Here is a 121,183-nt window from a genome sequence, read left to right on the forward strand (position 1 = left end):
GACATGGACAGTGGGATTGAGCGCACCCTCAGCAAGTCTGCCAACGACACCAAGTTGTGTGGTGCGGTCGACACACTAGAGGGAAGGGATGCCATCCAGAGGGACTTTGACAGGCTTGAGAGATGGGCCCATGCAAACCTCATGAAATTCAACAAGGCCAAGTGCAAGGTCCTGCACATGGGTTGGGGCAATCCCAAGCACTAATACAGGCCGGGCGATGAGTGGATTGAGAGCAGCCCTGTGGGGAAGGACTTGGGCGTGTTGGTGGATGAAAAACTGAATATGAGCCAGCAATGTGTGCTCACAGCCCAGAAAGCCAACCGTATCCTGGGCTGTATCACAAGAAGAGTGGCCAGCAGGCCGAGGGAGGTGATTCTTCCCCTCTACTCTGCTCTTGTGAGACCCCACCTGGAGTACTGCGTTCAGCTCTGGGGCCCCCAGCATAAGAAGGACATGGACCTGTTGGATGCTGTGAGGGACAGTATCAAAAACCTTATTAAAATCCAGAAAAACTACATCCACCACCTTCCCTTGATCCACTAGGTGGGTGACCTTATCACAGAAGGTTACCAACTTAGTTAAACAGGACTTTCCCTTTGTGAACCCACATTGACTATGCCTAGTGATTGCATTGTTCTTTAAATGTCTTTCAATAGTACCCACTATGATCTTCTCCATAATTTTTCCAGGAACTGAGGTTAGACTAACAGGTCTGTAGTTTCCTGGGTCTTCCCTCACACCCTTTTTGTAAACTGGAATAATACTGGCTAGCTTCCAGTCAGGGGGCACCTCCCCAGATCCCCAAGACCTTTGGTACATGATCGAGAGGGGTCCTGCCATAACATCCGCTAGCTCCTTCAGTACTCTGGGGTGAATCCCATCAGGCCCCATGGGCTTGTGAACATTCAGCTGATATAGCTGGTCCCTTACAATTTCAGTGTCCATAAATGGAAAATCACTGCTCCTGTACTCGTGGTCCTCTGACTCAGGGAACTGGGCAGCCCAATGTCTATCAATATAATTGACTGAGGCAAAAAAGCATTGAGTGCCTCTGCTTTTTCTTCATCCCTATTAGTCACGTGACCATCTTCAACAAGGATCACTCCAATGCTTTCTTTAGACCATCTCTTGCTATTAACGTACTTTAAAAAGCCTTTCTTGTTGTCTGACACAACACTAACCAGTTTCAACTCTGAGATGGTGTTTCACATCTTCTCCCTGCATATGCGAACCACGTCTCTACTATTTCTGCAAAGCCTGTCCTCACTTCCAGAGATTGTACAATTCCTTTTTCCTCTGGAGCTCCACGAGGAGTTCTGTGTTCAGCTAAGCTGGTCTTCTGCCCTGCTTGCTTGACTTTTGACACAGTGGAATTGCCTGCTCCTGTGCTTCTAAAAAGTGCTTAAAAACTGACCAGCACTTGCTGACTCCTAAGCCCTCAAAAGCAGATTCCCTGGGGACACTGCTAAGTAGTTCCCTGAATAGCTTAAAGTTTGCTCTCTTGAAATCCAGGCTAGCAACTCTGCAGACCTCTTTTCTCATTACCTCAAAAATTTTAAACTCAGCCATTTCATGATCACTGCGGGCAAGACGGACACTTACCATCACATCTTCCGTGAGCCCTTCTCTATTGACAAACAAGTCTAGGAGGGCATCTTTCCTAGCTGGCTCACTGAGTACTTGTGACAAGAAGTTATCTTCCACAAACTTCAGGAATTTCCCAGACTTGCTCATCACGGCAATGTAGACTTCCCAGCTGATGTCTGGGAAGTTGAAATCTCCCATAAGGACAAGGGCTACTGATTCAGAGATTTCTCCTAATTGCCTAGAGAATTAGTGCTATCAGTGCTATCCTGGCTGGGCAATAGATAGTAGACACCCAGTATGACATCTGCTTTGTTTTCTATCCTCCTAATCCTCACCCAGAGGCTCTCAACCACGTCATCCCTAACTGTAAGGGCTGTACAGTCAAACCTCTCCCTTACATATAGTGTGACTCCAACACGCCTGCCCTGCCTAGCCCTCCTGAACAGCCTGTAGCCCTCCATCCCAGCACTCCAGTTGTGGAACTCATTCCACCAAGTCTCACTAATACCAATGATAACATAGCTCTGGGAACTGACCAAGGCTTCCAGTTCATCCTGCTTGTTTCTCATACTGCATGCATTGGTGTACAAGTATTTCAGATGTGCTCCTAAGCCCTCAGTGCTCCCTGCAGCAGTGTAGATGCTCCCATAGCATTGCCACCTTCAGGTGATGCCATGCTAACCCTTGGCTTACCTTCAGCTCTCCTGTTGGTATCCCCTTCCCCTCTCTGATTCTAGTTTAAAGCCCTCTCAATGAGTCCCAGCAGTTTACAAGCAAAGATGTGTTTCCCTGCATCAGGACAGGTGGATCCCATCAGGCCCCAGCATACCTTGTGTTTTAAAGACTCTCCCATGGTTATAAAAAATGAAGTTCTGGTGGAGGCATCAGTCCTGGAGCCAAGTATTGATGTCTTGGGCACACCTGTTTCTTCCAATATCTCTCTCCATTGCTGGGAGGATTAAGGAAAACACAACCAACTAATAATGTTCTTGTTACAACATTATTAGTACCCACATGAAAGAGCCGGTGTGGGTAATGGTCTGAAGGCTGTACTAAGCTTGTCAGTCATCTGGTGACATCCCTGATTTGGGCTGTAGGGAGGCAGCAAACTTCCCTGAAAAGAGGGTGTGGTCTGTGAATGGGTGCCTCAGGCGGAGTCAGCTGTGACAGTAATTCACTGTCGTTTCTTCTCAGCACTGATCTTAATGCAGCTCTTGTTGCAAGGGGTCAGTTGATCTGACTTTGGTGAGAGTACTTGCATAGGTTCCTCCTCTTCTATCTCATCACGCGCTTTGTCTACCATACCCAGAGCCTCATACCTATTCTGTAAAGGTAGCTGAGAAGGTAAGGAGGGGTTCCTCTTACAGTTCCATGCAGTAACCTGCTTCCACTCCTCCCTTATCCCTTGTAACGCTGCCTTCCTCCTGACACAGAAATAGATCCTGGACCTGCCTTGGTAGTGGCCATGCTGAATTGGCTTGTGTGTACCAGAGATGGCAGAGTACAGCTCCATTGGTCAATCTCCTTCTCAGACTCTATTGCAGATAGATCAAAAAACTAGGCAAGACACGTACATCAGAGAAGAAACAAAAAGGCGACATGTTTGAAACAGGAAACATCAGCTAAAATGTCACATCTTTCATTAGGTCAAGCCACAAAGCTGTTAGGTCAGACTATGATTATCAGATCAGGAGTTCCTTCTGAGGTTTTATTTTATTTATTTATATATTTAATCTAAGCTGTAATTGTTCCATCTGAAAGTATGAAATATTTACATGTATCTGAACCAGCAGAAGCTTGTCTTATTTCAGCTCAAGAAAACCTGCATCATGGACTTTAAGGAAACATACGTTGTTCATAATTCTTGCTCCCATGAAATACAGTGGAAACATTATCTTCAGTCTTACAATACCCCATTACTAGCTTTTGTTCTAATGGTGGTGGTGGATTGTAGTAGTGAATATGAACAAAGGTACCCATCTTTGGCTACAGAAAGTTGGAAGAGGACAGTATGTTTTAACTAGTCCCATCTAAGTAGCGTGCTTCCAGCTTGCTGTTGCTAACTCCTTTGTCTTTCCTGGGGTTGCACAACACTTAACAGCATGCAGTGTTCAGTCAAATGTGCCTAAATGCGAAGAAAAGTAAACCCAAGTAGATCTAGTTTTATTGGAATTGATTTCACTATTAAAATGCTATTTCCTTCTTATGTCATTGCAGCAAAACCTGGAAAAGGCCGAGAGGCGAGATAGTGGAAAAAGGTCATCTCCATAGGCATTCAAAAAATATGAAGGAACAGCTTCTGCAATCAACATACAAGGACGCGTACACAAAAGTGACCTACAGTCCCATGGTGGTCCTGTAAAAGGTATGATTCAGCAGTACTATGCCCTCAAGAGACCTCTGACATTTACATGACAACATTACACAAATTCCATCTGAAAAATAATCTTTATTATATATACAGAAGCACATGCCCCAGGAAGCTATAGGCAAAGTATTTGGTCACTGAATTTTATATAGTTGAGCAAGTCCACACAGGTAATCAAGGGTACCACACAAATGAATATATAGTGCCAATGTTCTGGACCTGCCAGAGATCCAGTTATTTTAGCTACCATGATGAAATCAATCCATCCTCAAACAGGCTTTGTTCACTGGCTAGAGAATCTTAGTTTACCAGCAATATCAAAAGAACTACTACCTCTTTCCCATGGGAAAAATGTGACTGTTAATACTCTAGCAGAAGGCAGATACAATCCTGGCAAGTACTCTGAACAGAACGACCACTTGGTCTCTGACAGGGAGCTTGACTGGAACTATCTTCTTTGCATTCAGCATTCTCCCTTTGCAAAAGGGCAGTCTCAATTCCAGGACATATTCAGGAGTTCTTTAGAAAATACAGCTTTCCATATATCCTATAAGATCAAGTCCATTTGCATCAGTTTGTTTTAGATTCAAAAAGTCCAATGACCAGCACTAGCTTTCTACAACAGGCTTTTCCTAAAGCAGAGATGCCAGAATGTTTCAGAACTCTAGTCCCTTTCTCAGCATAGGGGGAACAGTTTATTTCTGGAGCTTCTGCCTTTGATTTGGGCCCACATACCATATATGGAACCCTTCAACACAGTCTGCACAGGTTTAATCTTGTGACAAGGGTTCAGTGGACAAGAATGCAGGAGCATGGCTGCTCTCATTTCAAGAGATATGCAAGCACCTTCCATTGTGAGAGGTGCACAAATGCTGTAAACAGCAAGGTTATTATCTTAGAGCTAAGAAGTTTCTTGTTTCCAATTCCTTTCAAATAACTAAATTACTGACATTATTTTACAGGTTTGTCAGGGCAGACATGACTGTTTTTACATGGAGGGCTCAGCAGGTCCAGATATACTAATTTTGGCCTTTCTTCAACAGGAGATACAACTGAGCAGGAAACACGATTTTGAAATTCAATTCATGCTCTTTGAAGTGTCCACAACTTCCTTAGGATATGCATTTCAAACAGCACTGAGCCATGGAGCAAGTCTAAGGAATGGAAGAAAGGGAAGAAGCTTCTCTTTCTTATATCTAGCTACAGGGTTTCCCCAGCCCAATTCACTGATTCAGTCTAAGAGGGGGAAGATCCTGCAGTTCCTAGAAGTGTTGAAGTACTGCAGTAACTCAAAAATATTTTTCTTATTCCTACTAGCACAATACTATATAAAATGAGTGGTGCTACCTCCAGGTACAGGAACAGATGCTGTCATTGAATCTTGTAGCGTGAGGACCCTGGCTCAGAAAATGTACCACTCATTTAAAAACACCAAAGTAATGGCAGATGTCCTGGAAACAGATCCCAAGCATCAGCACTGGCTGCTGCATACTTAGACAGCAAGCAACCTAGGTGCAAGTTGCCGAGTGCTCTTTAAGGGCTGATTAGGAAAAAGGCGGCAGCTGGGTGAAGTGCTACCCTGTCTATAGGGAATGCAGGCCCTCATTACACAGAGGGCTGTGGCTCAAAAAACGGCTGTTATTCCTGTTCATAGGTGGCCCGTAAAGCACAGGAAGAGCAGGACATGGAGAGCAAGCAAATACATGGCCACTAGCAGAGGCAAGTGAGTCCGGGAACGGAAGACAGAGCGTAACAGGCGTCGTAGTCCAAGGATATTCCGAGTCTGGAAGAGTAAAAGAGAGACCAGTCAGTACCAGGACTGGGTATGTCCCCAGCTGCCTTCACCCAGAGCTCTTCAGACTGTGAAGGTAAGTTTGTTTAAACTAATCAGCATGAACCTTCCCAAACCCATTCCACTGTCAGATTTGACCTCTAGAGCCAATCCTCAGTGAAACATTCCCCTTCCCCCACTCTCTGCAGGTTTCTTGTGAACCAATTCTGCTTGAGAAAGGGCAACAGAATGCAGAACATCTCTCCCTAACATTTGGTCCCTACGGAGGTTTCTAGCCTCCCCGAGTGAAATATAAACAAATGGATCAATGGTACTTTTCTGCTAGAGCCTCAAGCTACTAGGAATCCTGATTCACTCTCTGGCCTAGAAGAAGAAAATTCTTACTTATTTGTTGCATTCTTTCACCCTTGCAGGTGAACAATATGTGGCTTTTGGAATAGAAAACAGAGCAAGACAAAGCAGAAACCTACACAAACCCGAACAGATTTAAATGTGCCTACAGGAGTATTTAGCTGCTATAGGTTCACAGTTTTCAGTTCACATTTTCTTGCATCAGCCAGGGCTCACATCATTGACAGCCACGAATGTGAATTCTTACTTTGATGAAATTATTATCCATGGAGTCAATCAGCAAGGAATGCTCATGACCTGGAGTCATATCAATGCTAGCACTTAAGGAAGACGTCCACTCACTTGACTGCAACCTGCCACAAAAAAACATGAAGTTAAATTCAGTTTCTTATGATGCCCCAAACCAACACTGTAGACAAGCTTAGGAAAGGAGATATTTCTTCAAAAAGTAATCAACCATTGCAAGCAAGCCATGCCCTCACTTGACAAGAACTGGTTTCATTTGTACAACTGTAGTGCTTCCTGAGCTCAAGCTGAGCAGAAGGACTGGGTGATCCAACTAGCAGTAGTCCTCCTTCCTCCACCAGGAGACTGGTGAAACTGTAACAGAGTAGGCATATTGTGCTCTCTACACAAGTTATACTTGCTCTGTGCCAGCCACTTCCTGTGCCCATAGCCACAGAGAGAAAAGTAAAACTTCCATACTGCATGATGTGCAGATTACCATTCCTCTCCAGTAGAGAGGACAATTCAGCTGCTGGCAGTGGAGTCCTTTCTTACCTAATTTATATCCCGCCACTTCAAAACTCATGATTTTTTTGGTGCTGTTTTTTCCTTTTGTCTTTCAAGAATTTCAAACTCTTTACCTTAACTGAGGTCTCTGTGTTCTACGTGGGGTCTTTCGAGTGAAATTTCATAGTGTGTGACTTGAAAGAAGCCAGGGCAAATGATTTAACTGTATATTTTAAATTCTCTGAAATTATTTTGGAAGCCAACTCTGGTCCCAATAGTGCTGCTTCTTGCTAACTGTTTTCTGGTGACAGATATTCAAGATTGGTATTGGTAAGATGCCTTTAAAGGATGAAATGCAGAAGCAGCACTGTCAAATCTTTAGGCTAGCATTAGTTAGTGAAGTGAAATCAGTTGTAGGAGGCTTTCATAGACTTTAATGCTAGAAGGTGATACAGTTGTCTTAGTTGTGTAGCAATTACCAGGGAACTTCATCCAGAATTCTTCCATACAAACCATTATTTTTTTGGTTGAATCAGCAAATGTGTCAGAAGAAAGCCGTTGTTTTCACGTAAAAGACTCTAATAGTGAGGTTTATTTTAACTGCCAGGAAATGCACAGCACAAGTGCCTACAATCAAGTAGTGACAAAACCCACTTCTGTAGTCAATGAGGAGAAACAGGCATTTCTAACATGCATCCTAATCCTAACATCTAGTCTAGGTCAGCCTCCTTTTCTCTGCTGACTATAAGGACATCTGTCAAGTAACCCGAGATACACAGTGTATTGGGTATAAACGGCAAGGTTTTGGTAACGGAGTTGCAAGGGAGAGCTGTGTGGCAGGAGGCCATGAAGTGCCCTGTACCAGTCACAGCTGGTTCCAGCTGGCTTGGCAATGGATGATGCCTCACTGTGTCCCAAAACTACAACTCGAGGAGCATATGGTGCCTCTGCTCAAACATTAACAAAGGGTGGTAGCTGGTAGGGGAAGGAAGAAATGAGTAAGAAACAAGAAACAGCAGAGAGAAATCACTACATACTAACCCCAGCCTCCTATGCTGCCCTTCGCCTCACCAAAGGGACTGAGTGTAATGTACAATGGGACTGGATAGTAGGAAGCAGGGAGGAGAGGTGTCCAGACTGAAGTTGAGCCTGGGAAAGGCAGGGGCAAGTGTTTTCTCTAAGTGTTTAATTGTCTCTCAATATCCAAAGTAATTAAAAGTTTATGTTAATTGGCAATACATTAAACTTGAGTGACATTCTTCAAGTCAAGACTGTTTTGGCCATGACAGATAGGTGCTTACTGAGGAGACAAATCCCCTGGAAGTATGAAAACTCCTCTTCTGCCTTCACCCAATTCTCAGTCTCCAAATTATATTTTCCGGTAGTTAATTTAACTCATTGAGAAAGCTGGCATCTCATTTCTAGTCAGAATTTGTCTTAATGTCTACTAAGTTGTCTCATTCTATCTTTGTCTACAATTGAAGGATAGCCTGAATGTCAGGAAACACTTTTTTACTGTAACGGTGACTGAGTGCTGGCACAGGTTGCCCAGGGAGGTTGTGAAGAAGTCTACATCCTTGGAGATACTCAAAAGCCAGCTGGACATGGTCCTGGGCAAGTGGCTCTAGGTAGCCCTGCTTGAGCAGGGGCGTCAGACCAGATGACCTCCAGAGGCCCTTTCTAACCTCAACCATTCTGTGACAGACATGGTATAGGCGTTTCTATGCCCCCAGTGACATTCTACAGAAGAATGTAGTGAAGTGCAGATGAACACAGATCTAGGATCACCATACTTTTATGGTGATACTGCCTGTTTGCTCAAGCTCACTCACCTCCTGATCTGATCCTGTGCTGCAGAAAGTGTCTCCTCTACAGCAAGACGACGGTCCCGTTCTTCCTCCAGCTGCTCCTCTAAGTATCTCAGATCCTGCTTTGTGCTGCTATGTAAATGTTCTGTTTCGGACAACCTGTCAGAAAATAACCAAGCATATGCCAAGAAAAGGGCTAATTCATGGACTATTCTATTTCTATTGTATTCACTGATGCAGTATGTGAACAGACTCCAGTATCCTTCCACTTCACAGAGAAGACTTAGTTATCTTTTATTATTGGATTTAAATTATTTGGAAAGCAAGAGAGAAGATAAATCTCTTGAAGCTTCTGTATCACATCAGGAAGTTGTTCCTTGGCTCTGTCTCCCGTGGCCCCACCTTCTGAAAATGATTTTGAAAGGGTATGAGGAATCACGTGCTAGATCTTAGTTCCAGAAGGTTACAAGGAATCATGTGCTAGGTCTCAATTCCAGACACTCTCAGGCTAACAGCCTGGAGACCCAGACTATTGATATACTTAAGCAGTTACTGAGGACCCAGCCCATCAAATGAAAGATGCTAGTTTGACTGGTGATGGTCAACTGGAATTGCTGCTGCATGTTGCCTCTTCGTTTTTTAAAGTTCTATCCAAAGAGATAACTAACAACAGCTGTCAAGTGCATATAACAGTTCCTCCACTTCCACAAGGTCCTAGTGTGGAACTGAGTTTTTCCAACACTCTGACAGAGAGTAACAGAAATAGGCTTATCACCAGCCCAAAGACCTCCATCACAACTAACAGCCCCACCCCTATTTTCTCTGGCTTTCTTTACCTCAGCTGCAACTCCTGCAGTTCTGGTGTGTAACTGCCTCTCTGAGGCTCATTCTTTTCTTGGGGTGCTCCTGGAGCAGCATCTGTTGCAAACAACTCCTGAAAGAAAGCATGAATGTATAACAGATAGCACTGAATGAAGAGGACAGAAAGTAGCTACAATGCTGCACAGTTAAGTGGAGCCACCTGCAATAAGCTTTCCCCTCCATTGCACCAAGACAACCACCCTTACCATGCCCTTGTCTGCAGACTGCAGCTCCTGGAGCTGCCTCTCAAGCACCAAGCAGCGGTTCAGAACCTCATTGTAGTGCTGATGGCTCTCACAGATATTCCGACTGTTACCACGCAGCTGGAGGGAGAGGGCATTTTTCTCTTCAAAGACCTGAGATAGCTGAGAAGAGAACACAACTGCTAAGTAAAGAACTCATATTTTTGTGAAAGCAAAATTGTTCTCTGTGTAATTGAGGGTAAGAATTCTATTGAGAACATGGGAACTGCCGCACTGCACATTACTAAGGTCCAAACATCACTGATAATCTCCAACAGCAGCTTGTTGCTAAGGTTTCCAGAACAGAGTCCCAAAATATCCACACAACGTACAGAATAACACCCTTCCAAAACAAGATTTCTGTAAGTGCTGAGATTGACTTAAACCTTTCAGAAACATCATCAATAAATTATGATTTTATATTCTTGCTTTCTCCTTGAATTCAGCTCTCTTTCTGAAGTTTGCTAAATTCTGAGTCTTCCATTTCAACGTGGGAATCAGACTGCTTGTGATTCTGTACTGAAATGCAGAAACTTTTTCAAGATCGCAGGCAGCACTGAAGATTACAAGTATGCCTTCTGAAGGACGGACTTCCTTCAGGAGCCTAGAAAGCAGGAGGCTAGAAAGAACTCCCGACAGTAGAAATGGAACCTGGAAACAACTTTCTTCACATAATCTCGCTCTCTGGTCCCTTTGTCTGGTCTCCCTCTCTCTCCTTCATCCTTCCCCCATTGTTGTTGTCTCCCCCCGCCCCAAGTCTGTCCTCTCTCTTCCCTCTCCCCCTTTCTCCTCTCTTTCTTCCCTCCTCTCTTCTGTCCTCTTCCCTCCTCCCTCCTCCTTTCTCCCTCTGGTCACTTTAGAGAAAGGGCACTAAAATTCAGTGGCAGAAGAGTTGCTGATTTAGACACTACTGTCACTGATTCTCCTGAATGTGATCTATATACGGCCTGGAATATCCCCCTGGTCCATTCAGATCAGCTGTCCCAGTTGTGACTTTTTGCAAGATCTTGCCCACTCCCAGCCTACTCACTGCAGGGAGAGCAGAGTGAGAAATGGAGAAGGCCTTAACACTGTGCAAGCACTGTTCAGCAATAGCTAATACATTGGTGTGTTATCAACACTGCTTTAGTCACAAATCTATAACACAGCACCTTAGGGCCTGCTATGAAGAAAATTAACTCCGTCCCAGCCAGCTTCAGTACACAAAGTTTTAACATCATCACTCACAGTATTTGCATTTGGAAAAGAAGGAGCTATGAATCATAGAATCATTTAGGTGGGAAAAGACCTTCAAGATCATCGAGTCCAACCATAATCCATGCCCGCTAAACCATGTTCTGGAGTACCCCGTCTACTCGCTTTTTGAATACCTCCAGGGATGGTGACTCAACCACTTCCCTGGGCAGCCTATTCCAATGTCTGAAACTAGACAAATGAACTGCTACATAGTCAAAAATTGGCTGGACCACTGGACTCAAAGGCAATGATCAATAGCTTGACAGCCAGCAATGAGCAGAATACTCCTGGAGCCTACCTGGTGCACACATTGCTCAACATTGACAGCAATATAAGTTATGACATCGAGTATAGCATCAGCAAATTTGCAGCCAATGTTGAATTTTGGGGAGTGGCTGACATGACAAAGACAAAACTTCAATCTGGAGGGACTCTGAGAAACTTGAGGACCAGGCCAACAGAAATCACAAGTTCAATAAGGAGAAGTGTAAACTTCTGCACCTGAGTCAAAACCCACGCATCAATACAGGATGGGAAGAGACTGCCGAGGCAACAGCTCTGCTGTAAAGAACTGGCGAGTTACAGCAGCTGCCAGGCTGAATAAAAGCCCAAAGTACATCCTCATTGTGAGCAAGACAAACTGTCTACTGGGCTACATTAGGAGAAGCAAGGCCAGCAGATTGAGGGAAGTCATAACCTGTTCTGCATGGTACCAATAAGACTGTACCTGGAATACTGGGACTGGTTTTAGGTCACTCATTTACAGCCGGGGAGATCCCAGTTGACTGGAGGTTAGCAAAATGTGACGCCCATCTACAAGAAGGGCCAGAAGGAGAATCTGGGGAACTACGGGCCTGTCAGCCTGACCTCAGTGCTGGGGAAGGTTACGGAGCAGATCATCTTGAGTGCCATCATGCGGCGCACACACAGGACAACCAAGTGATCAGACCCAGTCAGCATGGGTTTATGAAAGGCAGGTCCTGCTTGACTAACCTGATCTCCTTCTATGACAAGGTGACCCGCTTAGTGGATGAGGGAAAGACTGTGGATGTTGTCTGCCTAGACTTTAGTTAAGCCTTTGACACCGTCTCCCACAGCATTCTCCTGGAGAAACTGGCTGCTCACGGCTTGGACAGGTGTACTCTTCACTGGGTAAAAAACTGGGTGGCTGGCTGGGCCCAAAGAGTTGTGGTGAATGGGGTTAAATCCAATTGGTGGCCGGTCACAAGTGGTGTTCCCCAGGGCTCAGTATTGGGGCCAGTTGTCTTTAATATCTTTATCAGTGATCTGGACAAGGGGATCAAGTGCACCTTCAGTAACTCTGCAGACAACACCAAGTTCAGCAGGACTGTTGATCTGCTTGAGGGTAGGAAGGCTCTCCAGAGGGATCTGGACAGGCTGGATTGATGGGCTGAGGCCAGTTGTATGAGATTCAACAAGGCTGAGTGCTGGGTCTTGCGTTTGGGTCAGAACAACCCCATGCAATGCTACAGGCTTGGGGAAGAGTGGCTGGAAAGCTGCCCGGTGGAAAAGGACCCAGGGGCGCTGGTCGACAGCCGGCTGAGTATGAGCAGGCAGTGTGCCCAGGTGGCCAAGAAGGCCAACGGCATCCTGGCTTGTGTCAGAATTAGTGTGGCCAGCAGGGCAGGGAAGTCATCGTCCCCCTGTACTCGGCGCTGGTGAGGCCGCACCTCGAATACTGTCCTCAGTTTTGGGCCCCTCACTACAAGAGAGACATTGAGGTGCTGGAGCTTGTCCAGAGAAGGGCAGCGAAGCTGGTGAAGGGTCTAGAGCACAAGTCTTACAAGAAGCAGCTGAAGGAACTGGGATTGTTTAGCCTGGAGAAAAGGCGGCTGAGGGGAGACCTTATCGCTCTCTACAACTACCTGAAAGGAGGTTGTAGCGAGGTGGGGATCAGTCTCTTCTCCCAAGTAACAAGCGATAGGATGAGAGGAAACGGCCTCAAGTTGTGCCAGGAGACATTTAGATTGAATATTAGGAACAATTTCTTTACCAAAAGGGTTGCCAAGCACTGGCACAGGCTGCCCAGGGAAGTGGTTGAGTCACCATGCCTGGAGGCATTTAAAAGACATGTAGGTAGATGTGGCACTTGGGGCCATGGCTTAGTGGTGGACTTGGCAGTGTTAGGTTAATGGTTGGACTTGGTAGTCTTAAGGGTCTTTTCCAACCTAAGTGATTCTAAAATGGATAGAGAAATGGGAAGGAGTTCAGGACAAGGCTGCTGAGATTGTCAAGGGATTGGAGCAGATGATGCCAATAAGAGTTGGGCTGCTTTAGCCTGTGAAAGAGGAGGCTAAATGGTCATTTTACAATAGCTTACAATTAAATTAAAAGTACTAATAAAGTAGACAGAGCCAAACTCTTTTTTATAGGGGTAGAAAATGTAATAAGGTGCCATAGCCACACAGACTGTGGCTTGGAAGAGCAAGACTAGACATTAAGAAAAAAAATTGCATGAAAAGTGTAGAGCAGCATTGGACAAAGGCCCAGATAGGTTCTGGAATCTCTATTCTTTCACCACTTAGCTAGGTAAAGTCATGGCTGACCTGATCAAATGTTGGAAATAGCACTGCTTTGAGCAGCAGAAGGATGTACTAGATCATTTCCAGAAGTCTCTTCTAACTAATATTTCTGAATTTGTGTTACTTCACTAAATGTCCACAAGAACAGAAAGATTCATTCCTGCTCCCTGAGCCCTATTCAAGCCTACCCTCTTCCCCACATTCCTCATCCCAGACTCTGCATGCAAGTATAAGATACAATCAGTACCTTGCTGTTTAACTGCTGAATTCTGAGCTCTTTTTGGTGAAGTTCTTTCAGGCTGTCACTTAGCTGGTCCTGGAGATGTTTTGTCTCTGTTTCTAGGCTTGAAAAGTCCCCTCTCAGAACTTCTGAAGAAATCTGCGAGGGGAACAACAATGAAAAATATACTGCACATGTGACAACCCACTCTCATATTAGTCCTCTCTGTTTACTATTCCAAGGTCAAACACAACATTATTCCTAGGCCTGGAACTTGATCTGCTCAAGCAAAACAGCAAATAGGGAGTGAACAAGAATATCCTAAAAGCCATCTGAAAATCCAAACAATTATGAAAGATCACTGAACTTGCACATACGATGAGGGCTTCTCAAAAGTTGTCTTAAAGCTGTCTACAATACAGGAAAGAAAAAAAAGTGTATGAATAAGAACAAGAAAAACAAACAAAAAAACAAAGCAATGTCCACACTGCTCTTATTCAACACAGACTGAAAAGGTAGCACTGAAGCATTCTCCTGGAAAGCATCACATGCACATTGTTCTAGCTTTTTCTTTGCATATATATGTGTGTGTACGTCAAAGGGATAATGGGAGATTTCTTCCCTCCTCCACTATCATAAAAGCTTCTCACTGGAACATTACAGATGCGGGCAGAAGAGTTCTTTCCTTGCTCATAATGTAATGGTATTGTACATGCAGCAGGCAAGCATCCTTCCCTAGACCAAGCAAAATACTCAATGTATTTCACTCCACATTTAGGACTGTGATACAGGGTAAAGAATGCAGAAAGTGCCACGTTCAATCCTCAGCCTCGTGGGGCCTGAGTCAGGATTGTAGATCCCTGTCATGGTAAAAACAGCAATAAAAATTCAACAGGAAACTTAAAAAAATTAGAACGTGACATTAAAAGGACAACTAAATCAGAAGATCTTAGATTCAAACACAGTGCAAGAAGCAATTCTAAAATAGCCAGAAAAACCTGAGAAGTTCCATACTGCTTAGAAGGACCTAAGGTGCCTAGGAAGCTCCGTCTCTTACTCTTTCTTGAAACATTAGGAACTGTGAACTAAGGGAAGAGCACATAAGGGTATGCCAGAGTTTTCTAAAGGTTTTCAATGATCCAAGTTGCAATGTTGGTATAGTCCTTGGAGGCCATGCAACAAAATCTGATACTGCAGTCTGTACAAGCTGAATACAAGCAACACAGGCTACTTTGGCTGAATTTCAAACCTCACATTTCCATGCAACAAAAAATCTGTGTATTTCTACCCACCTTCATTTGGTACTGCTCGTCTACAATTTGAGACTTGCTGAGGGGCAGTCTTGTTTCTTGCATGATCCTTTGTAAATGGCTCAGTTGCTTGTCTTTTTCTGCTATGACCATCAGGTACTGCTCCTTTATGCTGCTGTTTTGCTTTTCCCAGGTAGTTTTCTCTTGTCTGCCCAGTATGACACAAAGGAAATTACCAGGAAGTAATCACTTATGATATCCAGGTATCTATCTCAGAATGAACTGAGGATGAGTCTATTTCCTATCATTACTCCACGCCAGAAAAGTTTTATAATTAAACCAAACCAAAACAACCCGCTTAAATACAGGAACCTTAAAAGCAGGTTTAAGGAAGTATTCAGTATTAGGCTCAACACTGCAGATTATTCAATGCTCACACTTTTGGTATTCCTGGACATTGTTTTGATCTTGCTGTACAGAGAGTTTTATCAAGTAAGTAATTGACAATGCCACTTGTCATCATAACATTATGACTGCCTCAGTCAAATATGCACCAGAACCATAGCATTGATCCCAACACAGAAACTTGAGGCCTTAACTTATTTACATTGTAGAAGCTAGACAGGAAATAAATCTCCTTTTCTTTTATCAGGAGATAAACAGAATTTGTAAGCTGCTTCAAACTGTACAAGATCTTAAGTTAGTTTGAGGGTCAGACTGGAGGCAGGGCAAGCGGGAAGGAGACTACAAGTTTTTATATCACTTTGGACAAAGATAAGTCATATATCTTTCCACAAAAAAATCCCACCCCTTTCACTCCAGGTTCAGCCATTCTTAGATGGATCTCTGAAGTACCCGAAAGGGTTTTCCCCCCATTTTTGGAACAGAGCATATTTGGCTGACTAGTTTTAGTCCAGTTGGAGATGACAATTTACTAGACTTGAATTAGAGACTTTTTTAAAAATAGAAGACATAGAGCAAATGAAACAAAGAATTAGACAGTCATACAAAATGAGTATTTACTAAACAACGAAATCAGTGTGATAATAAAGGGTGTTCATCATCAGCTTGGAATGGAGAATTCTGTAATTATATACATAAGCTCCAATACAAGAAACAGCCTAAGTTTCCTCTCAAACAGATGATACTGGCCACCACTGGATGAAGGAAATAAAAATTAAAAGCTCATTGATCTATTTCACGCAGTCATTTCCTTCCAATATGCTGGGCTGTAATCCTTTACCCTAAGTCCAAGGCAAAAGCCGAACAAGGGAAACGTGTGGCCGCTCCTGAACAGGGCAAAGTGATTTAGTGACAGCTGACACAGCTAAGGCTGAGGTTCTCAATGCCTTCTTTGCCTTCTGCCCACAACTGCTCTTTGAAGGAAAGAAACAGCACATTTGCATCTCTGAGGCAGTGAGAAGACAGACAATTCTCACCTAAGCTGCTGGAGCTCCTCCTGGTAGAAAATACTTTCTTGCTTCAGCTGTTCTTGGAGACGGTGCTGTTTATCTGCATCTTGCCGATATTCCTGCAGTTGTTCCTTTAAGCGAGAATTTTCAGCTGATTCTACCCCGACTAGTATGTATTGCTGCTGCAGATTCTTCAGCTCTCTTACCTTTAATTAAAGGGAAATATGAGAGTGTGTGACAACTGAGCAAGCAGCTAGGTTTATTACTTTAAAGTGTTTAAGAGCATTTCTCACTGTGGCCATCTGGAGAAAAAGAAACATTCAGATGACAGAGAAACTAGAAATTGAATCAGTGATTACAACAGTCTACTAAAAACTGCTCAGACAAAAAACCTCAGAGAATTCTATTGTTAATGAGAGTAGTGAGTTTTGAGACCTTCCATGAAGATTTGACATACAGTAGCAAAAAGATGCCAGACTACAGTATTAATTCCCTTATTCAGGGGAAGACAAAGTGAGACAGAAGGAGCTGGGTAAGAATAACTCCTGAAGTTGATACTTGCTGTAAACCAGGGAACTAAGGAACTAAAATCCTTTTGACAGTCTACTCAGACTGGAATTAGAAATAAGTTGTCATTACACATCCATCACTGCAATCAGTTTTTGAAGACAAGATGACATGATTGACTCTGGAGACAGTCAGTAGACCCCTCTACTGAGGATCTATCTTAGTATTAGCACCACTACACAGATATGCAAGTTCAAAAAAACAGCAGTAGAGGAGACATAAATCTACAAATAAATGAGATAAAAAATGGACAAGAAGGAAGATGTGTTTAAGACAGTATCACAAAGTCTGTTGTGAATTCACAGGAGGGAAAACTAAGACAAAGTGACAGTGGAAAGCAATTGTAAAAGTCTGACCAGAAACTAGAACTCTGAAACTTGCTGAGCTGCATTGTGCCAGAGACTACAAAGAAACACATTACGTATACAAGCAAGGATGTCAAAATGAAGCTGCAATGCCTTGTACCTGTCTTGACAATCAGCTGCCAAGAGGAGAAACAGACCCAAGTCTGCTCTAGTCTTTTCTAGAAATCTAAGACAAATCAAATGCACAAGCTTCCACAGTTGTGGACTAAGCAGGTTAACAGGGAACCCATATCTTATTTCTATGATTCCATATTTTAAAGCAAGCTAACAAGAGAAACCACACTGCAAAATTAACAATGAAATCACAGCTTCCATATGTCAGAGAAGATAACGTAGATGGCACATACTAAATCCATGGGATCTGATGGAGAGCATCCACAAGTGCTAAGGTCATTGGGAGGCAACTCAATTACCTTTGAAAGGTCATGGCGACTGGGAGAGGTTCCTGAAGACTGGAAGAAAGCAAATGTCATCCCTACCTACAAGAAGGGCAAGGAGGAGGAACTGGGGAACTGCAGGCTGGTCAGCCTCATCTCCATCCCTGGGAAGGTGATGGAGCAACTAATTACGGAAACCATTTCCAGATACATGAAAAAACAGGGTGCTCAGAGAAGTGGAATATCCACCAATAGAGATGTTAAAAATCCAACTGGACACTGCCTTGGGCAACCTATTCCAGCTGACCTGGTTTGAGCAGGGGGGTTGGACTAGACCTCCAGAAGTCCCTTCCAACCTCAACTACTCTGTGATTCTGTGAAGACAATTATCTTTGTTTCATATTGCAAATACCAGATCTAAGTTGCTGAATTTTAAGATCTGAAGATCCAAATCTCCTGTGGGGCTTTAAGTAAGAGCAGGAAGAGAGAACAAGGACTTACTACTCTGTCTCTGTCATTCTGCAAGGAGGACAGTGCCTTCTTAAGACTCTGCACTTCTGAAGGAATTGTGGAAGTGCTCCTTTCCGCTTGTTGCTTCACTTCTTCAACCTTACGTGTTTTGCCCAATTCATTCAGCAGATGGTCTCGCTCATTCTGCAGGCTTGCCATAGCTTTGGAGAAAGATTTGACTTGGTTGGAAGAGCCTTCCAGTTCTGAAGACAAATGGAGAAGCTCATCATCTTTGGCTCTGAGCTTCTGATTAAGTTTCTCAACCTGGGCCAAGAGACCTCTTTCACCAGTGGCTTTCCGCAGTTCCGTCAGCTCAGACCGCAGTGTATCTCGGTCCCTGGCAGTGGAATGTTGCTCGTCTTGTAGCTGAATCATCTGTTTCTGAAGATTCTGCACTAGACTCTTTTGTTCCTCTAAGTCTGCAGAGTATTTCTGTTTCAAAACATGAAGTTCTTCATTGGCCTGGTCTCGGCTATCCTGAAGAGAGCTCATGGACTTCCCAAAAGACTGAATTTGAGCTCTAAGATCTTTGTTTTCATCTGTGACTGCAAGAAACTTCTGTTCCATTTCCATCAAGTCCCGCGCCAGTTCTGCTACTCTCTCTTCTGCTGTTTCTGTTTCATTCCTCATTATCCCTGCATCATGATGTAGGTGCTTCAGTTCCTTTCGAAGCCTGTCCTCAGCCTCTCCCACTCTCTTGGCTGCATCCCTTTGAACACATACTAGCTCGCCCTCAAGTTCTGTTATCCTTTCCTGTGAGAGGGAAAGCTTATGACTCAGTTCTTGTGCCTCTTCCTCTCGGGCCCTTAGTTGTGCTTGACACTCCATGATAGGACCCCCGTCACGTAATGCTGTCATCTCACTCTGCACACGAGACAGAGAGGACATAAGGGTTTCAATCTCTTGAGACATACTGACTTTATCCTCTCTCAAGGCTTCCATGCACTTCCTGAGATCATCCTGAGTATGCTTGGACTCCTTCAGCTGTGTTTCTATGATTGCCTTCTCCTTTTCCAGAATTTGGATCCGCTGAAGCTGTGTTTTGAGAAGTTGTTTCTGTTGGGAGTCCTTTATTGAAATCACTTGGTTCAGGTCTTCTCTGTACCGCACCAACTCTGCATTCAGCTTGGCATTCTCAGAGTTGAGGTCATCCATCTGGCTATGAAAACTCCTGATTTCTTCCTTGAGCTTATTGTTTTCAGCAGCAGCCTCTTGAATTAACTGGTCTTTTTCCAAGATTATAACAAGATGACGTTCCTCAAGTTGCTTGTAGTCTCTCAGTATGCGGTCTCTGTCATCTTGCAAAGATGACATGGACTTGGTGAAGGAGTCCAGCTGTGCCTTCTGCTGCTTACTTTCTTCTCTGCTTATCTTCATCTTTTCAGTAAGACGATCAAGTTTGTCAAGAAATTTGTTCTTCTCATTTTCCAAGGCTTTTTTATCTTCTTCCTCCTTACTTAGCCTATACTCCAACTCTTTCATCTCTTCAGAATGTTGCTGCTGTAGTTCAGATAGAGCAGCCATAACTGCTTCTTCCTTGGCAGACAACAAACTAATGATCTTTTGATCCTTGGCACTAGTTTCTTCATGCAGCTTATTTGTTAGGTCCTTGGAAGCTTGCAGATCAGCCTCAAGCTGTTCATAGCTGAATTTAAAATTCTGGATAGTGGTCTCTTGTTGTTTGACCACACTCCCCAGCTTTTCTCTGACCATTTCACATTTGGTGAAGGAATTCTGTAAGTCAGCAAGCTGGTCTCTCAGGCTGCTGATTTCTGACTCCAGTTTCTGCTGTTCATTCTGAGACTTGCTGTACAGTTTCTGAGACCCTTCAAGCTGCGTCAGAAGCTCCTTTTTTTCCTCTTGCAACATTTCACATGTCTTTTGATGATGCTGAATCTCCTTCCTGGATTCGGACTCCCAGTCTTTCTTGTTGTGTTCCAGCCTGAAAACAGAGAAGAGAAAGTCAGTCACAAATCAATGAAGTATCACAGTATCCAAAACCACAGTAATAGTTTTTATTGATTATACTAATTTAGAAAAGCCACAAAATTAGTTTTACTTTAAGAAAGCAAGCTAGAAATATCCAGATGATTAGTTTTCCCTCAATTTAAAATTCAAGGCATCTTTTAAAGTTCTGACTGCACTATTGTCTGAAGGGGGTGGTGCTGGGGGAATATTTTTTAAAAGCTGTCCAATGAGATAAATCTTTATGTCAATATTGAAAAAATGGAGGAGGTTAAGCACTGAATGTTATCACCTCCTTTTCATTAAAATAATTCCTTCTCTCACCCTTTGTAGCTAACAAAACAAACAAACAAAAAAAATCAGTGAAATCACTGTTCTCATATGCTTGATATTCATTTCATGTTCCAGCATGCAAAGATATAGCATTTTGATCACAAACATTATTTTTTACTCATGTAAGAACAGTTTGATTTTGGAAATTGCCAGATCTACTTTTTGGTATGTTTCCATAGCTTCATCTTTCCATCAAAATCTATTTTGGGATTAAATTGGAATTATGTATCCCACTGTTCTCTTGACGTGCCAAGTTTAATCTCTGAATGCAACAACTCTATGCAAAGAAATCTATTTCAAATTTCAGATTAATAAAGACTGTAGATAGTACTCAGATGGCTACTGCTTGTCACAGAGAACAGATTTAACATGAGTACTCTAATGATGAGAAGGAATATTTTACAGTGTTAATCTCCTGGTGCAGACAACAAGTACATAGTAACTCCCAGCAACATAACTCCAAACATCTTTTCTATCCAAACATAAGCAAACCAGGAGATGAGCCTTATGTTTATGGCTTTATTAGGAAGACTAATTCTGCTCTCCATCTTAGGCATTCATTAGTTTTTCCAATCACATGTCACATTTAGCATATTTACATACTCACAGTTCGTTCTTTCTGGTATACTGCAAAAAGAAAGGGGAATCCTACCTCACCTCTGGCTGCTGCCTTGTCAAAAGGAAATACAAGAATACCAGCTGAGTCATTATCACCTTCTTTACCTGGATATCTGAGTCTGAAGTTCTTCCACACGTATGGTCATGTGCTTCATCTGGTCCTTTAGCACAACACAAGTTTCCTCTTTTGAACGTATTTCTTCTTCCTTCTTTTGAATAGTTTCAGTGAATTTCTTCTCCCATGTTTTTGATTCACCTATCACTCTATCCCTGTCATCCTGAAGGGAAGACATGCTCCTGGTGAAGGCTGCAAGCTGGGCTAGTGTTTTGTTTAGGCTGCCTTCCAATTGCTCAGCTTCTTGATCCTTTGTCTTCAAGGAGTCTTGAAGATTGCCAACAGCTGTTTCCATACGGTCTTTCTCCCTCTGCAAAGTTGCCAGCTTTTCTTCCAGGTTTTTAATTTCCTTTGAGTGCTTATCTTTTTCCTGTTCCAGTCTTCTCTCAAAGTCCTCATCTTTTTTCTTCATTTGAATTTTAATATTCTCTTTGTTTGCCTGCAACTCTTCTTTCACTTTGACACTCTCTGCTAGAACCCTTGCTGCCTCACTCTGGGTGTCATCCAATACTACTCTGCAGAGAGCAAGCTCTGCTTGGGCTTTCTTGGTGTCTTCAACTGCTTTAGCTAAAGTCTCTTTGGCTGCATCTACCTCTTTCTGAGACTCACTCTGCAGAAATTCCAGAGCTTTAACAGTTCTTTCTAAACTACTGTTCTTTTCCTGGCTTTTAATGCAGTCCTTCTGCAGCTGCTTAATCTCCTGCTGTTTCTGTTTCAGCAGTTCCTGAAGCTCCTTTACATGTGTGCTGTTGTCTGCCCTCCAACTACATTTTAGCTTTTCTACAAACTCCTTTTGCTTTTCTGAACTTTCTTTATTTTTCACCTTTGCCATCTGACATTTCTCCTCCTCAAGTTCATGCATCATTCTCTGCAAACTCTGAAGCTCATGTTTTAGTTGCTCATTTTTGATCTGGAAGTCTGTTGCATCTTGCTGATAGTTTCCAATACTCCCATTAAGTTCTGCCAGCTGATTCATGAGCCTTTCTTCCAAATCATCCTTCTCAGCCTCTAGTGTGTCCTTCAGTTCTGTCATCCTGACAAGGTCATCTTTGGTTTTTTGGACTGTTTGTTCCATCTTTGCTACTGTGTCCTGAAGAGCATTCAATTCATGGACTTTCTCTTCCAGTTGGGTCTCTAAAGCCCTTTTCTCACCTGCTAAAGTCTCAACACACATGCGGATGTCACCCAGCTGTTGCTCTGAAGCCCTCCTATTACTTTCTAGTTCTGTGATTCGCTTTGTGAGCTCAGCTATCTGCTCTATGTAGGTACCAAGATCTTCACAAGGGCTACTACCTTTAAATGCTTTTTGTTCCAGCTCTGCAGTAGGAGACTCTGGTCTAAAACTTATGTCCACTTGGTTTTCAGTCCTCTCCATTGGTGGTGGTGTGGCAACTGCCTGATTTGCTTCTTCCCCTGTTGTCTTCTGAGCAACATACTTGTCTACCAGTTCTCTGCTTTCCTTAAGCTTAGATTCTGTTAACTGCAAATGACACTTTAAGTCTGTGATCTCTTGATTAAGAGACTCCTTTTCAGCCATTACTGTCTCAAGCTGAGTAGAAAGAGACTGGTAATCCCTTCTAGAGCTCTCCAGACCTTCTTTCAGGCTAGTATTTGTAAAGACATCTTCAGTCCTGTGCAGCTCTCCATCTGTAAAACGCATCTCTGCTCTAAGCTTCTCATTCTCCTCCTCTAGTTCCAGGATCTTTTGTTGCTTTGATTTTGCAAATTTCCTCATTTTCTCCTTCATTCCATCAATTTCCTGTCCAGCTTCCTGTAGCTGCTTATCTATTTCCTCTTTTTTTGCTTCAACACTTTTCAGCTTAATGAAAATTTCCTGCTTTTCCTGCCTAACAGTTTCCAAAACACGCTGAATCCGCTCAGCCTCATTACTCACATTCTCGTATGACTGCAGGAGAGTTTCATATTCTTTATGAAGCTCCCTGTATTTCTCATGCCACTCAGAACTCTCAGCAGCTTGAAAGCATTTCAAGGATTCGATCTCCTTCTCCAGCTTCTCCTTTTCCAGAACAACCCTATCTAGAGTAAGTGTCAGGTTTTTACAGCATCCATCAAGATTCTGATTTTCTGTAAGTACTTTATCGACTTCTGCAATAAGTTTTTCTCGCTCTTCAGTGAGGCCTGCTAATTTTTCTGTTAAAGTATCTATTTCTTTAACATGGCCACATATTTGGCTTTCCATATTTGTCAACTTGACACAAAGGTCTTCAATAGTAGTTTTAGCATTAGCCAGCTCCTCTTTTAGAGATTTGCTCTCCTTTAGCGCCTCTTTTCTAGAGATAAGTGCAGCTTGCAACTTTCTCTGCATTTGATTCTTCTGTTTAGCTGCTTCTGCACCATCATCTTGCTTCTCCTGAATTTCAAGCAACTCCGTTTGCAGTCGCTTGCTTTGTTCCTCATGTACCTGAGCTTGAGTTTCCAACTGACTACATAGTCTCTTGACTGAATTCTCTTTTTCCAGCAACTGTGCCTGCACATTATTGAGAGCTTCACTTTTCTCCCTTAACTGCAAGTTAAGAAACTCCATTTCTTTATCCTTTTGGTGCATAAGTGTTTTCAGGTCTTCCAGACTGCCCTCTCTAGAAATTTTTGCTCGACTCTCCTCCAATTCTGTCTGAAGACTTGCTGCCTTAGCTTCAGCTTGGTCAGAGGTTCTCTTCAGCCCTTCTATCTCCAGAAACAGCTGTGCTATGTGTTCTTGCAAATGAAAGACTAATTCTGATTTGCAAGCAAGTTCACTTTGCATATGGCTAACATTATATTCCAATTCCTCTTTCTCCATCTGCAATTTTTCAAGTTTTTTCTCAAACTCTTCCCCAGAAACATCTGCAACTTGTACAAACTTGTTATTTGTTGTATTTTCTGCTTCCATGCATGAAGAATCCAACCCACCTTGATTCCCAAGAACACTCTCTGTTGATCCTTTCTGTTCTTGGAGCTGCCTGAGCTGAGCTTGGATGCTCTCCTTCTCTTTGCTTTGCTTATCAAATTGTTCTTGTAGGATGTTGTAATCATCTTTCTGCTGTTTCAGCTGTTCTCTGTGATGCCTGTCTTTTTCTTGAGCCTTTTTTATAGTGTCTTTGCGAGATAACAGGGCTTCCTGAAGTTTTTTTTGAAGTTGTTCTTTTTCTTGTTCAAGAGTTGAAATCCTCTCTTTCAGAGCAGACTTTTGGTTTTCTTCGAGATCTGTAGCTGCTGAACTATTTTTTTCCTTTTCTTCATAATCTTTTGGGCTTTTATTGGTTTCAGTTACTTTGTCAGCAGTTGGCTGACTCTCCATGATTTCATCTCTAATTGAAACAATGTTTGTCTTACCTTGCAAACTTCGCCTCATTTCCTCAATCACTGCCTGCAATTGTGCTTCAGTAGTTTCTTTATCCAGCAGGTCCTTCCGGATGCTCTGCAACTCAGATTCCTTTTCAGAAAGCAGTTGTATTAGATACTCCTCACTGGGCTGGCTTTCAAGTTTCACTTGTCTGCTTATCATGCTTGTCATATTTTCTTCCCCTTCAGCTTCTTGAGCCACTGAGGTTTCTGATTCATGTTCTCTTCTCAATTGTACCAATTCATTCTCCAATTTGCTAACCTTCTTCAGAAGCTCCTTCCTGTTAACAAGTGCTGCTTGCAGCTTCCGCTTTACTTGCTCGTTTTCTTTTTTCAGAAGTTCAAGTTTATTTACTAATACCTCACTTTCTTTATGTGCTGCGTCTGTCTCATACTGCTGCTCAGATGCCTCACATTTCAGGTATATATGTTTTGCTTCAATGTTTTGGTCTTTTTCTTCCTGGGCTTTTAATAATAGACTTGTTTGCTCTTTAAGACTCTTCAGCTCATTTCCTAGAGAAAATTTCTCTTCATTCAGCAGGACCATTTTCTCAGACATGCTGATACTGATTTCTGTCATCTGTTGGTCTTTCTCCAGTAAGGTTTGTTGCAGGCTCTCTATAGACCTGGTGTGTTCAGCAACAAGCTGTTCTAGGCTTGCTGCTTCGTGTCCCTTTGAGGCTAAGTTTTGGGAAAGCTCTTCTATCTCAGCTGTATTCTTCCTCAAGAGTTGTTCCAGATCAAGTACTTCACATTCCTTCTTCTTGATTTGGCTTCTCAGATCTTTTAGTTGCATGTCCTGGTCAGAAAGCTGAAACTGTGCTTCATCCAAGTCTTTTTGCAAAGCTTCAATTTTTATCTCCTTGGATTTAAATTCATTTTTAAGGCTCTGGATTTGTTCTCTCAGAAGACTGCTTTCACTGTCTGACAGTCTCTGCTTTTCTGAAAGAGCTAAATTTTCCTCAAGTTGCTTCACTTGCTCTTTCAGTTCTGTTATGGTAGAAAGTTCCTTCATCTGACACAGGAGCTGATCGCGTTCTTCAGTCAAAACACAAAATGCACTGTCAGAATCCTCTATTTTTTTTCTGTATTCCTCAGCCAACTGGTTTAGCCTATTTATTTCTGCACCTTTTTCTCCTAGATCTTTCTTATAGGATTCTTCTGATTTCTGCAGAATTATTTGCAGTTCTATAATTTGGTTTTGTAACTTTATCAGTTCTTGAGATTCAGAGGTGCCAGGCTCTGGATCTGCTATAGAGACTTCCCGCATTGCCTCCATCTCCCGTCTGCAGGGGACAGTGGTCCCCTGGGGCACTTCCCGAAGACTGATTCTGTTTTCCTGAAGCACACCAATTTGCTGCATTTCTATTTCTCTCAGTAATGAGCTACTGCCCAATTCATTTTGTGTATCCGAAGCCTTTTGCTCTTCCCTCTCAAGAAACCAAATCTGGGAATTATCTTCCAGCTGGTTAGCTGATTCTCCTGTTTGGTTACCTGTAGAAGTTTGGCCATTTGGGCCCTTTAGCTGCCTTTTCAGAAAAGTTATTTCTTCTTGGGCTTCTTTTAGTTCCAGCAGCAAAACTGACAGCTCCTTCTGTTTCTCTGCAGCAAGATATTCTAGAATTCCAGGTGGACAACTTTCCTCAGTAAACTGCTCACTTCCATTGGGAAAGCCATCTGTTCTTGCCTAAAAGAAAATAATAGGTTTCAATTTTCCTTTGAATCCTGGGAAAGGGTCACTTTTGGAAGCATCTGCTTTCCACATTTTGTACTGTAAGGATACCCTCTCTTGAGCTGGCTATTGCAATAAACAGTAGCCTCATTAATAACAGGAGGACTCCTCAGGTCATTTCTGTTCATTTCAGTTTCTGAAGTTGCAGCATGAATGATTCTGGCTTTAGGATTAGACCATACATGTAACTTCCTATTCCCTTATTTCCCATTCTCTCTTGATTACAAGATAGTATGATTCTGAAGTGTTTCAGTTCTCCTGCGATTCTCACAAGCCCTCCAGTGTACTTATCCAGCCACATTTTCCTAGGATCCTATCCATAGTCTCTGAATGAGGAGGTTTTCTCCCCTGTTCTATCTGTCCATTTAACATGGCAAAGAAACAGTGTAGAAGCCCATATTCCAGTCTGTGTCCATCTTCAAAGTGACAGCACTAGACAAAGCATCTGGACCAAAGTGCTTGCCTTTTTCCACATAATGGTCTTAAGGTTTCCTCCCACCCCCAAAAACAGATTACAAAAGAAAAGCAGTCACAAATCCTTCCCAGAAAGCATGGATCAGCAGCCCACAAATAAGTCAACATCTTATGTCTTAAAGGCTGTCTGTTCATCAGTTTGGAGGGCAGAAACAATTTATGGGGAACCATTAAAAGACCACTATCTCTTAAAGCCTGTTGCAGAGTTGCAACAACCACTTTAAGTTACAGGATGTTAAAAAACCAACTTTGGGGCTTTTAAACTAAATTAAAAGTTTTCACGTCCACAGATGCATACAATACTGAGAGAAAGAAAAGTTCCAGACTAAATTTGTACCTCAGGGAGCACCAAAGTGTCATCAAAAGGCTTTTGCACTTCAGAATTCACCAGCTTTCCTGACACACCTAGTGATAAAAGGTACACTTGTCACCATCAGCATAAGGAGTTGCATGTAAAGTCAGCAGGTAAATGGAGAGACAATATATGGGACTGGAGCTTCTCTAGTTTCCAAGGTGAGAAAGAAAAAGAAAAACAACAAAAAAAGTTTGAGCCTATGCATTTTATGCATTGCACCTAGACATCCCCAATAGCTCTGCACATGCAAAACCTCCTGCATTTGCTGCATGCCAACATCCCCTAAGACTACACTATATCTAACCTCTACAGAAGAATGAAGAGGCAAAGAGACAAGTGAACTAGGTAGCAGGTTGTTTTTGTTTGGTTTTGGTCTTTTTTTTGTTTTTTTTTTAATAATTTGGGGGCAGGGATGGTGGTGGTAATTCCAGACACGAAAAGAAATTTACTAGCTTGCAGAGAGGAACCCAATTCTTCATCTTATCTTAACTCTCTTCGGTGTCTTACACATCAGCCTTTGCATCTACAAACACACTCTCCTTCAAATCCTTCTCTCTTTCTCATCTTAGGAACCACTTCTTTCTTCTCTTCTGATATATCCTATCTGTCCCACATTAGAATGTTCTCTTCTACGTCATGTGCACCCTTTCAATCTCCTGTACATCTTCATATTCTGACCTCAAAGCCCCTCTTTCCAAATCACCTTAGATTTGACCCTGAGACTTCTCAAATTTGAACAATTTTCTTGTCACATGCCTTATTCTGTGTCCTCACCTGTAGAAGAGCAGTCTACATAAGAGGCTGGAGCTTCCAGAGTCTGCAAGTCTTGCAATTTCACCTCAGGTCCAACATTCTTATTCTATTGGTTGAAGAAAAAATACTTGGTTTTGAGCCATGATCTTTGCATTAGAAGACAGCCATCTTAGCTGCCTGCTGCTCTGCCATGCTTTAAGTAAAAACTATCAGTCCCAACTTTAGACACAACTCTGATGCCTAATGAAAAAGTAAAAAAAAATAGATTGGTTTTGATGTTAAGCAAGTGACTAAGACACATCTCAGCAGATTAGGATATCAATGAATGCAACAATTCTAATAACTTCTTTCCCACCTTGAGATGCTTCCTCTTCTGTCTTCACTGCTTCAAAGGGACTAACTACAGATTCATAACCTTTCACCGAACCACCCAAGCAGAGAAGGTGAGAAGTCATGTGCTGGTCACTGTATGCCTCACTACTCCAGCAGATAAAGAATGTGCAGTCTTCCCAGGAAAGTTACACTAGGCCCTACCACACAGACAAACAAACCACCCCACAACAATCTACTAACTGCTATGTGTCTTCCGCTTCTCTGTCAGACAGGACTGAACCTGACTGTTGAAGAAGACGGAACACATCGGAAACAGAGAGGAGATTTTGCTATTTCACAGCAGTCCTTTTTGCCCACACACAGATGCTGAATAAAGCCCAGGAAATTGGTTAGTTTGCTGTTGACATCCATACAAGAATTAAGACTTCATCTACTAATGTCTTAAGTCCACTTGTAAGTTAACATGCACCTAAAATTAATGCCAATTAATTTCTGGCTAGTTCCCAACACATGTTGTCTGTCACCTCAAGAAACAACTGGCACCATTAGTACTACTGTTGTGGGAAAAGGTTTGAACTAGAGTACAAAGACACTACAAGTCAGAACTAAGTAAAATGTCTCTAAAAAAAAGCTACTTTTTCCCACCCCCAAAAAAGCAAGTAAAAAACCCCCAACCCAACAATTTAAAGACTGAAAACAAAATGAAGTGTTCAGAATTAACATTTTCTGTAGCTACGTAAATGTAAGTACAGGGCACTAATGAGTCTCACAATCATAAGGAAACAATCTCCAGCCCCAAGGTCTAGTGCACTTTGCCTTTGCAAGCTCCAAGCACTGAAATGGAATGTATGGCATGCATCCAAGTAACTGTCTGTTGGAGAGGAATGTATTAGATAAAACACAGCATCATCTTCTTCCCCCTGCTGGCAGGCTGGAACAGCGTGGAGCAGTCTGGAAAGAGCCCAGACCTTGCTCTAAGCTAACAAACAATTCTACAACAAATTCTTAGTACAGATATACAGAGGCAGTCATCTCCATCACCTTGCTGACTGAGTATAAAGCAAAGCAGCAGGTATCTAATCCTGCACTCTTCTCAGCAATAGACTGACTGCAGTTGTACCTGCAGTTGTTCACAGTGGAAGAGTGTAAGGATAGAATCTACTTATCTCCCACCTAACAAAGAGAACACAGCTTCCTCCAGTCAGTCTGCCAGATCTCCATCAGGGCAGGGGGAATGAATAGGGTTGGTTTGAAAGGCATCCTATAATGACAGCTGAGCCTTCGCAATTGTATTTCCTGAGTCTTGCCTCAGTTTAGCCTATGGTTTTGCTGAAGAACTAACTCACAAGAGGCAGAAAATAGCACAAATATGGATCGGGTGGACGAAGGACACAAGAATTCCATACAGCCAGCAAAGGGAAATACAGTCTGATAAGAACACAGTACAAGCAGTATTTGGAAGCTATTTCTGTCTTTCACCATTAATCCAGTTAATAATAACCTTCCAAAGAGGATTATTAAAAAAGACCATAACAGCTTAGCTGTTTTAAGGCCAGTCCTTGACCTATTTTAGTTTTAGCTTATTTCAGCTACTTAATCATTACCTGCTTTACATTTTCTGAGACCACCACAGCTTCCTGCTGAGGCTCATGGAGAACAAGTTGCAAGTGTGGTATTTCTGAAATATTCAAACACAAACAATTTCTTTGAAAATTAAAACTCTATTTTAGAAAGTAACAGGATATTCTTCCAGGAGCTTTAGAGAACAGGGCACATGACTGTTAGTAACACTTATATAGTGGAGATATCTAACATTGTCATTGGATAATGTATTTTCTATTTTTTTAAGAGGCAAACCACCAAAACAACATGCGGTTTTAAGCACCTTTTAGAAAAGAACAATTGTTGTTATACAGACTAAAATTAAAGGACAGTTGATAGTTTCAAGCTTTAAGAAATATTTTATAAAGGAGGGAAAAGAAGGAAATATTGTAGCAAAATGTTTCAATTTTCATTTGGATAAAAATGAAATGAGAAATTGTTAAAGGCCATGGTCCAAGTCAAGATTGGTACAAGAATTCAGCTGCTGTTTGACTCAGAATATTTTTGTAGAATCACAGAATCACTTAGGTTGGAAAGGACCCTTAAGACTACCAAGTCCAACCATTAACCTAACACTGCCAAGTCCACCACTAAGCCATGGCCCCAAGTGCCACATCTACCTACATGTCTTTTAAATGCCTCCAGGCATGGTGACTCAACCACTTCCCTGGGCAGCCTGTGCCAGTGCTTGGCAACCCTTTTGGTAAAGAAATTGTTCCTAATATTCAATCTAAATGTCTCCTGGCACAACTTGAGGCCGTTTCCTCTCATCCTATCGCTTGTTACTTGGGAGAAGAGACTGATCCCCACCTCGCTACAACCTCCTTTCAGGTAGTTGTAGAGAGCGATAAGGTCTCCCCTCAGCCGCCTTTTCTCCAGGCTAAACAATCCCAGTTCCTTCAGCTGCTTCTTGTAAGACTTGTGCTCTAGACCCTTCACCAGCTTCGCTGCCCTTCTCTGGACAAGCTCCAGCACCTCAATGTCTCTCTTGTAGTGAGGGGCCCAAAACTGAGGACAGTATTCGAGGTGCGGCCTCACCAGCGCCGAGTACAGGGGGACGATGACTTCCCTGCCCCTGCTGGCCACACTAATTCTGACACAAGCCAGGATGCCGTTGGCCTTCTTGGCCACCTGGGCACACTGCCTGCTCATACTCAGCCGGCTGTCGACCAGCGCCCCTGGGTCCTTTTCCACCGGGCAGCTTTCCAGCCACTCTTCCCCAAGCCTGTAGCATTGCATGGGGTTGTTCTGACCCAAACGCAAGACCCAGCACTCAGCCTTGTTGAATCTCATACAACTGGCCTCAGCCCATCAATCCAGCCTGTCCAGATCCCTCTGGAGAGCCTTCCTACCCTCAAGCAGATCAACAGTCCTGCTGAACTTGGTGTTGTCTGCAGAGTTACTGAAGGTGCACTTGATCCCCTTGTCCAGATCACTGATAAAGATATTAAAGACAACTGGCCCCAATACTGAGCCCTGGGGAACACCACTTGTGACCGGCCACCAATTGGATTTAACCCCATTCACCACAACTCTTTGGGCCCAGCCAGCCACCCAGTTTTTTACCCAGTGAAGAGTACACCTGTCCAAGCCGTGAGCAGCCAGTTTCTCCAGGAGAATGCTGTGGGAGACGGTGTCAAAGGCTTAACTAAAGTCTAGGCAGACAACATCCACAGTCTTTCCCTCATCCACTAAGCGGGTCACCTTGTCATAGAAGGAGATCAGGTTAGTCAAGCAGGACCTGCCTTTCATAAACCCATGCTGACTGGGTCTGATCACTTGGTTGTCCTGTGTGTGCGCCGCATGATGGCACTCAAGATGATCTGCTCCGTAACCTTCCCCAGCACTGAGGTCAGGCTGACAGGCCCGTAGTTCCCCAGATTCTCCTTCTGGCCCTTCTTGTAGATGGGCGTCACATTTTGCTAACCTCCAGTCAACTGGGATCTCCCCAGTTAGCCAGGACTCCTGGTAAACAATTGAAAGTGGCTTGATGAGAACTTCTGCCAGCTCCCTCAGTACCCTTGGGTGGATCCCATTCCGCCCCACAGACGTGTTTGTCCAAGTGGTGCAGCAGGTGGCAGAGTCCACAGTGAAGTTTGGAGAACACAGCACAATGGGGGAAAACAGCTGATACCCTCGCTGGCAGGGCTGCCATTTCAGCAACCTAGACAGGCTAGAAGAATGGGGCAACAGGAACCTCATGAAATTCAGCAAGGAAAAACATAAAGTTCCACCCCAGGAATGCCGGCTAGGGACCAGCTCTGCAAGAAAGGTTGAAGATGATCTGCTAGACATTAGGCTAAACATCAGCCAGCAAGTATGCCTGGCAGCAAACAAGGTCAACAGCATCCTGGACTGTATGAATAGCAGTCTAGCCAGCAGATCAATCAAAGATATTATCCTCTTCTACTGGGCACTCATTAGACTGCATTTCAAGTACTGCATTCAGTTTTGGACCCCCACTATAGGAAAGACATTGATCATCTGAAGCAAGTTCAGTGGAAGATCACCAAGATGGTCACAGGGCTGGAGCACTTGCCCTGTGTGAAGAGGCTGAGGGAACAAGGCTTTCTTACCCTGGAGAATAGAAGGCTTTGGGGAGACCTAAAAACAGCCTTCCAACTATGAAGAGGTTATTGAGAAGACAGAGCCAGGCTTTTTACAATGGTGCAAGGCAGGAGGACGAAAGACAACACTAATATACTGAAACAAAATGGGTTCCAAATGGATGTAATGAAAACCTTTTTTTGCCATGAGGACAGTCACGTGTCATAACAGGCTGCCCAGGGAGGTTGTACAGTCACCGTCATTGGAGGTTTTCAAGACCTGACTGGATAAAGGCTTGAGCAACCCAGTCTGATCTCACAGTTGATCCTGCTTCTAGGAGGAAGCTGCACTAAAATCTGCCTTTAATCCCTTCCAACATAAATTATCCTGTGACTCATCTCAGTTCTAGCTAATTCTATTAGAGATGATGCCTCAGCCTTTTAGTATAAGAGCCAGTAAAACAACTTATACGTCTGTCTTCCCCAGAAATATAAACCTAACTAGAAGCATTAAAAAACAGCCCCCACTTTTGTGAACGCGTAACTATCAATGATAGATATGAAACATATTTTAATATATGTGCAAAATAAAATTCAGGATCAAGTTAAACAGCTCTGTTAGGGATAAGAATTTTTGTACTTTCCAATTCTGAGTATGCAGAGAGAACACAGCATTAACATATGGTATAAGGTTTTCCTTTGTGCCCCTTTAAACTCTTTTTTATATACAATCAACTATATAAAACAGTATTTGCTAAGTTAAAAGTATTACGTATTTTGAGGAGGTTCAGATTAATTGTTGTTGTGAATTCTAACATCTGGAAAGCAGTCTGTCCGTCTTCTGTGATAACAGCTTTCCTTTATTAATTCATACCATACTGTAGTCTTTGAACAATGTTTTCTTCCACTAAGTGAACTAGGGAAAGCCTTATATCTAATGTTAAATTATCTGTACATTGACTCTGAAAAGCAATCTCTAGCTCTCAATCCAGATGTTTGCTTTCTTTGAAATTGGCTGAACTTCATAGGCTTTTCCTGATGATGACACAATCATAGAATCATTTAGGTTGGAAAAGACCCTTCAGATCATCAAGTCCAACTGTTAACCTAATTCTTGTCTATCTCCTTAGTGTAGACGGCAAAGTAAAAAAAGATAAACCCAAAGGTCTCTTATGTAGCAGGAGGAGAGACATTCAATCACTCAAAGAGTTGCTTCAAGAGAAGTTTAAGGAATCCACGTGACTAGTAAAGGGAGCGGCAGATATAATGGTATAATGTATTGCTAAGCCCATGAAAATTAAAAGACCGTACAAAGATTTCAAAAGTGCTTATATTTTAGAAAATGATAGTTAATTAGTTTGGAAGCATTTGTTGAGGTCTGCTTAACAAATCAAAATACAAGGTAACTATTTGTAAATCCTTATTTCATTCTACTCAAGTTAAGATTGCAGTACTGTGGGCAGTTTTAGGCATCACACTTTAAATAAGACCAACAAATTAGAAAGTCATCAGAAGATCAAGAGGAGTATAAAAGTATTTAGAACTGTCCTGGTTTCAGCTGGGATAGACTTAATTTTCTTTCTAGTAGCTGGTATAGTGTCATGTTTTGGATTTAGTATGAGAAGAACATGAATAACACACCGATGTTTTCAGTTGTTGCTGAGTAGTGTTTATATTAAGTCAAGGATTTTTCAGCTTCTCATGCCCAGCCAGCAAGAAGACTGGAGGGGCACAAGAAGTTGGGAGGGGACACAGCCAGGGCAGCTGACCCAAACTGGCCAAAGGGATATTCCATACCACCTGACATCATGCCCAGTATATAAACTGGGGAGAGTTGGCCTGGGGGGAGATCACTGTTCGGGAACTAAGTGGGCATCAGTTGGTGAGTGGTGAGCAATTGCATTGTGCATCACTTGTTTTGTATATTCCAATCCTTTTATTATTATTATTATTGTCATTTTATTATTGCTATTATTATCATTATTATTTTCTTCCTTTCTATCCTATTAAACTGTTGTTATCTCAACCCACGAGCTTTACCTCTTTTTTCTGATTCTCTCCCCCATCCCACTGGGTGGGGGGGAAGCGAGTGAGTGGCTGCGTGGTGCTTAGTTCCCAGCTGGGGTTAAACCATTACAAGAACCTACAGAGGAGGTTTGAAAGATGATGATTTTTTTAAATTTTTTTTTTTTAAGAAATTACATCTTCCAGTGTTTAAAATGTTAAAAAATGTCAGTAACCAAGTGTTCAACACATGTACTGGAAACAGAATTGCAACAAAAAAAAGCTTGTTTTGAAGTAAACATTCAGGTAAACATGCATTGGGAAAGACCTTTTAAGTAACATGACAGTGAAGCTCTAAAAGTCACTGCATTTTTCAGGTGGAATTCCTTTCAGTGGAAGAAGGACCTGCTTTTTAAGAAAGGTGATGAAAGCCTCCCAGGTACATTTTGGATATACTCAATCTTAACTCAGGGCATGATATCAGATTAAAAGCTGGACTTCTGTAAGGCCTTTGTTATGGTACCCCCAACATTCTTACCACTAAATTGCAGTGATACGGGTTTGACGGATGGATTGTTAGATGGATAGGGAACTGGCTGGATGGCTGTGTGCACAGTTACAGTCAATGGCTCACTGTCCAAGTGGAAACCAGTAATGAGTGGTGTCCCTCAAGGGTCCATACTGGGACCAATACTATTTACTATCTCCATTCGCAACATAGACAGTGGGATTGAGTGCAGCCTCAATAGGCTTGCAGATGACACCACACAGAGTGGTGCAGTTGATTTGCTAGAGGGATGCCATCCAGAGGGACCTTGACAGGCTTGAGAGGTGGGCCCATGCAGACCTCATGAAGTTAAACAAGGCCAAGTGCAAGGTCCTGCACATGGGTTGGGGCAATCCCAAGCACAAATACAGGCCGGGCAATGAGTGGATTGAGACCAGCCCTGTGGGGAAAGACTTGGGGGTATTGGTGGATGAAAAACTGAATATGAGCCAGCAATGTGTGCTCACAGCCCAGAAAGCCAACCGTATCCTGGGCTGCATCACAAGAAGAGTGGCCAGCAGGCCGAGGGAGGTGATTCTTCCCCTCTACTCTGCTCTTGTGAGACCCCACCTGGAGTACTCCGTTCAGCTCTGGGGCCCCCAACATAAGAAGGCCATGGACCTGTTGGAGCGAGTCCAGAGGAGGGCCATGAAGATAATCAGAGGGCTGGAACACCTCCCTGACGAAGACAGGCTGAGAGAGTTGGGGTTGTTCAGCCTGGAGAAGAGAAGGCTCTGGGGAGACCTTATGCAGCCTCCGAGTACCTAAAGGGGGTCTACAAGAAAGGTGCAGAGGGACTTTTTACAAGGGCATGTAGTGACAGGACAAGGGGTAAGGGCTTTAAACAAGTGCAAGGTCCTGCACCTGGGTTGGGGCAATCCCCAGTAGCAATACAGACTAGGGGGTGAATGGATCGAAAGCCAACCTGCAGAGAAGGACTTGGGGATACTGATAAACACAAAATTGGACAGGAGCTGGCAATGTGCGCTTGCAGCCCAGAAAGCCAATCATATCCTGGGCTGCATCAAAAGAAGTGTGGGCAGCAGGTCGAGGGAGATGATTCTTGCCCTCTACTTTGCTCTTGTCAGACCCCACCTGGAGTACTGTGTCCAGTTCTGGGGTCCCCCAGTACAAGACAGACATGGATCTGTTACAGTGAGTCCAGAGGAGGGCCACAAAAATGTTCAGAGGGCTAGAACACCTCTCCAATGAAGAAAGGCTGAGAGAGTAGGGTTGGTCAGCCTGGAGAAGAGAAGGCTTCAGGGAGGCCTTATTGCAGCCTTTCAAGAGGGCTTCTTCTCTTTGGGTTGCCCAGAGAAGTTGTAGATGCTCCATCCCTGGAAATGTTCAAGGTCAGGTGGGATGGGGCTCTGAGCAACCTGATCTAGTGAAGAATGTCCCTGCCCAGGGCAGCGGTGTTGGACTAGATGATCTTTGAAAGTCCCTTCCAACCCAAACCATTCTATGAGTCTAAATGATGTCTTGAAGTCCATTAAACACCTGCATTTCTGAGTTCATGGAAAAAAAAAAAAAAAAAAGAGAAGGGAGATGTTCTAGGACTGCAGGAATCTGGATTATTGGTTATTATTCCCCCATCAGTATTCTTATGAAGAGGGTATAACTCTGAATGATGGGAAGCAAAAGGAATCTTATTTCTGCAAAAAATCAAGACAGCCTATTGCCATAGCACACCATACCCTAAAATAAAAAAATGTGGGAACCGTCTTTTTATACTATAATTCTGATAGAGTGGTGATATTACCGCTACCAGTCTACATGCCTAGACACTCAAAACCAAATTAATTGTCTTTTTTTTTTTAATGTGGCATATGTATGGGCCCTTTACTGTTTCAGCAAAAGCTATCAAAAATAATGCCTCCAGAAGCACCACCTGCAGATTGTCAGCATTTTGTATCAGGGAGGAGGTACTACTTCAGTTATATCTTATTTTCTACAATCTAAGAATGTGCAAGTGCACAGTGTCCTGGAATACAAAATTTATTCTACCATCCTTAAGCATAACCAACATTAATGGAACAAAAAATCCAATAAACCAAAACTATTCTTTAAACTTAGTATGCTCTATCACAATGAAACTAACCTTGGCACCCTTTTCTAGAAAAGCCTGCAATCCCATATTACCATCCTCGCCTTCACCCTAGCTTTTTCATGTCTTCCCCACATTCTTTGCACCTATCACTATGGATCATACATGCAGGAACATGAAGCAAGTGAACCATACAGGTAACAAGTTCTGCCCATTCTGTCTCATGGCCTAAACACCAACCATTGTTTCATATCACAAGACAACACCATGCAGGCAGGCCTATGATGCACAGCCCAGTCTTTCTAAAATAAATTCAGACAGTTTACTTATTTGTTTCTGTCAGTCTGTTCACTGCCTGAGATTCAAATAGTTCCTTTTCCCTTTAGAATTAAACTCCACTTTAACCACTGGAAAGAATTATATAGTATTTTTTAAGATCTTGGCAACAAAAGCATAATGAAGCAGTAACCATGGATATGTTTATTATCTAAAAATAGGCAAGAATAATTCTTAAATATTTGAACAATATTAAAATAGGTAAGATAATCATACTACCTTCAGTCTTCTGTCTTTCCAAGTTTTCTGTGGGTAGGAGTGAAGTCCCATTCCTATCTTCCTGATCTATTATTTTTTCCTGTGAAGTTGTTCCATCCTGTTTAAACACAGGATGGAGGAGAGAAAGATGAATTTCAGTACAGTTTATACACACACATTAGTCTTTGATCTTTCAGTTAACCTTTTAACAAATCAATTGGCAACTTTTAAATTACTCAAATTGACTCCTCTTTCCAGGCTTCCATAGTCATAACATGTCTGTCCATCAGCTGAGAGAACCCATAAAAGCCTTTCTTAAGCAATACATCATAAAAAAGGACTTCCAAACATTTCATTCTGTTTCAGTTCCTTAACATACAGGAAAACTTCAGGAGACCTGTAAGAAAAGATCGTACCTGTTTCTTCAATTCAGAGACCTGCACTACTGACTGGGATTTCAGCTTATTCTGATAGCAGACAAATTCTTCACATTTCTGTACAAGTTCATCTAATGGAGGGGAAAAAAGGAAGTTAAGGTGCGTTCTTGCCTTTTTTTCTGAAATATATCCAGTTTACACATATGCACAATAGTATATGAGATCCATTATCTCTTAGTCACTGCTTCAGTTTTGAGCTGTAAAGGAGCTGGAAGAAAATCAATTTGAAATAATAGCTTGAGGCAAGATCAATGTTATTAGTTCAAATACAAGCCTAGAGAGAAAATGGTACACTTTGCTTTCCTTGGCTGTTTTACTTATAATTTCAGTAGAAATTCAGACACTGAAGAATGTGGCACATCTAAAAAGAACTTACAAAAGTTGATGGAAAAAATCCAATGTGTTATCAAAATTAGTTTAAAAAATACATCTGGCTCAAGAAATCCATAAGCCTCAAAAAATTATAGGCTGGGACAGTGCACAAAGAAAGCACCACATATGCTGCCCTAGTCTTATGCTCCTCCTCTTGTAACTGGCTTTGGTCACTGCCAAAGACAGAAAGGTGGGATCGCACTAGAGACCTTTAGTTTGATACAGTACAACCACTCCTATGTTCCTAGGAAATTATGAATTGTTATACCAAGACTTTCTCATGAGCTATCATAAAAACAAAGCCAAATAGAAGGCAACCCAATAATCCTTAGGCTCTTAAGAACATGCTTCACCAAACTGCTGTGCTTGCTCACCCTGTAGTTTCTGTATTGTAGCACTGTTTTCAGCAGACAACACCAACAGCCGGTCAACATCCTGTTTCAGCTGATCATTTTCAGCTACAAGGGCAGCATGGCTAGATTGCAGCTCTTGCTCAGACACCTTAAGACAATGGATCTGCAGGTTTTTCTCTTCCACCTCCAGCCTTTGTTTCTGCTCCAGGTCTTTATACTTCACCTCTAATTCATCTTGTGCTCTTCTCGCCTCTTCCAGCTGTTCCGAGAGATACTGCACCTCCTCCTGAAAGCGATGGGACAACAGCTTCTTCTCAGCTAGTTCCAGCTCCACCTTCCCTCTGAGATCCTGAGACTCTTGTCTCTCTGCATCTAGCACATCCCTCAGGGAGCTTAGATCCACTTCCATCTTCTGGCACTGATCTAGGAGTATCTGTAAAAGGATATGGAAATGAACTCAACTCTCAACTAGTTCAATACCTTGCCAAAGCAAAGTACCCGAATTATATTTTAAAATTGTCATTAAATCCTTTTCAAACATCTAAGTAGCAGAAAGGAGGAAATAAACATGGCAGAAATCTCAATTTGTTAGAAAGAAACTGCCCTACTATTTGCAAATTGCAAGAAAGCAATGCTGGGTGAAACAAGAACTCTCAATTTTGGTAAAGAAAAGATAAGTCTTAATTTAGAGCAGGGGGATGTAGAGGAACAAAACAACAGAACAGTGGCCATGAGTTCTCTTTTGGAGGAAAGAAAGCTTCCCAAAAAGGAGAGGAAGGGCTACAACAAAATAGGGGGAACTCAACAATTACAGAGTACAGTTAAAAAACAGAACCAAAGCATGTATGTGATAGGGAGTCAAAAATGCTGAAACAGGAAACTGGAGGTAACAGCGTGCTTCACACAGTACCCACTGTTTCAAGAAAGATACCAGAAAGCTGGTCGACACTGACCAGAGATTTAAGACAACCAAGGAACAGAAACAGACCCTACACTTGCCAGAATTCCTTTTGTCAAACTTCTCCTGGAGGTGTGGACAGTCAGCATAGCTAGTTTCATCAGGTGGCTGATGAGGAGCTCTCTTTACTTTATAGGTAGGAAGAGAGCTTCAGCCACATGGCCTCAAGCTTATATGTGTACCAAGGTCTCCCTCTGACCACATAATGTGCAAGAGGGGAGTCAAAGACACAAGGGAGGAGTTGGGGACCCCAACAACCAAGCCATGAAAATATCCATGCCAACACTCCATGAAACACACTGGTGAGCAATGTAATCAGTAGTGAGTACAAGTCAGCTCACTGAGGTTCTTCACCTCTTCCTGGTAGTAAGAGGTCCCACCACTATGCCTGGCTGGGACACACAGGAAAAGAAAATAGAGTGATGCATAAGTGCGTAAAAGTTATCAAAGTGAGGTTCGGCACTAGATTGGCTGGAGATTGTGCAGCCTACTAACATGAGACTGATCTAGTATAAGCCTCTTCTAAAGAGATGGAGAATTATTTTCAGAAGTTCAGATATTGGAAAAAAAAAATACACTCACCCTTTATCTGCAAACAAGCCTTTTAAGAGATTGCATACTAAACCCTGTCTCAAGGGGCAGATGTATATATAGTCATATATGCACAGATTTGATCTCATTCTCTTTACGCTGCAAAATGATTAAGTGAGAGCCAATACCACTCCAGAAGCTGTGTCATCATATTAGCAAGTTTTTAGCAAGACGTACCAAAGAATATCTGTCTATGCTCTGATCTGGTCTGGATACTGCAGTCCAGAAACAGTGTAGCTACAGCAGTGCTGTGTTAGGCACTTCTGTCTTAGGCGATGCATCGTGTATTTGATGGCTTCGAATGTATCAGTCAGCGGCATGGAGTATGGATAGATTTTGTCCCTGTCCACCTTCCCAGAATCTGGGTTACTAGAGATGGTTGCTGCAGCATCCCTATCCCCGTTGTTTGGCTGGGCCTACTACAAGCTATGCATACAGACCTGCAGCTCTAAAACCTGACCCGAGGGAGCCCCCCAGCTGATTTCATTCTGGAAACCTGGTGCCAGAAATAAGCTAATCTGGTGATTTCTGAGCTACTGACAAAAGCCCCATCCACCACTTGCACATGAGAGTAAAGCAATAAGCAAAGCATGAAAAGGTACCTGGTTTTGTTGTTCAGCAGTACGTAATTCCTGCTGCAGCAATTCTACCACCTCAGTTCGTCCTAGCAGAGCTGCTTCCTGCTCCTCTAGCTTTCTCTGAAGTGTACGCAGGTTCTGCAAGAGAGAGAGTGCTATACCAGTATCTGGGAGGCTAACATAAGAAGGCTAGATTTCCTGGTTTCATCCATACACCTAGTTTTCATAACACAGTTACTTTAATAGCCTGAATAACTTCATTTTTGTTGACACTTATTCTGGAGCCCTGGTGCAGTAGGAAGAGCTCACCATTGTTCTACAAACAGGGAACTGGAGCACAATAATTTAATACTTCTTTTTAACTATGCTTTCTTTTCAACTGACAGCAAATCAGCAGATTGAAGCCAACACTCTGAAAGTCCAAACTAGCATCCCAAAAACCACCAATCAATCAAATCATATCTCTTCTCACCCCTTCTGAGTTACTGTGATGAGGACTGCTCTCTCAGGGTGTCTTGAGACTAGTAAAATTTGTTTCCCTTTCTCCTCCCATAACAAGATTATTATATCAAATATACCTGCTGCATCACTACTTCCAAATCTGACTGGGCCGCTATCTTGCGTAATTCAGCTTGGTGCTGGTGAACCTGCTCTTTCAGGAGAGCTTCCTTCTCCTGAATCACTTCCTGCAAGGAGCTCAGCTGAAAACATAAGCCACAAAATAAAAAAACCCAAGGTTATGAGCTTGACAGACATGCAGGCTTGCTTTCAACACGCACCAGCGTATTATGTGTGTGATGAGGTCTTCAGCTTGATAATCCTATATGTCACTTTGGTCAAATGGTAACTTTATCCTACTAATACATATATATTAACTGATAATATTTCAGATCCCAGAAAGCAAAAACCATAGAATTTCATCAGCATGATAAAAGATATGATCACTATAATTACAAGTTCATAAAACTTCTGGGTTTTTATTTGTATAGGACGCAGCCCAAGTCATAGATCAAAAGCTAAACCTGCAATTCAGAGTATTAACAAAAATTTTTCCATAAATAAATACAATGTAACATAACAGCTGTTACATTATGTGATAAAAAGTCCCTCTGCACATCCACAGTAGAGCATAGAGAGGCAACAGCAAGTCTGGGAGCTGAAATAACACTCTGCCATAGCTACTCCAAAGCCTGTCACAGAACAGCAATGGCAGGCAGGGAAGAACCCAAATTCTGACTCAGAGGGACACCCTGTCCAGGTCCTTCCAGGGGCTGTTCCACCCCTCCTCAGAGAGCCATCAGTCCCATTGTCCAAGTGTGAAACCCATGAAGATGAATTAACAGCAGAGCACCTTTTGCACCAAGGGTGGTTACTGCCTAGGGGTATAGGATATATCATGGGACGCAGGTGAAGAGAATTTTGGGATTGCGAAAGACTTCTGGAATGTTTAGAGGAGGAATCAAAGGCAGGGAAATGGATGGACCTAGGTGATTTGGGGAGGAACAAAACCGAAAAAATAGAGGATAAGGGAATTAAAAAAGGCCACCTATGTAAACAGTGACTGCTCAATATGCTTGTCTGGCCATGCCCAGCATCTGATCAGCAGTCTGTCCTGTCCTTTTACTGAACACCATTTTTCACTCTTTCACTGTGGGAGAGAGTCTCTATTCAGTGTGCATTTGTGGGTGTATGGGGGGGGGTCTAAGTGCTAGTAACTGGAATCAGACTGTGGGTCAAAAGGCCTGTGTGTCCATGGTGCCAGCAACTGGAGAGATTAGAGCAAGTGAACTTCAGCGCCAGCAACTGCAGTGCAACCACAGGTCAGAGGACCTGTGTGTACACGGTGCCAGAAACTCAAACAAGTACAAGTGTTCAAGTGAATGTATGATTGCTAGCAAGTATCAAGCTGGACTAGCTAGCAAGTGGGTGAAGCAGACTGGGAGCCAGGACAGAGGCGGGATGGTGCCCAAGGGTGAAACCACAGGCAGACTTGCCTACTAGATGGACAAGAGGAGTTCTCGCCAGCTGCCAGAGACCACAGGGTCTTGGGAGGTCTCTAAGGACAAGACCTGCTTTTGTGTATGTGTGAATCTCTAAGGAAGCTGGCTACCAGAGAGATCAGGGGAGTCCTGGTCAGCTGCGTGCATGTGCATGCCTGTGTGTCTCAGAGTGAGAGCACAGGGAGGCTGGCTACCAGAAGGGACCAGGAGAGTCCTGGTCAGGGTGCATGTGTGTGTCCGTGTCTCTCTAAGGATAAGACCACAGGGGGTTGGCTACTGAAGGGGGCAGGGGAGCCCTGGTTAGATGTGGCAGTGCGTGTGCGCACGCATGCGTGCACTCATGCGCGCGTCTTTCTAAAAGCAAGCAGCACAGGAGGGTTGGCCATTGGAGGGACCAGGGGAGTCCCAGCCAGCTCTGTGCACATGTGTGTGAACAATGTGTCTGTACCAGCAGCTGGAGTGGAGCTGTGGGCCCCAGGGCTTTGCATGTCTAAATGCCAGCAACTGGGGAGACTTGGATCCAGGGGCCAGTTATGGGCAAACTGTGTCTAAGCACAGCTGCTGACAAGACCCAGAATGTACATTTGTATATATTTTCACTATTCTCTAATCCGAGCTGCCATAGAGGGGAACAGTATGAGGCTGTTGGCGCTGTTTGCGTTCACGGGAGTGCTAGGTGCTTCTGTGTTATCTATGTGGCTGGCCATCTATACAGGTATGCAGGAGTTGTACATGCATGCATGCTGGGAACACATTCTCAGCCACGCTACTGGCTGAACTGGAGGGCATGGAGCTTTGGCAACCTTGCCTCTGTCAGGCTGCAGGATCTAGCCATATTCCCTAGCAGCAGCATGTCATCAGGAACAACTGTCTCTCAAATTATCCAGAGACAAGATGCGTGGGAATGGTTCAAAGCTGCATCAGGGGAGGTTCAGACTTGACACTGGGAAATATATCTTTAACAATAAGTTAGTCACACACTGGAACAGGCTTCCTAGAGAGGTGGTCAATGCCCCAAGCCTGTCAGTGTTTAAGAGGCATTTGGACAATGCACTTAATAATATGCTTTGAGCTTTGGTCAGCCCTGAAGTGGTCAGGCAGTTGGACTAGAGGATCAGTAGGTCCCTTCCAGCTGAACTATTCTATCATGCTAGTGTAAGTGGTGGGGTGAGAAACACAGACACATACACAAACTGATGAATAGAAACATTTTTCTGTACCTGTGTTGCATACTTGATTTCAGCATCTTCCAGATTCACTTTGGCTAGAGCCAGCTGTTCCTTCAGATCCTGAACAGTCTCCTCTTGCTCCCTGAGCTGCTCTTTCAGTGCTTCGGCTTCATCTCTATGCCCTTCACTTGTATTTTGGTTATTCTGACATTGCAAGAGGAAAAAAGTGAGAAGAAAAGAAACAGAAGAAAGAAAACTGATCAGTATTACTGGTCAATTAAAAAAAAAAATTAGAATGCTACTGCACTCTTGACTCCTAACCAGATGCTTATTTCTACTACATTTCTTAATTTCTTAACTTTACATTTTCTTTGTTTCTTTAAATGAAGTTGTCCTATGTTAAGTAACTATTTTCCCTATTTCTTTGTAGATATGCACAAGATGTCTTTAATTGGGAAGTGTCAAATCACTTTGGAATGGCCAATTATCCATGAATGCTTACCATATAAACTAAGGTAAATCATATTATTAAGTAAAACATAACACTAATCTATGATATGACCACCTTGATTTGTGAGGCTTTTTAATTTCACAGATTTCTCTAATACCAGAAATGAAACATTTTTTTAATTAGCAATAGAATATTCTCCACATGACAAAGGGGCAGACATTAAACATTCTAGACCACAGAAAATGCTCATGGAAATCTCTTTAGACTAAAGAGATTTATAGCAATGAACTTGTTAGAAATAAGCAAAGGGAACATGCAAACAATCATCAGTTCTACTCCGCTCTGAGGCACTAAAATACTCTGTTTATGACCATGAAATTTAAATTCAGACAACATTTCCCATAAAATGTGCTTAGGCTATGTCTACTCAGACATACTATCACACTACGCCTGCACTCTTTTTTTGTCTCTCAAAGACTGTCTGTATGGCAGGCAATTCTCTAATGCCACAGCTGTACACCTACTTAACACAGAGTCAGATACTAGGTCCAGCGTATCAACACTGTCACTGAGAAGCAAGAAAAGAATCCCTCTACTGTTATCACCTCAGCACTCCCAACTACTTCAAGCACTTAGTGCTGGGGATTTTTAACTGAATATATACAAAATGTATCTCTTTCCTTTTCCGTGTTACAGGTATTGAATCAAAGATCACCAATTAACATATGGAGTCTACAGAGTATCTATGTCCTTTAAACCCATTCTGAAAAATTTATGAAGGCTTTTAGAATGACTTACAGGTCAGTGTAATAAGTAAGAAGCTACTGTTCCTCAAAAGATGTCACCTACAGACAAGGTCTTTGGAAGCAGGTTGAATACACAGACAAGGAAAGCTTTAATTGCACTTAAAGCTTAGAAGTAGGACAGGAAAAACAAAGAAACAACAGAAGTGCAGGAAGCTTTAAGAAGCCAGGGATATACATAATTTATAAGGCTGGGGCAAAGCAGTTGCTAGGGAGGAAAGATGGGTGGATTAGTTTGCTTACTTGGGATTAGCTTTCAGGACTGATATTTACAGTCAGATTTGGAAAAGCTTCCAATAAAGCCCTTGCACACTGGCCACTACATGGAGTACCACAATTAAGGACAGTAGCACAGTCACAAAGTTCCCAGAGCCCAAGCTTTCAAATACCATGTTTTTCCAAAATGTATAAACTCTTACATCTGAACATAATTTGTGTTTACCCACTTTAAAAGTTTAAGAGGAGCCTCAATTGTTCTGTATACATATACCAACTGCTTAATAAAAAGACATAAGCTGATATTTCGATTCTGCTGAAAATGAGGCACTCTGTTAAAAGCCCAGGAAGTAATAGTACCAATTAGATATTTAAAATACAGCCTTCCCATGGGGACCCCATCACGGAGAGAAAAAAAACCAAAAAAACCCCAAACCTTTGCTATATTTATCCCTCATGATTTCCAAAAGGAAACACTGATGCTCAGCACCTCAACACAACATGCAACCCTAACCTAAATTTTTCATCTTCAAATGACAGGGTATCTGTCTAGGAAACATCACCATTACTCAAGACAGCATCTACTTAGGGAAATAATCATAAGTAAATAAAGGAATCTATAGCTTCTCAGTAGGTCTAACCTTACAAGAAAGTATCTAAAAAGTGCTTTCTGGGTCAAATACATAATATTGCAGGTAACTGCCCTAACATCATACCTCTTAAATGATGTTCTAACTCAAAACTAATAAGGCTCTGGTCCACACCATCTCCACTGGAGACTGTATCAAGACCTCATTCCTCAAATTAGAAGGCCATTTTTCTTAATGGCTAATTTACTTCCATCCATCCACCTGTCAGTACTGTCCTTTCACTTTAACCGTTCTCCCACTTTCTTGGTGCTTACCTTCCTCATACAACTGTAGACAGAATTTATGTTTCCTCTCTGCCTTTGGTTGACTAAATAGCCAAGCTATTTTGAGTGTCTAGTAAAAGCAGCTACTAACATGACCAGAGAATGGAAACCCTTTTGCTGCTCTCAATTTATCTTTCCTAATTTCAGGTGAACAGAACATGACAACACTTCACACAAGGCCTTGCTACTCTTAGTACAATAGTTGTAAGGATAACTGTTTGCCTTACATAAAAAAGAGTAGGCCTCTTAAAAATCTACATCACATTGATTAACTGATGATAAGCTTTGTCTCATATTTTGCCTTCTTCAACTGATAAATTTGAATTTTGAAGCAAGAACACTCACTAGTCCCTAACAGCAAGTCTACACAAAGTAATGTAACAGCACACAGCTCTACACATGCTATGTATGAATAAGCTAAAAAAAAAAAAAAGCCTCAGCAGCAGGACAGCAATGCAAAGTGACATAGCTAAACAGCCTCCAGGGCCTTCACTGTCCTCTGCAGCTGGGGGATTTTTTTTCATGGCCTCGCAGTATACAGTGGCAGGATACCACAAGTGCTTGATCTTCCACTTACTAAATTTTCCTTTATTTTTATATTGTGTCAATCTTCAAGATCATCCAATTCTTCCTGTATGAAAACCAAATGCTGCTTTGCATTGAGAAAGATTCTCAAGATTGTATCGTAAAGTGAATTACAGTAGCACATTTCTATGATTTTATGATGCCGTCAATCAAAAATAGTAAGCACAGGTCATGGAACCAATCTTTACTCCATTAGTAGTCACCTCTCACCTGATAGCTCTCACACTCACCCTTTAATGTTTCCTATAATCTTTTAATCTTTTTTTTCAATGTTTCAGATAACCCTTACCTTCTCTGCTTTAATGAACATCATCTGATGCCCTGCAATCTGTTTGGACTTCTATCACATTTCCCTTGCCTAATATTACTAACTTTTTAAAGAAAACTATGTGATCAGCAGAACAATTTTAAGTTTTCAAAAATTACCAGCCTCAATGGGAGTTTCTAGATAGTAGCTAATAGCTTCTTTAATGTCTTCATACAGGACACCTTCCCCTCATCTTTTACGTAGATTTACACAATTATGGCTTGTTAACCATAAAACTTTGTGGCGGCACAGGAAGCTACATGGCTGGAAAAAAAATAATATATATTTACATTTAAGTTACTGCCTTTCAATTTTAATGACTTCCTTACCTCGTTGTTCTTGTATTTCAGCCAACCCTCCTTCTCCTTCACTGTACTCACATGACAGATAACATTTTGAAACTTACAGCTCAGATAGATATGTGATTTCTGCAGGAAAGAACTTAGCTACAACAGATTACTGAAGGTATGCAAAGTGAAACCAGCTCATACCCTTGAGGAGATCAAGTTGTGCACTCCAAGTGCATCTGCAGTACAAGGAAGCTGGACAGACTGGCTTCCTACAGCATAGATATCCTTGCTGAAACTATTAATGTTGTAAATGTCCTGCTAACAAGAGAGATAGGACCTGCTAGCTCACTGGGACCTAAATTGTAGGGTGGCACCAGATTATCAGTAGAGGCTAACATCTTTTAAGTAGTCCTGTTCTCCCAACCTTGGTATACGCTTGCTCTTCTGATAAGGTCTGTGCAGGCAATGGTGATCCTTTCTCTGTCAGCTCCTCAATGCGTTTGTTCAGAGAGGCCAATCTGGCTTTGGCGTGAAGTTTAAGCTTCATCAGCTTAGCATCTGCAGCCTCTCGCTCTTCCTGTAAAAAAAGGATACAAACTGACTGCACTCAAAATTCCAGTGCTATCACCCTGAAAGCACCACTTGGAAAAGTTACATAATTTGACAGTTTGCTGTTCTTTGTCCAAACCTGCCTCCCCAGTAACAGTGCTAATTAAAACACATCCAGGAAACAAATTTGCTCTGAAACACTATAAACAGCAAAATAGTTAGCTTCTGCTCTAGTACTTTCTCTTCAAGGGATAGATCACGCAAGGGACTTCTCCTAGCTCCTAGTACAAAGTCAGTCTGACTTCCTCTACGATATGCAGTCCCTCAACACTATCTCAAGTAACTGCACTTTCTTTCATGTCACACTTCAAAGTAAGCAATATGTATCTTTGGTTATGTGCCATAAAACCACCGGACTGCTGGGTGACTGCAGCACAGCCTACTCTTTGTCTCAAACGCTCTGAAGTGGGGAAAGAAAAACCTCACACAAAAGATGTTAGTATTTATTAGAGCCACCAGGAATCTGCAGGGGCCTTGAGGAGCTCCAAGACAAAAATGTTACCTAACTTGGATGTAACTTATCTACTCTGGAAGGAATTACCCCTCAGAAAAATGAACAGATGCTATACTACGTCTCTTGGGTTAGGGTCCATTCTTTGGATTCCAATACTTCTCTGGAATTGATGCATTTAGTAGCACAGGTGTCTCAGATGTTCAAAAGAAACTAGAGACTAGCTTGCACAGAAAGCTGAAGCAACATTTTACTCTTGCTCCCAGGTCCTCAGTGAAAGAAATGATACCTTGAGTACAGTTTCTTTTTGCTGGAGCAGAGCATCCTTTTCTCGGATCAAATCCTTCAGCTGAACAACTAGTTCTTCTGTTTGGGCTAGGCGCTCCAATAGCTCCTCAGGCGCCTCCTCCATGCTTTCTGCTTCTGGCTCTAAAGCTTGTACCTGAAACAGTGAAATGAGTGCTCTGGAGGAAAAAAGTCTAAACAGACTGCAGCATAGCATCCAGATGATATCTTCATACTCCTAAATGCTGCACTCTGTTACTTGCAAGCATTTCATGCAGCCTATAGAACTATACACAATTAGGCGATACCAGGAGGGAACCTCAGGATACCCATGAGCCAATACACAAAAAGAGAGCACCTTTGATGAACACAACATGAGCAAATCTGAAAAGAGTGGCACTGGAAACACTCTACCACTCACACACTATCCACCATCTCAAGTGCCAAAGGGCAACATACAGATCAAGCCTCCCACTGTCACGCAATCATGCAGAGCTCCCCTTTCCGCTACACAGAATCATTAGTACTCATAACAGTCTTTCTTCACCCTAATTCTAGTTTGTTTTCTAGGATCATCTTGAGATGTGGAAACTAAGGAGATTATGGTCTGCCCCACAAAAGTGCTGACTTAAGAGGTTAGGAATATAGGAGAAGCAGAGTGGAATGACAGCTCAGTCTAGTGCTCAGCAATGAAGAAGCAGGAAACAGTTCTCACTGCAGTCGAATGATTCACATTCCCCAAACTAGCACTCAGTAAGATCTGAAAGTCTTTAAATAACACTGTACTTACAGCAATAGAGGATTCAGTAACTGCATCTCCATCATCACCTGACAGCTCTTGTAAAACAGTACTTGCTAAACCCGACAAACGGCTCAGCATCTTCAGCCTAAAACAAAAGAAAAAGTCAGAATACAGAGTCAAAATTGCTAAGAAGAATAAGCATCCCTTCATGCTGATCTTTAATGTTATAGAGGTGACCAGGCTTACAGGGAATACATCTCCTCTGCCAAGAGAGGTAAGCAAAAGTAAAACCTCAGGAATAAAGAAATGATCATGTTAACAAAAGCAGCCAGACTCTCTGAACATAAAAGCAGAGGGTGTGCTGGTTAAGACACATGAAGATACATTTACCACTCTACATGTATGATTGAAAAATACATTTTTATACCAGATTTCAAGTCACCCTCATAGATAATTCTTAATCTTTCTTAACAATGGCATTACAGAACCATGATCTGTTCAGTTTACTCATAAGAAGAGTAAGTGATTCTTAAGTAAAGTCACTTTTTTACAGGCCAAACATGTCCTGTAAATACATAAAAGAAGCTTTCTGTTACTAAGTAGTGGGAATGGTGAACTCACCCCTGATGTTTGCTGAGTAGATGCAAATGTGTAACATTAGACAGATGATGAGACCTCTGCATGTCACATATGTGACAGGACAGGACCTCAACATAGGGGAATGGTCTGGAGAGAGCATATATTCCCTGTCTGCTGCTTAGCATACCTTTCCTTTCCTTGAAATTCAGGAGCCAAACTGATCCAGCAAGTGGAGGTGAAGAACCAAAAAAATGCAGCAGTACCAGCCAGCAATACGTAATTTGTCATTTTGGGGAGAGTGGCTAATTAAGTTCTCCATTATTAACCCAGACAATGGGATGCAATCCACCTCAGTAAGTTCACCAAATTGTAATGAGCATTTGATAAGCCTAAGCAGACAGCTGCCAGCCAGAGGGATCTCAACATGCTAGAGAAACATCATAAAGTTCAGAAAAGGCAAATACAGAGTCATACACCTGGGATGGAACAAACATATGCTGGGGACCAAATGGCTGTAAAACTGTGTTGCAGAAGACAACCTAGGGATGCTGGTGGATAAACTCAACATCAGTCAGCAGTGTGCTCTCACAGCAGAGAAGGTCAGCTATATACTGAGTTGTATTAGTAAGACTGCAGCGAGCAGGTTGAGGGAAGCAATTATTCCTTTCTATTCAGCACTTGTAAGACTACATTTGAAGTACAGGGTCCACTTTCAAGCTCCCTGATACACAAAAATAACAGGGACAAACTGAAGCAAGTACAGCAGAAAGCCCCCAGGATGGTTTGGGGTTGGATTATAAGATATACAGAAAGGCTAAGAATACTGGGCATGTTCAGCCTTGAGAACAGCGGGTAAGGAGGGGGATATAATTGCTGTCTTCCCTATAATCGCCTATTAGGTAGCTAAAGACAGAGCCAGACACTTCTTATGAGGTGCACAGCAGATGGACGTGATGCAGTGGACACAAGTTGCAGCATAAGAAATTTCAATCAGAAAAAATAAGTATGCACAGGGAAGATGATAAAAATAGGAGTAGGATCATAGCAACCTGATCTAACTTTGAAGTTAGCCAAGCTAAGAGCAGAGGGTTTGGCCAAATGAACTCCCAAGGTCCCTTAAGACCTAAATCATTCTAGTACTCTATGAAGAAGGGTCACATGTGACACTTGACATATCTCTTAAGAGAAAAGCTATAGATCTATCACAACTGTAAGTCCATGCCTGTGAATGGCAAAATAATTTGTACAAATTAAAAGAAACACCAATAGTGCAAACTGAAACTAGGCAAACTCACATTAGCCATAAGATCAGGTTTACATTACAATAATTATCTCCATCAAATGGAATCTTTTACTGTTGACAAGATGTCTCTGTTTAGCTAGAAGTAGGCTTCTAAAGCTGGCTACAATGACCCACTAATTCCTGACCTCCTTTATCTTAGTAATTGTGGAAATAGACAATGGAGAGAACAGTAGTGCATTATTTTTCTGTAGCAGTCACACCTTCTAACCACCTGATTTTGCAGTAGTAGAAAATATCACAATGCACATTAGAGTATCAATAGCAGAAAAGGGCATGTGAACACCAACCTCTTTCATGCACTCAGTAACTCATAGGTCTGCTTATTCAGTAGTAAAGAGGTTTCCAAGGCAGGGCAGTCATACGCAGATCCTTCAGTCATTCTTTTTTATCTCTTGGGTACCGACAGGCTGCATGAACCAAGACTCTTGACAGAGGGGAAAAAAAAAAAAAAAAAAAAGAGGAAAATAATTTATCCAACAGTAAAGAAATAAGCCCATTCTTCATCCTACATGGTACACTTTAGGATTATTACAGTCAGTCATTTGCAATAAGAATAAAAAGTGAAAAGTCTTCCCTGTTTGGGAAACCGGATTTTTCCTGCTCTTGCAGAGACATGCCCTGGTTTCTTATGCTCTATGGCATGGGCTTAGTCTCTTCAGCCTACAGAATAAAATGCTTGAGAAGCAGTTAGTGAAGCAAAAAGACATGAGAAGAAGCTGGGCCTCAGACAGTCTCTTGCAAAGAGTTCCAGAGGATGAAACTACTCAAGAAGCATACTGTCAGAAAGCCAGGACTGTCCACATTCTGTATCAATACAATAGCCAGTGAAAAAAGTGCTAGTACTTTGCTTACTTCTCAGCTGGCCCTGGGTGAGACTGAGGCATGGAATTCCAGAATAATATAGTTTTACAGTTCCTACTAGAGAAATTCCTTCTGTCAACATCAACTGTTCACCAAGCTGGTAATATAAAAGACTCATTTAAAGACCTGGAATCCCCAGTTCATTATAAGAGTAATAAAGTATTTATAGTTTTGTAAACCACTACCCCCACAATGCCCCAAGGAGGAACAGAACCTGCTGTCTTGGCGGTGGTAAAAGCACATTTTAGAAAACAGTCATTCAAATGCAAAAATGCCTCTTTCTGACAGTCGCCAATATTTGAAGAGAATAGATCTGATCTGCCTATTGAGCATTAGACCACAGCTTCTTAAAGTCACAAACGTACAATATATGCTTGAGATGTGACATAAGGTAATGTAAGATAACATGATTTAGGACTGATAGAACCAATAGATGAATTATTAGAAGTGGTATTAGAAATATGGAAAAAAAGTAGAATCTAGGCATCTGCAGACATCCGTTGTAACCAGAAATATGTGCGGGGCTCAGCACATACCTGCATGCTACAGGCATTACAATTTCAAGCATGTGTACATGGACTATGTTGAGAAAAAATTCCCTGGCCTTTGTCCAGGCTGGCTACATTAACCCGATACTGAGCTCAAGCTAACATGCCTTGCTAGGTTTGGCTCACAGTTGGCCTCCTCAAAATGCAAACAGAGGAACTGAGGCCTGTCTGCACCTATTTGCACAGGCATGGACTTTAATAACCTGAACTCAAGCCTTAAAAATCCATGTCTTTTGAACTCACTTTTAAATTGTATTCTCAGGTGAGCTGAATATAGCAAGGAATGTGAAAGGGAATGAAAAGTGATTCTACAACAGCAAAAGGAAGCCCAGGGAACACATAGGCCCACTGCTAAATGTGGCCCCGATCACAGAAAAGACTGAGGTTCTCACTGTCTTCTTTCCCTCAGTTGTTAGCAGCAAGACCAGGCTTCAGGAATCCCAGTCCACTGGCACCTGATAGAAAGTCTGGAGCAAAAAAGACTTACCTTATGTGGAAAAGGACCAGGCTAGGGAGCACAAACTGGTCATACCAAGTCCGCTGGGCCTGACAGGATGCACCCAGAAGTGCAGAGGCAGCTGGCTGATACCACTGCAGAGTGTATCCTCAGCAACTTTGCAGCTGACAGAAAACTAGGAGTGGCTGATGCCCCACAAACGGGTGTGCTGCCATCCAGAGGGACCTGAACAGGTGGGGGAAATGGGCCAATGGGAACCTCATGAAGTTCAACAAAGGGAAATGCAAACTCCTGCACCTGGGGAAGTATAATGTCATGCACCAGTACACACTGGAGGCAGACCATCTGGAAAGCAGCTCTGCAGAAAAGGACCTGGGAATCACGGTGGGCAACAAGCCGACCACAGCCATCAATGCACCCTCATAGCAAAGGCCAACAGCATCCTGGGCTGCATTAGGAACATTACCAGGAGGAAGGCGATCCTTCCTCTCTACTCAGCACTGGTGAGGCTACATCTGGAGTACTGTGTCCAGTTCTGGGCTCCCCAGAACAAGAGAGGTGGGAACTTGTTGGAGCAAATTCAGTGAAAGACAACAAAGAGAAGGGTCAGGGAGGATCTTATCACAAAATGACAGAATGAGTGAGGTTAGAAGAAGCCTCCAGAGGTCATCTGGTCCAACGTCCCTGCTCAAACAGGGCCACCTACAGCCAGTTGCCCAGGATTGTACCCAGACAGCTTCTGAATATCTCCAAAGATGGAGGCTCCACAACCTCCCTGGGGAACCTGTGCCAGTGCTTTGTAACACACACAGTTAAAAACCATTTCCTGATGTTCAAAGGCAACCTCCTGTGTTTCAGTTTGTGCTCATTGCCTCTCATCCAGTCACTGGACACCACTATAAAGACCCTGGCTCAGTCTTCTTTGAAACCTCCCTGAGAATAATTTCAGGAACAAGCATAACATAGCTTTAAATACTGTCCCAAAGCCAACAGTCCATGCACAAGGTGGTAGCTGTCATATGAATTAGCCTCAAGGACTTGTGGCAGGAATACCCTAGTGCTTGCACTTCGTATTTAGTTTTGAGCTTATAGCAGGAAAGCATTATACAATGCTGGCCAATTTCATCATAAACAGAAGTAAACAAACACAAAAGGACAGAGGTTATTCACTTTCCACTGCCTCACCCAAATAAAGTAAACAGTACAGCTCTTGGAGACAAGACAGACTATTGCTCTTCCAGGGTCATACTGACTTTGGTATGGATTTCCAATTTTGTAATTAATAGCAGAACACAGAAGACCTGCACTGTGTTCATGATGTAAGCCAGTATAGTTTGGGTTCTGGCTGTAGTTGAAAATAATGTTTCGCTCAGCATTCCTATGACTAATGAACTTTTGCTCATGAGACTTTACTTTGAACACTGGGACTACCAGTGGTGTTCTCGAAGAGGGTCCTTTACTCTGAAATATACTTCCCTTACTGACCCAAACAGCTTAAGTCCATTACTAGTCACAGCACTGTCTGCCTCAAAGTAATAAGCAGTGCATAAATCCATGCATCTAGGTATCAGCCACAGGGAAGAAAGACTTGACAGTGGTTTTTCCCCTGATTTATTCTATTATAAGTTTATTATACATAAATTAAGTTTAATTCTTTGCATTTCCCTTCTTTTCAAGGCAAACGGGCATTGAAGGCACTGCTGCTGTACACAAGCCCTGGACCAAACCTCTCACGCTGTGCAAAGGTGCTCTGAAAGAGACAAGGATCAAAGGAGCACATCTCCTCTTGACCACTGCTGTTATCCGCAATCCCAGGCCTCAGGAGTTAGCAACAACCTTCCACGAAGGGAAGGGGAAGCCAGCGTCGATACAGCTAGAGGAACGCATGGCTGCCCCGCCAGTCCCGCAAATTTACCGACGAGAGCTTAGTTGACCTCAATGCCTCCGGCGGGCCTCACAGGGCAGAAACCTTCCCAGGACGGGCTCCGCTACCGGTTACGTCCGGGCACCGCGGTCAGACCGCCGGCGAAAGGCAGCATGGTCGCAGCGTGGGCACCGGCGTAGCGGGGCCCGCCGGACCCCGGAGCCCGGGAAAGAGAGGGCCGTCGCCGGCCCAGCCCACCCCACTGTTCCTCACCGCCCTGGACCCCAAGAAGCTGCGGACCCGCCCCGGTTCCTTGGGCCCCGCAGGCCGGCGGGGCCGCTCCCAGCGGGGCTGGCAGGCGTGTCCCGGCGCTGCACGGCAGAAGGAGCCCGGTCCGGGACCGCTGCCGAGAGCAGGGCGACAGCGCCGAGCCCACACAGCGAGAAGAGAACACCAACAGACGTAGGGAAGACACTGACCTGCCGACGACCCACTCCCGACGACCCCAGCGACAGCTCCGTGCCTGTAACGCCAACCCCACCCCCAGCCACCTCAGCACCGGAACACTCCGCAGCGGCTTCCGCCTCCAGCGCGGCCCCGCCTCCCAGCAGGAGCATAGCCGGTCAGCTACGGAGACAGGATGATCGACATGATCATCAGCTAATTGCGGCGAAGCAGCCGCCTCGACGCCATGGTTATCCTGCAACATGGCACAAAATCACCAATCCCCAATAGGGCTTGGGGATACGCCCACTAACAAGGAAGCAACCAATCAGCCAAGGCTCTCGGAGCATATTTAGGGGTGTGGCGAGACGGTGGCTGGGGTAGTGTGTCTCTTCTGCGCGTGCGCGGGCTGCCGCAGTGGGCCCTACGTGATGTTAAGTCGAGGGCTGGCGGGGACGTCTTCCACTAGATCAGGTTGCTCAGGGCCCGTCCAACCTGAGCTTGAATGCTTCTAGAGATGGCCAATCTAAACCTGCCCTCATTCAGTTGAAAACCGTGGCCCCTTGTCCTGTCACTACAGGCCCATGTAAAAAGTCTTTCTCTGTCTTTCTTATAAGCCACCTTCATATATCAATCTCAAAAGGCTGCAGTAAGGTCTCTCTGGAGCCTTCTCTGGGCTGAGCAACCCCAACTCTCTCAGACTTTCCTCACGGGAGAGGTGTCCCAGCCCCGCGGTCATGTCCGTGGCCCCCTCGACCTGCTCCAACAGGTCCATGTCTGTCTTATACTGAAGACCCCAGAGCTGGATGCAGTGCTCCAGATGGGGTCTCACCAGAGCAGAGAAGAGGGGCAGAATCGCCTCCCTGGAGTTGCTGGCCACGCTTCTTGTGATGCGGCCCAGGATACAGTTGGCTTTCTGGGCTGTGAGCGCACCTTGCTGGCTCATATTCAGTTTTTCATCCACCAGTACCCCCAAGTCCTTCTCCACAGGGCTGTTCTCCATCCAGTCACCTCCTAGTCTGTATTGCCCCAATCCAGGGGCATTGCCTTGGCTTTTTTGAACTTCATGAAGTTCATGAAGATTTCACGAAGTCTAAGAAGCGCAATCTCCCTCGCCTCCCGGCTGTCTCCATCATGTGTTAGCATATACATTCAAATGCACTCATATTCCTGTTTCCGATGTGACTGTGTAGTCCTTGTAGTCATTGGGTATTGCCATAGGCTCTGCACTGAGTTCGCAAGGCCTCAGGACTAAGGCTTGCCAGGCCTGCTCTGGATTTTTCATGACCTGCCTGCAGTTTTGTTTCACTTGGCTTAGCTGTGAGAGCAGTTTCTCTAATTATCAGGTGTCTATGGCTAATTTATTTTACTTATTTGTCCTTGTGTGGTACAACCACGGTTTTATATAGGTAGTATTAACAAGCAGTTATTCTAGGTAGAATGAGATATTTACAACTCTAACACAATGATGTAGAGTAGAGAAATACAGGCCTGGTAAAACAGCTGAGGTCTTGAGAAGTGGAGACGCAGGATTTGGCATAGAGGAGAACAGAAATGGAATGATAAAAGAGATGGGACACAGTCTTTGTGCTGGAGACCCCATGGCTATAAAGATCTAACTAATGATTAGTTTAAAAAATGCAGACCCAGCGCTGGACAAAACCGGTTTTAGGGGTAACAAAGTAAATGTATCTAAGCTATGTACAGGGCACCATATAGAGTCAATTCAAATGTAAATGTAAAATGAAAGAGAAAGGTATAAATTTATGTTAGCAAACATATATACATGAGCCTAAGTGGAAGGAAAGAGAAGAAAGGGAAAACAAAAGAAGAGAGGATGAGGAAACCATTAACAAGAACAGCACATTCCTCCCAGTGAAGGACTCCAGATGCTGACAACTTGCCATGACACCTCTCCACCACAAACATCAGAGTGAACCACAGATTTTAATATCCAGAGGAGCAGCAGTCAGATGAGTGTAACACCAGAAAAATCATAGAAACTAAGTGTGGTACTCTAGAAGGAAGGGATACCATCCAGAGGGACCTTGACAGCCTAGAGAGTTGGGCCCATGCGACACTCATGAAGTTCAACAAGGCCAAGTGCAAGGTCCTGCACATGGGTCGGGGCAATCCCAAGCACAAATACAGGCCGGGCGATGAGTGGATTGATAGCAGCCCTGTGGAGGAGGACTTGGGGGTGTTGGTGGATGAAATACTGAATATGGGCCAGCAACGTGCACTTGCAGCCCAGAAAGCCAACCGTACCCTGGGCTGCATCAAAAGGAGCATGGCCAGCAGGCCGAGGGAGGTGATTCTGTCCCTCTACTCCACTCTGGTGAGACCCCCCTGCAGTACTGCGTTCAGCTCTGGGGCCCCCAACTTAAGAAAGACATGGACCTGCTTGAGCAGGTCCAGAGGAGGGCCATGAAGATGATCAGAGGGCTGGAGCACCTCCCCTATGAGGACAGGCTGAGAGAGTTGTGGTTGTTCAGCCTGGAGAGGAGAAGGCTCCAGGGAGACCTTATAGAGGCCTTTCAGTACTTAAAGGGGGCCAAACCATTCTATCTATGATTCTATGTGTAAGGTATACTTCCTCTTTGTCTATAAACAAGATTTTGAACGTAACTCTGAGTTCTTAGTTTAAGAATGTTTAGTAATGGTGTCTAACAGAGGTGATAGAAATACTCCATCTCCTTTACATACTGTCCCTCTTAAATGGATTAATGGTGATAATTTTCAAGGCTCAGTTATACTAGTATCTCACTATGTTTCATTAACACAAACAGTTTTTTAATGGTCTTAATAATGTTTATCTGCAGCTGCAGTATAAGTAACTGAAACATTTGTGATACATAGTCTTGTTGCATTGACTTAATATGCTCTGGAGGAAGTGAATTTGAGGCAGTACTACTTACATTGTTATATGATGCTGGCCACAAAAGATAAGTACATGCACTGTTTAGCACTGTTCATTGTTTCAGCATCTAAAATTGCTTGTCTTTATTTTATTATAAAATGTTTATGGGTTTGGATTTTTTTTTGTAAGTTATGCTACAAAAATAAACTATTACTGTGTTTTAACAGATACAGGTTTGTGAAGATAAAACATTGGAATGACAGCTATTCCTAAGTAAAGATGGTGATTGACTCTGATTCATCTGCTTGTTTTGGGTTTGTGTGGTGGGGTTTTAGTAGCGGGGGAGAGGCTGCAGGGCCGGCTCCTGTGAGAAGCTGCTCGAAGCTCCCCTGGCTTGAAGTCGGACCCGCAGCTGGCCAAGGCCAAGCCCATCACCGATGGTGGTCGCATTTCTGGGAGAATGTATTTAAGAAGGGAAACCTGCAGTGGAGAGAGGAGTGGGATGTGAGAGAAACACCTCTGCAGATACCAAGGCCAGTGAAGAAGGAGGGGGAGGAGGTGCGCCGGAGGAGGGGATGCCTTTGCAGCCCGTGGTGAGATGTCAGGCTGTCCCCCTGCAGCCCATGGAGGTGAGCGGGGGAGCAGATGCCCACCTGCAGCCTGCAGAGGACCCCATGCCAGAGCAGGTGGATGCCCCCGAAGATGGCCGTGACTCCATGGGAAAGCCCGTGCTGGAGCAGTCTGTGTCTGAAAGGACTGCAGCCTGTGGAAAGGAGCCATGCCAGAGGAGTTTGTGGAGGACTGTCTCTCACGGGAGGGACCCCAGGCTGGGAAAGAGCTCCATGCTCCCAGGTCCAACCAGTTGCAAAGCTGAGAATGTATTCTTAGTAGACACACAAACACATGTATACAACACATATATACATATGCACCCAGCCAGCAATACAGACGGCAGCACCCAGCATGCACACAAACACAAACAGCACTGGTGACTGCATCCTGTCCCCATCTCTGGCAGATAAGGATGAAGATCCATTGGTGGGAGATATACATATATGCACAACGCAGGTAGCTCCAGTAGCTGGACTTATACACTTGATCTACTCAGTAGCTGGCTCTGGATGTCCAGTCTGCCCAGCTGCTGGCACCTGGACATGCCAGACCCCCAAGGGCCACGGCCCCACTACAGTTGCTGGTACAGATCCCCTTGCACACACCAAAGCAGACACAGACATGTACACTGTGGGTCCCTTCAGTAACTGTGATGAGGCTCTCAGGATCCTTGCTTTGTCTTACTCTGTCTCCTGCACAGAGAAACACACACAAACAAGTGGGTCTCCCTCAACCCCACAACTTACAGTCTCTCCAGCAGTTGGGCTGGACCCCTGGTCCTTCCGATAGTCAACTCCTCCAGTTCTCTCACCAACAGAGACATACACACACCTGGTTCCCAAACCACGTAACCTATTTCCTGGTTAGTCTGGCTCAATAGTCACTAGTGATCATATACTGACATACACACTTTCACTCGCTCCAGTTGCTAGCACCCAAGACATGCGGGACCATGTGATCCATGGTCTGACACCAGTTGCTGGCACTTAGATCCTCACCGATTCCAGTTGCTGACACCAAATACATGCAGGCTCCTGTGACCCATGGTCCCCACTCCAGTTGTGGGCACTTAAATCCCCTTGCATACACATGCACACAGAACAGAGCTGCACAGCCAGAAGAAGAATTAGAAGTGTTAGAAGACAGGAAAGACTGTGGTGATTGGGCATGGCTAGACACTCATACTGACCAGCAATCATTTTAGATGCAGCCAGCCCCTTGTATCCCCTTTCTCTCCATTTTCCCATGCTTGTCATCCCTAAACCACCTAGACCCATCCCTTTCCCCACCTTTGGTTCCTCCCCTAAACATCCCATTATAAGTCTTGTGCAACCCCCAATTGCTCTTTCCCTGCACCCCACAATGTTTTCCCCAGGCAGTAACCCCACTCAGTCTGGAGGGTACTTTGACAACCTCTCCCATTGACTCATTGTGATGGGTGTCACCTCCAGGCCCACGGGGCTGATGGCTCCCCTATGACAGCCTTAGAAGGAGCTGGGACGGGGGCTTCATTTCTTTTACTGGGTTATTTGGGTTCCCCAGCCTGTGGTTGTCTCTTTTTGCTCCTTCCTGTTTGTGCAGATGAGCCTTTTATGGGTTGATTGCACTTCTGTGGTGGTTCTGGGATTAGCCAGGTCAGGGGATTATTTGGGTTCCCCCATCTGCCTTGTGTGTGTGGAGATTAGCTTTTTCCCACATAACCTAACATTTATGATGGGCTACTTCTGTAACACTTTCTGGTTCTATACGCTAAGTTATCCAACATTTGTATTTGAGAAAACAGGCTCTCAAATCCAGTTAGAAGAGCAGGCCTTTACTTCACCTCAAATACCACATCTTGTAGCCTTTTCCTCTTATCTTCATGTATAATTATATCAAGGGTAAAAATAGGGTAGTGTTCTAGGGTATACCAAAATGGTATAGCTCCTAATGCCAGTGTCTGATTAACCTTCTCACCCTTTCTGATTTGGCTCCTGAAATAGTGGTGATTTGCTAGATTATTTTGCACCTCCTTTCCATTCTAAGAAGACTGTTTGTATCATTGAAACTTTCAGGTTTGTAAATCAGCCTCTAAGCAGATTAACATCTATAATTGGCTTCTGGAAAGTTAGATCCCTCACTTAACTGACAGTAATGTCAAACGTGGACAGGAGCAGACAGGCAGTGCTGTGAAAGCAACAGGAGGAAGAAGATCATTCCTATAGCATCATTCTTCTGACCACACATACGCATGGGGAACAATAGCAGCTCCACAGTGGATGATCTGCAGGCTATCGAGATCCACCACTGGTACAAAAAGTTCATGACGGAGTGTCCTTCTGGACAGCTGACAGAGTATGAATTTAAACAGTTCTTTGGGCTTCGAGGGCTGGATCCAGAGGCCAGTGAGTACATTGAGCAGATGTTCCGCACGTTTGATATGAACAAGGTGAGTTCTCTGGCAAGGAAATTAACTGCCTTATACTGCTTAAAAGTGAACCAGCTCCTGCACTTTTAGAGTCCTTGGTTTTCTCTTACAAACATTGGTGTTGAAAGCTGCTGAGGGACACTAATGTAAAGGAGCTAAATGCAAGGAGCAAATGAATGTGCATAGATAATGACATAGATAACATAACCATAGGTAATAACACCTTATTATCTAACTACCTTGTGCAAGTTCATCTTTGAATTTTCAGAATTCCTTATTGTGTATTAATTGGCTTGGCCTTGTTTGATTAGCAAAATACTAATGAAAGGATTTCATTCCTATTCTTACATGTTCTTATTCTTATTATTAAAAAATATATCTGTATTATATAGTAGACACTACAGGAATCAAACACAATAGAAATCATTATAGCATTCACAGAGGAAGTAATTTCCAGGTATTTGGCAGCTGAAATAAATACTGCATGGGCAGATGATCTATGTGGCTCTCCTCAGTTCTAGGAGGTATAGCATATGGCAGTAGCTAGCAGGTAGGTAGTATTCCTCACTGTGACAGGCAATCAGTGGCTGTTTCTAAGGTAGGAAACAGTAGCCCCCATAATTCCTTTAAGCTTGCAATGCCCCTCACTTTTGCCTGTTTTTTATCCATATAAAATTAAGCCTATGCTTGCGGGTCTGTAATCTCAATGATAGAGAAATTTGGTTTTATGGCAGCCTGGGAAAATTCAGCTTTGCTCTCTGCTCCAAGGTTCTGAAATGACTGGAGCAAATGTCTGTGAGTTAGGGAGGAACTAGTCACAGATACATGTGAAACAGGTAGGAAATCACGGCGTCAGTTTTGAAGAAGGAAAACCTAGGGACTGAGCAAAGAACATTGGTTTGGACAATATTTGAGAAGGCATAAGGAGTTAAGGAATGATAAGAAATATTACAAAATTCTTGAAGGTAAAAGAGGAGCAGCTAGGCTCCATTAGGGTAGCTGAGGTCTTGTGGTGGAGGTAATGACTGGAAATGACCGCAAATCTCAAAGAATATCCTTTCTCATTCTGAAGTTCTCTGGACCCAGGATGAGGATAGTGATGAGAAGCAGTTTTATAAACTAAACCAACACATTTACAGTTCTTGCACCAGTCTTTGCCTTTACCTCTGTCATTTCTTGGGATGTTTAAGGACTTTAAAATTTGTTCAAGGATGTTACGCACTCCCAAGTTCTCCTGTGAGCCCCATGTTATGCAGTAAACAGTGTTTTAAGAAGACTCTCAAAATCAAATTTGGTCATACAAAGATAAAAAGCTATCTTCTAAATAAAGTGATAGTCATCTCAAGGGGAATGAAGTAAGAGTGTGGCAGCTAGTGGAGTTGGACCTACATCAGTTAATCTTAGCCTGTTAGTAGTTAGCCACTTAATCTAAGATCCTTTTATAAACAAAGGCAAGGAACAAGAGCACCCAGAGGAAGAAGCACCCTGTAGTAATACAGACACTGATGATGAATGGAATCATCTGCCCTCTGGACCTTCAGATTCTGAGAACTCTGCTGAGGACAGAGAAAAAATTTTCAATAGAGTTATTTTATAAATTGCAATCATGCCCTCCTTCCCACCTTTAGAGCTGGTTATCTTCGTTTTCTGTGACTTTGCTCAATGAAGTTATGAAAAACTCACATAAGGGGAGTACTACAATGATCCTGAATGAATATTTTAAAATGTTGTGATCCTTGCTGTAAAACAGTAGTGCTATGCTAGTCCACCTACATTTGCCTTTTACATATATTTATCATCCATTCCAGAAAGGCATCTGACTTTGTTTAAATACCTCAATAAATGAAAGTTTCATGTTTTTTGCTCTGTAATTTGTTGAAGTAGTTATTCAGAATCTTTGACAGAGATACACACTTTATTTGTTGTTTCTTTTTAACTACTTCAAATTTTAGTCAGTGTTAAATCTAGGGATTATGAACCTTTACTGTCTGGCATTTCTCTTGCAGAGGAACCAAGAGCTTTTTGAGTTTCTTTGTAGATTCAAGAAATGGAGTGTTTGAAAACCTAAATACAGAACAATTTTTCCAGCTGTCAAATCATGTTTTACGTATTTAAAAAAAAAAAAAATCTTCAGTCACTTTTTTTTGTCAGAGAATGGAGAAGAGATCTACAGCTTACTGAAATAGCAGTAGTTTCCCACAAAGACAAAGCAGACTAGTACAGAAAACCCAAGGTAGAATTACCTTCCACTTATCTTGCAGCTAGGGCTCTGGATCAATTTTCTCTCCCAGCAGGCCATAGGCAGTCAGCTCTGGTGGACAGAGAGGGGTCCATTCATCCTGGCCATGAGGAGTGACAGTTTCCATCTCTGCAGGTGGTGAGCACAGAATAGCCTAGACATGTAATAGATCATAACTTCAGGAATCCAGGTATTTAGGAGATCTTGAAGGTGGCCAGAGAAATAGTGTGCGTGTACACTAAAGCTTTTTCCTAAGTCCAAGTCTCCGTGCCATTTGTTTTTCTTTCTCTTTTAGCTGTGAATCTAAAGAGCAATAAGATAAAACAGCTCCAGAGCTGTAACTCCCTCAGTTTGTTCCTGTCACAATTTGTTTTTTGTTTTCCCACAGGATGGATATATTGACTTCATGGAGTATGTGGCTGCCCTCAGCCTTGTTCTCCGTGGGAAGATGGAGCAGAAATTGCGGTGGTATTTCAAGCTCTATGATGTAGATGGCAATGGCTGCATTGATCGACATGAATTGCTCAACATCATTAAGGTGAGTCTCCAGGGGTCTGTGTTCTTTCTTCTTTCCTTAAAGACAAATGCACCACACAAGTAAGACTTTCACTATTCCCCATATGGATGATCATGGATGAGACCTTCTTTAACAGTATTCTTTCTTTTAGCAGAATTCCTCACGATCTCATGGTCCAGTAAGCAGACTTGACAGAATCTCCTTTACCACCACAGCATATGTAACAGCATAGCTAACTCCATAAAATTGTTTTAGCTGCCTAGGACCTAAATTGCACTTTCCAAGATTTCAGACTCCATGACTGTCAGTTGCAGTCTCTGCAATGTGTCCTTCCTATGTCCTTTTCCCCAAGTGAATAGTAGTTGGAGAGTTAGTCCAGTTTGCTTTCTAGAACCAGCTCCTAAACATCAATGTAATAAAACATTTCTGACTCTAGCAAATAGTTTGAAGAAGAATGACTGTCAATAGAAAAGATTGTATGCAAATAGCTATTATGGAAGGTGTTGGAATTGCAGGCATAAACATGATCTTATGAATAGCTCAGAATGAATTATGCTGGAAGTTCAGATTATTCTGTAAAGACTGGGAAACTAGAAAAATGCAGGAAAGATTCAATGATCCTAAATAATTTAAATTTCTGAATAAGAAAAGTCAGAAAATGCATTTGATAAAGATTTGAAGCCTGAGCTGTCCACAAATAAAACCACTAATAAGATGTTAATAATGCATTCTCACCTGGGTATGAATCTTAGTGCTGGGTATTGAAGAGACCAAACCATATCAGTAACTGTAATAATATACAGCTTCCTACCAATAACTAGTACTAGAAATACTCAGACATCACAGTGAAGCAACAGATAGTAATTGTTTAACACAGAGTTCTTGAGAAACAAGTCTTGTGGGTGATAATTGATGGCAACCAATTTACTGCCCTTTGAATTTTGTGGATGTAGTTCAGTGTCTTTCTTGGCAGCCTTAGGAAGTTGCTGAGGTGATACTTAGTTTTAGTAAAATGGCATTTGAAAAAGAATGAAGAAACTTACCAAATATCAGGAGGTAAAAACTAGAAAGTGAATAGTCTTACAGTCAATATAAAGGCTCTGGAATCACATATTTTATGGACATCCTTAAACAAAGGAAACAATTAGGCATGGAAAGAAAAGAGAACCCTGCACTATATGGTTATGAATAAAATGAATTGTAGTAAACAGTGGTGAATAATGCTTAAACTTTCTCAAGCTGAAAAATAATTTCCACTGAGCTTTAGGGACAAGCAGGATATACAGGAAGCAGTATATAAATGGAAATAGGGAGAGCAAGAATAGAAATAAATGACCATAACATATAGGAAAGGAATTTCATAATGTCAAATGCCAAGGGTGTTTGACAGTGTTTATTGGGCTTGGTGGACCATAGGGTAATAGAAAGTGGATCAGTTAAGTGGATCCTTATTCTGCCATTTCTGCAGTGCTTAACCTCCACCTAAGCAGAATTAGGATGATCATCTGAGTTTCACTGCTCATTCTGTGCTCCAAACCCATGCTCCCTTCACAGCCTTCAGTGCCAGCTGTAGGGCCTGATGATTTCTGCTGTGTTTTCCTATTGATGTTGGTTCGTTTGTATGGGGAAGGTACCAGGCATGATTGTCTTGTTCTGAATCTACACTGACAGGCTGCAGTGGAATCAGTCTATTGTTTTGGGATCCATTAGGCAGCTTCCTATTCTTGTTCTTCTCTTCTAGGCTATTCGAGCTATTAATGGTGGTGACCATGAAACTAGTGCAGAAGAGTTCACCAACCGAGTTTTCAACAAAATTGATGTAAATGGAGATGGTAAGATTCCTGTCTTAGTCATCCAACTCAGGTGGTCTCTGTGCTACAGAGAGATATCCATGTCTTCCTTTCTTGATTGAACTTTATGCCTCTTCATTTTATATTTGCTTGTTAGATGAATTCTCATCCAGTAATGCATTCTCTGTGAATTTTGCTAAGGCATTTTTCTCCTTGCATCATACGTAATCAATATGACAGGATTTGTTCCCTGTACTAAGTCTCACCTGTGTTCTGTCCACGACTTTGGGGGTGGGTGGGGGTGGGGGGGTGGAATGGGGGGGAGGAGTTTGCCTTTTAGTATCTTGCTGTGTAGCTTATGTCAGTTAGAAGTGGGAAATATTAACAGATGGCCCCAGGTGCTCCTAAATATTTCAGCAGCAGGGAAAGGAAGAACTGGAATTTAATGTTGAAGTTCTGAATTTCTTCACTGTGCCTGCTACAGGCGGTACAGCAAGCACATGAAATGCTATGGACCAGGAAGTCAAAAGCTGGTCAACGCCACTGTAGTCACTGTATGTCCCTGACAGATATTTGTTTCTTTGCTACCTCATGTGCTCATTACCTTCTGATGTGCCCTTTTGTTATTCCAGAAGAACTCTGCCAAGCTGCTTCCCTGCACAAGGACTTTTTGGCCTAGCACAGAAAACCTATTTCTGCCTGTCACATCTTCCTTCTGTCACTTCTTTTAAACATGAAAACCAGCAAGTATGGGGCAGATTAGGACTATGACAAATTAGGACAAAAAGGAGGCGGCTAATCCAGCCTTATTTATAGGAATCTATGATCGCACTCCTTAGCTATGCACTTCCTCTATTCTTTCCTATGTACCTTTCCCCTTGTGTGGGGAAAAAAAAAAAAAGAAAAAAGAAAGCTGGAGTTGCCTGGATATCAGGGAAGTTTCATATAAGCTTAAAAAGACTCTCTGAGGCCTCTTGGTGCTTTAGAACAGTGCATGTGTAGTAAGTGGTCTCTAAAGTTAGATTACTGTACTCCTTTTCTTGTTTAAATGTGGATTTGCATGATTCTGATGCCTTCTGTCTGTGTCTGACACAGGTGAACTTTCTCTGGATGAATTTGTGGAGGGAGCAAGGAAAGACAAGGAGTTCATGGAGGTGATGATGAAAAGCTTGGACCTGTCACACATTGTGGCCATGATCAACAACCGTCGGCATAGTGTATAAGTCAAGCTAGGAGAAGACACTGTGCCAATAGACTGAACGGTGTACACACACCAGAAAGGAGAGACAGCATTTTTTAAAACAAACAGAATTGCCATAAACACACATATGGTAGTAGGAACAGAAAGACACTGCTATATTTGTGTATCTGAGTGCATGTTTCTGTACAAATATTGAAGCTCAGCCACATACATGCAAGGCAGGTTCAGAAAAACTGGATCTGGGTGGCAGTATTTGACTTGAGTTCCTAAAATTTAAAGGCCAGGTTTCAGGGCACAAATTTCCTCCTTATTCTGTATCCCAGATTGTCACTTTGCAATGGACTAAAAGTAACGCTAAGTTTGTGAAGAGCAGGAGCAGAACTGGATGATGGAGTGTGGAAAATTTCTGACATGTACAAAAGAAGAGCTTTAAACTGTTATCAATGTAGAGAAGTATCAAAAGAATGTAACTTCCACTGTTCTTGTCATGGTGTTAGATCATAAACACCAGCATGTTTTTCCATACTAGATGTGCTTGGATTTGGTAGTCTCTACAGAAGTAGCTTTATTCATAAGATCTCAAGAACTGAAAGAAAAATCAGTCTTTAAGGCCAATAGTGGCAAATCTGTTCCCAGCTGCACTGTCAGTAATGCTGCTGTTTGCAGCTTTCTGTGATCAAAGAACTCTTTATCAAACAAGTCAACAGTTTAGAAGCAGCTTCTGTAACTAGAGAAAATATGCTGCTCAGTTTCCCAAAGCAGAATTACCTGAGAGATCAAATCCTTTTTACACTCATTGTCCTACCACTCTCCTCTCATACAATGGAATAAATGAAGTATGTGAAGATGATCCTAATGTTGTTTCTTCACACATCCTTTATGGGTCTTTCTTTTTATTCGTGGGGAGAAGATCTAAGAAGCAAAAGAAACAACTCAGCAAGGTGACTTGTGAATTCTGCTGTTCATGTGAATACTGGAGTGTAGTTGATACTCCAGATCAGTGCTGCTACAAATGACTCTGTATATGATGTACATGATGGGAAGAGTGATGTAGCACAGATAGAAACTGAGCAAACTGTGTCTTGTTCACTAATGTTAGGTAAGGTCACAATCAGAAGCTCCTTTGAATCTGGAGAGAACCGGAAGGTAAGAAGAATGCAGGAAAAGTTCAGCAGAGTGCCTATGCCATAGTTGGGCATGTTTTCCCTGTGCAGGAGGAAGAACTTGCAGATCTGTAACAAGAATACTTAAGAGTGGACTTAACCTTGCTTATATTTAAGCTTCTGTGATGTGCGTATGTATACCGAACAAAGCGTCTAGGCGTTCATCTAAGTCGAGGGAGATTTAGTCAGTATTGTCACTGGATCTTGAGAGAGTGAGTGATCACGTTTAGAGCAGGCACCAACATTTTGCCAGGCGGGCTCATACTTCAGGTCCCATTGGCATGTACACATTCTGCAGTCTTAGAGCTTCTGAGAAGAGTCACAACCTGGGTATTGGCAAACATTGCTCAGTTCTCCAGAGGATTATAGTGTGAGTATATGCTGTTGGACTCTGCTGTTGCTTTGGTCTGAGGAAGGCAGAGGGTTTTTTTCAAGACTCTGTTGAACCTGTCCTGTACCTGTTACAAGTCCTCAGTCTCCTGCTGTTTCGTTGATCAGTTACTTGTAAAACTGCATTTTCATTACCATCTGACATACATCACCCCACCCCACCCCCCTTTTTAGTTCTTAGGGAAGTAAAGAATTTTTGTAAGTGCAGCTGATGTATTAAATCACCAAGAAGTTGTAGCTGCCAGCAGTGTTGCAGCAAGCTGCTATACACACTGTACAGAATCTTCTTGAGGTACATAAAGGAGAAGAGCATGTACACAGTACATTCTCAATAATAATCCTGAATATTTGTAAGCGGAGTTTAATTTTTAATTTTGTTTTAATAGATGTTACAGAAAACTGATTCCTCCTTAGTTGTCATTGCTGATGATGCTGGGACATTTCCTAGCTAAGATGCAGTTATGACATTTGTAATAAACAAAAAAAACGCATCATGCTATCACTACACTAAGTTGCAGATGTGTGTTCTCTTCTTAATGTTCCTGTTCTTCTGTTACTGAATGACTTCACTGGTTTTTGGCTCTGCAGCCAGAGTGTTCTTTGAGAGACCGACCTGGCAGTATATGTGCCTTTGTCAGAATCTATGGGAAGGAGACTGGGGAGTGGGAAAGGAAATCTCTGTAAAGATATAATTGTTTTCTGACCTACTTGGCTTTCTTTGTACAGTTAAGATTTAAAAAATGTACAATAAACATATCTTGGAACTGTTCTCTTTGATAGAAGAATAGAAGAATTGAGAGGATAGAATCTAGAGCTAGGATTTGGATTCAGCACGTTAGGGTTTTCAAATACCTCCAAGGATGGGAACTCTACAACTTCTCTGGGTTAGGGTGAGGGTTTGGAGTTAGGGGTTTAGGATTAGGGAATATGGTTAGGATGGTAAGTGTTGAAGTTATCATTTGGAATTGGGTCAAGGGTTAGGGTTCAGGCTGGGGTTAGAATTAGGGCTTTAGGTTTGGACTTGGTTATTTACTGTAAGGGTGATAAAACAAGGTCCTGAGCAAGCTGCTCTAGGTGACCCTGCTTTGAGGTGGGGATTTTGGATTAGACAATCGCTAGAGGTCCTTTCCAACCTTCAGCTTTCTACGATTCTGTGACTCAGGTATATGTGGCACATGTGGTGGAGCCTGTATATCACGGGTGAGGACTTCAGGATGTTGCTGCAGTAGAGCACAGCTGCAGAGGACACGTGGGTACACGAGCAGCAGGTCAGTTCTCTCCTTCCTCCCAGCATGGCCACAATTCAGACCATACTCAGGGGCTCTACTGCTATTCAGTATTTCCCTTTTTGCATTTGATCTATCCTTTTTTCAGTAGCTGGTGTCCAACTCTTTCCAGGACTGCGGAGAAGTAAAATGCCGATTTCAATAAAGACAAGATTTGTCTCATTAGATCCAACTGCATGAACCACTTGTCTTTCTTATAAAGATGAATCTTACTTTACAGTGCTAAATAGAAGGAAGTTGTAAGATGCCAAAGAATACATGGCTTTGGTCTTATACCAGGCCTGTTGTTTTCACATTGTGAAGACAAGGACCTAGTAAAGACAGAGGTGCCTGACAAAGAAGCCATAGAATAAAATCACAGGCAAAACAGTAGTATGTTCAGGGAAGACTGCATGCCAAAGAGATTCAATCCATCTCAGTACTGAAAGTACCAAGGTATTAACAAAGTGCAGTCTTAGATTGTGAGGGTAGCAACCATGTCCTCAATAAGCCTTTCTCCAGTGCCAATCATCAGTTAAACTGCCAGAATTGCACCAAATTGTGGATTGGACATATCCATGTGTCTTCCACGCAGGAATAGGCAACTATCTCACCAATCCATACATTCTTCAAACCTGTCAGTAAAATAACAGAAAAATGATGAAATCCAGAGGAAATAGCTAAGAAACCAAGTAATTATGTGCTGAAGTGAGATGATGTCAGGTATCAGAAGGCTGGGGTGGTAATAGATGTCCAATTGCTGACACAGAGAGGAAGTCAAGTGGTGCTGGGAGATGTGCAAGTCTCTACAGTGTGTTCTCAGTCCCTTTCTTCATCATTCCTATTGTTCAGTTGCCTTTTGACCACTCCTGACTGCTTTACTGAAAACACGTCAGATAGAAGTGCATCTTGCAGAGGGACCAGAGCCCACAAGGGCATATGAAAACTGTCAAATAAACATGAAATAAAGTTGACAGAATTCAGTTCTCCTTCCATATGTGGACCTACAAACATCATTACTCTGATCAGAAAGCTAAAGGAGGAATACAACAGCTCCATTAATTTTGAACAAAACCAGCAGCAGAATGGGTTCATTCCCTTCTAACTGCAGAAAAGGGGTCCCTTTGCCAGGGATAAGAATTCCAAGACATTAGGAACTTTTTTCAAAGAAAAGGCTTCCTATAAAAACTAGAGACTAACCGTGGTGCAAGGTGGCAACTACCAGGTATCTTTCCACACTGAATGCTTCATGTGTGTTCTGGCACATGCCTCTAGGAAAATAAATTCTTATTTATACACTTTTAACAGGGTCTGTTAAAGCAACTCACCACTGGACCCAAGCCCCCACGTGCAGCATTTCATGTAAAGAGACAACAGATACTAGGTGATACTGCACTGTAATTTACATGGGTGGCACTCTGACATAACACAAGTTGTGACTGCAGGCTCAAGACTACTTGGAAAACACTATGCAGAGAAAAACAGATGGGAGGATGATCTGCAAGCAGTTCTGTGCTCACTGCATTTTTTCAGTCTCTGTCCTGGTGTTGTACTCTGCCAGTGGTGAGTTTGGGTTCTGTCAGCAGGTGAGAATCCCTGCAGCAAGTATGCCTGCTGCAGTGTACCAGGATGCCAGGCTTTGAGCTAGCCCAGCTACCTTTATGCTTAGCACAGGATGAAAGTCAGAGTTGGAATGACTTTTCATAGAATCACAGAATGGTTAGGGTTGGAAGGGACCTTTAAAGATTTAGTCCACCACCCCACCCCACCTCCCCACCATACGCAGAGATATCTTTCACCAGATCAGGTTGCTCAAAGGCCCGTCCAACCTGACTTTGAACACTTTCATGGATAGGGCATCCACTACTTCTTTGGGCAACCTGTTCCAGTGTCTCACTACCCTCAGCATAAAACAGTTCTTCCATATGTCCAATCTAAACCTGCCCTCTTTCAGTTTAAATCTGTTGCCCCTTGTCCTGTCACTACAGGCCTTAGTAAAAAGTCTTACTCTGTCTTTCTTATAAGCCTCTTTTATATATTCTGGCTGATGTAGTTGTCAAGCCACTCTCCATACATAATACTTGAAAAGTCATGGCAGTCAGGTGAAGATCCTGGTGACTGGAAAAAGGGAAGCATTACACTCTTTTTTAAGAAGGGTAGAAAGGAGGACCCTGGGAACTACTGACCTGTCAGCCTCATCTCTATGCCTGGGAAGATCATAGAACAGATCCTCCTAGGAGCTTTGCTAAGACACATGGAAGACAGGGAGGTGATTTGAGACAGCCAGCATGGCCTCACCAAGGGTAAGTCCTGTCTGACCAACCTAGTGGCCTTCTGTGATGGAGTGACATCAGTTGACAAGGGAAGAGCTACAGATGTCATCTATCTGGACTTCTACAAGGCCTTTGGCATGGTCCCCCACAAGGTCCTTCTCTCTAAATTGGAGAGATATGGATTTGATAGATGGACTGTTCAGTGGATAAGGAATTGGTTGGATGGTCACATCTAGAGAGTAGTGGTCAATGGCTCAATGTCTGGATGGAGATCAGTGATGAGTTGTGTCCCTCAGGGGTCCACAGTGGGACCAGTACTATTTAGTATCTTCATCTGACATAGACAGTGGGATCAAGCCCACCCTCAGCAAGTCTGCAGGTGGCACCAAACTGAGTGGTGCAGCTGACACACCTGTGGGACAGGATGCCCTCCAGAGTGACCTGGACAAACTCAAGAAGCAGGCCCATGTGAACCTGATGAGGTTCAACAAGGCCAAGCACAGGGTCCTGCACCTGGGTCAGGTAAAGCCCCAGTATCAATACAGGCTGGGGGATGAAGGGATTGAGAGCAGCCCTACTGAGAAGGACTTGGGGGTACTGGTGGATGAAAAGCTGGACATAAGCCAGCAATGCATACTTGCAGCCCAGAAAGCCAATCAATCCTGGGCTGTGTAACAAGAAGCATGGCCAGCAGGCTGAGGGAGGTGATTCTGCCCCTCTGCTCCGCTCTTGTGAGACGCTGCCTGGAGTACTGCATTCAGCTCTGCAGTCCTCCATTCAGGAAAGGCATGAACCTGTTGGAGCAAGTTCAGAGGACTTGCAGATCAGATTAAAACAGACAAAAATAAGCACTTTTTTTTTCCATGCTGCAGGTGATGGAGTCTCCAAATTGGCTTCTGTGGGATGGTGCAGAGGTGAAGAGTACCAGCAGATTCTAAACAACACTAAACGAATCCTTGGACTGCATTTGCTGGCCATGCTATTTCCTCTGTCAACACTGTGACTATGGATATATCTCCTGGAGAGAATATGCCACTAAGCAGCTGCTGGTGCAAAGGTTCTCCAGAATCTGCTGTTGCATCCGAGACACCTCCAGTACACAACAGCTGCACAAACCCTGAGGTGACTGCAGCAAACTGCAGCTGCCACGCCTGCCCTTCACCTGCTGTTTGTAAATGCCTCCCTCCACAAGGTGGTATAAGTCTTCTGGCAGCAAAATCCTGAGACAAATGATTGCTGAGGCATTTTTATTACCTGTGTCACAGGACTGGCTCTAAAGCAAGTCTGTTTTGCAAAAGGTCCAATTTGCCATTGAAAGTCATATGCAGCTCCATTCTCAGCAATGGAAAGAGTGTAATGCCAGGAGTCGCTGCTATACTTTACAGTCTGTCTGTACTTGCATCATGGCCCATTAATATCTTGGCTTATTATGAACTGAGCGTAAAGCTTTCCATTAGCTCCAAGCATCTCAGTCCTCAAGAACCTAAACTCTGTATATACAGAACAGGAAGACCAAAGAGCAAGAGGAACATCGAACTGCAGGAAAAAATAGACCATGACTGTTATTTTTCTGTGATATGGAGAAAACAATCTCCCACCTTATGCCCAACACAGGTCAAGTAGGGGCTAGATTTGGACTTATTAACCAAACTTAATTTGGGCTTGACAAGGTAGAAGTACAAGCAAGGGAAAAAAACCCCCACACAACAGACTGTACTCAGGCCTACGTAATGATCCACATTTGCTTCATAGGCTTGCTTGGGTCCAGAAGCAAGACAACCATATCTACATGATACACAGTCCAAAGCCCTGGTAGATTCCAGGCAAAAACACTTTCCATCTCTCTTCATCAGATCCTGACCCCAGTTACTAACACGTCCAGGACATGAACTGCCCTTGCATTCAAACACCTTTACACTAGGTTCCCCATTGACTATCTAGTACTAGAGATTTTTATCTTTATTTGCTCCCCTTCCTTCCAAAATACCCCAGATAAACAAAACCTGGCTTCCATATTTTCAAACACCTAGGAAAAAAAAAAATATAAAAAAGAAAAGAGTAGTCAGTTATGCAAGCTGTTGTTGAAGTTGAGTACTTAGGTTAAAAATGGGACTACATTTATCTTTTCCAGAGAAGAGATGTTCCAGGGAAATTCTTCAGAAATCTGTCCCATCTCCTGAGTGCAAGGAAAGGTCTAGAAGCTAAACAGTTGGTGGGATAAGTTATGTTAACAGGACTGTAGTGTTTCTGTGAAATACTGGAGCACTTTCTCTAGAAAACTGTAGAATGCAGAAACTGTATGGTTCAGCATCCTTCAGTCTAATATTCAGGTACCATGCTTCTGTGCAAATAAACAACAGGCAGAAGACATTTAAGCATTAGTAAGAAGAGAACAACAACCAAAGTAAAAATGTCTACTGTGCATAAGATTATTGCAGCATCAGACATTACAAATTTAAGCTAAGCCAGCATTCAGATAACTTGCCTTTATTATTTTACAACATGTTTGGAACTCAATTAAAGCAACCAAAAATCTTTATGAAAAGAGAAGAAATAGCACGTAGTAGGCATTACCAAGATTTCTTAAGAATGGTTTGGCTCAAAGTAAAAAAAAAAAAAAAAAAACAAAATCAGAGGTTTCACCTAGTTCTGTAAGGTGATTCACCACAGGACTGAGAGGCACCAGGAGGTATACCAAACAGATGCTAAGTATCACTAGAGAAGTTAAAAAACATTTCTTGAGCACTTACAAGGAGGGGGAAAGAAAGAAAAAGAAAAAAAAGAAGTACTTTCATAAGAATCCTCAAAACAGAGAGCATCTGCTGTCATCTCATATATCCAAAGGCTTCCTTTGATATTAAAAACAATTTTTGACACTATCTCCTGCATCTAACGCAAAATATTTCAATATTAGATCTCCTGATAAAGTTCACGGACCATCTTTAGATTTGCAAAATAAAGACTCTAGAGAAATGGGACTGTACATTTTTGACCACCTTTACTCAGGTACAGTCTTGGTGGACCAAAGAAACGTTAATATGGACACAACAACTGGCAGCTATCTAAGTAATGGTGATTGTGATCTGATAATTATTCTGTGAAAATACAGCGCCACTAAGCCAGTGTTACCCGTACTTGAAATTTTGAAAGGGTCAGTTTCCCCAAATGTAATAATTGCAAGTGACTAGAAAAAAAAACCCCAACCATTTAAAATGAGAAGTGTAAGCTAGGAACTATCATTTAATGATATCCCATATTAATATCCAAAAAGAAAGCACAATCTAAAGAAGAAAGGTGAAAAAAAATAGTTACGGGTTAATAGTTACAAGAAAGCCACACATAATTTAACAGAAACTCAGGGAATCGATAACATATCAACTGACAGTAGCATTAAGGACAGCAAGATTTCAGACCTGTATAAACGCATACTCGATCGTGAACAGATCCACCATTGGATACTGCTGGTGAAAATAAAAGCAGCAATGCAAAAAATGCAGAAATATTCCGCACATCCTTTTGATCTGTACCTGAAACAAAACAGTGACTGCATTTAACCTCATATAATAGTAAGGAAGGAAGAAAAATACTGATGTATTTAATCAAGGAAGCTCTACGGCAGCACTTCCTACAATTAAATATTTTTCAATCAAACGACCAATGTTTTACATAGTTGTCTTAAACTAGACAAAGAGTAACTTGCCTTTGATCTGTGACACAATAATGCACTAGTAAATTCGGGACTCTGTCAACAGCTTTAGTGACTAGTATCATCAATGCTAGTCATGCATAGCTTCAGAAAATGAAGTCAAGCTAACAAACTTCTTACTCCAAGTACATTACTACAAAGGTACCTTCACCAACACAGTGCATTTGAAATTATCCAAAAGAAATTCACTCAGCACAACATGGCACCTTAATTAAAAAAAAAAAAAAAAAAATCAGCATTGTGAGAAGCTATTAGGGGGACAGTTTAAATGGATTAAAAACTCCTACAGGAAGAGATCTCAAAATGCATCAAACAGGAAAACGTAAATAAGCATGTCAGATCCTTGCACTGTACCTCAAAACCAAGTCCTCATGCACCACCATGTAATAATTTTATCAGTTATCTGGATAATGACTTTGTCCATATAATTTACAAAGGACATGGAACTCAGTGCTTCAATGCTGAGCTCTGGGCAGAAACTCTACAGCTTCTGTGCACCAGAATTAACTTCTCTGGCTTTTTATTATGGATTCAAGAAATCTACAGCTCTAATAGCCACTATCAAGTTTTATCAGAACTACTCATCTCATGCCCCAGGCAATCTAAAAGCCCAAAATAGAAGATCCTTCACAGGCACTGGACTACTCCACATCTTTCTGCAACTTCCCTTGGCACTTCTGTCCCAGGCTTGTCAGCCCAGACAAAACTGAATCAACAGGATATGCTGCTTTCCTCTCAAGAATGGCTTCTAACTGTGCCCTCTGCCAGATGCTCAAGATATGAATCACGATACAAAACTGAAGGCAGCCTTGTTTCTCAGCTTGGAACCAGGAAAGCAAGGACAGGAGAGTTAACATTGCCCTGCTTACCGCTGCATTTTCTCATATTCTTTTTCCCCTCTTTTCTCCATAAGGGACTGTGGGAACAGAGTAAATATTAAGAATCTGAGGCCTACTATCAGCAAAACCAATCATATCCTAGCTGGAACTAGCAACTCCCTTTCCGCTTATCCCTTTGATGAACTCGCCCATACTGCTCATATCCAAATAAACATGGGAGGGACCAGTGAACTGCATGGCTAGACCTCTATATCGAGTTGGAGTACTGCTACTTGAGAAGTTTTTTCCTAAAATGCCCCAGCAGCTGTATGTTGCGTGAATAACATAATTCCAGGTAGCACAACGTAATATGCATTAGGTCTTTCCCTCCCCCATACTCCTTAAAACATACCATGGCTCTATATCTTGTTAGGGGGCTGACCCAAACAGTGCGCCTAGCAGCTACTTCCAGCTCAGCAAACCATACCCCTGGGTAATTCAGGTCAACTCTGTTTCTTCATCCCTGAACACACAGTGGACACGCTCCTCTGCATTGTAATACACCTGCCCAGAGCGCAGACGTGGCTCTTCCTGCTGGTACCAGAGCTGTTCATTGAACTCCGGGAAGAAAAAGGCAATTTCTCTGCTGGCTGATGCTGGTGAATCTGTTGGAAAACAGAGGAAAACAGGATGAGAAATGCCAGTCTGGCACCACAAATATGTGCTATGTTCTAAAGGGAATGGCAGAAGCCATAAAGAAAAGTGCCAGGCTCGATTGCACCAGGACAGGTGTGACTGGAGTCTGCAAAAGTGAGCAAATCATTAACTCTGACTCCCAGAAAGGAAAGCAAGCAAAGGCAGGCAAAATACCATCATTCACACCTCCCTGAGCTCCAGTCTTTGCCCAACACTCAGCCAAGAAGAACAGGTCTACCTGAGCCATGAGTGGTATTCCTGGTGTCAGTAAGGCCATAAGCTCCTCGGATAGAGTCCGGGACGCTGTTTCGAGCTCGGAATACTTTCGTGGGTCCCATCAGGGATCTCCAGAGGGGTACAGCATTCTCGTGGGCCAAGATATAAGCCCACATGGGGCCACTGAGAAAAGGACCAGGGAAGAGCAGAAGTAGATAAGGTTACAAAAGGGCATAGCTCATTCATTCTTATAAATACAGAAAGCGCAAAGAAGCAACGAAGTGCAACCGCCATGCAGTGCTTTCTGGGAGGGGACACAGACATTGAGACCATGCCTCAGAAGCAAAGCATTTGCACGAATGACCTCCTCCTAGGTGATGGTACCCACAACCTTTGGGGATGGCCCCCCCACCAAGTACTGCTGTTGTTACAGCAGAGTTGGTTCCTGACACTTCTCCACCCACGAGCCCGGAGCCTTCCACCTTGGTACACCACAAGCACCAGCTCCTGACGAGGCGCATCCCACACCGAGGTGGACCCCTCCCGATGCAGAAGCACTGCTCAGGCAAGACACGGGTCCACCTGCAAAGCAAGATAGCTCCCTCCCCGCGCCCCGCGCAGCCCGGCTGCGGGCACAGCAGGTACCTGGCCATGAACTCCACCAGCCGCTGGTAGAAGAACCGCCCTGCGGGAGAAAGACGGCCCGAGTCGCACGGCCCAGCTCCGCCGGCCCCGGCCCTGTCCGCCGGCCAAGCTCGTCCGCCCGCTGCGCCCGCCCGCCTGCCCCGGCCCGCCTACCCGCGTGCTCCCGGTAGAAGCGGCGGCTCTCCTCCCGTCCGCAGCGCAGCTTCTTGGCGCGCACGATGAGGAACCGGTTGCTGAGGATGGTTTCGTGCACGGCCTGCGGGCAGAGGCGCAGCGGCTGGGCGGGCGATGCGCATCACCAGGACGCCCCGGACCGGATGGGACCGACAGACCAGAGGGGGTCAGGCCGGGCCGGGCGGCGCCGGCGGGGCGGTCCGGTCCGCCCAGCTCTCACCTCTAGCACCAGCGGGTGGGCCACGGCGTCCGGCTTCAGCAGCGCCAGCGTCAACTGCAGCGGCCGCCCGGACAGTCCCGCAGCCGCCATGGCGCACCGTCGCGCCGGTGACGGCGGGCGGGGTGGGGCGTCGCGCGCGTGACGCACTTAACAAGGGCGGGGCGGAGCGCTCAGTCACGCACGGAGTGGCCGGGAGGCGGGGGGGGCGGAGCCGGAGGGGGGGGCGGAGGCGGGGAGGGGCAGAGCCGGAGGAGGGCGGAGCCGGAAGCGGGGGGCGGAGCCGGAGGCGGGGCCCGCCCTGTCGCGTAGCAGCGGGGACGCGGAGGCGGTGGCATGGCGGATGCGGCGGCGGCGGAGCAGGCCCGGGATGAGGCCGCGGCCGGCGCTGAGGAGACCGTGAAGATCATCTGCCTAGGCGACAGCGCCGTGGGCAAGTCCAAGTGAGTGGCCGCGCGGGCACGCTGCCTCCCGGCCGGTTCCCCGCGGGGAGGGGAGGGAAGGGGCGGCTTGGTCCCGCGGCCTAACGGCTGTGGTGCTCTTCCCGCAGGCTGCTGGAGAGGTTCCTGCTCGACGGCTTGTATCCTTTGGTGCGCCCCTTAGTTCCCGTCCCTGTTCCCGGGCCTGCGCCCTGAGCAGCCCTGCGCCGCTGCGCAGGTGGCGGCCCTGCCCGGCGGAGCGCGGCGGGAGGCCCGGCCCGGCCAGGCCCGGCGAACTGCGGCGGGCCCGGCCCGGGGAGCGGGTGCCGGCCCGGCGCCGGCGGTCGCTGCAGAGTGGGGGGTCGTACTCCTCCGTCGACTCCTTAACACGGGCACAGCCGCCCCCAGCAGCTCTCCACCTTCGCCCTGACGCTCTACAAGCACCGTGCTCGGGTGGACGGGCAGGCGGTCCTCGTGGGTAAGTGGGGGGGGGGGGGGGGGCAGCTGGGTGTTCCGTGCGTCCCGGGGAGAGGGTGATGCCGGCTATGTGCGGGGAGGGAAACGGCGACAGGGCAGTTGGCATACTCAGCAATGTATGGACCCAAAAATGTGGCAGAGGAATTCCTTGCTGTGGCAAGAGGATGCCAAACAGTGGTTTGTAGGCACAGAAATGGAGTAATGAAGGGATCAAAGAACCACAGAATGGTTGAGGCTGTCAGGGACCTCCAGAGTTCAGTCTGTCCAACCCCCTGCTCAAGCAGGGCCACCCACAGGCAGCCGCCCAGAGCCATGTCCAGGTGGCTTTTGAATGTTTCCAAGGAGAGAGACTCCACAACCTCTCTGGGCAACCTGTGCCAGTGGTCAGTCACCCTCACAGTGGAAAAAGTGTTTCCTGATTTTCAGAGGGAACCTCCTGTGTTTCAGTTTGTGCCTGTTGGCTCTGGTCCTGTCACTGGGCACCACTGAAAAGAGCCTGGCTCCGTCTTCTTTACACTCTTCCTTCAGGTATTTATACTCATTGATGAGATCACCTCTGAGCCTTCTCTTCTTTAGGCTAAAGAGTCCCAGCCCTCTCAGCCTTTCCTCACAGGAGAGATGCTCGTGTCCCTTCATCATCTTCGGGGCTCTTCGTTGGACTCTTTCCAGTATGTCCATGTCTCTCTTGTCCTGGGGAGCACAGCACTGGACCCAGCACTCCAGGTGTGGCCACACCAGTGCTGAGTAGAGGCAAAGAAATACTTTGCCTAATGCAGCCCAGGATACCATTAGCCTTCTTTGTGGCAAAGCCACATTGCTGGCTCTCAGTCAGCTTGGTGTCAGCCAGGACACCCAGGGCCTTTTCTGCAAAGCTGCTTTCTCCAGCATAAACTGGGGGGTTGTTCCTCCCCAGATGGAGGACTTTGCACTTCTTGTTGAACTTCATGAGGTTTCTGTCATCCCATTTCTCCAGCCTGTCCAGGTCCCTCTGGATGGCAGCACAACCCTCTGGTATATCAGCAACTTCTCCCAGTTTTGTGTCATCTGCAAACTTGCTGAGGGTGCAATCTGCCCCATCATCCAGATCATTAATGAAGATGTTGAACAGGATTGGACCCAGTATTGATGCCTAGGGTACACTGCTAACTGGCCTCCAACTAGGCTTCATGCCACTGATCACCATGCTCTTGGCTGGCCATTTAGCCAGTTTTCAGTCGACCTCACTGACTGCTCATCCAGCCCATATATCAACCACTTCTCTATGAGGCTCTTATGGGAGACAGTGCTGGAAACCTTACTGAAGTCTAGGTAGACAACAGCCACTACTCTCCCTTCATCTACCAGGTCAGATCGCTGTTCAGTTATTAGGTTCTTCAGCTATGCCAGTAATCTTTTACATTTGACTTCCAGGCAAGGAGATATCTAAGTCAAAGGTTATCTTTGTTTTTTTCAAGGAACTGAATACCTGTTAAAGTAATTGCTGCAAGAATGCTGATTTAGCTGTGTTGGTCACTGTTAGTCAAAGTGCTTGTTGCTCAGGTTGCAGTGTCACGATGGAACTAAGCTAACTAAGATTTAAATTTTATGAAGCTAAGCTAGCTGCCCATGAAAGTTGCAGTCCTTTTCCCCTATGTACCACCAGTGTTCACTTATAGGCCTAGCCTTGTCCATTGTCAAACCAGTTCAGGAAGCTAATCATGCATATTAACTGCTAACAAAGTAAGTGAATGGGTTTCTACTCATTTGGCTTTCTAAAACATTTCACCATGGAGGTTTATACACACCAGTGCTGGTGAAAGGGGCAGGTGGGAATGCACAGGCAAAGGAAGGAAGAGTAGAGAGTGGACTTGCTCTTCCTTGTAGGCTAGGTATTATATCAGTTTAGCTGCAGTATGAAACCATATTCAGGCTCCTTTATTCTGTCAGTATAATAAATAAGGGAGAAGAAATATGCCATATGCTAATTACAAAATAGTCTACAGTGGGATTTAGCTGCTTATCAGCACCAATTCTAAAAATCCATGCTATAGGTTACTTTACTATTTTAGTTGCTGTTTTTTTAATACATTTTAACACAATCTTCCTATTATTGGTCATCCTTTTGTTGGGTATTTTTGATTGGTTAGTTACTTTGGGTGTATGTACCAATCGCTATATTTCAAGTTTATAGAATGTTTAAATTCTTTCTCTGGATATGTCCAGCCTGTATGATATTACTGTAAAATATCACCTATTTTATCTCAATCTTTGTTAGTTTTTTTGATAGACTACAAGCATCCTAGCTTTATCTGTCATCTGTTTATCAGTCATACTCTCAAATATCCCATAACTTCAGTTTTACCACAAGTGCTAACTTTCTATTTTTTGTGCCAATGGAGCATTGCTTTAACCTATATGAATTAGCCTCTGACAGCACAGTATTGTTCACTGTGTGTTTGTCGTGGTTTAACCCCAGCCAGCAACTAAACACCACGCAGCCGCTCACTGACTCCCCCCCACCCAGTGGGATGGGGGAGAAAATCGGGAAAAGAAGCAAAACCCATGTGTTGAGATAAGAACAGTTTAATAAACAGAAAAGAAGAAACTAATAATGATAATGATAACACTAATAAAATGACAACAGTAATAATGAAAGGATTGGAACATACAAATGATGCGCAGTGCAATTGCTTACCACCTGCCGACTGACACCCTAGTCCCCGAGTGGTGATTCCCCGCCCCCACTTCCCAGTTCCTATACTAGATGGGACGTCACATGGTATGGAATACCCTGTTGGCCACTTTGGGTCAGGTGCCCTGGCTGTGTCCTGTGCCAACTTCTTGTGCCCCTCCAGCTTTCTTGCTGGCTGGGCATGAGAAGCTGAAAAATCCTTGACTTTAGTCTAAACACTACTTAGCAACAACTGAAAACATCAGTGTAATCAACATTCTTGCATACTGAACTCAAAACATAGCACTGTACCAGCTACTAGGAAGACAGTTAACTCTATCCCAGCTGAAACCAGGACAGTGTTACAGATGGAAGTTCAAGAAAAACATTATCTTGTTCTATGGTTTGAGCTGATAGTCTGTACTGCTGCCTATATCACTATGATTTCTGTGTTTTCAGAGTATTGCAGCTCTGGAAGGGACTGTGAGAGGTCATCTTGCACATCTTTGCACCGGAGAAACTCTACTTAATGATACTCTTCACTGATATATATATATTTTATGTATTTAAAGACTCCCAATGACAAAGACTGCTTAGGCCATTGTCGTGGTTTAAACCCAACTGGTTACAGAGCACCATGATGCCGCTCGTTCACTCTTTCCCCCCCAGCCCCGGTGGGATGATGAGGAGAAAATATAAAGAAAAGCTTCTGGGTCAAGACAAGGACAGGGAGGGATCACTCACCACTTATGGTCACAGGCAAAAGACAGGTTCAACTTGGGGAAGAAACAAAATCAATTTAATTTACTACAAATCAAATCATAACAAGGATACTGAGAAGTAAAATCAAACCTTAGAACACCTTCCCCCCACCCCTCCCTCCTTCCTGGGCTCAACTCCACTCCCAGTTTTCTCCACCTCTTCCCCCCAGCGGCACAGTGGGACCGGCAATGAGGGTTGGGGTCAGTTCATCACACGTTGTCTCTGCCACTCCTTCCTCCTCAAGGGGAGGACTCCTCACTCTGTCCCCAGCCTGGGGTCCCTCCTGTGGGAGACAGTCCTCCACAAACTCCTCTGGCATGGCTCCTTTCCACAGGCTGCAGTCCTTCAGACACAGACTGCTCCAGCATGGGCTTTCCCATGGAGTCACAGCCATCTTCGGGGCATCCACCTGCTCTGGCGTGGGATCCTCCATGGGCTGCAGGTGGGCATCTCCTCCACCACTCACCTCCATGGGCTGCAGGGGGACAGCCTGACATCTCACCACAGGCTGCAGAGGCATCCCCTCCTCCGGCGCACCTCCTCCCCCTCCTTCTTCACTGGCCTTGGTATCTGCAGAGGTGTTTCTCTCACATCCCACTCCTCTCTCCACTGCAGGTTTCCCTTCTTAAATACGTTCTCCCAGAGGTGGTACCACCATCGGTGATGGGCTTGGGCTTGGCCTTGGCCTTGGCCAGTAGCGGGTCCAACTTGGAGCCAGGGAAGCTTTGAGCAGCTTCTCACAGGAGCCGGCCCTGCAGCCCCTCCCCCGCTACCAAAAACCCCACCACACAAACCCAAAACGGCAGGCTATTCCAACATATCAGGGGTCTTACTGCTAGAAAGTCTTTCTTTCTTGATACTTAATGCAAATCCTCTTTATTCAAGGTAAACCAGTTATTTCCTGTGTTTCCTGGACACTGAACAAGTTTTTTCCCTTTCCGTTTGCACCAGCTTTCTACATGTTTGAACACTGTACCTTTCCCCTTTATTGGTGAATGAAAAACTGGACATGAGCCAGCAATGTGCGCTTGCAGCCCAGAAAGCCAATTGATCCTGGGCTGTGTAAAAAGAAGCGTGGCCAGCAGGTTGAGGGAGGTGATTCTTCTGCTCTGCTCTGCTCTGCTTGAGACCCCACCTGAAGTACTGCATCCAGCTCTGGGATCCCCAGTACAAGAAAGACATGGACCTACTAGAGTGGGTTCATGAAAATTATCAGAGAGCTGGAGCAGAGGAGGCTGAGAGAGTTGGGGTTGTTCAGGCTAGAGAAGAGAAGGCTCTGGGGAGCCCTTATTGTGGCCTTCCAATATGTAAAGGGGGCTTACAAGAAAGATGGAGAGGGACTTTTTATCAGGGGCTGTAGTGACAGGACAAGAGGCAAGAGTTTTGAACTGAAAGAGGGTAAGTTTAGATTGGACATAAGGAGGAAATGTTTTATGCTGAGCGTGGTGACACTCAGGGACCACTGGAACAGGTTGCCCAAAGAAGCTGTGGATGCCCCATCCCTGAAAGTGTTGAAGGTTGGGCTGGATGGGGCTTTGAGCGACCTGATCTAGTGGAAGGTCATAGAATCATAGAATCGTTTAGGTTGGAAAAGACCTTTAAGATCATCGAGTCCAACCGTCAACCCAACACCACTATGCCCACTAAACCATGTCCTGATGTGCCATGTCTACGCGTTTTTTTAACACCTTCAGGGATGGTGACACCACCACTTCCTTGGACAGCCTGTTCCAATGCCTTCAGTAAAGAAATCTTTCCTAATATCCAATCTAAACCTCCCCTGGCACAACTTGAGGCCATTTTCTCTCATCCTATCACTAGTGACTTGGGAGAAGATGTCCCTGCCTACAGCAGCGGAGTGGACTGGATGATCTTTAAAGGTTCCTTCCAACCCAACCCATTCTGAGATTCTATTTCTTCTCTCTTTTAGGGGAGATGACATCACTTTATTCTGCCTTTTCTCATAGGGCATTTCCACCCCTTACAAAAACCTTGCTACTTAAACCCAATACAAGGTTTCAGAAAAGAGCCATGAGAGCAATTGAAAGATGGTAAAAAGGGGCCTAATGATGGGAGACTGAGTCTGGTTAGCTTCTCAGGGAGAAGGTAAAATACCAGCAAACAGGAACTTGGTACAAAAGGAGGCTTCAGCATAGCAAGAAATATTTAACAGACTCTAGCTGATGTTAGGTAAACTCAAAAGATAAGGTGGGGAGTTTTTTAACCAGTAAGTGAAATTACTATTAAGGCAACTTGCAAAAGTATGGATTCATATGTCAGGGACTTATTTTTAACATGGATTTAGTACTTTATTAAGTAACTTGCTCTAGTTTAAGTAATTCATCTGGCCTGTGTTATACAGGAGTTCACAGCATCTTCTGTTTTCACCTTTTATGAACATAATGCTGATCATCCAAGCTACCTTGCAGAGAAGACCTGTCATGAAGTGTGATTTGTAAAGACTGGTAGTTTGATCTGAAGGCTTTAAATTGTGCAGATTTACCACTTCCCTTGCTAGTTTAATTTTTACTCCTAATGGCCATTGCCAAATTCTGTGTGGTAGAGTTAGGATTGCATTAAAATGTGGTGTATTTCTTTACTATATGAATCTTATTTATTCCCAAGGATTTTAAGGTTGATAAATTCCTATGTTCTGGAGTTACATGGGGTATGACAGGCAAGATCTGGAGGATTTAGTAATAAAAGCATCAGTGTTTTTCAATAAGCCATGACAAGTTCTCTCATGACAGCTGCCACATTGTTTGGGAAATTAATTTAGGGACATTCAGTAGGTTGTGGTCACTGGCACCTCTTTTTTCCTTGTAAGTGAGGATTCTGAAATGGCACATTAAGAGGATCAGGCAATTTTAGAAGCTAAGCAGAACTAGCCAAAATTAATGCAAATGTGTTCTGATAAGTACTTGCCTATATTTTGGGCAGTTTAAGAAGTTACCATCCTGCAAGTCTAATACAGTACCCAGTCAGCAACTAGTTTTAATGCAAAGTAAACACTAAGGAAAGTGGCTTATTCAGCTTAGGGTGGAGTGGCGTCCTTCAGTCTAGCTGACGGAAGTGTAACTGTATCTGATGGTTCTTAGTTGGAAGTTGTGTAAATTTATACAACAAATAAGACACAAATATTAGCCTATAAATCTAGTAAGAAGAGGTGGGGAGACCTCTACCTGAGACGCACAAACAGAAAAAAGGCATTAAAATGTTGATGACTGTTCAGGTATGCTTCATACCTAGTCTACAAGGTACTTAATGAATTGGGACTTGTCTGTCTCAGGCTAACTTACTGACCCTTTGTAATTTTAGAACGAGTCATGCCCCTGGAAAGATCAGAGTTAGACTGTCTGAGAAAGGAGATGGAACATTTCCTATGACAGGCACCTGGCTATATATCACCGTGTCAGCAATCAAGCTGTTTCAAGATGTTTAGATTTTGTTTCCTGTTGTCATCTGTAGTGACAAAGAACATTGTTATGACTCTTTGCACTTTTGACTAGCTTTGTCTTACTGTCCTTTATAAGTCATGTCTGCTGATGACTTCTCTTTTGCTAATATGTTTATAGCAATGTTCAGTGTCAGCACGACTCGTAGCTAAGCCTTGCTAAGTAAAGGTACTAGTTTTGCATAATCTCTTAGCCCTGGAATGTTTCAGATTAGTGAGGTGAAATCTAATTTGTGACCCTGAGTAGATGGACTGGGCTTTGTGTCCTGGGTTTAAGTTGTGAGGAAGACAGAACCTGGCAAGTTGTGTCATTCTAAGCTTGTTTTTTGTGTCTTACAGACTTCTGGGACACAGCTGGACAGGAGAGGTTCCAGAGCATGCATGCATCCTATTACCATAAGGCTCATGCTTGTATCATGGTAAGGGTAGTGTCTCAGCTGTGGTCTGATGGAATTTTGACTAATAACAGTCCCAGCTGACACTTGGCCTGTATGTTACTTTTTATGATTACGCTGCCTTATATTTCTTGTCTCTTCCAGTGGTTTAAAAAACTTTCCTATATTGTTCTTTCTTCTCTCACCAGATAAAACCAGTGTAGTTGGGTATGTTTAGCTCTCTTCTGCCTTTCCTGATGGCACTCACTATATTCCCTGACTTTGCTATCTTCTACATTTCCTTACTTTTGTCACTGCCTTTCCAGTAAGGTGGTACAAACAACTGAAAGTACTTATTTACAAGCAGTCCTGTCAAAGGTGATGTGAGGGAGAGGTCATTCCTTTCTTGTTCTGGGATGTGACTATTGGATTAGTACAAAACTGTTCTGACTTTCGGCAGGTTACTATATAAGACATTCTTCTCCGGTCTTTTGCCTTTCTATTTTCCTATACTTTGCACTTCCCATTTATTAGCTCAGATCAGTCTTGTTTCCTGACTCTTAACCCACTTAGGTCTCTTGGTTTGTACTGTTGCTCTAACTTTCCACTATTTCTCATCACTTGTGAGCATCAGTCAACTTCACTGATATTTTAATTGTTAAAATAGAGAAGCCTCATATCTGACCCTACTTAGCAGAACAGATCTTTCCTAGTGCTTGTTCACTGTCATGGGTGATAGAGTGCTTGTCATAGTACAAAATAAGAATGAAAGGAAAATGAGGGACTATTTCCTGCACTATGCAAAGAAATGGCCTGGGTGCATGTTTCAAGGCTTGCTGGATATTCTCCATTTTCTCTTTCATCCTTTCTAACAAAAGCCAGTTTTCTTTGTTGATGTCCTCCTGGGAAAATTCTGGATTCCATACTTGTGTTTGGTGCCGTGGGTTGATCAGGCGCTGTCCTGCTGTTGGCCCCATGATACCTGGTCCTTTTTTGGAAGGTGTTTGATGTGCAGCGGAAAGTCACCTACAAGAACTTAAACAGCTGGTACAAGGAGCTGAGAGAATTCCGCCCAGAGATTCCTTGCATTGTGGTGGCCAACAAAATTGATGGTGAGTATATCTTCTTTCTACCTCTCAGGATTGTGATGTGATTCTCTTCTGACCTGGCTCAGAAAGAATACCATTCATTTGTTAGGTCCAGATGAGTTCTTGAGTATTAGTCCCTCAGGGCTGTATTTTACCAAATGAATAGCTGGGTCCTCTACTGACCTTGCTTGCTGTCTTACAGGCTCTTGCGCTTGCTTTACTAGCAATAAAAATACAAATCTGATCTATTTAAAGTTTATTCAAGTGATGTCCTTCCAATTCTGTCATTACCACGTTGCCCATTTCATCCAGCAAGAACCCGAAAGCTGATTGGAGCACTACCTAGTAAAAAATTGCAGGATGTCTTGCTGGAAAAGGCGCATAATCTGTTATGTGGCTTCCCCTGATACAGTCAGTAACTGCCTTTGTATTGCTAATTCAGCCTGCAGGTTTCCGTGGGACTCCTCTGTGCTAAAGTGTCTAAGTATACCTGCTGGCAAAATTGTTCACCTTCCTCTGCAGATGACTGGATTATTCCCTCCTCTTAGGAATGCCAGCTAGGCATTCGTTATTACTATCATTTGGGTTGTGATCTGTCTCCTGCATCCTGTGGGAATGCGTAACACATCAGCTTTCTGCTCAGCATCAATGAGAGAACACATACCCTTAGGACCATAGTCTGCTATTCTTTATCAAGTACAGTGTCAGACATGTTCTTCCTCGCTGACATTCATGGTAGAAATCATGGCAGCTATGAATGGGTGTGTCCATCTGAATAATGTGTCTGGGCTCCCACTGTAGTCTACAGAAGTTCATTATTGTTCAGTGGTGTGGTTTAGGGCAGGACTGATCTTACCTAATAAAAGCCTTTCCTATAGGACATGTCAAGCCAGCCTTGAATCCACTGATTGCATGGACTGTACAGGAAGTCCAAGGCAAATGGACTTGGTGTTGACAGACATATTGTAGACAGAACCTCTGTGTAGATGAATCCTGCTCTTAGTGTTCTGTGTATGAGTGGACACTGCTCCAAGACAGTCCTCTGCCTTGCCTTCACTTGCTGTATTCCACCTGGACTAGAAAATGATCAGCCCACAGCTCTTAACACAGGCCCAGTCTGTAGAACAGTTGATCCAGCTTCCTGCAAAGAGGTAGGGAGCAGCTGCCTGGGCAGTGCTCACTGGCAAGCATTTAGAGTCTGAACTACTTCAGCTGTTGCTTCTATGAGAAAAGGCGAATCATGTGGAGTCATCCTCCTGTGCTGACATACAGGCTGGATATCTATCAAAACTTTGAGCTGTTACTGCTGTGTCAGCATGTCCTGTAAATATGCAGTAGATTTGTTCCAAAACTGAAATAAAGCTTCTGGCCTACTAAGGTTGGGGTAGCTGGACCTAACTCCCCGTTAAGTAAAAATATGTAACAGTTGAGTCATTTGTGTAGTGTGAGCATGCCCTTGACTCACAGGAATATAGGTAACATGGCATAAAGGCAGTGGTGAGTTCTGGTTAAAAGGCCAAACTGGAGGGAGAGGCATGACTAGTACTGGCAGTGATGTCCAGGTCATGTGGACACACAGCAAAAATCATAGGGAAGTGCCTGGAAAACATTCATAGTTGCTTCACAGCAAGTGAACCGATATGTTCTAAGCTGCAAAGCATTATTCATTTATAGCACAGCAGAATCCATCTATAATTTAGTCAAGCACCATGAATAAATGAACAAGAACTTTTTTGTGTCTTCTTGTCAACAGCTTGCTGATGCTGTTGCTTTTAAAACCCTAGAGCTTTTGGGGAGGACTCTCCTAGCCTTGTACTACAGTGAGGAGGCCTTGACAGCTAAATCAGGCTCTGGTCTCCATCTGTTCTACCACTTGGGCATATGTTGGCATTCAGCCCACAGTGATGTCTTACTGACCGCTTCTTTTTTTGCCCCCAGCGGATGTGAAGGTGACCCAGAAAAGCTTCAACTTTGCCCGGAAGTTCAGTTTGCCCTTTTACTTTGTGTCTGCTGCAGATGGCACCAATGTAGTGAAGGTAAAACATAGCTATTTGGCTCAGCATCCATGAGACCCCTATACAGTCCAAGGACATGGAGACTGCTGTAGGCACAGAAAACAGAAAATGGGCTAGTACATCTGTTTGGGTGCTTGTGAGGTCCTGGTAGCTATAGGTAGTTGCAGAGGTGTTTTGGTTTTTTTTTTTTCTTGGGGTATGGGAACAGTTTCCATACATTACAGAAACACAGTGCCCCTTACTCTGAGTGACAAGCATTCTCCTTCTCATCAGCTCTTCAATGATGCTATCAAACTGGCAGTTGCTTACAAACAGAATTCAGGAGATTTCATGGACGAGGTCATGCGAGAACTGGAGGTAAGAAAGGCTCTGCTTACGGCACTCCTAAGCGATTAGCAGCTCTGCTCTTTTTTCCCTCAGGGAAAGCAGAGCCTGTGGCAAAGGGTGAAACTTTGCAGGCATGGAAAGATTTGCCTTGGGCTAGTGACACCATAGGGTTTGTGTGCTGCTCGTGTCTAGGCCGGAAGGGGCGAGATGGTGACCCTCTGAAGAGCCCACAATGCCCTAGACCAAATTTGAATGAACCACAGCAGAGCGTAGCTGTTGCTCTCATGCTTCTCAGCAGTTCCTTGTCCTGCTCCTTTCCAGAGCTTTGACCTGCAGAAGAAGAGTGAGAATTCGTCGGATAAAGAGAGCTGCCCTGAAGAGAAGCCCCCATCTGCCTAAGCCCTGGACCCTGAGTCTATTTTTCCATTTGCTCTAGATTTCTGGGGCTAGTTAGAGCTGGCCTTCACAGAGGAAAGTGATTTTTCTCATGCCCTGAGAGCTCTGGTGATGAGCAGCTGGGCTTCTCCCCTTCTTGTGGGAGACTGTCTGAGCATGACCTTCCTTGACTCGGCCCTAGCCACTGCACATCATGGTCAAGGAAAGGGTGAAAGTATCCACATGGTTGCTAGTTACTGCATGCTTCTTCAAGGCAAATCTTGCCAGGAGAGTGAAGGCACTCTTGGACCCGCAGGGAAGGGTCCTGCGCAGATGCTTTAATGGTACCTACTGGAGAAAACAAACACTAAAGAATTTTTTTTATAAAGCTTTGAGCTTGCATTTTTCCTGAACTTTTGTTATAAGGCAGTCTGGTTACTATACAGTGCAAGTCCAACTGCCAGCCCTCCCCATTGCTTTCACAGCCTAGCCAGTGCTGCCTCTCTATCCACCCCTGTCATCTCTGCTGCAGAGTTTCTTTGGGTTTCCTTCCCCATTCTGTTACAGATCAGCCAGATCCAGCAGACTTCTGAACATGAGGGATTTCTCCTTTCAGGTCTGCTAGAGCTGAATCAGGTAGGTTCTCACACCCAGGAGGCTTGTCCTATCCCAGCCTAATGGATGTGGCTGCTGCTGTTCCGATGTGTGTGTCCAAGAGACTTACGCTGCATTCCAAAGAGCCAGACACAGAAACACACAGACTTACACAATTAATGTGAACGGCAAAACAGACTGACATAGAGCAATGCTTTTACCAACACCCATGCATATGTAACCACCACTTACATAAATATGAACACAGTTCAGTCCTTTTCTGCCCTTCCAGATGATCAGGATTAGCTGTTTACCAGTGAAACATAAACACACCTTCACTCCTTAGATTCATAAGCAAAGCACATTCATAGATTCCTCAAATAACAGCGTAGAAATTAAGTCCATGTAATATACGTGGCTGGATGTCAAGCTCCTTACCTAGTCATTGGTGCAAACCTTGGGTCTTTCTAGATCCATCTCTCCTGGGTCATGAGAGAGTCAGTTTCAAGTTCATTGGTGCATTGTACACACACAAGGGATCCCACCAGTAGCCACTATAAGACACTTTGTGTTTCTAACTGCTCTCCCCAAGACCGCTAGCCCCCTAGGAACTGTGTGTTCCCTTCTTCCACTGCACCCTCACCCTCCTCTGACCAGGCACAGTTTCAGCCCTTTTGAGTGACGCTTCCCCTTTGTGCCCTACTTGTCTGCCTGCAGCCTTGTTTTGCAAGTGCCGGGCATGGACGTCCCGGCCTTGCACAGGAGACTTGAACTGGACTGAAACATGGTTAACTGTGAAAATTGGCAACTTTATTTCAAGAACTAAGTCAACTTCAGCATTTGTGTGCAATCAGAGGAGCTTGGGCAGCACAGAGCAGGCCTTCGACACTGCGGCTGCCTTTGCATCAGCAGGCATTGCGGCAGAAGGAAAAGGTCATGGTACACTGCAGCCTGCGCTGGATCCTGTTCATCCTGCTGCTCAAGCCTTTTTTCCCCTTAGGACCTGCAGGAGCTCCTGCAGCAGGTTAAAGAATTCCACCAGCTTCTGGAGTGGAAATGGGCAGGGTGTAAACCTGCCCGATTGCGTTGGTATTGGCTTTGGCCTCTGAAAGGGGGTTGAGGTGAACACTGGCTGTGATGTTGGAGTAGATGTTACTGCTGGGCGCAGTCCCATCTGTACCAGGATCCAGTCGTAAAAGTGCTGAGTGGAGGTGTAGACTCCGGGCCGTTTTGCTCTTGCACAGCCTTTCCCCCAGCTGGTCACTCCAACAAGCCAGAAGTAGTCATAGGTGTTATCTTTGCACACGAGAGGGCCACCGCTGTCACCCTGCAGCAGAGGAGAGAGGGTTAAGGTGTTGTTGGGTGGCCTCTGTCAGCACTATGGCTGTCTCCTTCCCTCTCACAGCACCTGCCAGAGCTGTATTCACTGCACAGAAAGGCTCTGCTCAGGTGCTGGAGCCTACAGACCCTTGTCTGGGGGGGGTCGTGGGCCTGTAAGGCAGGGCTGCCTCTCATCTCTGCACAGTGATCCTGGATGTGTGGAAGACGGATGTTCCCGCATTGGGATCTGGACCTGTGGGCTGCCAAGAGCACTGGATGGGCTTTCTGGGCAGAGTCCCAGGCCTCTGGGACAAGGGGGCACTGGGCAAGGACCTGCAGATGGGGAAGGGGAGGTAAGCCCCAACAGCGGGAGGGTGACTTGCCAGGCGAAGCACGCGCCGGGGTATGTTTGGGCGGTTGTGACAGGGCTGCCTGTGCTGCTGGGGGTTGACTTGTAGCACGCTCCTACCTGGCAGGTGTCGATGCCACCCTGCGGATAGCCAGCGCACAAGTTGTGGGTGTGGATGGCCCCTCTATACCACCGGGTGCTGTTACAGAGGTTGACGTCAATGAGGTGGACCTTGGCCTCCTGCAGGACATCAGCTGATCTTCCAGCTGTGGACACAGAAAGGAATTAACACCCAGCAGCTCGTCCCCAGTTCTGCTCCCCTGGCTGGGTGAACCCCTTCCCTAGGGCTTGGCTTTGCACCTTGATGGTGTTGCACCGGTGTTTCCCTTCGGTCGTGCTTTGGGTAACGGGTCGGGCCCATCTCTCTATAGACAGGCGTACGCCCCCGCAGCCTGGCTCTGGCTTTCGCCTCTGCTGTCGGGAAGCCCAAGCCCTCTCCCCAGCGTGCCGAGCTCACGCTCGGGACACGAGTACTTTTGGGGAACTCACATCTGGCGGTCGTGGAACCCCAGCCACTGATGTAGCAGGTGGTCAGCTCTGACACTCTCAGCGAGGCGTCGGGCACACAGGCAAGCTGTATGTAGTAGCTGCACTGGACAGGCTGGTCCAATTCCAGCAACGCAATGTCGTTCCTCTCCGAGAGGTTACTATAGCGTTCGTGAACCAGCAGCCGCTTAATATTGCGCACTTGGGCCTCGGGGCCGAGCCGAGTCAGCTGGGTGGCTCCGATCACCACGCGCCACATCGTGACATAGCTGGAAGGCAGACGGGGAGAGGGGTCAGAGGGAGCGGAGCCATGTGCTGCTGCAGCAGCCCGGCAGTTCCCTGCCTTCTGCTTCACAAGGGAGAGAGGAAAGCAGCGCCACAGAGCGTGTGACAGCCCTAGCATGCCTTAGGCACAAGGAATTCCGAGCTGGAGGCTGCTAGGAAGCAGCGGCACGAGCCCAGCCTTCTCCTGAGCAGTCTCTCAGCTGGGCTCTGCAGTGCCCAGGCAGCGGGTGTATTGCAGGGAAACGGGACGGGAGTAGCACGGGGTGCTGCGGACAGGGCACCTGCTGGTGTTGTGGGGATATCCCCGTTCCCTGGTCCTCCTTACCTGGCCTCAACGAAGCAGTGAGCTGCCGTGAGGACCCACTGCGGGCTGATGAGGGACCCTCCGCATATATGCCCCGTGCCTATTTTCCAGGGATCCTGGATGCTGACGATCCAGGGCCAGGCCCCCGGCTGGGCATCTGTGCCACCCACGACGCGCGACATGCCGTAGTGAGAAGCCATGGGCCGGAGCCCGCAGCTCCCGCTGTAACCAGAAACTCATTACTGTCCTGCTCGATGGCTTGCTGCTGTTCAGGCTGAAGGTCAGCCGTCTTCCCTCCCCACAAGGCGCTGCATGGGCAGCAGGGCCAGGGAACGCCGTGGGGCGTGCGTCCGTCCACCCCCGTTTCTGCTCTAGCCGCATAGACGAGCTGAGCCAGCAGCCTGGGTGCTGGCAAGGAACTGAGGCTCCCACGTGGGGTTCGGGAAGCTGCGGTGTGGCCACGGGGGACAAGCGGACACCCTCCAGTGAACCCCACAAGGGTTGCCCAAGCTCCGTCCCAGAGCCTCGGCCCACTTACCCACAGCTGTCCCACGTGCCGTGCACAGGCCGGCACACGGCCAGCAGGACGAGGAGGGGGAGCAAATTCATCGCTGCCAGCGGCACGTGGCAGCTGCAAGAACCGAGGGCTTGTTGCTACCAGTAGTGCCCGCGGTGCTCACGTTGCCCGCGGTACCCTTGGCCCCAGTGCTGATGTCACAGAGTTGCTGGTTCCGAGTGCTGGGCACGGGCAGGGGGAGGCAGCATGGGGGTTCCAAGCAGGAGGGGAGGCAGAAGCTGGGATCGGACATCCCCGAGGGACCCTCGCTGAATGCTCTGCTTGCGGGTTGAGGGGGTGCAGGCCCTGGGGCAGGCAGCAGCGCCTGACTCTGAGCGCTGCCTGCTAACAGCTAGCAGGAGAAACACAAGTGTGGCATCATAGCCTCTTTAAGAAGTTCACTGCCACCCTGCTCTCTGCAGCCGTTTGCCACCAGGTCCTTCCCCAAAAACATACACCAGAGAACATAACTACTCCAGGCAGTGTGCACGTGTTTGGGTGTTGAAGAGCCAATCTGGTTACAGCCGCGGCAGGCAAGCAGTGATGTGCAAGCCAAATAAGCCAAGCATACCCAAGCAGTGTCAACCTTCCTGCACAAAGCACAGTGAAACGCAGATGCAGCACAGTCCACGCTGACTGTGTCAGCCACAGCAACACCCTCTGGCAGGCTGCATGTCCTTGCTGTCTAGGAGTTACATTGCTGTTCTGGGCCAACGCTGAGAAGGGCAGCGGTGGCACCTGGTCTGCGTGGCCAAAGGCATGCAATTCGAAGCTCTAGACAGAGAAGGATGCTCCTGCTCTCAGGCACACATGCCATTCTCCATGGCTTTGGTAAATCCTGTATCAGCCTCATCTCATCAGTTTGCCTTCTACAGCTGTATGGTGCTGCTTTGCTCACATGCTGGAGTGTAGGGCAGTCATGGGAGACAAGCAGGTGCCAGCCACATGCGTTGCATTTGCTGAGCGGGACTAGGTCCCCAGAGAGTAGAGAGCAGTGGCTTGGAGAACAGCAGCCTCAGAGCTCGTGAAAGGTGCAGGAGCTTCCTGCTGCCATCCTGGCTTGTGTGGATAGACATAAGGCACACAACTGAGTGCCAACCTGGGCCCTAGGATGACAGGGCAGGCTCTGTCAGAAAGTGGAATAGCTGCTCTCAAGGCACTTGAGGCATAGCATGGCTTCACAGGCACCAGAACAGGGCCCCAAACAAACTGGACTCAAGCCTGCTTTTTTTTTTGAAAATTGACCTCAAGGTAGTGCCCCATATCTGCTTAGAGCAGACAGAAGGCCTTAGAGAAGAAAACTTGTCTTCTGTGGATACTCTGCTATTCCAGTACCAGATTTCGCAGGTGGTTAAGAGGGATTGATGTGAGAGGTGGCCACACTTCACAGATAATTGAGGGAAGAGTTGGGGTCATTCTGGGGAGAGGGATCTGGCAGGGACAGCAGTACCCAGGAAACCGCATCGGTAATGCCATGGAAGTCCAAGGTGACCGAGCACCCGGAACACCAAATCTGCCCACAGATGTAGCAAGCCTGGGAGCAAGGGGGGGAAAATAACCCGGGGGTAGGTCCCTTGACTGGGAGGAGACAAGGGCGGAGAAAGGGGGAGTCAAGGAGGATGAGGGGGATGTCCAAGCACGGGAACTGGAGAGAAGGGGGATCAAGGAGCTAGTCACACAGAAGCAAACGGCTGGCTGGTTTGTTTGTTTGACCGAGCCCTGCACCTAGCCACCACAGTACGTCCTACCTTCTTTTTGAGAGCGATTCCAAACCCTTTTCTGTGTGGCCCCACTCTGTACCCGGTGGGGGAGTGGGTCCAGAGGCCTGGCTGCTAGCAACGGCAGAAGGGAACACAGGTCCTAGGGACCCAGCAGCTGGAAACACCGAGTGTCCAGGGCCAGCTTCGGGTGGGAGCACTGTGTGCGTGCGCAGTTCACTAGTGAACTGGAAGCTGGACTAGCTCACAAGTAAGAGGGGCGAGACCCTTTCAGCCACGTGGATGGCACGTGGTTGCAGCCCACCTGACTGATCAGCCCCAGCTTCCATAGACCTTACAAGAGGCCTAGGCCTGCCAGCCACCGGCCACATCTCCGCCTCCTGGTGTCATGAAGCACTTGGAGGTGCTTGAGCTTGCATACCCAGAGCTGCTTCCCACCTAGGCATGTCCACTCTGCACTACCTGCACAAGGTCCTGCCTCTGAAGCTGCCAGGACCATCCATCCCATCCTTCTCTTGCTGTGCTCTTGGCCCCTGGCAAGTGATGGTGCTCCAGCTCCCAGCTCTGTTCCCACCCAGGGGTGCATAGCATGCCTCCAGCTGAAGGGGGACCTCTGGACACTGGGGCACGCCCTTTGCTTCATCTTGATCATGGTTTGAAAGGAGCTGTTCCGGCTCTGGAGGCGATGCCGTATCATGGTCCTTCCCTGAACAAGTCAGGGTTTCTCTCAAGAGGCCTCAGCTTGAACGTCCTGCATGGAGCACAGGGTCCACTGACCTGCACTCCTGGCAGGGTCCGTAATCTCCCCAACCCACAGTTTGCGTCCCCAGTGCTCCATCAGTCAGAGCTGTCACTGAGCCCAAGCTGCAGGGTAGCTCTAAGGCTGAGCTTGGTTAGTTGGGGGCAGGGGGTGTCTGGTGGGTTTGGGATAGGGTTCCAGTGTGGAGCAACTGAAGGGGATGGAGCAGCAAGATGCTAGGAGCAGCGGCAGCAGGAAGGCTTAGGAGTACAGTCTGGTACACAGCAGGGCTGCAGGGCAGGATCCCTGCCCTTCCTGATCTGGCTTTCCCCAAACTCCATGCGCTGTTCAAAAAGCACTTTCTGCAGTTCGATCTCCCTCAGGACTTGCAGAACCTCCGGCCCTGCGCCGCTTTGCAGCAGATCATAGTTCTCGGCTGGGTCTGACTCCAGGTCAAAGAGCAGCGGGGGCAAGTGAGGGGTCAGTGGGGTCAGCCCATGGCAGGCCTGGTCTGGGGTCGTATCACTGTGAAAGGAACCTGCAAAAGAAACCCCCAGGTGTAGCTTAGTTTCTTCTCTGAGCTTTGGACAGGAAAACTCTACAGGACTTCACAAAGGTGCCCATGCAGAGGACAGGAGGCGGCACCAACCTTGTGTGAAGTAATGGGCCTTGTACTTCCCAAGCCTGACAGCGAAGGGGCCGTGCAGTGGGTCGGGGGACGGCGGGTAGAAGAACATCGTCCGACGGGGACTCTGTAGGAAGCAGCAGAGCTGAGCTCACCTGTGCAGCCATGAGGATGAAGAAGAGCCTGGAACAGGACCAGGCAGACTCCAGGGAGTCATGCAGGAGCCCTGACACTACAGCCACAACGTGGCCAGAGAGGGAGGAAACTGACGAGCAGCAGCAACATCCTGTTTGCTCCCTACTCAAAGCAACCGGGGCTCTGTCCGCCCACTGCAGCCATGGGGGCTTGGTTTGGCAACACGTTGCAGTTGTTAGAGCAGAGCAGCCTGGGGAAGCCCAGGAACTCCATGGCGTGACGCAGGCCAGACCCAAGGTCCCCACAGCTCATGGATCTCCCCCGACCCCCAGCTGGCTCTGCTCACCAGGCACACAGCTCCAGCCCCACACCAGCCTTCATGCACCATGCCAGCCGAACCAGCCCACAGGACTCACCTTCCCCAGCCCCACACCAGCCTTCATGCACCATGCCAGCCGAACCGGCCCACAGGACTCACCTTCCCCGACCCAAACAGCACTGGACTCAGGTCATAGCCATCCAGGGCAACTCTGGGAAGAGCTGCTCCAGCCAGGTTAGTCAGTGTTGGCAGGATGTCCAGGGTGCTTGCCAGCTCATGCGTCACTCCTGTCACCCCACACAGCAAGGCACAAGGAAAGGTTCAAGCACCCGATCCCACTCCTGGCCCTGCCATCCTCACTTCTCTCCTGCCCTCTGCTAGTCCCGGGGCAGCCCAGCTGCCATGACACCCCTGCCTTGGCTGGCATCAGCACGCAAAAGGCACAAGCAGCGCCAAGTCAGTCTCACCTGGCGTGATATGGCCTGGCCAATAAGCCACCGCTGGTTCCCGCATGCCACCTTCATATGTTGTGCCCTTCCCACACTTCAGAAGGCCAGAGCTGCCTCCACGTGCCATCCGCATGGTGGAAGGGCTGTGAGAGAGAAGAACCACCTACCATCAGTTTCACGGGTTCACATTACCCCTTTCCTGATGCTGCCAATGGGGCCATGCAAGAGACACGGTGCCACCGAGCGCCACTGCCTTCCTTCTCAGCCTTGTGAGGCAGGAGGCAGGTGAAGAAGCCAGGCTGTGCAAGACACCTAAGCAGGGCACCAGAGACCAATGCCACCCACACACAAAGGGAATCAGGGTAGATTCGGGCTGTACACTCCTGGCCCAAATCCTGTGAGGTTTCTGCCCACGAGGAGGGGCACAGTGGAGTCACAGGAAGGACTGCACTGGGCCGTCTCCAGAGCAGCATCCACCTCTTGCCTCTCACTCCAGGTCACTGGAGTCTCACCTGGCAATGCCATACCACATCCCTTTTGCCCCAGCCAACCAATGCCTCATTCCAGTTCCCCCCATACCATGGCAGCAGAATCTTATCAGCGACAAAGTTGCCCCTGCTGAGCCCACTCACCCGTTGTCAGAGGTGAAAAAAACCAAGGTCGTGTTCGCAACACCATTTTCCTCCAGAGCCTGCAGCAGCTGTCCCACCGAGCCATCAAACTCCAAGAGCGCATCACCAAACGGCCCACGCCGTGACTGCCCCACATACTCCTGGCTTGCAAACTGGGGGTAGTGGGTATGCTGGAGAAAGGGCAGAGAAGACTGCTACGCAAACTCCCCCACAGCTGCATCTGGTTCCCAGTTCACCTGGGGACAGTGAACACCCCAGCTAGGACGTCGAGATATGTGACAGTACCCAGGAGATGAGAGGAGGCTTGTCCCCAAGCTTCAGAAGCATCTCTCAGAAATGGCACAAAGGAGCTGAGCCTCAGGAGAGGATGTGGAGCCCCAGAGTGGGAACTTCTCCTGGGTGGACTCCTGGCCCACAGAAGCGGGCAAAGCTCCAGAAAGAAGCGGCCCCAGAACATTACCAGAAGGGTGCTGCCACAAGACCTGGGTGTAGGAACGGCAACCCCAGGTCACCCAGGGGCAGGTATTGACTGCTCAGCACAGTCCTGGGGCTGCAGAAGCTGAGATGCTTCCCTGCTCTCCCCACAGGACAAAGGCTCCCTTCCCCACCCTTGGGCCCAGAGCAGTCCTCCCCCTCTCCTACGTGGGAAGCATAGTAGAGCAGGAACGGGAGGCCTCGTCGGGCACAGTCAGCGATGAAGTCCCGGGAGAATTTGTTGTAGAGTGGCACCAGATCAGGGAAAGAGACCGGCTGCTGCACAATGCTCTGGTTCCAGAGCAGCGGGACTGGCACTAAGCCTTGGTCACAAGTCCCAAAACACTTGATGTCAGGCGGGAAGCAGGTGAGATTCTGGCAGGGGCCCTGGAGAGAACAAAAACCACTTTGTCTGCAACCTGTGTTGCAGGACAGCGAGGGGAGGGGAGCAAAGAGTCTCACAGCGCCCACCACCAGCTCCTACAGGCACCCTTTGGGCAGCCTCTCCCCGAAGCCCAGGGGTCTGTGCCCACCCCAGAACTGTCCAAGGACCATGCTGCCCCAACATCACTTTCCCCTGGCAGCAATTCAGATCTTTCTTTGCAGCCCAGAAGCTGACCCTCCCTCCCGTGTCATGGGGTGTATGTCCCCACACACAGCTGCCACCCACATTTGGCATAACTGCCCTACCATAGGAGCACCTCAGAGCTGGGCTTTGCCCACCAGCATCCACCTCCCCGGCCTGCAGCCACCCACGCCCATCTGCCCAGGCAAGCACTAACCTGGGCTGTGTGCTCCCAAGCAAGCTTCACCTTTCAGGCCCTCTCCCCAGCCAGCCCCAGAACACCCTCCAGGGCTTGGCAGGCCTCTCACCTGGTCATGGGAGTAGGGCACCCCCAAGAAGTGGTCAAAGCCCTGGTGGATGGGCAGGAAGGATCCATTAATCCCCAGGCCAAGGTGCCACTTGCCAACCACGGCCGTGGCATAGCCCTCAGCCTTCAGCACCTCTGCAATGGTGACCTCAGAGAGCGGCAGGCCTCCCCGCGAGTCTGGGTTGAACACACCCGGGTAAACGCCAGAGCGCATCTGGAACCGGCCTGTCAGCAGGGCTGCCCTACAGGTGAGGGTCAAAAGAGAGAGAGGAGATGGGCATTGCACTGGACACGGCGCAGGTCGTGGTGCTCAGCCTCCACAGAGGGCGGGTGCCCTGTTCCTCAGGACCTGGCAGCTTGGCTCCCTGGTCTCCTGGCTGCCCCTGCCACCTCCCCCGTCTGCTAGGACCTGCCACCACCACCCTCAACAGAGCAGCCAGACCTTTGGGCCTCCTGGGACACGGCGGGTTTACCAAGCCCCCCTTCCCCCCAGCACCGCAGCTCCCTAGCTAGGTGCCAAGCCGCGTCTCGACGCTTCCTCCATCCCCGCTCCGGGGCCCCGCAGTCCGTCGCCAGGGAGCGGGGCGGGCCGTACCGGGACGGGCTGCACACCGGGCAGCTGCTGTAGAAGTTGGTGAACCGCAGCCCTCGGGAAGCCATCCTGTCCAGGCTGGGCGTGGCAGAAGAAGGGTGCCCGTAGCTCCCCAGGTCCCCGAAGCCCAAGTCGTCCGCCAGCAAGAGGACGAAGCTGGGGGGGACGCCGGCCGCTCCGCGCAAGGCCAGCAGCACCAGGGCCCACGGCAGGCCCCGGCCCCGCGGCCCCATGGCGCTGCCACCCGGAGAGGCCCCGCGGCCCGCCGATACGCGCGCTCAGCTCGGGCTACGGCGCTGCGCTCCCGCGGTCCGGTCCGGTCCGGGGCCGGGTGCGGCGGCGGCTCCACGGGACTGGCAACCCCGTCACGGGACCGGCAGGCCAGGGCAAAGAGCGGAGCCGAACCGCGCCGCGCCGGCGACCACCTGACCCGGGCGGGCAGCCACGTGATCCGGAGCCGCCGCGGGGCATGCCGGGCATTGTAGTCCGCCGCGGCGTCCCTCGCTGCGGTGTCCCTCGCTGCGGTGTCGCTCCCTCGCAGCCGCCTCCGGGACCGTCGCGCCCGGCGCAGGCGGCCTCCCGGGACCCGGGCCTGCCGCCAGCTGCCGCGGCCGAGGAGGGTTTATTAACAACGGGGGTTTCCCCCGGCACCGCCCTCAGCGGCGCCCAGCTTTGGGCGCTGCGGACTCGGCCCGTGGGGCCGGCCCCCGGTCTCGGGTCGGGGGGGGGGAGGCCGGGAATCCGTGAGGCTGCTGTCCCGGGAGGAGACGGGCACCTCGGCGTGTGGCCGGCGAGCGGGCGTCTTCTCCACTGGGGCCATGTGGCCCGGGTGGACGTCCCCTGCTCCCTGCCTGCCCCGGCCAGCCCGGGCTCCTGCTCCCAGCTTCCCGCCTTCTGGAAGAGCAAACGAAGCTGCTTTTCTCCAGGTGCGCGCAGTGTGCAGGATCCCCTGGGACAGGCAGAAAGCGTGGCATTGTTTGGGGCAGGCTGCACCCTATGGGAGCCGGGGCACTTTTCCCTCAAAGCGGGTTTTCATACAGCAGTGACCGAGTTTCACGTTCAGGCTCAAGGACTGTTGGTTGTGCCTGAACGTAGGAGCCCATATCCTGCAGATCAATGACTTGTAATCAGAGCGAGGAAGGGACTGTGCAAGGAGCAACAGCAGTTCTCTGGTGGGAGGGAGTGATAAGGAGAACGAGGAGGACAAGGGGAGGTTCTGCACCCCAGGAAGGCTGTACCCTATTGCTGTGTCTGCTTTTGAAAACCAGAGGAAGCTCAGAAGACAGGCACAGAAACTGAGGTTGAATGTCCTGAAGACCTCCATCTGTTCGGTTTATCCAAAATGAGATTAAAGCAAGACCAGAGAAGCTGTACAAGCACAGGCACAGTGGCAGTGCTCTAGGATTAACTGCACAGCAGGCAGAGGTGAGGAGTTTCGGCCCAAAGACAAAGCGGGGGTAAGGCCAGCTAATGTCCTAGCCTAGAAGTTCTCATGTAGATGTGCCTATGTTTTGCATCCAGCCTGTGCGATCGGTCTGTTCCGGATTTTCCTGTTATTACTAGTCAGCATTTCTCAAGACCCATCCGACTTTACAACCACTTTCTAAAGTGGACTTTAGCAAAGCTTTTGACACCGTTTCGCACAGCATTCTTCTGGAGAAACTGGCTGCTCATGGCTTGGACGGGTGTACTCTTCGCTGGGTAAAAAACTGGCTGGATGGCTGGGCCCAAAGAGTGGTGGTGAATGGAATTAAATCCAGTTGGCGGATGGTCGCAAGTGGTGTTCCCCAGGGCTCAGTATTGGGGCCAGTTGTCTTTAATATCTTTATCAGTGATCTGGACAAGGGGATCAAATGTACGTTCAGTAACTCTGCAGACGACACCAAGTTCAGCAGGACTGTTGATCTGCTTGAGGGTAGGAAGGCTCTCCAGAGGGATCTGGACAGGCTGGATCAATGGGCCAAGGCCAATTGTATGAGATTCAACAAGGCTGAGTGCTGGGTCCTGCACTTGGGTCACAACAACCCCATGCAATGCTACAGGCTTGGGGAAGAGTGGCTGGCAAGCTGCCCGGTGGGAAAGGACCTGGGGGTGCTGGTTGACAGTTAGCTGAGTATGAGCAGGCAGTGTGCCCAGGTGGCCCAGAAGGCCAATGGCATCCTGGCTTGTGTCAGAATTAGTGTGGCCAGCAGGAGCAGGGAAGTCATCGTCCCCCTGTACTCGGCACTGGTGAGGCTGCACCTCGAATACTGTCCTCAGTTTTGGGCCCCTCACTACAAGAGAGACATTGAGGTGCTGGAGCTTGTCCAGAGAAGGGCAGCGAAGCTGGTGAAGGGTCTAGAGCACAAGTCTTACAAGAAGCAGCTGAAGGAACTGGGATTGTTTAGCCTGGAGAAAAGGCGGCTGAGGGGAGACCTTATCGCTCTCTACAACTACCTGAAAGGAGGTTATAGCGAGGTGGGGATCAGTCTCTTCTCCCAAGTAACAAGCGATAGGACGAGAGGAAACTGGCCTGTGCCAGAGGAGGTTTAGATTGGATATTAGGAAAAATTTATTCGCTGAAAGGGTTGTTAAGCACTGGCACAGGCTGCCCAGGGAAGTGATTGAGTCACCATGCCTGGAGGTATTTAAAAGACATGTAGATGTGGCGCCTAGGGACATGGTTTAGTGGTGGACTTGGCAGTGCTATGTTAACGGTTGGACTCAGTAAACTTAAGGGTCTTTTCCAACCTAAATGATTCTATGATTCTATGATCCCACTTTTACAACAACTTTCTAACATGCCAGTGAACCCTGCTTTCCACAGCTCCCTGTCCTCCATAGTTCACACTGTCCCCATAGCCCCTGGCCTTCCTGCATGTCTAGCCCCATGCCTACCTAACGGCCTGGCCCCTGGCACAAGAAGGATGCTGGGGCTGCTGCTGCTGCTGCTGTACTCACTGCCATCAATTATTCAGGACCAAGAGCCAGAGTGAGGAGGCTGGTGCTGCAGCAGAAGGTGAAACTGCTGCATAATTCATGGAGCCCGCTTTGCTCATAGGGCATGGCGGTGCTTGCCGTGCACTGCCTGGCCACAGGGATCAGGGCGCTGGGGACTGGCAGTCAGGACACTGAGAGGAGAACAGCTGGGGTCTGAGTTCTGGAGGGGGGACAGAGCATGGGGACAGAGTTTCAGAGACCAGGCAAAGAACAGGGCAGGAGGTGTGGGACCATGTGCGCTGTGTGCAGGTAACTCGGCTGCAGGAAACTGAGCAAGGCATGGCGTTACTGCCCCAACCTGCACAGGTCAGTGCCCTTCTCAGCATTGGCCCAGAACAGCAATGTAACTCCTAGACAGCAAGGACATGCAGCATGCCAGAGGGTGTTGCTGTGGCTGACACAGTCAGCGTGGACTGTGCTGCATCTGCGTTTCACTGTGCTTTGTGCAGGAAGGTTGACACTGCTTGGGTATGCTTGGCTTATTTGGCTTGCACATCACTGCTTGCCTGCCGCGGCTGTAACCAGATTGGCTCTTCAACACCCAAACACGTGCACACTGCCTGGAGTAGTTATGTTCTCTGGTGTATGTTTTTGGGGAAGGACCTGGTGGCAAACGGCTGCAGAGAGCAGGGTGGCAGTGAACTTCTTAAAGAGGCTATGATGCCACACTTGTGTTTCTCCTGCTAGCTGTTAGCAGGCAGCGCTCAGAGTCAGGCGCTGCTGCCTGCCCCAGGGCCTGCACCCCCTCAACCCGCAAGCAGAGCATTCAGCGAGGGTCCCTCGGGGATGTCCGATCCCAGCTTCTGCCTCCCCTCCTGCTTGGAACCCCCATGCTGCCTCCCCCTGCCCGTGCCCAGCACTCGGAACCAGCGACTCTGTGACATCAGCACTGGGGCCAAGGGTACCGCGGGCAACGTGAGCACCGCGGGCACTACTGGTAGCAACAAGCCCTCGGTTCTTGCAGCTGCCACGTGCCGCTGGCAGCGATGAATTTGCTCCCCCTCCTCGTCCTGCTGGCCGTGTGCCGGCCTGTGCACGGCACGTGGGACAGCTGTGGGTAAGTGGGCCGAGGCTCTGGGACGGAGCTTGGGCAACCCTTGTGGGGTTCACTGGAGGGTGTCCGCTTGTCCCCCGTGGCCACACCGCAGCTTCCCGAACCCCACGTGGGAGCCTCAGTTCCTTGCCAGCACCCAGGCTGCTGGCTCAGCTCGTCTATGCGGCTAGAGCAGAAACGGGGGTGGACGGACGCACGCCCCACGGCGTTCCCTGGCCCTGCTGCCCATGCAGCGCCTTGTGGGGAGGGAAGACGGCTGACCTTCAGCCTGAACAGCAGCAAGCCATCGAGCAGGACAGTAATGAGTTTCTGGTTACAGCGGGAGCTGCGGGCTCCGGCCCATGGCTTCTCACTACGGCATGTCGCGCGTCGTGGGTGGCACAGATGCCCAGCCGGGGGCCTGGCCCTGGATCGTCAGCATCCAGGATCCCTGGAAAATAGGCACGGGGCATATATGCGGAGGGTCCCTCATCAGCCCGCAGTGGGTCCTCACGGCAGCTCACTGCTTCGTTGAGGCCAGGTAAGGAGGACCAGGGAACGGGGATATCCCCACAACACCAGCAGGTGCCCTGTCCGCAGCACCCCGTGCTACTCCCGTCCCGTTTCCCTGCAATACACCCGCTGCCTGGGCACTGCAGAGCCCAGCTGAGAGACTGCTCAGGAGAAGGCTGGGCTCGTGCCGCTGCTTCCTAGCAGCCTCCAGCTCGGAATTCCTTGTGCCTAAGGCATGCTAGGGCTGTCACACGCTCTGTGGCGCTGCTTTCCTCTCTCCCTTGTGAAGCAGAAGGCAGGGAACTGCCGGGCTGCTGCAGCAGCACATGGCTCCGCTCCCTCTGACCCCTCTCCCCGTCTGCCTTCCAGCTATGTCACGATGTGGCGCGTGGTGATCGGAGCCACCCAGCTGACTCGGCTCGGCCCCGAGGCCCAAGTGCGCAATATTAAGCGGCTGCTGGTTCACGAACGCTATAGTAACCTCTCGGAGAGGAACGACATTGCGTTGCTGGAATTGGACCAGCCTGTCCAGTGCAGCTACTACATACAGCTTGCCTGTGTGCCCGACGCCTCGCTGAGAGTGTCAGAGCTGACCACCTGCTACATCAGTGGCTGGGGTTCCACGACCGCCAGATGTGAGTTCCCCAAAAGTACTCGTGTCCCGAGCGTGAGCTCGGCACGCTGGGGAGAGGGCTTGGGCTTCCCGACAGCAGAGGCGAAAGCCAGAGCCAGGCTGCGGGGGCGTACGCCTGTCTATAGAGAGATGGGCCCGACCCGTTACCCAAAGCACGACCGAAGGGAAACACCGGTGCAACACCATCAAGGTGCAAAGCCAAGCCCTAGGGAAGGGGTTCACCCAGCCAGGGGAGCAGAACTGGGGACGAGCTGCTGGGTGTTAATTCCTTTCTGTGTCCACAGCTGGAAGATCAGCTGATGTCCTGCAGGAGGCCAAGGTCCACCTCATTGACGTCAACCTCTGTAACAGCACCCGGTGGTATAGAGGGGCCATCCACACCCACAACTTGTGCGCTGGCTATCCGCAGGGTGGCATCGACACCTGCCAGGTAGGAGCGTGCTACAAGTCAACCCCCAGCAGCACAGGCAGCCCTGTCACAACCGCCCAAACATACCCCGGCGCGTGCTTCGCCTGGCAAGTCACCCTCCCGCTGTTGGGGCTTACCTCCCCTTCCCCATCTGCAGGTCCTTGCCCAGTGCCCCCTTGTCCCAGAGGCCTGGGACTCTGCCCAGAAAGCCCATCCAGTGCTCTTGGCAGCCCACAGGTCCAGATCCCAATGCGGGAACATCCGTCTTCCACACATCCAGGATCACTGTGCAGAGATGAGAGGCAGCCCTGCCTTACAGGCCCACGACCCCCCCCAGACAAGGGTCTGTAGGCTCCAGCACCTGAGCAGAGCCTTTCTGTGCAGTGAATACAGCTCTGGCAGGTGCTGTGAGAGGGAAGGAGACAGCCATAGTGCTGACAGAGGCCACCCAACAACACCTTAACCCTCTCTCCTCTGCTGCAGGGTGACAGCGGTGGCCCTCTCGTGTGCAAAGATAACACCTATGACTACTTCTGGCTTGTTGGAGTGACCAGCTGGGGGAAAGGCTGTGCAAGAGCAAAACGGCCCGGAGTCTACACCTCCACTCAGCACTTTTACGACTGGATCCTGGTACAGATGGGACTGCGCCCAGCAGTAAGGGCTACTCCAACATCACGGGCATGGAGTCATTTTCTCACCACCTCAACCCCCTTTCAGAGGCCAAAGCCAATACCAACGCAATCGGGCAGGTTTACACCCTGCCCATTTCCACTCCAGAAGCTGGTGGAATTCTTTACTCGGGTGCAGGAGCTCCTGCAGGTCCTAAGGGGAGAAAAGGCTTGAGCAGCAGGATGAACAGGATCCAGTGCAGGCTGCAGTGTACCATGACCTTTTCCTTCTGCCGCAATGCCTGCTGATGCAAAGGCAGCCGCAGTGTCGAAGGCCTGCTCTGTGCTGCCCAAGCTCCTCTGATTGCACACAAATGCTGAAGTTGACTTAGTTCTTGAAATAAAGTTGCCAATTTTCACAGTTAACCATGTTTCAGTCCAGTTCAAGTCTCCTGTGCAAGGCCGGGACGTCCATGCCCGGCACTTGCAAAACAAGGCTGCAGGCAGACAAGTAGGGCACAAAGGGGAAGCGTCACTCAAAAGGGCTGAAACCGTGCCTGGTCAGAGAGTAGGGTGCTCAGAGCCACCATGGGATGGAAAAGACTAGCACATCGAGGCTAGAAAGAGCATAGGAAAAAATGATGTTACATGCAGACAACTTTGGGGATATGCAGTAAGGCGCACAAGGTGATGATTAGGACCTGTCGTAAGCCTTAGCTAACTGAAGAGACCGTGGGAAACTCCTGAGCATGACAAGAGAAATTGCTGACCATAGCAAACAGAGTGAGAAGCTGACAGGAGTTACAGTGCCGTGAGGAATATCCAGATTTCACGGGTAGTTAAGGCGGACTGATGTGAGAGGTGGCCACACTTCACAGATAATTGAGGGAAGAGTTGGGGTCATTTTGGGGAGAGGGATCTGGCAGGGACAGCAGTACCCAGGAAACCGCATCGGTAATGCCATGGAAGTCCAAGGTGACCGAGCACCCGGAACACCAAATCTGCCCACAGATGTAGCAAGCCTGGGAGCAAGGGGGGGAAAATAACCCGGGGGTAGGTCCCTTGACTGGGAGGAGACAAGGGCGGAGAAAGGGGGAGTCAAGGAGGATGAGGGGGATGTCCAAGCACGGGAACTGGAGAGAAGGGGGATCAAGGAGCTAGTCACACAGAAGCAAACGGCTGGCTGGTTTGTTTGTTTGACCGAGCCCTGCACCTAGCCACCACAGTACGTCCTACCTTCTTTTTGAGAGCGATTCCAAACCCTTTTCTGTGTGGCCCCACTCTGTACCCGGTGGGGGAGTGGGTCCAGAGGCCTGGCTGCTAGCAACGGCAGAAGGGAACACAGGTCCTAGGGACCCAGCAGCTGGAAACACCGAGTGTCCAGGGCCAGCTTCGGGTGGGAGCACTGTGTGCGTGCGCAGTTCACTAGTGAACTGGAAGCTGGACTAGCTCACAAGTAAGAGGGTCGAGACCCTTTCAGCCACGTGGATGGCACGTGGTTGCAGCCCACCTGACTGATCAGCCCCAGCTTCCATAGACCTTACAAGAGGCCTAGGCCTGCCAGCCACCGGCCACATCTCCGCCTCCTGGTGTCATGAAGCACTTGGAGGTGCTTGAGCTTGCATACCCAGAGCTGCTTCCCACCTAGGCATGTCCACTCTGCACTACCTGCACAAGGTCCTGCCTCTGAAGCTGCCAGGACCATCCATCCCATCCTGGATTCATGGAGCCCGCTTTGCTCATAGGGCATGGTGGTGCTTGCCATGCAGTGCCTGGCCACGCGGATCGGGGACGCTGGGGGCTGGAAGTCAGGACACTGAGAGGAGAACAGCTGGGGTCTGAGCTCGCGGGGGGGGGGGGGCACGGTATGGGGACAGAGTTTCAGAGACCAGACAAGGAACAGGGCAGGAGGTGTGGGACCATGTGCGCTGTGTGCAGGTAACTCGGCTGCAGGAAACTGAGCAAGGCATGGCGTTACTGCCCCAACCTGCACAGGCGCCAGCTGGCACAGGTAGGACACACAGATGAACAGTGCCCACATGGCCTGGTGTGGAAGGAGAGGCCCAAGTGACTGCTGCTGTGGGAGGACACACTGAAATTGACTGCTGCAGTGCTGTGGGAGGACACACTGAGCATTCTATGTGTGCATGCATCACTGCGTGTATGCTGTGAGCATGCATGTGGGCAGGTGGGTGGGTGTGCACTCTGTGCATGCATGTGGGGGTGGGTGCATTCTGCATGCATGCATACTGTAGGGTGTGCATGCACTGCCTGTGTGTGTATGTTTTGTGTGTGCGTGCGCACAACGTGTGTGTGTGCGCGCGTGCATGCACCAGCCAGTTATGCATATGCATGCACTCTGTGTGTACGTGAACACTGCACACTGCACTTTGTGTTCAAGATGTGTTTTGAAGTATGGGTGTGCACACATTCTCGGTGTGCATTGCAGTTTCTGTTTGTACCCCATGGGTGTCTCCACTGTGTCTGTGTGCGCACACATGCACCTTGTGTGTGAATGCAGTGTCTGTGCACACAGCATTTTTGTGTGTGTACTCTGTGCATGCTGTGTGTGCACTCTGTGCATGCTGTATCTAGCCCATATTCCTCCCAGAGAATGTCTCCTTGCAGAAGAACTGGGGCTGAATTGGGAGGACTCTCATTCCCAGGAGAGTGTCATTGTCCTGTCTCAGTCCAAAGGATGTGACTGCTGTTCGCAGGTGCAGTTACAAGAGACTTAGTTTGTGTTCCAAAGAGCCAGATCTCATTCAAGAACATGCACTCATACTTCACTGGCATGAATGGAAAACAGATAAACATAAATAGAGTAGTACCTTTACCAGCACCCACTTAACAAAAAAAGCGCAACCGAGTCCTTGTCTTCCTCTCCAGCTGATCAGGACAGCTGTTCAGGAGTGAAACATACTAATGCATCACTCCCTAGATTCCCAAGTACAGCATGTTCAAGGGTCCCTTAAACATTACCATGAGAATTAAGTTCAATTAAAATCTGAGATTGGGCGTCAAACTAATTAGCCAGTAATGGGCACAGATCATGGGTCTTTCCAGATCTGTATCTCCTCTTGCTCGTGAGCTAGTCCAGCTTCCAGTTCACTAGTGAACTGCGCACGCACACAGTGCTCCCACCCGAAGCTGGCCCTGGACACTCGGTGTTTCCAGCTGCTGGGTCCCTAGGACCTGTGTTCCCTTCTGCCGTTGCTAGCAGCCAGGCCTCTGGACCCACTCCCCCACCGGGTACAGAGTGGGGCCACACAGAAAAGGGTTTGGAATCGCTCTCAAAAAGAAGGTAGGACGTACTGTGGTGGCTAGGTGCAGGGCTCGGTCAAACAAACAAACCAGCCAGCCGTTTGCTTCTGTGTGACTAGCTCCTTGATCCCCCTTCTCTCCAGTTCCCGTGCTTGGACATCCCCCTCATCCTCCTTGACTCCCCCTTTCTCCGCCCTTGTCTCCTCCCAGTCAAGGGACCTACCCCCGGGTTATTTTCCCCCCCTTGCTCCCAGGCTTGCTACATCTGTGGGCAGATTTGGTGTTCCGGGTGCTCGGTCACCTTGGACTTCCATGGCATTACCGATGCGGTTTCCTGGGTACTGCTGTCCCTGCCAGATCCCTCTCCCCAAAATGACCCCAACTCTTCCCTCAATTATCTGTGAAGTGTGGCCACCTCTCACATCAGTCCGCCTTAACTACCCGTGAAATCTGGATATTCCTCACGGCACTGTAACTCCTGTCAGCTTCTCACTCTGTTTGCTATGGTCAGCAATTTCTCTTGTCATGCTCAGGAGTTTCCCACGGTCTCTTCAGTTAGCTAAGGCTTACGACAGGTCCTAATCATCACCTTGTGCGCCTTACTGCATATCCCCAAAGTTGTCTGCATGTAACATCATTTTTTCCTATGCTCTTTCTAGCCTCGATGTGCTAGTCTTTTCCATCCCATGGTGGCTCTGAGCACCCTACTCTCTGACCAGGCACGGTTTCAGCCCTTTTGAGTGACGCTTCCCCTTTGTGCCCTACTTGTCTGCCTGCAGCCTTGTTTTGCAAGTGCCGGGCATGGACGTCCCGGCCTTGCACAGGAGACTTGAACTGGACTGAAACATGGTTAACTGTGAAAATTGGCAACTTTATTTCAAGAACTAAGTCAACTTCAGCATTTGTGTGCAATCAGAGGAGCTTGGGCAGCACAGAGCAGGCCTTCGACACTGCGGCTGCCTTTGCATCAGCAGGCATTGCGGCAGAAGGAAAAGGTCATGGTACACTGCAGCCTGCACTGGATCCTGTTCATCCTGCTGCTCAAGCCTTTTCTCCCCTTAGGACCTGCAGGAGCTCCTGCACCCGAGTAAAGAATTCCACCAGCTTCTGGAGTGGAAATGGGCAGGGTGTAAACCTGCCCGATTGCGTTGGTATTGGCTTTGGCCTCTGAAAGGGGGTTGAGGTGGTGAGAAAATGACTCCATGCCCGTGATGTTGGAGTAGCCCTTACTGCTGGGCGCAGTCCCATCTGTACCAGGATCCAGTCGTAAAAGTGCTGAGTGGAGGTGTAGACTCCGGGCCGTTTTGCTCTTGCACAGCCTTTCCCCCAGCTGGTCACTCCAACAAGCCAGAAGTAGTCATAGGTGTTATCTTTGCACACGAGAGGGCCACCGCTGTCACCCTGCAGCAGAGGAGAGAGGGTTAAGGTGTTGTTGGGTGGCCTCTGTCAGCACTATGGCTGTCTCCTTCCCTCTCACAGCACCTGCCAGAGCTGTATTCACTGCACAGAAAGGCTCTGCTCAGGTGCTGGAGCCTACAGACCCTTGTCTGGGGGGGGTCGTGGGCCTGTAAGGCAGGGCTGCCTCTCATCTCTGCACAGTGATCCTGGATGTGTGGAAGACGGATGTTCCCGCATTGGGATCTGGACCTGTGGGCTGCCAAGAGCACTGGATGGGCTTTCTGGGCAGAGTCCCAGGCCTCTGGGACAAGGGGGCACTGGGCAAGGACCTGCAGATGGGGAAGGGGAGGTAAGCCCCAACAGCGGGAGGGTGACTTGCCAGGCGAAGCACGCGCCGGGGTATGTTTGGGCGGTTGTGACAGGGCTGCCTGTGCTGCTGGGGGTTGACTTGTAGCACGCTCCTACCTGGCAGGTGTCGATGCCACCCTGCGGATAGCCAGCGCACAAGTTGTGGGTGTGGATGGCCCCTCTATACCACCGGGTGCTGTTACAGAGGTTGACGTCAATGAGGTGGACCTTGGCCTCCTGCAGGACATCAGCTGATCTTCCAGCTGTGGACACAGAAAGGAATTAACACCCAGCAGCTCGTCCCCAGTTCTGCTCCCCTGGCTGGGTGAACCCCTTCCCTAGGGCTTGGCTTTGCACCTTGATGGTGTTGCACCGGTGTTTCCCTTCGGTCGTGCTTTGGGTAACGGGTCGGGCCCATCTCTCTATAGACAGGCGTACGCCCCCGCAGCCTGGCTCTGGCTTTCGCCTCTGCTGTCGGGAAGCCCAAGCCCTCTCCCCAGCGTGCCGAGCTCACGCTCGGGACACGAGTACTTTTGGGGAACTCACATCTGGCGGTCGTGGAACCCCAGCCACTGATGTAGCAGGTGGTCAGCTCTGACACTCTCAGCGAGGCGTCGGGCACACAGGCAAGCTGTATGTAGTAGCTGCACTGGACAGGCTGGTCCAATTCCAGCAACGCAATGTCGTTCCTCTCCGAGAGGTTACTATAGCGTTCGTGAACCAGCAGCCGCTTAATATTGCGCACTTGGGCCTCGGGGCCGAGCCGAGTCAGCTGGGTGGCTCCGATCACCACGCGCCACATCGTGACATAGCTGGAAGGCAGACGGGGAGAGGGGTCAGAGGGAGCGGAGCCATGTGCTGCTGCAGCAGCCCGGCAGTTCCCTGCCTTCTGCTTCACAAGGGAGAGAGGAAAGCAGCGCCACAGAGCGTGTGACAGCCCTAGCATGCCTTAGGCACAAGGAATTCCGAGCTGGAGGCTGCTAGGAAGCAGCGGCACGAGCCCAGCCTTCTCCTGAGCAGTCTCTCAGCTGGGCTCTGCAGTGCCCAGGCAGCGGGTGTATTGCAGGGAAACGGGACGGGAGTAGCACGGGGTGCTGCGGACAGGGCACCTGCTGGTGTTGTGGGGATATCCCCGTTCCCTGGTCCTCCTTACCTGGCCTCAACGAAGCAGTGAGCTGCCGTGAGGACCCACTGCGGGCTGATGAGGGACCCTCCGCATATATGCCCCGTGCCTATTTTCCAGGGATCCTGGATGCTGACGATCCAGGGCCAGGCCCCCGGCTGGGCATCTGTGCCACCCACGACGCGCGACATGCCGTAGTGAGAAGCCATGGGCCGGAGCCCGCAGCTCCCGCTGTAACCAGAAACTCATTACTGTCCTGCTCGATGGCTTGCTGCTGTTCAGGCTGAAGGTCAGCCGTCTTCCCTCCCCACAAGGCGCTGCATGGGCAGCAGGGCCAGGGAACGCCGTGGGGCGTGCGTCCGTCCACCCCCGTTTCTGCTCTAGCCGCATAGACGAGCTGAGCCAGCAGCCTGGGTGCTGGCAAGGAACTGAGGCTCCCACGTGGGGTTCGGGAAGCTGCGGTGTGGCCACGGGGGACAAGCGGACACCCTCCAGTGAACCCCACAAGGGTTGCCCAAGCTCCGTCCCAGAGCCTCGGCCCACTTACCCACAGCTGTCCCACGTGCCGTGCACAGGCCGGCACACGGCCAGCAGGACGAGGAGGGGGAGCAAATTCATCGCTGCCAGCGGCACGTGGCAGCTGCAAGAACCGAGGGCTTGTTGCTACCAGTAGTGCCCGCGGTGCTCACGTTGCCCGCGGTACCCTTGGCCCCAGTGCTGATGTCACAGAGTCGCTGGTTCCGAGTGCTGGGCACGGGCAGGGGGAGGCAGCATGGGGGTTCCAAGCAGGAGGGGAGGCAGAAGCTGGGATCGGACATCCCCGAGGGACCCTCGCTGAATGCTCTGCTTGCGGGTTGAGGGGGTGCAGGCCCTGGGGCAGGCAGCAGCGCCTGACTCTGAGCGCTGCCTGCTAACAGCTAGCAGGAGAAACACAAGTGTGGCATCATAGCCTCTTTAAGAAGTTCACTGCCACCCTGCTCTCTGCAGCTGTTTGCCACCAGGTCCTTCCCCAAAAACGTACACCAGAGAACATAACTACTCCAGGCAGTGTGCACGTGTTTGGGTGTTGAAGAGCCAATCTGGTTACAGCCGTGGCAGGCAAGCAGTGATGTGCAAGTGGGAAGAGTCCATTATACCCACGTGGTGCACACCATGTATGCCACTTCTGGGTGCACACATGCTGCCATGTCAAGTGCATGGTGCACTCTGCATGTGCACTATGCATGGGTGCACACTACATCTATGTACACACACTGTGGATGCGCACAGTACACATGCAGTGTGGTATAGGTGAGCTTGTGAGTGTGCACAGTGCATGTACGTGTTCACAGGGTAGAGCATGTGCAGCGTGTGTGGGCATTTTGTCTGTATGCAGGCAGGCTCTTTGTACATGCACTTTGTGTGAGTGTGTGCGTGTGCTGAGTGTGCATGCCTTCCACTCTGTGTATGGCGCGCGTGTGCACTGTGTGTGCATTACTTGGTGTGTCCATGTGTAGTGTGTGTGCTGGTATGCTTTGTTTGTGTATAGCCTGTGTGTGTGCATGCACGTGTGTTGGTGTGCAGTTAGTGTGTGGGTGGCTGTTTGGGTGTATGTTGGTGTGCAGTCAGTGTGTGTGGGGGGTCAGTGTGCAGTCTGTGGGGGTGTGGGAGGGGGTGTGTGTTGGTGTGCAGTCAGTGGGGGGGTGGGGGGGCGTTGGTGGTATGCTTGTGTTGGTGTGCAGTTGGGGTGGGTGGGTGTGGTGGTGTGGTGGGGGTGTGCGTTGGTGCGCAGCCGCTATGTGTGGGTGTTGGGGTGTTGTGGGTGTTGATGTGCAGTCGGGGGACGTGGGGGGGGTGTTGGTGTGTTGTGGGGGTGAGGGTGCAGTCGGGGTGGGTGGGTGCGGGGGTGTGTGGGTGTGTTGTGTGTGGGTGTCTCCGCGGTCCGCCCTCTCCGCCCCCCCGTGCCGTTCCCCACCGCCGCCGCCAGGAGACGCCGCCGCCCGCCGCCAGGGGCCCGGGCCCGGCCCCCCCCCGCAGGCTCCGGGCCCGGCCGGGGCTCCGTCTTGCAGGGCTCCCCGTGGCCCTGCCGGGTCGCGGGCGGCCGCCGGGCTGGGGCCGCCCCCGGCGGTCCGGGCGTGCGGAGCTCTGCGGGAGCCGGCCGGCCGGGGCGGGTCGCGGCCAACGCGGGTCGCGATGGCTGGGCCGGCCGCGGCCCGGGGCCCCGGGAGAGGCCGCGGCACTGGCGGGAGCGGCGAGGTCCGAGCGGCGGTCCCGGGCCGCCGCTTCGCCGCTCGACCAGCACCGCGCTCCGGGCCCGCGGACCCGCCGGCAGCTTCGTCGGGCCGGGCCGGAGGGGCTGAGGGCAGGGCGGAGGCAAGGGCTGCCTGCGGGAGCTGCCTGCCCGCTCCCCGAACACCCCGGCTCCGGGGCAGCGTGACCACCGAAGGAGCTCTGGACACCCCGGTTCCAATAATCCTGCCTCCCGGGATCTGCGGCTGCTAAGGAGAAGGCAGAGGAGGGCTGGCAGAGAGGGAAGGAGCTTGCAGTGGGAGGAGGTGGCAGGCACGGAAGAGTGGGGAGGTCGATGTGGGGTGAGGGCAGAGCACCCGTTCCACGCGTGCAGGGGAGCACCCCCAGAGCTGGGGTTGTCCGCCGGGGAGCGGCGTCCTCGCATCTCCCTCGTCCTCCACCCACCCAGGCTGGGAGCTGGGCCCTGCAGCCAGAGCAGGGCTGTGCAGAGGCTGCCCAGGCTGTTTCACCTCCTGCCTGTGCCTCCCTCTGCACAAAACTGCCCCTGAGCCAGCTCTGTGCTCTCCCGTGGTAGCGGGGTCTCACCCACGCTGCCCTGATGGCACAGGTGGCATTTCCAGGACGACACTGGCCGCAGAGGGGAGGGGAGCGTGCCCCCGAGGCTGTGAGGGCTGAGGAGGGCTGAGACTCCAGGGGAAAAGCTGACCCTGGAGTTGGAGGGCTGCAAACCACAAGGACAAGGGGCTGCAGGGCAGAGCTGCAGGGCACAGGGGGAGTGTGGGCATCCACAGGGTGGCTGCAGGGCAGCTGCTGCACTAAGGGCAGGCTCTGGACCCTTCTCCACCCCAAGCAGTGGCATCTGTGTGGCACTGTTGTGAAGTTGAATGCGGCTCCATGGAGGGACACACTCCTCAAGCAGGCACTACCAAATTTCTTGCATAGCAGCCTGGTCTCTGCTTTGTGCTCACAACAGCCTGTCAGTGTGGGTTTAGGGGTCTTTTGCTGGTGGGGCAGAGCAGCAAGGAGAGGATGCTGTGGGGTGGTGGGTGGGATGCAGGGGTGTTTGTAGGCTGGGGTAGTGTTCGGGGTGCTGCAACTAGCACAGGGGTCAGTGCTGTGAGATGGGGTCCCAGGGACATTGGCTAGCTCTGGGTGTTCGGAGAGCTCACATGTGTTGTCTTGGTGTGCTGGTTATACAGAGCACTGCAACAACCCAGTGATGATAGGGAGAGCTAGAAGCAAGCAAAGGTTTTTGTCCCCATGGGGCCAGGCCCTGGAGAGAAGTGTGAAGCTTAGGGTGTCCCCAGGAAAGGGACCAATGTGCCAGCAGCACATGCAGCCGTAGCCTGGTGTGCAGGACCAGGGCATGTGGACAATGGCTGCCTGAGCAGCAGGGATGCAGTGTCACAGCAGGGAGGTGCAGGCATGGAGGGGCTGTCGGCAGGCGGCATGGAAGGGGGGCTGAAGTTGCAGGAGAGAGTCTGTCTCCCTTCCAGGAGAAGGGTCAGAGTCACTGATGCTTCCTGATGTGGGAAGACATGGTCCCAGACCAAGGCCCTGCCATCCCAGTGTGGAGGTGCCGCAGGGGATTGCCCCCAACAGAAGGCCTTGGTGTTCCTGTGCTGGGGGCGGTTCTGGGCAGACATCCCGCAGCTTCCAGGTGGCAGATGGATCTGGGATGTCCCTCTGCAGCCCAGTACCACCCCTCACATGCCAGCTGGAGTCTCCTGACAGGCTCTCTCCAGTCCTGTTCCTCACATTATTTTCCATAGGCCATGTCTGCTGCTTTCCATCTGCATGCTTAGGCTGCAGGCTGGGTGCCAGGGGATGGCAGAGATGGTCTGTGTGGTGGAGGATGGGAATGTGAGACACCAGGAGTCATGGGGGTGGCTGGCTCAGCTTGTGCAGGAAGGAAGTGCTGGCCAAGTGTGCTGTGAGGAACTGTCGGAGGATCACAAGGTGGTTGAGGTTGGAAGGGACCTCTGGAGGTCCAATCCCCTGCTCAAGCAGGGTCAGCTACAGCAGGTTGCCCAGGACCATGACCAGTCAGATTTCAAATATCTCCAAGGATGGAGACTCCACAACCTCTCTGTGCAACCTGTTCCAGTGCTCAGTCACCCTCACAGTAACAAAAGTGTTTTCTTGTGTTCAGGTGGCATTTCATGTTTTTTAATTTGTGCCCATTGCCTCTTGTTCTGTCACTGGACAGCACTGAGAAGAATCTGGCTCCCTCTTCATTCCCTCTCATCAGATACTGATACACACTAATGACATCCCCCGGAGCCTTCCCTTCTGTAGGCTCAGCAGTCCCAACTCCCTCAGCCTCTCCGCCTATGAGGGATGCTCCAGTCACTTAACCATCAGAATGGCCCTTTGGTGGACTCTCTCTAGTGTGTCCATGTCTTCCTTGTACAAGGGAGCCCAGAACTGGACGAATAACTCCAGATGTGGTCTCACCAGTGCTGAGTAGAGAGGAAGGATCACTTTCGTCCTGGCAACACCCCTGCCCAGGATACTGTTGGCTTTCTTTGCCACAAGGGCACATTGCTTGTGTACAGTGAGCTTGGTGTCAGCCAGAACCCCCAGGTCCTTCTTGGCAGAACTTGCCGAGGGTGGACTCAATCCCACTGCCCCTGTCACCGACAAAGATGTTAAACAGTGCTGGTCCCAATACTGACGCCTGAGGAACACCACTCATCACTGCTTTCCACTTGGACATGGAGCCGTTGACCGCAACTCTTTGAGTGTGACCATCCAGCCAATTCCTTCTCCACCGAGTGGTCCATCCATCAAATCCATGTCTCTCCAATTTAGAGACAAGGATGTAATGCGGGACAGTGTCAAATGCTTTGCGCAAGTCCTGGTAGATGATGTCTGTTGCTCTTCCCTTATCTACCAACGCTGTAACCCCGTCGTAAAAGACCACCAAATTTGTCAGGCATGATTTGCCCTTAGTGAAGCTATGCTGGCTGTCACCCATCACCTCCTTATTTTCCATGTAGCTTAGCATAGTTTCCAGGATGATCCACTCCATGATCTTGCCAGGCACAGAGGTGAGGCTGACTGCTTGCTAGTTCCCAGGGTCTTCCTTTCTTCCCTTTTTAAAAATGGGAAGTTATTAATGAAGGTGTTGGAACAATATTGGCCCCAATAATTGACCCTGGGGTACTCCACTAGTGACTGGCCTCCATCTGGACTTTGTACCACTGGTCACAACCCTCTGGACCCAGCCATTCAGCGAATTTTCAGCCCACCTCACTGTTCGCTTACCTAATCCACAGCTTATCAGCTTGCCTATGAGGATGTTCCAGGAGACAGTCTGAAAAGCATTACTAAAGTTGATGTAAACAACATCCACTGCTCCCCCCCCCTCATCCACCAAGCCAGTCATCTTATCCTAGTAGGCTATCAGACTGGTTAAGCACTATTTCCCCTTCGTAAACCCATGCTGTCCCATCCTTCCCTGCCACCTGGCACCCACCTCTGCCATCTGCACCCATTTCATGGCTGAGTTTGTGCACAAGCTGTTTCAGGGGAGCTGGTACCTGCCACAGCTGACAAGTGGGGTGCAGCTAGCTGTGGTTATCCCAGGCTGCAGAGCAATGTGGGGATGGCTATGGTAGGGTGAAGGGGTCTGCCACCATGTGCGCGTGGCATTCTTGTGGCTGTTCAAACCAAGCTCAGCTGCTGTCCCACAATCCCTCCTTATGCTGTCCTGCCACCCTGCCTGCACCCGTGGAGCTCTGTGCTGCCAGTTGCTCCTTGGAATAAGTGGTCCTGTTGCCAGGCCATGGGGAAGATATGCTGCAGGCAGGCCTTTGAACACAAAGTGCAGGCATGGGCTGGGACTAGGGCTCTGGCAGAAATAATCTGTGACTGGTCTTTAAATAAAGCAGGTTGCATATCATGCAAGAAGATACTTTTCCTGCAAAGCAGACTAGGAGTGCCACTGAGTGAGTAGAAGCAGAGGGAGGAAGCAGACCACAGGACGATGCTGGCTGCTCACAGCACCAATGCTGTGCCATGGCCTGTCAGGAACAGAGCAGGATATTCTCAGTGCCAGCCAAAGTAACGTGGGAAATAATTGGCATTTTTCCCAAATGGGAGTCAAAAGTGCTGTTTTGTGCTGCAGGAGGCAATTGGGGCCCTCTGGGCTGAGGGCTGAGGTTATGCCGGGTGGGTAATCCGGGCAGTGAGGAGGGGAGAGAACAGACTGAGGGGAGAGGAATGGGCTTGAGAAGCGTGGCAGACTGAGAAGGCCTTTGATATAGCAGGCTGAACGACAGTGCATTCAGGCAAAGGTGTTACAGGGGAAGAAACTTCCTCCGTCAGCCCAGCTTTTTTCCTTTGCTAACCACCCTCTCCAAAATCCACTGATGCCCCCCCCCATCTGCAGCCAGCCCCCAAGCTGGCCAGGCTATGCAAGGCCCTCTCCTAGCCACTCTCCAGGCTTCATGGTGGGACTGGGGATGCTGCTTGATGCTGCTTCTTGCTCTGCCTGGAGTAGGAGGGTGAGCTGTGCCCCCAGACAGTGCATCCTGCCGTGGGCTTGGGGACATGTAAGGCCTCAAACAGCTCCAGGGCTGCAGTCAGGGACATCCAGAAAGCCCTCTGCCTTGCTCCCTGGAGCAGGCTCCCAGGGAATAGGCTGTGGAAGCCCCTGTATGCTTGGGGGTCTGGGCTGGGGCAGTTGATGCCTGGACCTGGGTGCTGAGGCAGTGGCCGTGCAGTGGGGGCAGAGCTTTTATGACTGTTGGAGTGCATTTGGGGTGCTGAGGATTGTGCAGGGGGACACTAGGAGTGGGAAGGGCAGGGTGCTCTTATGGGCAGAGCAAGGTGGGGTGGCAAGAGAGGAAAACTTGCAGGGTGCCCTGGAACGCAGAAGTCCACCTGCCCTGTGCCATGCTGTGCCCCCAGGACTGGCGCAAGGGGAAAGCTCTGGTCCTGCACAGTCACACAGCTGCCTGCAGAGCTCTGGCACTGCCGCTGAGGCCACCACAGCTGGCTGCAGTGAGGCCAGCCATATGCCAGGAGATTGCTCTCTGCTTGTGTCCACCCTGTGCCAGAGCTACTCTTTTCTTCATTGTGCTGAGCTGCTCTTCCACACCCAGAGCTTGTCTCTCCCCCACCTCTTGCAGCTGTGAGAGGCTGCTGTGAGATAACATTTCAGAAGGTGGAGCAGACATGTCCATAGCAGAGAGACTTCAAAAGGGCTGGGAAGCTTGTAGCAGCTCTGCACAAAGGAGATGGTGTGCAATCAATCTTCAGATCCCCCCACCCTGCACACTGCATATTTAATGGCTCTTTGGGTCTCAATGT

At 47.2% G+C, this 121,183-nt stretch overlaps 8 protein-coding genes across 12 annotated transcripts; 3 read left to right on the top strand and 5 right to left on the bottom strand.

Moving 5' to 3' along the window:
- Window positions 1–3,958: 3,958 nt before the first annotated feature.
- Window positions 3,959–55,838, bottom strand: GOLGB1 (golgin B1). Of its 3 annotated transcripts, XM_075024463.1 has the most exons (25): window positions 55,723–55,838; window positions 53,410–53,604; window positions 51,801–51,937; window positions 49,680–49,776; window positions 48,894–49,046; window positions 47,969–48,121; window positions 44,031–44,183; window positions 41,389–41,511; window positions 40,835–40,948; window positions 38,705–39,116; window positions 37,938–38,029; window positions 37,543–37,639; window positions 29,846–29,919; window positions 27,930–28,014; window positions 27,138–27,205; window positions 21,243–26,281; window positions 18,213–20,163; window positions 16,430–16,608; window positions 15,033–15,198; window positions 13,768–13,899; window positions 9,706–9,864; window positions 9,475–9,572; window positions 8,663–8,797; window positions 6,346–6,451; window positions 3,959–5,738 (listed from the first exon to the last, which is right to left on the bottom strand). In XM_075024463.1, exons 4-25 carry the CDS (start codon window positions 49,767–49,769, stop codon window positions 5,604–5,606), a joined length of 9,714 nt encoding a protein of 3,237 aa, XP_074880564.1. In that variant the 5' UTR covers window positions 49,770–49,776; window positions 51,801–51,937; window positions 53,410–53,604; window positions 55,723–55,838; the 3' UTR covers window positions 3,959–5,603. The 3 variants fall into 3 exon arrangements, with proteins under 3 accessions (XP_074880564.1, XP_074880563.1, XP_074880565.1); XM_075024462.1 differs by lacking the exon at window positions 53,410–53,604 and having other exon boundaries at window positions 55,723–55,828; XM_075024464.1 differs by lacking the exons at window positions 41,389–41,511; window positions 53,410–53,604 and having other exon boundaries at window positions 55,723–55,828.
- A 5,440-nt stretch (window positions 55,839–61,278) lies between these two features.
- Window positions 61,279–67,479, top strand: LOC142030499 (guanylyl cyclase-activating protein 1-like). The gene is made up of 4 exons (XM_075026735.1): window positions 61,279–61,587; window positions 64,194–64,343; window positions 66,064–66,154; window positions 67,208–67,479. Exons 1-4 carry the CDS (start codon window positions 61,390–61,392, stop codon window positions 67,333–67,335), a joined length of 567 nt encoding a protein of 188 aa, XP_074882836.1. The 5' UTR covers window positions 61,279–61,389; the 3' UTR covers window positions 67,336–67,479.
- Window positions 67,480–74,875: 7,396 nt separating this feature from the next.
- Window positions 74,876–78,986, bottom strand: NME6 (NME/NM23 nucleoside diphosphate kinase 6). 2 transcript variants are annotated; one of them, XR_012649968.1, is made up of 6 exons: window positions 78,880–78,986; window positions 78,639–78,741; window positions 78,486–78,525; window positions 77,863–78,023; window positions 77,341–77,593; window positions 74,876–75,931 (listed from the first exon to the last, which is right to left on the bottom strand). XR_012649968.1 is itself a non-coding variant. In XM_075024465.1 (6 exons), the coding sequence occupies exons 1-5, from the start codon at window positions 78,967–78,969 to the stop codon at window positions 77,427–77,429; spliced, it is 561 nt and encodes a 186-aa protein (XP_074880566.1). In that variant the 5' UTR covers window positions 78,970–78,986; the 3' UTR covers window positions 74,876–75,931; window positions 77,416–77,426. The 2 variants fall into 2 exon arrangements, 1 of the variants encoding a protein (XP_074880566.1); XM_075024465.1 differs by having other exon boundaries at window positions 77,416–77,593.
- Window positions 78,987–79,169: 183 nt separating this feature from the next.
- Window positions 79,170–91,703, top strand: RABL2B (RAB, member of RAS oncogene family like 2B). Its single transcript, XM_075024470.1, has 8 exons — window positions 79,170–79,319; window positions 79,427–79,456; window positions 79,694–79,773; window positions 86,978–87,057; window positions 88,013–88,124; window positions 90,039–90,136; window positions 90,389–90,472; window positions 90,764–91,703. The coding sequence occupies exons 1-8, from the start codon at window positions 79,213–79,215 to the stop codon at window positions 90,839–90,841; spliced, it is 669 nt and encodes a 222-aa protein (XP_074880571.1). The 5' UTR covers window positions 79,170–79,212; the 3' UTR covers window positions 90,842–91,703.
- Window positions 91,704–92,184: 481 nt separating this feature from the next.
- Window positions 92,185–97,067, bottom strand: LOC142029649 (acrosin-like). Of its 2 annotated transcripts, none has more exons than XM_075024468.1 (5): window positions 94,754–94,920; window positions 94,237–94,437; window positions 93,630–93,895; window positions 93,201–93,346; window positions 92,185–92,738 (listed from the first exon to the last, which is right to left on the bottom strand). In XM_075024468.1, the coding sequence occupies exons 1-5, from the start codon at window positions 94,822–94,824 to the stop codon at window positions 92,391–92,393; spliced, it is 1,032 nt and encodes a 343-aa protein (XP_074880569.1). In that variant the 5' UTR covers window positions 94,825–94,920; the 3' UTR covers window positions 92,185–92,390. The 2 variants fall into 2 exon arrangements, with proteins under 2 accessions (XP_074880569.1, XP_074880570.1); XM_075024469.1 differs by lacking the exon at window positions 94,754–94,920 and adding an exon at window positions 96,952–97,067 and having other exon boundaries at window positions 92,186–92,738.
- A 397-nt stretch (window positions 97,068–97,464) lies between these two features.
- Window positions 97,465–101,737, bottom strand: ARSA (arylsulfatase A). The gene is made up of 8 exons (XM_075024467.1): window positions 101,330–101,737; window positions 100,736–100,976; window positions 100,031–100,249; window positions 99,389–99,558; window positions 98,775–98,899; window positions 98,467–98,594; window positions 97,878–97,980; window positions 97,465–97,766 (listed from the first exon to the last, which is right to left on the bottom strand). The coding sequence occupies exons 1-8, from the start codon at window positions 101,557–101,559 to the stop codon at window positions 97,465–97,467; spliced, it is 1,518 nt and encodes a 505-aa protein (XP_074880568.1). The 5' UTR covers window positions 101,560–101,737.
- Window positions 101,738–104,688: 2,951 nt separating this feature from the next.
- Window positions 104,689–107,868, top strand: LOC142030500 (acrosin-like). Its single transcript, XM_075026736.1, has 5 exons — window positions 104,689–105,362; window positions 105,679–105,879; window positions 106,221–106,486; window positions 106,770–106,915; window positions 107,378–107,868. The coding sequence occupies exons 1-5, from the start codon at window positions 105,292–105,294 to the stop codon at window positions 107,735–107,737; spliced, it is 1,044 nt and encodes a 347-aa protein (XP_074882837.1). The 5' UTR covers window positions 104,689–105,291; the 3' UTR covers window positions 107,738–107,868.
- A 3,808-nt stretch (window positions 107,869–111,676) lies between these two features.
- LOC142030501 (acrosin-like) lies at window positions 111,677–114,596 on the bottom strand. The gene is made up of 5 exons (XM_075026737.1): window positions 114,183–114,596; window positions 113,666–113,866; window positions 113,059–113,324; window positions 112,630–112,775; window positions 111,677–112,167 (listed from the first exon to the last, which is right to left on the bottom strand). Exons 1-5 carry the CDS (start codon window positions 114,251–114,253, stop codon window positions 111,808–111,810), a joined length of 1,044 nt encoding a protein of 347 aa, XP_074882838.1. The 5' UTR covers window positions 114,254–114,596; the 3' UTR covers window positions 111,677–111,807.
- Between the last annotated feature and the right edge of the window lie 6,587 nt (window positions 114,597–121,183).

This window comes from Buteo buteo, chromosome 4 (genome assembly GCF_964188355.1).
Source record: "Buteo buteo chromosome 4, bButBut1.hap1.1, whole genome shotgun sequence".
NCBI classification, from domain to species: domain Eukaryota; kingdom Metazoa; phylum Chordata; class Aves; order Accipitriformes; family Accipitridae; genus Buteo; species Buteo buteo.

Coding starts and splice junctions, on each gene's coding strand:
- GOLGB1 (XM_075024463.1), bottom strand. CDS start 49,769: ATGCTGAGCCGTTTGTCGGGTTTAGCAAGTACTGTTTTACAAGAGCTG. Junction 38,030..38,704: donor TACAATACAGAAACTACAGG/GTGAGCAAGCAC, acceptor CCCCTCCATTAG/ATGAACTTGTACAGAAATGT. Junction 5,739..6,345: donor TGGATAATAATTTCATCAAA/GTAAGAATTCAC, acceptor TTACTCTTCCAG/ACTCGGAATATCCTTGGACT.
- LOC142030499 (XM_075026735.1), top strand. CDS start 61,390: ATGGGGAACAATAGCAGCTCCACAGTGGATGATCTGCAGGCTATCGAG. Junction 61,588..64,193: donor GCACGTTTGATATGAACAAG/GTGAGTTCTCTG, acceptor GTTTTCCCACAG/GATGGATATATTGACTTCAT. Junction 66,155..67,207: donor AATTGATGTAAATGGAGATG/GTAAGATTCCTG, acceptor TGTCTGACACAG/GTGAACTTTCTCTGGATGAA.
- NME6 (XM_075024465.1), bottom strand. CDS start 78,969: ATGGCGGCTGCGGGACTGTCCGGGCGGCCGCTGCAGTTGACGCTGGCG. Junction 78,742..78,879: donor CCCACCCGCTGGTGCTAGAG/GTGAGAGCTGGG, acceptor CTCTGCCCGCAG/GCCGTGCACGAAACCATCCT. Junction 78,526..78,638: donor CTTCTACCGGGAGCACGCGG/GTAGGCGGGCCG, acceptor TTTCTCCCGCAG/GGCGGTTCTTCTACCAGCGG.
- RABL2B (XM_075024470.1), top strand. CDS start 79,213: ATGGCGGATGCGGCGGCGGCGGAGCAGGCCCGGGATGAGGCCGCGGCC. Junction 79,774..86,977: donor CGGGCAGGCGGTCCTCGTGG/GTAAGTGGGGGG, acceptor TGTGTCTTACAG/ACTTCTGGGACACAGCTGGA. Junction 90,473..90,763: donor AGGTCATGCGAGAACTGGAG/GTAAGAAAGGCT, acceptor GCTCCTTTCCAG/AGCTTTGACCTGCAGAAGAA.
- LOC142029649 (XM_075024468.1), bottom strand. CDS start 94,824: ATGAATTTGCTCCCCCTCCTCGTCCTGCTGGCCGTGTGCCGGCCTGTG. Junction 94,438..94,753: donor GGCACGTGGGACAGCTGTGG/GTAAGTGGGCCG, acceptor TTCTGGTTACAG/CGGGAGCTGCGGGCTCCGGC. Junction 92,739..93,200: donor GTGGCATCGACACCTGCCAG/GTAGGAGCGTGC, acceptor CCTCTGCTGCAG/GGTGACAGCGGTGGCCCTCT.
- ARSA (XM_075024467.1), bottom strand. CDS start 101,559: ATGGGGCCGCGGGGCCGGGGCCTGCCGTGGGCCCTGGTGCTGCTGGCC. Junction 98,595..98,774: donor GCCAGGCCATATCACGCCAG/GTGAGACTGACT, acceptor GTGGGGTGACAG/GAGTGACGCATGAGCTGGCA. Junction 97,981..98,466: donor TGCTGTTTGGGTCGGGGAAG/GTGAGTCCTGTG, acceptor TGCTTCCTACAG/AGTCCCCGTCGGACGATGTT.
- LOC142030500 (XM_075026736.1), top strand. CDS start 105,292: ATGAATTTGCTCCCCCTCCTCGTCCTGCTGGCCGTGTGCCGGCCTGTG. Junction 105,363..105,678: donor GGCACGTGGGACAGCTGTGG/GTAAGTGGGCCG, acceptor TTCTGGTTACAG/CGGGAGCTGCGGGCTCCGGC. Junction 106,916..107,377: donor GTGGCATCGACACCTGCCAG/GTAGGAGCGTGC, acceptor CCTCTGCTGCAG/GGTGACAGCGGTGGCCCTCT.
- LOC142030501 (XM_075026737.1), bottom strand. CDS start 114,253: ATGAATTTGCTCCCCCTCCTCGTCCTGCTGGCCGTGTGCCGGCCTGTG. Junction 112,776..113,058: donor GGGTTCCACGACCGCCAGAT/GTGAGTTCCCCA, acceptor CTGTGTCCACAG/CTGGAAGATCAGCTGATGTC. Junction 112,168..112,629: donor GTGGCATCGACACCTGCCAG/GTAGGAGCGTGC, acceptor CCTCTGCTGCAG/GGTGACAGCGGTGGCCCTCT.